At 45.7% G+C, this 144179-nt stretch overlaps 2 protein-coding genes across 2 annotated transcripts; one reads left to right on the top strand and one right to left on the bottom strand.

Moving 5' to 3' along the window:
* Positions 1–507: 507 nt before the first annotated feature.
* On the bottom strand, positions 508–73312 carry LOC119160996 (methionine aminopeptidase 1). Its single transcript, XM_037413295.2, has 14 exons — positions 73111–73312; positions 72592–72643; positions 72390–72472; positions 64153–64213; positions 61425–61516; positions 58667–58750; positions 49801–49868; positions 33005–33075; positions 32094–32225; positions 26574–26679; positions 18540–18577; positions 18338–18403; positions 7740–7920; positions 508–816 (listed from the first exon to the last, which is right to left on the bottom strand). Exons 1-13 carry the CDS (start codon positions 73249–73251, stop codon positions 7757–7759), a joined length of 1158 nt encoding a protein of 385 aa, XP_037269192.1. The 5' UTR covers positions 73252–73312; the 3' UTR covers positions 508–816; positions 7740–7756.
* Positions 73313–91711: 18399 nt separating this feature from the next.
* On the top strand, positions 91712–108879 carry LOC119161920 (uncharacterized). Its single transcript, XM_075880184.1, has 2 exons — positions 91712–91874; positions 95420–108879. The coding sequence occupies exon 2, from the start codon at positions 102813–102815 to the stop codon at positions 104676–104678; it is 1866 nt and encodes a 621-aa protein (XP_075736299.1). The 5' UTR covers positions 91712–91874; positions 95420–102812; the 3' UTR covers positions 104679–108879.
* Positions 108880–144179: the final 35300 nt, after the last annotated feature.

The following is a 144179-nucleotide window of genomic DNA, read 5'->3' on the forward strand; positions in this document are numbered from 1 at the left end:
GTGCTTCCTCAGCGCGCTGAATGTACTCATTGATGTCGGGGGCTAATTGGTCGAGCTTGTCGATGTCCTCATACGGAATCATGGCGTCTAGCATAGTTCTAACATCTCGACCATAAACGAGCCGGAATGACGTGAAGCGTGTAGTTTCCTGCGTTGCAGTGTTATACGCAAATGTTACGTACGGCAGGATGTCATCCCACGTTTTGTGCTGCACATCCACGTACATAGAGATCATGTCGGCTAGCGTTTTGTTTAGCCTTTCTGTTAAACCATTACTCTGAGGGTGATACGCAGTGGTCTTTCGATGGGTTGTGTAACTCGACCTGAAGATATCATCCAAGAGTTTCGCTGTGAATGATGTCCCTCGATCAGTGATGACATATGACGGGGCGCCATGCCGTAGCACAATTTGATATTTTCTATTTTCACACAGAAACGGTACGTCCTCAAAAATGGCAGACAGTCCATTTTATGTTCAGATGTCATCACAACTGAATGTACAGGGTATTAACAAGTCAAAAAGAAACTGTTTTATTTTATGAAAGCAGACCTTAAGAACAATGGATTAGTAATTTTCTTGACAACAATCCTGATACCAGACCTTGAAACCCTCTTTTCAAATACCAGATCAGCCTTCTCATGTCTGTCTTTGAATCTTTCCTTTTTTTTTTTCCATCTGTAAAACCTTGGAAGGGCAGTTGTTTAGTCCTAAGCAAAAATAGTTTGTCTTTCAGGATCATGATGGATCACATGTTTTGAATTTACAATCACAGGCAAAATCCATTTTTCATTTCCTTATAAAGTGGCATTCAGGACCTGCACAATAAAAACAAAAATAACAAAACATGTTAGTGTAGTTTCAGTATTTGTGCACTTGTAAAAGTAACAGCTCTTAAGCAGTAAAATAATAGTGGCTATGTTGAAGTCCTGCTTCCTTTTAAAGGGGCTCTGCAACACTCTTTCATGTAGGCATAGAATGGCTTCACTAATGAAGCTTATTGCCTCACGAATTGACCGCTGCACAAATTATTAGATTCCGTTCAGTAAGAGTGGAGTTACAAAGTTTTGTCGAACGCTGTAATTTCTTTGCTCTCGTCCTGACAAAAGCGCTGGAAGCTAAGCAGGGAGGATGCCACGAGAGAAGAAGGTAGTACATCACGTGCGCCTCGTGACCTTAAGCACTTTTCCTTTTTTACGAACGGGCAGCTTTTCAGTGCAATTGTGCACACGCGGTCATATGTGCGCCTCCCACGGTGGCAGCACTAACTCCCAAGCACACCCATGCTCAAATCAACCAATGACGTAAAACTTGATGCAACATGATGCAACAATGTTGTTGTTGCAACATGATGCAACAATTTTTTGGTATATAACATCATTTGTTGAGAGAAGAGAAAGCGATTTTTAGTTGACTTTGAGAATTTATTGTAAATTTCAGGCCGCATGCTGCACTATATTTGGCTCGTGTGTTCTTGGGAGCCTCGATTACCGATCGGCAGTGTTTTCTGACCACGCTTAAAAAGTGTTGCAGGGCCCCTTTAAACACCCAACTAATTGTTTGGATATTTAAACGATGTAGCACTGTTAAAAAATACATAATTACGTGCTACACAATACAAATAGTTCAGGTAATACACACAAATCAATTGAAGCTTGGCATAATGTGAAGACCTCTTCAAAGGGGCCCTCACCAACAGTGAAATCTCAATACAACGAATTTCAAGGGACAGCTAAAAATCATTTGTTCTTTTGAAAAGTCATTGTAGCGAAAGTATAGGAAATATGTACAAAGATCGTAAATGCAACCAAGTGAGTTGCCTACCTGTGCTGTGTATACATTCGCGACCGCGTTATTCTCCAATGAGCACGCAAAAACAAGATATTACCGAACTTGTGCACGTTTACTTATGGAAGAGGGCGATCTATCCTGATGCAGGTAGCTCGACTACTGAAAGACAATACTTTTAAGGGTGCACATCCTTCTTACGCACAACGAAGCATCGGCGTTAAATACAGATTCTTCATGTTGGTATGTGCACGCTGTTTCAACACTGTCTTCACTCTAGTCGCAGTTTCATTATCATGACAAATGGTATTAATCTTATCGGTCGTCAGCTTATGCGCATGCTTCGTCGTCGCACCGTGTGTAATGTTTGTTCAGCGACTTCATCCCATAGGCCACTCGCATTGCATTTTTCACTGTTGTAGGATTCCTTTCGTGTGGCTTCCGGAGCTCATCTTGAATGTTCAAATACCAACCAAAAGGCTAGAAAATGGGCGTGTAACAAATGCGCAGGTAAAGACGCCCGATGGAAACAAAAGCAAGAGGACGAAGCCTGACCCGTAAAACAAGTACCAGGCGATGATGATGGTTGTATAGGATGGGCACACAAGGGGTATTTGGTTGGGAGTTTGCGAGTGCTCTGAAAAGTGGCAGCTCGTTCAATTGGTAGAACTCGAGTGCTCTGACTACCTCTGGCTGGTTCTTACTGGTGCATTCAGACGACGGATCGAATCCCGATGTGGCGGGACGGACGGCGCGTCACGTGACCTCACATCAGCGATTCCCTTCGTCCGCGCGGCTCGCGGACGGATGAACCCAACCTGTTTCTCACATCGGGATTCTGGCGGGGGAGAGCCGGTACTTCAGCGGAATAGCTTGGGGTCGGTGGCAACCAGTACACTTTTCGTCTGCTCGCGGTATGTCCTCCATGGCTCGCGGACAGCTGCATGACTGGTCGGCATCATCTACGCTTGAGCATTGTTTACTTAGTTTCCGGAGACTTCGTTCTCAGGTGATTAAATATGCAGAAATCACTTTTGGTGGTTCGGGAAATGTCGCCGCCGTCGCTTAACACGCGAGATTCTTAGCCGTCATGGTGGTGAAATATTCCAACTTCTGCAACCGGCGACGTGCCGCTTCTAAAAAAAAAAAAGGCGGGAGACACGTTTAGAAGTTCTACAAGTGGGGAATAATGTAGTTGAAAGAATATCCTGCTAGCAACTCCCTTTTCTCCTGAAAGAATAACACTATTAGTTCATTTGTCACAACACGACAGACATCGCAGCCAAGCTTCGCTTCTTGCGGGCATCCATGTTGAATACTCTCAAACCGGTCTGCTGCCAGCGGGCGCAGGTGAGCGCCGAATCTGCTGTAGAGAGTAATCCGGCTGTTTTCCCCTAGGACACCGTCCGTCGTGTGGATGCGCCTGCAGGCGGACCATCCGCAGATTAGCTGTCCGCGTCCACGACAAATCTGGATTCGGTCCGTCGTCTGAATGCACCATACAGAGCACCAGCCCCCGACTCTGAGCGTTCCTAACCACTCTTACTTCGAAGTGAGAGCGTGGTGCTATCTGCCCAGGAGGACTGATCACATGACACAAGGCGGTCACGTGGCTGCCGGCAGGTAAACCAGACGAACAGCGCCACAGCACGAGCGCGCATTTCAGAAGGGGACATCGCCGGGCACGTAATACTTCGTGCATGTACGTTGTTAGTGGCGTTTTCGAGCGCGTGTGTGGCAAGTTCCCGCACAGCCATAAATGCACCATGTCAGAAAGAAGGCGGCGGCTAGTGAATCCGGAAGAAACGGCAATGCTGTTGCTACCGCAGCTCGCATACATCCACATAATTTGCCTTGAAGATAGCAGCTCGGACGATGATTGCCAGATTTATGTGCTGAGCTCAGAAGTCTGTTGCTGCATCCAGTGATGTTAGAGATGCATACCTGCCAACCTAGCAACAGAGAAATTCGTAAAACCCTTGAGCAGGGAAGTGGCGCTGCTCCGAAATCGCGAGTTGCCTCGGCATCTGGCGACTCCGAGCCAGAAGTTCAAAGCGGCAAACCGAATACGCCAATAAATATGCGGGCGTTCTGATGACGATGACGATAGAGGCCTACAGAGCTGGGCATTATCTCCACAGCCTCAAACAACTTTTTAGAATCGCTATTTGTTGTTTTGAAGAGTGGTGGAGATATAAGGGGGATAAACTTCAATATGTTATTTCGAAACATTCGGTATTCTGAAATTCGTAGTAGTGAAATATCTTTAAACTAAACCAACAGATATTGGATGGGACATTTTTCAAAAAGCTGTTAATCTGAAGAAAAATCATCACTCTGAGGTTTGCTATAACAAGATTTCACTATTGAAAATGAACTAGTGCAGTGTCCTGATCACAATACGATTATTGTGTCTGCGTGGCACAAAAATGGACTGAAACCTCGCACAGAAGAGCTCACCTGCTTACTTTCTATGAAACCATGTTTCATTCACATGCAGTGATGCCACCGAGGTCTTCCAATTTGGAGCAATTTTCGAAGCAGCAAAATTTTCTAATTTGGACAACTTTGGAGCAAAAAAAATTTCCAGATTAGAGCAATCTAGAGCAGCTAGCTTCAAATTCTGGAGGAGAAGCAAGTTGCATTCACATTCAAGGACATCAAAAATTATTCTCAGGCTCTTGTGAAGCGCTAGAAATATTTAGATTCATTGCAAATTTCATGGAGCCAATCATCTTAGAAGCACTACCTATTTCAGTTGATGATGCAAAAATAATGGTGTCAATGCTGTTGAGCATTCTGGAAAAACTTGTTCAGTGATTATTTCTGTAGCAAATAAACAAAATACCGGTTGAATAAAATGATAATTCATGAAATAACAATATAAATACACCTATATGATTATCAGCAGATATGGTAGACAAACACTGCAACGTACAACGCTAGAGATTCACACAGTCCCAAGTGCATTTCCCTATGATGACATCAAGAATAAAAAAAGGTTCTTTTTCTTCACAACTGATTACAATGCTGGGCGTAATATCATGTCTAGTCTCAGAGAGCCAAGCTCCTCCGGCACTTATCTCTTGTGCTGAACAACCCAATTTAACAAAATTCATTTTCCTTTTGCAGTAATATTTTATGTGGCTAGGGCATTCTGTCTATACTCCAAAAACTCGCGACACTGTCCTCTAGAAAACGGTGCATAAAAAAATCTCACAGGTACCTTATGCATATGCCTAAGACAACTCGAAGGCAAGATTCATTTTGTTTTTAATGGTATAGCAATTATATGGACATTCTCGACTGTTTTTTGCTGTTGCCAGGAGTGTAGCCAGAAATAAAAAAAAAAGGGGGGGGGGGGGGAGGGTGCTCCTTTGCGTGCCATGGCGAAATGACAAACAAAATTAAGGAGGTGAAGGCACGTTCACAGAGTCGTCCCCCCCCCCCCCCCTCCTGGAGACGCCACTGGCTGTCATGTTTTGTGTAATGTCCCGATAACATTCCCCGGCGCATCAAGAAATGGGGGTGACGAACGCGGCTAAAGCAGAGATACCGTATTTCTCGCATACTTTTTTTGGCAGAAAACTGATGCAAAGTTGGGGGGTGGGGTGTGTGAGAATTACGCGGGGAAAACTTTCCACGAAAATGTACAGAGCGAAAAAGAAAACGAAGTGGCTGCAAATCGGAATTCTCACACCAGCAACTAACAGCAAGCTTTGAGAAGTGCTAATTAAAACTTACCTCAACAGTAAAAGCACAGGTTCAACACAAGACAAGATTTAATTGAGACACAAAAAATAGTCAAGAATTTCTTGACTATTTTTTCAAGCAAATAGTCAAGAATTTCTAAAATACTATACGCAAAGCTTGTGGCCGTAGCGGTAGCGTACGTCGCTCAACAGGAGCCCTCAAAAAGCCTAGAACATCAGTACTGGGCTGATGGCTATTTAACAGAATCGTCCGCAGTTTCCTTCTGATGAAATAAAGTTTACCATCAATCCCAGTTTCAGGCACACGGCAGGCCCAAAGAGTCTTGGTGGCTTTCAGCTGCCATCACCAGTAGTGAACACAAAACTTGTAGACTCTGAAGGGCCTACTGGCAGCCCTCTTGCCGTTGTTTAGTGCATGATTTATCACTTTCAACTTGAAAGCAGCTGTGCAGCTTCAGTATCGCCCCATAACGTGACAAGATTACCAACACAACATACAACACGCGCGCAACGCATGCTTGCCGCTTTGGCTTGGCTTGGATCAGATTGAATATTCATGCAATAATTGTACACTTAATGCTTCAAAGATGGCACCAGATGGAGCGCGCTATCATTATCAGTGGCTGGAACGAGCAGACGACATTATTGCGGCAGTTTTCAAGGGTGCGATAATTACTCGAAAAAAAAAAAAAAAAAGGTATTTTTGTTGGGCGATGTGGGGAGAAGAGCCGACCTATCTCCTTTGCACTGAGGCTGGATGCAATAACATCACCCTAAGTGACGGGTCCTCATCGATTGTTACTTAAGCAAACAGGAACGCGCCGCCCGTGTCCAAGGCAAGGAAGGGTCGAGCGAGGAACGCGATGGGGGGTTTATTATATGAGCTTTCATTTTAAGGGTGTGATCGCTGGCGCACACGATATTTACGACTGGTATACCCTTTTATACCTCGTACCAATGCCTGTACTCTCAACGCGAACGGACTGTGCAAAAAGTGCTTCGCTTTCCAGAGCGGCCACATAAGGGGATGCACTGAGCCTTGATCGCAAGGCGGCCACACCATCGTCGCACCATTTCGAAGGTCCATTCGTACGTGCCGTTCGTGCAGTACAGATAGAATCGCACTGGTCTAGCGCAGCGGAGCACGTGCCTGCCGACACTGTTTTTAGCCACGGCTTCTATCTCATGTAAGCTACAAGCTTCTGTTGATGCTTACATTACTGCACAAGGGCCTAACACGCAGTGAGGCGCCTCTCTTTACATATTTATGAAGAAAACACCAGCTGGGCACTCTAGACAAGTCTGACTCCATCTGTACCTGCATCGGCGTGCAAGGAATGTTTTGGGGGTCTGTAGTCACCCAAGTCACGGATACCGAACACCGTGCGTGCTACAGCTGCGCGTATTAAAACTGAATTGGGGCCGCTCCGACCAAGAATCACGCTTTTATAAATGAGATGACATTTAAGAAGAAAGCACGCGAGAATTTTCAATTCGGACCCTAGCAACCTCGAGTTCAAAAGGGCAGGGTCTTTTAGGGGCTTTTACAGCCACAGAAATTATAAACGTGTATGTGCTGATGAAGGGAATCGCGAAACACCTCTTCTGTATGATGACCCATGGATAAAGCATGTTAGAGGAAAAGTGTCAACACGTTCCTACCATATACGTGTTCTTCTGTGGACGCAAAGCACAGAAAATTAGATCGCAATGTCCAGGCATAGGCGTGACAAACATTTTGGCGGCACGCGTGCAGTTACTAGTGAAAACTCCTTTATTACATGCCGTGCAACTCTTCAAACAAATTCAGCAGCGTTCATGGTACAGGCGATGTCCGCCCATGAATCGCCGCCACAATTTCACGCTACCAATTGGACTAGACGTCTCGAGCTTTAGTGACTTCTCAAGACTTCAGTGATGGGCTCCAGAAATTTCGACCACCTGGGGTTCTTTTAATGTGGACCCAAATCTGAGCACACAAGTCTACAGCATTTTCGCCTCCATCGAAAATGCAGCCACCGCAGCCAGGATTCAATCCCACGTCCTGCAGGTCAGCAGCCGAGTACTTTAGCCACTAGACCACCACGGCGGGCAAGAGACAATCAGTTTCACTGTTCCAGTGAACATTAAAACTGCACTTATATTAAAAGGCTTTAAAAAATAATAAAATCTACATAAAAGAGCAATGTCACAGAAAGTTGTTGCCAGGAAAAAAACTGCTGAACTACCGTAAACCATACCTTTCTGGTGAAAGAGGTCATTTGTCCATGAACCACGGCTGCCCATCATGAGTGCGCCGACGTGTCAGTATCTCACAGCCAGTGTCCGTGACAAGCAGTGTCTGCTCAAACTGGGCCGAGCGCTTGCCGTCTGCTGTTACTGCTGTCCAGTTGTCAGGCCACACCTCGTCGTGCCAAGTCCCTGCATGTACAAGAATACGGGCAGGTCAGCAGCTTTTAAGAAACGATGCAGATTTCGCCAAATGTGAATAATATGGCTAGAACTTGTGAAGCACACAAAGAGCAATTTGGTGGCATAAATATTAACAGAAGCCTATGACCTGCCTGTGGGGCAAGCCAAAAAGTGCCAGTTTCGATGGAAATGTTATGCATGCATCTGCCAGATTCACAGTTCCCTTAGAACTGTAAAGTAAGACATTGCTGATACTGCAATTTCCAGTTGAATCAGGGGCTTTCTGAATTATCCAGTAGAGGCTAATTTAAGAATCGAAGTAATGAAAGCCTGGTTCAATGTAATATTAACGATGATGCCATAAGACAAAAAAACGTAAACCAGCCTTTTCATGAAGTTACCCTAGATAATTAAAAATTAGTGCACATCACTTTAATTTAACGATTCAGCAGTCAATTCGTGAACATGATGACGCTATCGAATAGTGCAGACAGTGGGACTGCTGGTAATAGATGCGCACACAATACTTTGCACGAAAGGGTTTTATGCCCTAGTCCAGCACTGTTCCGCTGAAGAATTTCCGTCCTTTTGAATATATATAAAAACAGACTGCCAAAAAAACTAGCAGGAAAAGTTCTGCAGTTGAACCAGCGACCTCGCGTTCTTTAGCGCGTGACGTTAACCACTCAGCCACAGAGCGTACCTTCTCCAACACATGTCAACAGTGAGCCATTTATTACACCATGTACCACTGGCGGTCCTCAGAGCTAAGCAACTTCAGTGTGTTTTTGTTATCAGTATTGCGATGGCACGACGGGCACACTTTGAGTGTGAGCTCTCAAGATCGTTCGTTCTGCAGCGCCACCCCGCGTGTCATGTGTGCGCACCTCCACATGACAAAGTCAAAGTAAATATAGAAGTTCTCTAGTGTGGTGGCTCTCATTCCCGCTCTTATCTCTGGATTCGGGCACGTCCTAGCTCTTGTGCTTCCACCGCAAGTTTGCTTTGAAGTTACAGTAGTTTAAAAGAACACGAACATCACATTGCTCGCTGTGGCAGCTGCATATACGAAAGAAAGTGCTGCTCACACACAAACAAGCAAGAATTGTGACAGTTGTTCGCCCTCACCCTCTTTATACATGTGCATTGATTATGTGCGTCTTTCTGTTTGAAGCGTGCCTTTAAGTGTTGAGCTGCGACAGTCGTCTGTCCGCGCTCATCCTGGGTATGCACATTTCGTGTGTGCTCTCTGCTTGAGATGTGCGCTGAAAGTTTCGAGCTGCTTGGTGTCCTTTGAATGATGCAATTTGTTGCTGTAGCATTCATTCTTTCTTCCTTGTGGTGAAACAATGCGCAATGAAAGCTCAACTAGCTCTGCGAGGACACTTTTCACTTTCGTCTTATGCCGATTGCTAAAAATAAAGGTTAAGCACGTTTTTTTCTCAAGCCGACTGATGACACCGAGATGTGTCATACCTTTGTTTGGGCCAGAAAAAACAAAACAAAAACATCAATGATGTGGATCCAGATAGTGTTCAAATGAATCTAACAAAATTTGTAATTGACGTCATTGCAATGCACCTCGCAGTTGTGCTATATCTTGTTCTGGAAACCAGCCATTTCCTTAGTGCTAAGAAGAAAGCCAGGGTTTCAGTGATTTTCCAGAGGCAATCGCAACGACTTGGGGAACTACCAGCCAATCACTATTCTGTCTGCTTTTTTTAATGGTTTAAAAAAGGTGATCTCTGCACAAATCAATTTTTTTTTTTGGAAAGGATGACCATTCTGACTGTCAGCATGGATTCCGCCCCGGCAGGTTGGCAGAGACAGTGTTATTATGCCAAAAAGAACTAATAATTGACAATACTGATGCAGAAAAACTTACTTTAGGTATGTTTATGAATCATAGTAAGACATTCGATTACTTAAATCATGAAAGTTTAATTAGAAACTTGTTCATTTGATCATATCTTTCAGGACAACCCCCCCCCCCCCCCAGTGCATTGTTCTGCCCCTCATATCAACGACATTAGAACGGGAGTACCACAGAATACCACACTGGGACCGGCCCTATTAAATGTCTATGTAAATGACGTTACTGAAATTGTCAGTGATACATACACTGTGCTGTACACTGACGATACATGTTTGCCTCTGATTATGAACTTAATGATCTGTTGCAAAAATCTTGCATTATTCTTTCTAGTTTGTCGGCACGGTTTCGCAGTAATGCTATAATAATTAACAGCTCAAAATCAAAGGCCACATTGTTCAAGGCTAGAAGCTGTCCGTCTTGTCTCAAAGACGAATTATTTTTGGATGGTGCTCCGGTCGGTCAGTGACTGCATATTACGCCTTATTTGAATCGTATCTGAAATGTGCGCTTGTGTGGACCACCACCATCGAAGGTAATATTAGTGCACTTCTTCAAGCTCAACAACATAGGCTTTGAAAAATCGCGAATGAACCCTATTTTCATCTTACTGCACAACTTTTTCCAAAACATAATACAGCGTAGACTGCTTATAACGTAACCACTTACGGTGCAGAACCGGTTACAATGCGGTCTTTTTCGACTCCCGCTCACACTGCCATAGAACTCCATGTATATGCATACCACCTACTGTGCAGTCCCCCAAGATGAGAGATTGGTTATAATGCAGTTGCCGGAAAAATCTTTGTGACAATCGCGATAGCGAGTGTGTCTGGGTGCGCTCTTGGGAGCAAGTGACGAGGTCATTACAGAAGAGGTGGGGTCGCCGAGTGAGTGATGGGCGGAGGGAAGAAACGGGGAAAAAAAACAACAACCACGGCACGCTGTGCAAACTCGGCGAGGGCGGTGGCCTCGCCGACGGATTAAATGATGAATAAGCCTTTGCACCGGCGCTGTCGTGGATCAGCATCGCTAGCGTGACTCAACATGGCCTGTGCGATCCCATTCTTATCAACTGCGCCTAACAGTTTCCTGCCGGGAAAGGCAGGAAACTACAGATATCACGTTTGCGACTTCGTCCGTAAATTTAAAGCCTTTTACGGCTTCGTGACGCGAACTTTCAACTTAGCTGTCAGCGTGCTGTCTTACGTAATCTCGCCGGATTTTCGTTGATCATAACTTCCTATAACGCACGCTGTTCTTGTTTCAGAGCTTGAGTGTTGTCTTTTCGACGCCAAATCTTCATGTCTTTGACAAACTTGCCGCAACATCATACTGAACGGCAGGCTAGGCCTAATCCTCGTTGGTTGCATTTCGATAGCGGTCGGACGCAATTTAAGTTGTGGTTTGGTATGGAATCAACAAAACTATTTGCGGTAGCTGCACTTGACGGGATGGGATACATATCATTAATAAAAACGAGGGTGGCACGCGTAACGCTCGAATGGTGATGGTTCGCAATTCAATTGCGACGTCTTGAAGTTAGGTGCGCACCCGTGAAATCGAACGATTGGAGTCGTTCAGAGAGCGAAATTGCGAACGTGATTCGTCATTAAGTTTAATACACATAATCAAGGCTATCTGAGAAGCAGTCAGCAAATTTTCGCGCTGGTGCTTCCCTTTTTTTTTTAGACCCCCCCCCCCTTCTTGTTCATTTTTGTTGGCAACACCACATGTCTTTGAAAGTTAATTATTTTTTAACATTTGGAAATTCAAAGGCTGTAAGTACCACGCATCGCATGCGTCCATTCTCGGACACGCGAGGCTCCTTGCTCAACACATTTTGCATAATTGCGGTCCTTGGGGTACCGCTTATACCGCTTATAGTGCGGATAAACTTGCGTTATAAGCGATTTACACTGTAATACATGTGACAAGTCTTTACGGCCACAGGCTTCTGTATTAATTTTGTCTTGACTCTGACAACATGAAATCATTCTTAAAACATACGTCACAACTTAAATTAAAAAAATATGACTCGCACGCTAGCAGGCAAGACAGGCGGCCCATACCATACAGGCATACCAATTATGCTGTCACGGAGACATAGCCTACCTTCGTTACTAGATAAATTGGAAAGGGAAAAAATTACTCCAACACTTCGATGCACAAACAAATCAGAAAGTACTTTTGCAAATCTGAATGAAGGCGTATGATAAATGAAACAGTTCTCACATTTTCAGTTTTCTTATTTGTTTGTATTATCTATTCGTGCTCAATGTTATCGTACCATTGTATATCAGCCATTTTAGTGCTTTTTTTTAGTGCTGTCGCTACCACTCTTTCCGATGACAACAATGTACTTTATTTCCTCAGACTAAATGCATTGCATTTCTATTTTGTTTATAAATACCATGTGTTCGAGTTATTCAAAATGTTCATTTGCATTGAAATTGTGTATTTAGATATATGCTGTACATGTGTATGTATGCTGGTTTTTATAGAGACTGCTGCTATGTGAAGGCCTTCAGGCACATTCAATCTGAATAGTGCAGCTTTTTGCCTGAAGAACCCCCAACAATTTCATTAAAAAAATAAAACCACTCCAGCATGAAAAAATTGTCAAGCCATGAAATCAAAGTTGATTTGGATTAGAAAAGTCTAAAAAAAAACCTAAATAATGCCAAGCTTCATGCTGTTCTTGGGCATGAGCAAATGTGGTTCTATTTGTGCTACAGTAACATCACTGGCAAGCCACATTGGCAATCGCTGTCGCCAACCGTTGCGGGCGGCAAAGTTATTGGCTCCATGGAACCAAGCTAACAAAACTTGATACCGGTCGCAAAAAAATGCATGCTTATTTAACCTCCACTGACACCCAACAGCACGCGAGCTTCTCGCATTTCACTACCAGCAAAACGCTACCGCTGCAACCGCGACTGAACCCGCGCGTTCCAGGTTAGTAGCCGAGCACCCTGACCACCCCCAGAGTGCTACTGGTGCTACTAAGCAATCACAAACAGCAGTGAGCATTTGAAACGCACGATGCTCAAACACACTTGGCACTAACATGACCACGTGCACAATGACAACCAGAAAAACAAGCGCTTAGAAAACAACCTGCCGGCATATACAGTAGCCGACAGATTTTTCGGACTCCAAAAATTCAGACTTGTTTGATATTTCGGACTTAAAAAGAGCACCGTCAGGGTTCCCATAGGGCTAATGCATATTTTCGACCAATTTTCCAGACGAATTCGACCCCGAAAGTTAGATTTTTTGGACTAAATCGCTTGTTTTGAGCCACGCCACGGAATATTATGGACGCCGCCATATTGGATTTTCCGCCCGGCTTGACTAAGCTCAGTGGCTTAATTTTAAAATGGCTTTTCTGCCTCCGAGATTGGAAAGCGAACGTCATATTTCAAGTTTCGAAGGCCGTGTCTGCTTTAGAAAACGCGGCACGGGACCATTTTTTCGTCTTTGGTCAGCCATAGTGGACAGCACTATCATCATCGCACCATACAGGGAGGAGGCAGAGCTGCGCAGTGGTGAAGTGAATGTATAGTTGTAATATGGTCCCTAGAATAGTGAATGTGCCTGCCACGATGACATTTTTAGCTCGTGCGTACGATAACAATTTCGTGTGCAGAGCCCACAGACAAAGAAATTCTTTGCCAGGTTAAGCCGCAGCCGGAGAGCGGTTCGAATGACAATGACGATGATCGCCCACAGCCGTCGGCGGCGGAGATTGCCACTGCGGTGATGCTTTTGTCGAGCCTTTACGATGACGATGTCACCTTGGCGCAAATACGGGCGAACCAAATTGCTTCCAAGCGTAGTATGAGGCAAGGCAGGGACTCGCTCTCTGAATTTCGTGCCGACCAGTTGTACCACCACAATCTTCGACGACAGTGCAGCTCTGGCCGACTGGCTCGCCCTACGCCATCTCCTGCCGCGGACAAGAGCTCTCGCTGAGTGGTGCCCCGTCCTCGAACTCCTGCGACCGCGTCCATCTTTACTATCTCCTCTTTACTTCCATCCTTCGCTATCCCTGCACTTTGCTCGCTTCTGCCCCTTCTCTATCTCTATAACTTTATTCCTATCCTTTTAATCTCTCCTTACCCTCATCCCTCATGAGCTACTGTTGAGGTGTTGCACTCTGATGCAGACAGTTATGGGGCTCACTTTTCTCTTCTGTTCTCTTTAAGAATCCCATAAGAAAGGCAAGGAAGAATCATGGACTTTTTTTAAAGCCTGCCTGATGCAATAAAGTTCATATTTTTGACAAAAACGAATTTTTTGAACTAATAGATTTTTCAAACTTTTTCGGTCCCCGCCAGGTCCGAAAAATTGCTCGGTGACTGTCATAACGATAATAAGGCTGACTGAAAAAGTAAAGGTTTTTTTTGCCATTTTGCTAGCCGAGAAAGATCATACATGGCCTCTGAAATTGGAAGATTGAGCATACTTCTCATCTTGGAGGCTATAAAATAAGCCACTGCAAGCCAAACTGGACAAAGCACACAAAAAACCCAACATGGCAGCTTCCAAAATCGAGCACAGATCAAGAGACATAGCTCAAAACAGATCATTTAATCCGGCAAAAGGAACTATGAAACCTAAATTCATCCGAAAAATCAGTTGCAAAAATGCATTAGTGCAATGAGAACCTTAACAGTGTGTTTGTGAAGTTTGAAATATCCAAGAAGTCCAAATTTTTGGCATCCGAAAAATCTGTCAGCAACTGTATTTGATATTGCACCAAAGGACCAGCTAGCAACTCTACATACACACTGTGTAGACGAGGTTGAAAGGATGCTGAAAAAGAAAATAAAAAAATGATGAGAACATTGGAAGATGTGACTTCACATATATTTGAAAAGTTCGCTGTATTTCTGGAGGACTGTCAACCCATGACAGCGTGAGCCGCGGCGTCAGAGTTGGCACAGTAGTTACAGGGTGCACATTTTCCTGTCCTACTACAGTAAACCCTGAGCGATCTGAACTCTGGTTATTTTGAAATACTGCTCAATTCGAAATATTTCTGTGGCCCCGTATTTTGCAATGTAAGTTTCAGCAGATAAATTGAAGTGGCAGTCAGGACCAGTCCAGTATTTTGAAAACTTTGGATGCCCTGTGCCGATTCCCAAACCTATATTTTGCTGCGAATCCACAGAAACGACCGCCCTTAGGAGCCACAAGGCGATGCAGTGTAGTGATGCTAAAGAGGGGCAGACGAAGCACCGCAGCCTCACTTCTGCAGCATGACAGAGGCCTTGCGGTCACCTGAAATGTGCGCCTGCGAAAAAGGAGACACACTTCACTACAACACAGCAGTGACATGCGGACAGCATATCAAATGCTTTTTGCAACGTCAGAGCATCATGATTTATCCATTCTTTTTGGTAATATACAGAAATTGATAAAGGTCAGTCTGGCGGAGTTCACGATGTACGCAAGCCTTCGATTGGAGGTTTCTCCAGCAAATCTGCACTTACACAGCTGGCAGAGCACATGCCTACAATACCCTATTCAAAAACGCAGTAAAAGAACTATGATCACGTTTTCTAGCCAAAAGGCATAGCAAATTAAGTCACGCTGCCAATAATGATTGATTTATATGTGAAGTTTGTAGTGACACGTATCCCGAAGGAGTACGGCCACTAGCGTGGGTCCGGTCTTAGCGAGCCGCAGGGCACGCGTTAACCGTCGCCGTGGCGAGAACACGATACTGCTCAAGGTCGCAACACTTTATTGTCTGTGGCAACACCAAATGCAGTACAGCCCGCTGCAAAGGCGTGGCGGGAAAGCAAATGGGCTTATCCACGCCACGGGCATAAAAGTACTACACAGGGCCACGAGCACATCTCCGTGGTAAAGCACATCTCCGTGGTAAAGCACATCTCCGTGGTTCACGGGGACACCAGGACCAAGGCCCGGTTGCTCAAGCGAGGGCAAAGGCGCTCGCGTTGGCTTCGGAGGGAGACGGGTCAGCAAAGCCTGGCACGCACTAGGACACCGTACCACTGTTCGGCCGAGCGTACAGAGGGGCAACAAAAAGTGAGCCTTCGCCTCGGGCGCGAGGCGCCGTCAGCGAAGTCCGACGAGCCCCGAGCGACGGACGAAAAAGATTGCGTGGCTCACCGTCAGCTGTCTCAGAGAATATCTGCCCGCTCCCGACGCACATGCGCAAAACCTCTCGGGAGACTCCGCGCGCGGCGCCACAGTCAACATCTGCTACCGGTGAGGGGGTTAAACGTAATTACGCTCTCCCAGCGCGGCAGACAGTGGAGGAGGGGAGACATGTCGGGACATGAGAACAGCAGAAAAGGCGGCGCAAAGGCAGCGGGCTAGCCTGAATTCCCACAAGTTTAACGTCCCAAGACCACTATATGATTATGAGAGACGCCATAGTGGAGGGCTCCGAAAATTTCGACCACCTGGGGTTCTTTAACGTGCGCCCAAATATGAGCACACGGATCTACAACATTTCCGCCTCCATCGGAAACGCAGCCGCTGCAGCCGGGATTAGATCCCGCGACCTGCGGGTCAGCAGCCGAGTACCTTAGCCACTAGACCACCGCGGCGGGGTTCGATGGCCAATAGTAAAATATTCATTTTACCAGAAAGAATGGGCTAAGGTCACCATGATGCGCTGACACCGCTAGGAGCTGGTAACATGCTGCCCACGCGTCCCCACTGTGTTGCAGTGAAGCATGTCTTCTTTTCTCAGTGATGAAAGCAACTTTTTACTTTTTGGAGCGGAAAAAGTACCACTTAATGCAGCCACAAGTGCTTTTGTAGCAGAAAAAAATGCTAGTTTGGTGCTGTTATAGATGTTTTAGGAGCAGATTGCAAAATATGCCATACAACTCTTAGAATTCAAAGAGTCACCGAAGTGTTGCATGTATTTCACAGTTTACAATCAACGTAAATTGCAAGAAACCAACGATTAAGTTGCTTATAGAATGCCAGTGGTATGAGCTATACACTTAAAGTACAATCTCCGTCAATTTTACATACCCCCGAAATAGCCTGCATGTAAAATTGAAAATAGCTAAATTATCTCAAAGCTTGATAGGCCAATTACATACTAGCAGGCTAAGATGACAGTATATAAATTATCTTGAGTTTACTGAGGGCTTGCAAGTTGGTCCCACAATTAAAGTTGATTGTCTTCATTTTCTCAGACATTTTGGAGCAGATTTGAGCCGTTATTAACAATGACCTCAATTTGGAGCAGCATGTAGCAGAATTTCTCCTTTGGAGCAGTTTGGACCACTTGGAGCAGCACTTCTGTCACTGTTTTCTGCAGGAACACAATTTATCTGACCATGAGATAGGTTCTTTTTTTTGTTGTTTGCTTTCATACATGCTGGCAGGAGTGAGGCCTGCCGTTCCTCCACTTTTGTGGCAAAATTGGGACCAGGTATTGCTTGAAAACATAATAACTGGAGCTGCAAACTGGCTGGCACAGTTAACAACCACCTTTGATTACATTTAATAATTCAAAGTTTCTCGCACCCCTCTTTTGTATGTTTTGCTAATTTAAAAACTTTTTATAAGTGGTCCCAGTGACTTTGAAGTAACAGGGTTTTACTGTACCTCAACTTCTCCCTCTCTCCTTCACATCCCACTCTGCGCTTTCCAGAAAGGTGCTAACATGTTCCCCACTCTTGGGGTCTGTACCCACTCGGGAGCATTGTTTGCTGCCAGTGCTATTCTGGTCGTTCAGGAAGTCATGGGTGCTGAGCTAGATGAGCGGTGTGGGCGATCGCCGGCACTGTTGGCACGCGTTAAACTTCACCTACTTTAGTATACGGCGCAGCTGATAGACAAGGCAGTTAGTAAACAAACACATTAAATTAATTATTGCCCTCTAGTTTCAGCCTGAAGTAAAGTTCTGTCTCTACTGATTTCAGCACCTAATCTTTCGATTTGGCTGAATATCTTTGTGGCAAAAACCTTGTTCAGTACACAGGTACCACATCTCTCCTCCATGCTTCTCTCTCACTTATCACCTGAGCTTTCGATGTTGCGCCCAGCCTATGACATCTCAACATTTGGTTTCGTTTGGGAGGGACCTGCTACCATTGCTTAAAGATTGAAGTGGACAACAGAGAGGAAATCATAAATCACACAAAAACTTGAGCGGGCGAAGACCCAGTGAATGGTCGCACACATCAGAGGTTCACACATCTTGACAAAAGCACTGTATCTACTCAAATTTAACAGAAGCCTTTTTCCGGATTTTCGCCATCTGAAGTCGACCCTCATGTTACAATTGTGGTTGCATTAAAATGGAGTAAATACGGTAGTGTTGGCATACACATAGAGAAATTTTAGTTCCACAAACCCGGCTTTTGACAACCTTGTACCAAAATTTCTGCATGCTTCACTTGCACATGTTCTTACTAACCATATAAGTAATGGTAGTAAATAATTGTGTTGCAATCTATAAACAGTTAAAAAAAAGCAGATTCGCCAGAAAAAGAACTTCCACTTTGGTAAGCAAGGAGAAGAAAACAACTGCAAAAAAACAGCACGCACCTTCTGATATCATGGGTTCAATGGTGAAACAGTGGCCAGCTTTCATCACACCAATGGCTTTGTTCTCTGCAAGACAATGCAAACAGTGAGACAGGAAGTACTAAGAACGACTGGACAACAGATCACATATGGGTAAAATGCAGAAGCCACACTATGGTGAAAAACTGAACACAAGCCAGGTAAGGCTTGGCAGTTCACTTACTAGCATAGTGCGGGACACTAGGGGCTGTGTGGAATAATCTGGAAAAAGATGCGAGGAAAGCACTATCATTAACAGAGAAAGAGACAGTATGAGAACAGAGCTCCACTTTGAATATTGTGCTCAAACAGCTCTAAACTTCCTACTAAACTTTCTATCAAAGTACAGGAAACAACATGTGTGCTTTCTATACAGATGGCAAAGTATAAGCAGTGAAATCATACAAAACCCATGCCGTTGCCACGTCAACATGCTGGGTACTCTCCAACATACCGTATTTATTCGAATATAAGGCGGTCACGATTATAAGGCGAGGGGGAAGTTGGAGGACTCAAGAAAAAGAAAAAAAAAAAGGTTTGCACACTAATATAGGGCGAAAGAAACAAAAGAAAAAAGGCAACTGAATTCCTTACCTTTCATCAAAGCAGACACCAAATATTCATGAACTATCTGTACACAAAGATATTTATTTGGAGCGAGACGTAAGTGCAACTTATAAACACACAAAGATATTTATTCGGAGCGAGACGAAAGTGCAACTTAGACACTATCTTCAGAGGTGGTGGTATCGGAATCTTCCTTATCACTTGCGCACTCAAAGAGGTCGTCGTCCTCGGTGCCGTCAAGAGCATTTGAAATGCAGCACTTGCGGAACGATGCCGCAACCATGGCTTCGGGGATCGCTGCTCAAGCGTTGACCACCCACTGGGCGAGCATGGATGGGGACACCCGCTTTAGACGTCCCGACGGCGTCAGGGCCTCAGTGTCAGACGCCATCCATTCATTGTACAGCCGTCTGACGTGTGCCTTAAAGGGCTTGTTAAGGCAAACGTCAAGCGGCTGTAGTTGGCTTGTCAGGCCTCCCGGGATGACGACCAGCTCCGTCCGGTTGTCGATGAGCTTCTTCTTCACACCTTCCGTGAGGTGCCCGCGGAATGCGTCGAGGACCAGCATTGACCTCCGGGCGAGCAGTGCCCCAGGTATTCGGCACCACACCGACTTTACCCAGTCCAGAACAAGCTCTTTTGTCATCCACCCCTTCTCCTGGCAACGAATGTGGACGTTCTGCGGGAACACCTCGTTCTTTGGCATGGTCTTTCTGTTCAGGATGATGTAGAGGGGCAACTTCCGCCCATCGGCGGTGCAGGCTAACATCACGGTTATCCGAGCCTTCTCGTTGCCTGTAGTGCGCAGGATCACTTGGCGATCACCTTTTTGGTGAATTGTCTGGGCCGACGGCATGTAAAAAAAAATTGGAGTTTCGACGGCATTTCCAATCTGCCGGAGTAGGAAGTCGTGGTCGCGTCGCAGGCCGATAACATATCTTTGAAAAGAAATTAGTTTTTTTTTTTGTAGTCTTCTGGCAACTTCTGCATCACGGAGTTTTTTTTTTCTTTGTAGTTTTCTGGCAACTTCTGCATCACGGAGGTCCGCCTTTGCAACGAAAACCCGGCCCTCTTCATGTACTTCTGCACCCAGCCCCGGCTGGCTTTGAACTTGAGAGCGGGGATGCCACGCTCTCTCGCGATTTCGCGCGCCTTCGTCTGCACGATGCCGGCAGTAACGGCCAAACCGTGGCATCTTCTCTCTTTGACAGAGTCCGTCAGCACTTCTTCCACTTCGAGAAACGCTCCCTTTCGCGGGCCACGGAAAGCCTTCCTCGTAGCGGCGCATGCTAAGAGCGCCGTCTTCTGTTTGCGCCAACGACGCACGTTGTTTTCCGGAACGTCGAACTTCCGACCCGCCGCGCAGTCTTCAGTGGCTTCCGCATCTGCTATGACTTTCCTCTTGAAGGCTGCATCGTAGTGGCAATGACGACTCGCCATTGCGCTGGTCGCATAAATAAGAAACAAGCACTGAGAAAGAAAATCTTGCAGCAGGGACTCCAGCACTCCTACAAAAAATGCAAAATAGTGTCCCGGCTTGTTTACAAGCTTTGCGGCTGTGGCTACTACTGGCTTGGAGCGGCTACTGCTGGCTCAGCATGTTCACACGGTCGAAGGCGTCCGCTGTCATGGCCTCTGCTGTATCGTGAGCTATTCAATAACCTTGCAGCGACCGAAACTCGGTATTTACTATTTGCAACCTGCGTTTGTGTAAAAGTTTATGCATTTTATTCTGTAATCTCTTTGTAACATTTCCAACAGTGTTGTCGGGCTCTTTTGGAAGCTTGGAAATGGTTGAAAAGTGGAAACCAAAACTGTCACATTAAAATCGGCATATTGGTATACTAAGCTTCGAATATAAGGTGGGGTATGACTTTGAGACTACGCATTTTGGAAAAAAAACCTCGCCTTATATTCGAATAAATACGGTAATTCCATATTGGTTTTTGTATGCCTAAGCCACATTCATCAAACTTCGCCACATGACAAAAAAATTATTTAAGGGGGCAGACTGGTCTTTGGGACCAAAAAGTGACGAAAAAAATTCATTCTTGAAAATTGACATATTTGGTTTCTACAAGTATTTTTCTATCTCTCTGCAAATTTTCACACTCCAGGAAGTGGTAATTTTTTTGTAATGTCATTCTAGCTGTCCAGATTCTTGGTGCTGTTAACATGCAGAACCTGTAAAAAAAAGGGGGGGGGGGGGGACCGGCTTCGAGGCTTCTTTGTAATTTGCTGGCACATGTGTTAGAAGCTCTGCTACCAATTTATGAGCACCTTTATGAGGATTGCAAAACATGCGCACCATGACTGTCTTTTTGAAGAAGCTGTGTGTTTTCAGTTTTTTTCATTTTTCTCAAAAAAGTGAATTCCCGACTGTTCTATTTTGAGGCCTAAATAGCTCTGCAGCTAGGACAGGTACAACAATGATTATTTTTGCAATGGAAACCTGTATGTGTTCAGAATGCAAGTATGGGAGCAGAGTTTAGAGCACAAGCCTTTTTAATTATTACTCATCGAAATTGTGACACAATCCCAACTGCTTTTGAAAACAGATTGTTCATTTTGCTACAAAATAACCAAGAAAGGCCTAAGAACAAAAATCCTTGCATACTTTCAATCTATAGACATTAGTCTACATTGGCATATCTTAAATATCCCTTTTAATTAGCACTTTTTCTTACATGGCAGCCTTAAACAATAGTATGTAAACTCATGTTATCTCGGGAACAAGATCAGTTACACAAAAACTAATTGAATAGTAGAAATCAGCAGAAAAAACAGCATAACCTTGTGCAGTTTGATCAAGATCACTGAATAAATAAACAAAAAATGTCTAAGACCAGCCTGCCCCCTTAAAATCCACATGACCATAAGGTCAAACCAACTGAGTAGTATCATAATGCTGTACCAGTTGTGTACCTGAAATGAGATTTATCTGTCACTTGGTAAGACAGGAATGCACCGACGGTAAGCTAGTTCCCTAACCCTCATCCACCCTTTTAACCTTGATGCTGGCAGTATCAAACTGGTTAATCTTCTGTGAACCAGCAATTCTGCCCCTTGGAGAAAACAAGTGAAGATGTACTCTAACTAAATAACCACTTTTAACATCACTTTAGACATAAACACTTCATTCAAATGTCTTCCACTTCTACGTACCGAAGACTTAATAGTAGGCTTGTGCAAATAGTGTATTTTAGTTTGGAAGCGAATAGCAATTTTGGACAAATAATTTCGAACCGGATTCGAATGGTATATGTATTGCATATTATACAGGAAAAGGGGCCCATTTGTCATTTACCAAAAAAACCTGCACAATAATCTTTTTAAACATTAAAACAAGGCCTGTGCAAAGGCCATTTTTTGTTTTGCATCAAAGAAAGCGGCAGTAACTTTGAATAGTAGCATAATTCCGCTTTCGGTACAGTCGTAGTGATAGCCAGAAAAATATGCTACGTTTTAAAATATGCTATACTTAGAGCATATAAGTGCGTGGAACCAGTTTCTGAAAATAAGCAAAAAAAAAACAGAATCGATGTGAAAGCAATTCTTCATTAAAAAGTTGAAGTGGGGCTTCGCTGCAGTGCTGATTTCTCCTGAATATGTGTTTTGACTGCTTAGCACTACTTCACTGTAGTAAAACCACTTTTGCACGCGAACTAATACTCTTGAAAAGGGTGCTTTCATGGCTTAGCACCCCTCCATCGCAGTGAAACCACCTTTACAGAGCATTACATGCAGTATGCATTTATTAGTTTGTTTCAAATAATACGAAATTTTCAATAATTTAAATTCGATTCGAAGCGAATTCAAATACTGCATTATTCGTTCAATTATTTGAAGCATTCGATTATTTGCACAAGCCTACTTAATCGGAATGGAATCACCTTCCTGCATCCACCACCAGCAACAATGAATGGTCATGCATCATTCAAGACTGCCATTTCTCACTTGCATACCTACTCAGTCTGTACTGCCACAAATGGCATTGAGAGTACAGTGAAATCTCAGTATAACGAACTTCAGGGGACCGCGGCAATTTGTTCGTAATTTTGAAAGGTCGTTATGGTGAAAGCCTAAGAGTTTACCATAAATACTTATTTTCCACCGGTCAAAACTACTTACTCTTTACAACGGTGGTTCCTTGAACTCGTTTTTCACAATAAAAAATAAATGCGCAAGTGAACACCGAAAAATGCATGTTTCCTTAAAGAAGTCTGATTTTTTTTTTATGTGTGCATCACAAACTTTGCAATGTGAAAGACTCCAGCTCACCCACATTCTTCACTTGTTCCTTAGTAAAAACTGCTTCCGTCTTATCGTCGCAAAAAGAGATGAACTCATTGTAGCACCGCAGCGCGAACGCTGACTTGCTTTGCAGATGCGATAAGTAATCAGCGAAAAGATGAACATGACTGACAAAGCCTCCTCAGAGAACACCTATACCCCTTTGGCCTCCCCGATCACATCGCCTCTTCCGAAAAAAGAAAGAGCTAAAGAAGGAAATTTCTCGCGTTTCGTTTTCTGCTCCCTCGCTGTCTCAGGTTTTCCGCACCCATGCTTCCTGCTCCTCAACTCCCACTCTGCCCTCTGCTTTGCTGACCTTGCCCTCCCGTGTTGCCCTCGCCTCTCACCTCTGCGCGTGCAAACCTGCAGCATCAACATTTCAAAAAAAGAAAAAAAAGAAAGTCGTCTTTTCGTTTTTTCCCCCTCCGCACCATTGTGAGTCTTCCAAGAAGCAAAGCATTCGTTCGCCGTGTTGTCTGCTTGGGTACCGCTCCGGTGGTCGCAACCGATTTCAGAATACAAGTTCGTAGTACTGAGGTGTTGTTAATATAGCACTGAAGTAAATTAGCGCTCGTTATTCTGAAAAGTTCGGTATTCTCAAGTATTTAGTACCGAAATAATTTACATTGAAACTATTGGCAGTTCACGCTGGATTTTTTAAAAGTGTGTTTAAGGGGGCAGACTGGTCTTAGACATTTTTTGTTTATTTCTTCAGTGATCTTGATAAAACTGCACAGGGTTACACAGTTTTTTCTGCTGATTTCAAATATGTAATTAGTTTTCCTGTAACTCACTTTGTTGCTGAGATAACTTAAGTTCACTCCCTATTGTTTAAGGCCACCATAGAAAAAAGTGCTTAATTAAAAGTGATATTTAGGACATGCCAACGTAGACTAACGACTATAGAGTGAAAGTATGAAAGAGGTTTTTGTTTTTAGACCTTTATTGGTTATTTTGCAGCAAAACGAACTATACATTTTCAAAAGCAGTTGGAATTGTGTTACAATTTTGATTAGTAATTAATTAAACAGGCATGTGCTCTAAATTTTGCTCCCATACTTGCATTCTACACACATACAGGTTTCCACTGCAAATAGAAATATTGCTGTACCTGCCCTAGCTGCAGAGATATTGAGGCCTCAAAATTGAATAGTCACAAATTTACTTTTTTGAGAAAAATGGAAAAACTGAAAACACACAGTTTCTTCAAAAAGCAACGATCATGGTGCGCATGTTTAGCAATCCTCACGAAGGCGCTCATAAATTTGTAGTAGAGCTTTAGAGAAAGGGGCTGGCAAATTATAAAGAAGCCTCAAAGTCGGTTCCCCATTTTTTTTGCAGGTTCTGCATGTTAACAGCACCAAGAATCTGGACAGTTAAAATGACATTACAAAAAAATTACTACTTCTTGGTGCGTGAAAATTTGCAGAGAGATAGAAAAATACTTGCAAAAACCAAATATGTCAATTTTAAAAAATGAATATTTTTGTCACTTTTTGGTCCCAAAGAGCAGTCTGCCCCCTTAAGTAGTGTTCGTTCGACCGAGATTTTACTGTATTAAATTAAAATTAAAATGTTTCAGTGGCCTGCTGCTGAAAAAAAAGTCCCCCTAATCTGATAGTAACAGCAATGGCACTACATTACTAAACGAACAACTGAAAGATGTAATAAACATGTAGCTTAAAGCTACAAAATAAATCTACCGTATTTACTCGCACATATTGCACACCCCTAATATTTTGCCAGCTTTGCTAAAAGTAAATATTTATCCGCATATTTCGTGCTCCCCGACCCGCCCGAGACAGCTCGCCGGCGCTCGCACATAGTGACTTAGGACCTTGCAATGCTTAGGGCGGTTGCGCGTCTCGCTGAGCAGACAAGCGTAGTCAAACGGGCTGTGCATGCAAAGTCCCTTCTTCCGAGGACTTCCCCTGAACCTAGCATACCGTACCCAAGAAGTCGCGGCAACCGCTCGAGCGTTTACCTCTCCCTCTCTCTACCACCGTGAGAATGCACGCTCGCGTCATGGCAGGGACAACTTTCAGCATCGGAGGCGTGCGAGAGCCTATCGCCCGAACTGTTCCTCTCGTTCTCTGCATCCGCACTGCAACGCACGCTTGATCAATTGCGGAAGTTTAGGTTTCGCCATCCGGCCGACAGGTTTTTACGGTTCCCTTGCGAGGTCGAAGAAACTGGGAACCGCGTCGCCGCCAAGCGTTTCAAGGTGAAGTAATTCAACGTGTGACGATCGGTACACGAGAAAGCAGATGTGCGCGCTAGCTAATGCAACTTTCCTGCCATTGGAGGAGGCTTCCAGTTCGCCGTGTCGTGGGACCTACTTTATCCCAGCATTGTCGAAAAGAGCTTTAAGAAAACGAAGCATTCGAACGCGCTCGACCGAACCAAGGACGATGCGCTTTGGGAGGGCATGACAGCAGTCGCGACGATGACTGCCAATCGGACTTCGCAATCAGTGATTCCCACTATACCGCGCGTGACCGAATCTGACTGGTTAAAGTAGGTGCCAATTGTTTTAAATTAATGAGTATGCTTTGTTTGTGCTCCAATTTATTTTTCTTATGTATACACTGCGTGCGTTAGGACTGTGACGCAATATTTCGTATATGCGTGCGAAATGCCCGCGTAATTTGCCCACCCTCTTCTCGCAGCTTAAAATTCGCAAAAGAAAAGTGTGCAAATTATGTGAGTAAATACGATATATAGCCACGAAGATTTCTTTTCGAGAAATCCATATAGCCATATACCAGTTGACGATTCATTCAAAATCATTCATTCGAAATCCAGTTGACGATTCATTCAGGTCCCGGACTTTATCAATGGGGAAACTTTCCAAATAATATTTATCGATTTCCTTTAGAGCTCCATGCTACAATAAGATGGTTTTTCCCTTCCATTACTTTATCTTTATCTTGCATGCATCTACAGAACTGATTTGCTCATAAGACTACTGCAGATTATATAAATTGACACCACAAAATGTCTGTCAAGACATTACCAGTGTGATGGGGCCACAGTTTACCACAGGCAGTTTGATTTCCATTAATTCAGCTTTGATGGCATTGATGAAATTGACTTGCTTATGAAGACGGTCTTAGTAAAATTCATTTTCCGACAACACCGATGAAGGGGGTGTTTCTACTGAATATGAAACTGAAACTTGGTGAAGCTGTCTTAATGTTGTGAAGCAACCATGTGGACGATCCCGTGCCATTTGTGAGCTAATGGGACTGAACACATGAGAAAATATCCTCTGCATATTAGCACTACAGTAGGGCTGCACTGCTTCGTGTATGGCATTGTAGGGAACCTTGACAACAAAAAAGAGCTGTATTCTTACCTGTGAATGCCATGGCCACAGTAACTGCGCACAACGGAAAATCCATGAGACTGGGCATGCTTCTGGATGATGTTGCCAATCTCCCGGTACCGCATGCCTGGTTTAACTGCATTCCAAAACAATGACCACCTAGTCAGCATGACAAAAGCAGATCGAAAGTAACCCAACACCAAACAGCCAACGCAAGTTATGCACATCTTTTCAGCATTAAAGGGGCCCTGAAACATCTCTTGAGCATAATAAGAAAATGCTGCCGATGAGCAGTCGAGGCTTCAACAGACACGCCAGCCAAATACGATAGCAATGCGAACTGCAGGGAATCAACATCATCATCAGCCTCACTGCACTCACTGCAGAGCAGAGGCCTCTAAAGTTATTGCTTGAGCATGATCGTAGTGATAATACAGGGAATAATTGTCGGGGTTTACATTCGAAAACCACGATACGATTATGAGGGACACTGCAGTGGAGGGCTCTGGAAATTTAGACCACCTGGGGTTCTTTAATGTGCACTTAAATAGAAGTACCGTAAAAACCAGAATACAGTAAAACCTCGTTAATTTCAAGTCACTGGAACCGTGAGAAATCTTCAAATTAAGGAGGGACATGGGTCTTAGGGCTCTCTTATCTATTTTTGAACCAAATGTGACAAAAGCTGGTATGCTTACTCAGTTTGTTCTCCCGATTCTAAAGATTAGTTATTTTTTCTGTAGCTTTATTAGTTCATTATATAATTAAGCTAACCTTTATTGTGCCTACTACCCCAAAAAAATAGCCATCAGTGAACAAGTTACAAATTGCACAGGGATCAACAGTAGAAAGCACAAGCCACACAAGATAAGGAGCCCTTTTTTGATTGGGTTATTACTTCTTACTTTATGGTACACTAAACTTTCTTTCATAATGTGGCCATTGTGTGGTTGTGTGGTCACACAAAAGATTAATTTTAAAAACTTGCATCAAGAGAAATCAAAATCTGGTTTTTATATTGTGTGCTCTAAAAATATAGCTTCATGCTGCAAAATGAATTATTCTGCTATCTGTAATACTGTATTTACTCACGTGATGAACGCACTCGCATAATAAACGCACCCCCTATTTCAGTCATCAAAATTAAAATCCTCCCCACATAATAAACGCACACCCTACATTCATCTGCTGCAGTTCCGTTAACCAATCCCTGGCACCTCCTCACCTGTTGGATCTCTCCCGTTTTTTTATTACTTTGCCAACCCCTTCAACCACCTCGGCTCGCTCCCTCCCCCCTTCGCCCATTGCCGCGTGCCTATTGCTTTTCCTTCTATCTGTGCGCAGCACGTCCCCCCCCCCTCTTTTTTAGCCGACTTTCTTTTTCCTTCACTCTAACTGTCCATTCCCCATTCCCCCGCGAGTGCAGCTTTTGGGTGCCCCTTGAGATCACAAGCAGATACTACTGTTGCTGTTGAACGATTGTGAGAAAAAATAGCGCAAAGCGTTTTGATGGGATGCGCCGGCGGCCCAGGGACAGCTTGCAGAAGATAGCGCCATCATCCACCGAAGAGGAGTAAGGTGCAACGAAGAAGCAGTTTAGAGTGTACGCGTATGTAAATTGCGAAATGCTAAGCGACTCAACTTTTTTTTTTTGCCCATTACTGCATTTTTTCCTTCTCCCGAAAAAGCTTTCATAAAATTTACCCTGCGTAATAAACGTACCCTCCAGCTTTGCTCTACTCTAATATTTTTTAGAAAAAAGTGCGTTCATTATGTGAGTAAATACGGTAGTTTCCGATATATTGCAGAATTTTCATGCAGGTTGTATTTTTAAGAAAATCAAGAAAACAAAAAAATTTAATTTTTAACTGTAAAAATGAATGTACTTAGAATTGCAGTCACTAATATATATATATATAGACGTGGTCTCATAATATATACACACTAGAAAACCTAAGGAGTGCAACGCTGCAAGCTGATCAAAAATTGAATGAGTATTTCTCGAAATATAGCACAATAAAGTTCACTGCATGTAACAATATATATATATATATATATATATATATATATATATATATATATATATATATATATATATATATATATATATATATATATATATTAATTTTAATTCGAGTTGCACATTGAAAATTGGCTCTCAGCATTATTTTTTGTGCACATTTAGCTACATTGTGCAAAAAGAATTACAGCTCTAGCTGTCCTAGGTCCACTTTTACAGAACAAGAAACAAGAAATGTGGTCGAAATCTATGCGATATAAATTCTGTGAAAACCTTATTTCAAAGTTTCGAATGAAAAATATCATGGCACATATGCTTTTAGTCAGTTAATATGCACCAGGGAAGTAATCAGACTGACTGTTTGTATGAGCGTATCATTTCTTCAAGTCCTGCTGCAAGTTGTCCCCGTGTGCTCCTCTGCGGACAAAGCTGCTTATCAATTTGGTGACGGTATCGACGCCGATGTGCGAATAATGTGCAGGCGTCATCCGCGATCAGTTGAATGACACGGCGATGCTTTCCAGCTTGTCCAGAATGAGTTACACGTAAATGTCGCGAACCGAACATGCGCCCCCGCTTATCGATTTTGAGGCTACACGAGTGCCAAGGTGTTTGTTTCCTTTTCACGCAAGAGTGCCACATTTTCAAGTGGAGACCACGACATTGTAGTGAACACACAGTTAAAAGCAGTCTACCTGTTGCCAATAGCCTCCATTGCGCGGGCGGCGAGCATATTCACCGCGAATGAATTGATTTTCTGTTATTCGTCGGCGCACGGTGTACCCAACTCTGAAGACCCGTCATGCAGTTCACACACTAACGAGGTTGCTTCATCATTTGAAATTTGCGCAAATTGCTCGAGATATAAGCCAATGCATGCCAGTACATATATATATATATATATATATATATATATATATATATATATATATATGTATATATATATATATATATATATATATATATATATATATATATATATTGTCCTGCCTAGAAAGAACTATGAAGATATCTGAAGGCCCACTTCTTCTAATGGTGTATACTTTTGCAGCCTCTTCAATGAACTTACGAGGAGCGCATCACCATGTTTGCAGAAACCACTTTTATCCATTGTTTGAGGCTGAATTACTTTTTGGAATACTATCATGTTAAACACTATGAACGTCTGTTGTCAAGTGTCTGAAAAAAAAATTCTCAAGCATTCCGGCTGAGAAAACGCGAAGGTGCTGAATAAACATCACGGCAGTTGAAATACGTTAATTTAAGAAAGGATGCATGGCACCTTCACAAAATAGAACATTCAATTTGTCACACATTCGGCGCCATCTAATACTACTACATGCATTGTGGATTTTTCTTCCAGCCCCAAGGCAAGAAGCTGGTTCTGGAAAGAAAAAAAAAAGTCTGGTGCTCGGCACGCACCTGAAAATTCAATTGGCTTTTTAACTAAATAGCCCCTATGTAGTCTACTAAATATGCAATATGTCATCACTGTGATAAATGAGATTAAAGAAACGCTGATTAGAACAACTGAGTGGTCACTGTTGTGACAACAACCAGTTCATTTGCTGCGACTGCTGCCCCGAGAGAGCCGCCACCACCCGTTTCCCCGTCCCTCCTGTCCCCGCCCCGTCGCGCTGCAACTACGGCTGACATGCACTCTCCCATAGAAAGCCGCTCGATGCGGCAGGCCGTACCGTGCACTTTTTCACCCAGCGGCCGTGCAAGGACACTCCACAGAAATGGTCAGACACAGAAAACGTTTACAATATATGTTTGCAAATAAAGGGTCATTTTCCTAATGGAAGCGCATGACTAACACAACCAACACTGAAGTAACACCATAGGAGGGGCAGCAAGAGTTGTAGTGATGTGACACCATATCTCTAATGAGCAGAGGCGTGCGCGTGGGGGATGAAAGTCTGTCGCAGCACTCCTCTCCCCTTCCTATTATGCCAGAGAAAAGAAGCTGAATTTGCCCCCCCCCCCCAGGTAATGGGGGGGGGGGGAGGAGGGCAGGGCTGCCTCCACTCTGCCCTAGGAATGTTCAACATGCCATAACTGAGATTTCCAGCTCGGAATGTTCAAAATACCGTAACCTTTATTCAAATGGGCCTTGAACATACATTCTTGTTTTACTGCATGCGGTATTCATTCCAGGGTTGTGATCTGCCGATTAGCTTAACAACTCTCACGGTTTATAAACAAATATTTCTCCTGACAATGTAAATACCATTGGGAATTTTGAAAACAGCTTAGTGTACTCAAAAAACAACTGCATATTTGAAATCAGGACATAAAAATGCCTCAGTTATAAAATCAATAAAAACAAGCTTCAATTTGAGGAGATATGTATGTAAAACAGGATCTCCCTTAAAGAAATTGAAGAGGTTTTAGAATTCCATAAAACTTCATGGTTAGGAAGAGCCTACATTACTGTCGACAATGTCATAATTTTTTCTGTGGTTGTTGCAGCATGCGCTTCAGAATTGATGACAGAAAAGTTTGTTTTGCTTCACCCCCATGAGCGCGCTGAAAGTGTGGGCATGGAAACCTACGTCCTCTTCGGTTCCTCTAGTGGAGCCTTCTTGCACACCAACGCAAGGTTACGACACTCACTAGGCACTTTTAACCGATCAATTATGCTCAGCCATGCGAGAATGTAGCCTCCCAAGACAGTGCAGGCCACTGCATAAATTTTGTGTTTTTGATGAGTGTGTTTTGTCCTGACCTGGTCAGCTTGGCTGCAAAATGACGGCTTAACCAAGTGGATGAACTTACGAGGAGCGCGTCACCATGTTTGCAGAAACCACTTTTGTCCATTGTTTGAGGCTGAATTACTTCACCCTCCACACAATTGACTTTGCAAGCGGAGAGAAAAATTCGTTCTACATCCCCAATGCTACACGAGCAGCAGCTTTCTGCCGTATATTTAACCAACTTGTGATGTGCTGTTGTAGATAACACAGCATACTGAGAATCACACCACCGCGTTTTTTTTTACTGTCCTTACATGCTCCAATGTTTTTTTTGTTTTTTTTTCAAAAGGTGCTTCAAAACCCCTTAAAAGGGGCCCTACAACACTTTGCTGAGTAATTGTCAAATGAAATCATTCGAAGAGCTAACTGCCACACAAACGGACTGTTGCAAATGTTTAAAAAAAAAATACATCAAATGCGAGTGGAGTTAAAGGGATTTGTCACTTAAGAAGCAGCTCCGTTCAACAGATTTTAGTTTACCGAGAGTCTACTGTATTGCTGTTTCTGTTTCACTTTGGGACTACATTACCATATGATCATGAAGGGGGAGCCTAAATTATCACACAGCATGTACTCCTGCATCCGAAATTTTAGTTACCCGTCAGTTTATGGGGACGATGGCTGTGCCAAACAGCTGTCTAAATAATCAAACTCGTCTCCATAATCAGTCTGTGACTGTGAAGATTGCACTGCCTGTTCCACAGATTTCAGTCGATGGCTAGCTAGTTTTATCCATGAGCAAGAAGCATCCGATGTGTAAACGCCAAGTACCTGCTTCAATAGCCTTGCTGAGACATTCGTAGGTCACACGAACCAGCTTGCGGCCACTTTCATCCACATTTCCGATGAACACCGTTTCATTCAAGTCACCATGAAAGCCTCGATGGTACACTGTTATGTCCACTGCAAGCACAGTTGAAAAGGAAATGGGGAACAAATTATCACACATGGTAAAAGCTAATCCTCTTCTAGTACACAATGAGCAGCAACAGTCACTGCAGATTTCATTCTTGCATTCAAGGACAATATAAACACTGTTCAATGCACACTATAATCTGGAGAAATTGGTATAGAAAAATATTAAAAATGAAAAGCATTAGGCAGATGCAAGTTCCCCTTCCCATTTAGAAGATTCTGCAATTAAATTTCGCAGAAAACTGTGCACTGACTAAATAGATTACTATCTTAATTGTAAATAATTTGCTGAAATATTTGTCCTGCATGCATAAAAAATATGAGTGAACGGCATGTATGAGGTGCATGTATACAGTTGCTCCCTGATTGCATGGCGTTACATTGATTCCCGCAGTGCATAGGCATTCTGCCATGCACAAAATGCTTTCACCTAGCAAAGATGTTTCGCCTCACAGTTGTCATCTACAAAGCCATTATAAACCAAGCCAAAAAAAAAAAAAAAGATGTTTCTTATACGGCTCCCATTTTTGTTAACCAGGCCCCTAGTTGGGGAGAGGAAGGAATTGCGTCAGACCCCTGAAGTACCCCCCCCCCCCCCCCTTCTCTCTAGCTGCGGACCTGCTGTTGATGTTAGAAGGCAACAACCACGCAATGTAAGGCTTGCTGGCATCCCAAAGGCTCCGCTCCCATCGTCGAGTTTCATTTTAGACAAATGCAAGCTTTCACTGGTCCAGAATATGGCAGACAGAAAACTATCTTTTACTCACCATTCAAAAGATCCCCATCCTGAAGTGGCCGCATGTCAGGGATCCCGTGGCAGATTACTTCATTCACAGATCTGAACAAATAGGAGGCAAGGCACAGTGATTTCAGCATACTGCAATGAGAGTTGAACAGTAAGTTCTTTTCAAACAAAGCGAAGAAAGAGCTTTGAAAGGAATGCTTGAAAAACAATGCTTGCACAATACACACCCTACAATGAGGCACGAGACAAGGCCAATACGAACCTTCTGAACTTCGAAATGGGGGGGGGGGGGGGGGGGGGAACAACAAACAAACAAAAAAAACACTGCAAGATCAAATGTCTACTTAAAACATTTGATGTTGATTTCAAGTGCTCATGCTAAAAAAATGTGTACAATTCAGATTTTACCCAGACATTTGCAATATGGCTAGATTTACAGCATATTTTGTAGTGCCACTGGTGACATTGATTTATCTTTATTAAACCTGTGTGAATATTCAAATGCTTTGAATATTTCGAAGGAACAATGCAGCACTATTTGAATTCCCTTCTAATCAAATTTAAATTATTGAAAATTTCTAATAAATTATTTGAAACAAACGAATAGATGCATATTATACCACATGTCACACACTGTAAAAGTGATTCCACTGCAATCGAGGGATGCTAAGTTGTGAAAGCACCTGTCCAAGAGTATTATTCCGCAAGTTAAAGTGGTTTCACTGTAGTGAAGTGATGCTAAGCAGTCAAAACACGTATTCAGAAAAAAATCTGCACTGCAGCAAAGCCCTACTTCAAAGTTTTATTGAGGAATTACCCTCACATAGATTGTATTTTTATTATTTTATTCCCAGTTTAAAAGCTCGTTATGCCGACTTATATGCTCTACTTATATGCTCTAAGTAGAGCAAATTTTAAAACGTAGCATATTTTTCTGGCTATCACTAAGACTGTACTGAAAGTGAAATCCTGCTACTATTCAAAGTTGTTGCCACTTCCTTTTATGCAAAAAAATGGCCTTTGCGCAGGCCTTGTTTTAATTCAAAAAACATATATTGTGCACATTAGTTAGGTCATGACATATATATCCCCTTTTTTTATATGCAATATGTATACTACTCAAATTTGATTCAAAATTATTCGACCAAAATCCTTCTTTGCTTCCAAGTCGCTTCCAACCTAAAATTAACTATTCGCACAAGCCTAACCTTTATATCACGAAACTAAAGGTAATTTCGGTCCCTACCGCCGTTGAGGTGAACCCAGAACTTTCTTATTAAAGAGGTCCTGCAACATTTTTTTTCTAGTATACATAGAGTTTGTTGAGAGAGAGAGAAATAAATGTTTATTTAGAAAACAGTGTTCCGAGTGAGGCCCGGTATCACCCTAAGGTGGGAGGGTTCCCTAGTCTAGGAGCCCACTGGCTTCGACTGCCCTCTTGGCCCTGGAGACAAGCTGTCGCTGGTCTTTGAGGTCCTCGAGGACCAGCTTGGCCTCCCACGTTGTTAACTAAAGGAGCTTACTGCTTCACCATCACAAACATTTTTAGAACCTGTAAAGTACGAGTGGAGTTGCAAAGATTTGTCACATGCTGCAATTGAATTCTCTTCTCTCGTCCCGATGAAATCTTTGAAAGCTAAGCACGGGAAAAGACAATACATCACGTGCGCCTTGAGCACTTAGTTTTTTTCTTTCTTTGAATGTGTAGTTTTGCAGTGGAAAAAGTTGCGGCCCTTAGTTGTGGCTTCAGTAATGACCAAGTGCACCATGCTCAAATTAGCCAATGGCTGTCACGAGATTTTTGAGTTTGTAGCATCATTCGCCGAGAGAAGAAGCAATTTTCAGCCGACTTGGAGAATTTATTGTGAACTCCAGGCCGTGCACTGACTGAGCTATAATATTGCGCTCACGTGTTCTCGGGAGCCTCGACTACTAATCGGCAGCGTTTTCTGACTATGCTCAAAAACTGCTGCAGGGCTCCTTTAGGAGCAACCTCAACATATTTTTTTTCACATCATATTCAAGATATGATCGCTTCAGATTATTTTAGTTTAGAATCCATGCTTGGGTCATTCCCACCAATATCAGCAGCCATCAATTCTGCACTCAGACTGCTGTGCTACAGAATTGCTTTGAACTGCAATCTGCCCTTCGCCGGCACAACTCATGCCCATAATAAGCTTAGCGGCTTGAGATGTGGTTTGTGAAGCCCCTGGCACAATGGCGAGCCTAGGCACTGCTACATAGGAAGTTGTGGGACAGCTGTGCGAGACACACAGCCTTGTGCGTACGACGTGGACAGGACAGCGCTTACGCTAAATGCAGTTTTTGTCTGCATTTCTGATCCGCTTCAAACTAATCTTTAAACACGAACATCTACCAACTAGCCCAACTCGCTGGGACACTTCGATGCATAGCTCAGACATGTCCCAGAAATGGCAGTGCTTGATGCTACCTCTGCATCTTTAGACCAATTTCACAAGGAGGCTGCCATCTTTTCCACAGCATCTTTTCCATCTTTTCCATCTGCCATCTTTTCCTCTAGCGTCTGCAATGCTTCGCCACCGTGTCGGTGTGTGGGTATCTGCAGCAGTGTATGCAGTGAATGCACTCAGTACACAGGGTATTGCTGTTGTTCGCGGTATACTGTAAAAACACAGCAACGTTTCACAAGTGTAAAGGCACTAGTAGGTAATCACTAAGCTGTCAGCTTCAAAATGGGTGAAATTGAAAGCAGCGGCAACCCTCGAGACGGTTCTGCATCGCTGGCGACCATACCCAGGAGGGGAGTAGAATTTCAATGCATTCCTTAAGCAGCACAGGTAAATGGGTAATTCGTTAGTATGCTTTGTTATAGCTGGCCTTGTGGGGTTCTGGGAGTGTGCACTAGCATTAAATTTTTAGACAACTCTTGAAGTATAATCAGTGAAACATAAATGGAGACGAGCGAATACGTATGCCATTGTCCAGCTGCACTTAAACTGCACGCATTATTGTTCAAAGTGACTCTCGGTTTTTTTGCCGTGGTTCCTTATGTTTAATGTAACTCTACAATCGCTAGCAAATTATCTGGTTCGGCTCAGAATGTCGCAATACAGTTAAACCTGGATATAACGAAATTGACAAATTCCAAGAAAAATTTGTTATAAAGAGAACTTCGTTACATTGTGCGGACGAGAATGACAAAGAGGACACGGAGGAAGACGATGTGGACAGACTATGTGAGCTAACTGGGTGCCATCTTGTCCACCACCGACTTTATTCTGTGTTTTGTAAAGTTATTTTCCCCGTATCATCATTAGTGGAAGGTGCGGGGTACTCACTTCACGCAAGACGGAGCTTCGTAGCGGGCTGCTAGTGGTCTCCCCCATGAAGTCAACAATGCCGACCCTTCCCCGACTAATGTGCCTTCTTCATCCACTTCCGTGCTTCCTCCAACTCGCCCATCAACCCTCATCTTGAGCCCACCCCCGAGAGATCGAGGTACCTTTTCCGGCACCGATGACGTTGATGTAGAAGCCCGGCTGAAGTCGTACGAGCGAGTGAGTGTACGTATGCGATGGGACCCGACGCTCATGCTGGCCAACGTGATTTTTTATCTCAGAGGCACCGCAAAGGTCTAGTATGAAACGCACGGGGAAGAGCTGACCAGCTGGGAGTTATGCAAGCAAAAGCTCCGGGAGCTATTTGGCAGGCCTGTGGGAAGTCAACGTGCCGCCCAAAACGAGCTGGCACGTCAGGTTCAGGCATGCACCGAATCCTACCACATGTACATTCAGGACGTGCTTGCTTTGGGCCACAAGGTCAACTCGCAGATGTCCGAAGCCGATAAGGTTGGCCATGTTATTAAGGGCATAACAGATGACATCTCTCACCTTGTGTTCAAGAATTCATCTACGACCCAGGACATTATCTCTGAATGCCGGCGCCTTGAAGAAGCCAAGAGCCGCCGTTTTCTGCACCAGTGTGCCCGGCTTCTAAACACGGCTGCAACATCCACATGCGAAGACTCTTGCCTGCCTTCTACAGAAAGTCCGGGTGATGTCCGTATTGTCCAATGGGAAATCGAAGCCGCAGCTCCACTTGCGTCAGCCTCCCCCAACTCCGACAGCTATCACGCCACCGTCTCCCGCATCCAAACCGCCGTTAGTCAAGAATTGGCCAGCATGCCCACGTGCCCCCATCTTGTCGATCGCCGTCCCCAAGCTCCTTCCTGCGCTCGCCTTTGGAAAACTGACAGGAGCAGCTCTTGGAGGTGATGCTGCAATACTGACCCGATGCCAAAATCCTCTACTGACCTTGCCCACACTTCGAAACCTTATCAATGTTGGCGTCGACGGTGTACCAACTACAGCCTTCATTGACACTGGCGCTCACGTGTTTATCATGAACGCTGACCTTAGAACACAGCTGAAAAAAGTCCTTACTCCTGGCCCAACTTCTGTGGTCTGAACTGCCGATGGTGGAAAAGTCGCCGTGATTGGTGTGTGCTCAGCTTGCGTCAGCATCGCCGGACATCACACATCAGTTCTGTTTTACGTTTCAGAACATTGCCCTCATGACATAATTTTGGGCCATGACTTCTTGTCTGAACGTTCGGCCTTGATAGATTGTTCTGCCGGTATAGTGCAACTCGCTCTACCTACTGTTGTTGATCCTCCATGTTTCCCTCTAAGTTGGCTCTGTTCCACAGAACACCTGCGTCTCCCTTAACGAACACTTGCTTACATAGGCGTCTCCCCTGTTCCACCTGTTCCAGACGGTGTTTATAGTGTGTGCCCCAATGTTGACGTCCTGCTTTCCCACAATGTTACATTTCCTGACACCGTCGTCACTATAACGGCCAACGCATCCTGCCTACCACTAGTGAATTTTGGTCTAAGTACACAAATCCTCCCTCATCGTATATCTCTCGCTGAAATCATGCCGGCGGCAAAGTGCTATATTTGCACTCTAAGTTATGACAGCATCCCGAGTGCCGAGAAAACTTCGCCTAGTCCTCTATCAGACCAAAGTGTGTTGACCAAGATGATTGCATCCGACTTACCCAAAAAACAAGCTAACGACCTGCGTTCCCTGCTAGCATCTTTTTAGGACATCTTTGACCTTGGTGACCACCCCCTCGGCCAGACGTCTGTCGTTAAGCACCGGATTGATACAGGCCACAAGAGTCCCATCCATCGGAGACCCTACCGGGTCTCCCATGCTGAGCGGTGCATCATCCAACAGGAGGTTGACAAAATGATTTTTTAGAATATCATCCATCCTTCCTGCAGTCCGTGGGCGTCCCCTGTTGTACTTGTCAAGAAGAAGGACAACAGCTGGAGATTCTGCATCGATTATCGGCATTTAAACAAGATAACGAAGAAGGACGTCTACCTTTTGCCACCCATAGACGATGCCCTGGATTGCCTTCACGGCGCAAAGTATTTTCCTCCATCAACCTTCGCTACGGATACTGGCAAATTGTGTTGATGACATGAACTGTGAAAAGACGGCGTTTATCACTCTCGCCGTGATGGAAGTGACATTTTGCTTTTTGGAGCAGAATATAGAGCAGAAAAAAATGCTATAGCAGTGGGTAGCTATTGGTGTTTTTGGAGCAGATGCACGTTCCTAACGACTCCTGAAGTCTAAAACATCACTTAAGCATCTAATATTTTTATTTATCATACGTGCCGTATGCTAGTACGCAGCTAGTATACATGCAGTACAGTTGGCATAAATAAAGGGGGGGGGGGGGGCAGAGAGTCCGGACTTTTCTTGTGTTCAGGCTGGGGAGGACACCACTTGCAAGTGTCCTACTTAAGATTTAGCTTTTGCATGTGATATAATTGAGTTTAGGGTTCAGTATAGCACAATCAACTTTTCAAAAGGCTTTTTACCTTTAACTGACCTGCATTGAATGCCCCTCAGCTGTGTGAACTATGGAAATCGAAAAAAGCAAAAAGGCTGAATAGAACAATGAAATTGCTAGAGCTTGGACCCCATGCTGATTTTAAAAATTTTATTTGAAAGCAGGGTTTAATTCCTATATAAATAAAAATACAAACCATATGAAAAATACGAATTGGACACTATGGCCTGATATGTGTCGCCTCTTCAGATTTTTCTGGATTTACGCCACTGAGTAGCACACTAGGATAATATGATTGTGTATACAGCCTGCTTCTGGTTTCGCTTAGGCTCACGGGATGGTCCCATGGTTCAACTTATTTCTTTTAGTTTGCCAACACCCTTTCGGAGCAGGTTTGGAGCAGTTACTAGCAAATATTGCACTTTGAAGCAGCATGGAGCAGCATTTCTCCTTTGGAGCAGTTTGGAGCAGCACTTCCATCACTGCTCTCGACGGCCTTTACCAGTTTAAAGTGATGTCATTCGGTTTATCAATGCCCCCACCCCGTTTGAACGTATGATGGACGCCCTGTTGCAAGGCTTCAAGTGGTCCATCTGCCTGTGCTACATGGACGACGTCATCGTTTTTTCGCCTTCTTTTGCGATGCACGTTGAAAGGCTATTGAAAATCTTATCTGTCTTTCGTACGGCAGGACTGAAACTCAATTCGGCAAAGTGCCACTTCGGCCATCGTGAAATTTCTGTCTTCGGACATTTCGTTGATTCTGTAGGGGTTCGCCCTCATCAAGATAAAATACGGGCAGTAAAAGATTTCCCTGTACCAACCTGTACCAAAGGCGTTCGTAGTTTCTTTGGCCTCTGTTCTTACTTCCGCTGCTTTGTTAAAAACTTCGCTGACGTCGCACGCTCTCTCACTCTACTCCTGAAAAAAGACGCTGGCTTCATTTGGAGCCCTGAGCAAGCAGATGTGTTCCAAAATCTAGTGTGGCCGCTTACTTCTCCTTTTATCCTCGCTCACTTTGATGTTTAAGCTCCAACAGAAGTTCGTACTGATGCAAGTGGCTATGGCATCGGTGCAGTCCCGGCCCAGAAGCAACAAGGACGAGACCGTGTTGTTGCTTATGCCAGCCGCCCTCTTTCGCCTGCTGAGAGAAAATAATCAATAACTGAACAAGAATGTTTGGCACTTGTTTGGGCAGTCGGGAAATTTCGTCCCTATTTGTAGGGCCGGCCATTCAGTCATCACTGATCACCATGCCTTATGCTGGCTTTCGTCCCTGAAAGACCCTTCAGATCTTCTTGGCCGTTGGACGTTGCGCCTTCAAGAATTTGACTACTCAGTCCTATACAAAACCGGCCACTTGCATCAAGATGCTGACGGCTTGTTCCGACATCCTGCCAACCCTCCAGACGGCGACTCCTTTATAACCACCCTTCCTGTCGACGTCTTCTCTGTATCCGCAGTTCACAACATTCGAATCGAGCAGCGACGAGATACTTTCTTGGACGGTAGTATCCGAAGGCTAACATCGGTGATGCCCTACCCTTCCCTTAGAATGTTTGAATTACATGATGGTGTATTTTACCGTTGCAATATGCGTCCTGACGGCCCTGAAAGACTGCTTGTCGTTCCTTTTCAATTGCGTCACACTGTTCTCGCCTAGCTTCATGATGCCCAGATAGCCGGTCACCTCGGCGTGTCACAGACCTACGACAGAGTTCACTGGCGCTTCTTCTGGGCTGGCATGTACCGCGATGTCTTTCTTTATGTTTCAGCCTGCGACCCTTATCAATGACGGAAAAAACCAAATGCCCCTCCTGCCGGAGGCCTTCAGCCACTGGACATCCTACGAGACCCATTCTACCGTGTTGGCGTGGACCTGCTTGACCCTTTTCCTACGTCAGCTGCGGGTAATCAGTAGATTGCAGTAGCAACCGATTATGCTACCCGATATGCGACCACACAAGCACTTCCAACCAGCTGTGCTGTGGCAGATTTCCTTTAGAAGGACGTCATCCTACACTACGGCGCCCCTCGACAACTCCTTACCGACCGAAGCAGCTACTTCCTTTCCAAAGTGGTTGATGACCTCCTTCGCTCCCGCGCAACTAAACACAAGCTTTAGACTGCTTACCATCCACAAACAAATGGTCAAACGGAGCGCCTCAATCGCACTTTCACCGACAAGCTCCCAATTCTGTGTCCACCGATCGCCGCAACTGGGACACTACGTTACCTTTTGTAACATTCGCATACAATTCCTCTAGACACGAGGTACAATTCCTCTAGACACGCTGGGTTCTCTCCTTTTTTCGGTTGTTCGGCTGTGACCCTGCGCCACCTTTTGACACGCTCCTGCCGGCCGGACTAAATGACACGTCTCAGTACACTCATGATGCAATAATGAAGGCCCAAGCGGCACGCCAAGTTGCTCAACGACGACTACTGGACTCCAACGACAATCAGAAGAGCGTATACAACGCCCGCCATCGTTACGTCCACTTCACACCCAACAATCTCGTTCTGCTGTGGTTCCCGTCGCGCCGTGTTGGACTTTCGGAAAAGTTACTCCCACGTTATTCAGGTTCCTACCGCATCTTACTTAAAGTAACAGACGTCACTTACAAAATCCACCATACGGACCCCGCCATCATTCACCCTCCCACTGACATAGTACATGTTACGTGACTCAAGCCAAATCACTCCAGTGCCTCCTTATTAGCACTGGGTCGGTGCTTTATTATGTGCTTTTTAAAGTTATTTTCCCCGTAACAATATGCAGTTTTGGTACGAAAATGTGAAGAATGAACAAAAGGCGTATTGAAGGCAGAGCTAACGCACACTTACTTAGCGGTAAAAAACAGCGATATTATCGCGATAACAATTATACGGACAGTCTCAGTGGGTTTTACCCGTCGCAGCCTAGTTCCATATTAACTCTTTCGTTACCAAGCTTATTGAAATCGATCACCGGTGATCGACGCCTTTCAGTCATTGATTTTGGCATGGTAAATTTCTTTCTCGTGCACCCAGCACTTTCTAGTAAGTTCCAACACTCAACTTTCAGTTTTTTTTTAATTTTCCGACTTGGGCGACATAGCAATTTTTTTACAGACTTTTGTGCCAACCAATGTGCGTGTGTAGCTGGAAAAATGCACTAGGTTGGCGAACTTGACGAAGTGCGTGCCCCTTGTGATTATGCTACAGTAACTTCGAAGTTTTGTAATGAAAAGAAACTTTGAAAGCCAAATATCGAACTGATGTGTTAGCTTCGCAATTTGACCGAGTTGAGCAGTAATAATTGTCGGAAATTTATGCCAGCTAATCAATAGAAAGCTGTTGCTAGAAGTCAGAAAAAATTAATTTTATAGAAAAATATTTCCCAAGGTCCGCCCAATGTATAAAGTGCACAGGTTTTCACAGTAAGTTCCAAGCCACTTTTGTTTTGTTTGTATCGTTATATCAGACACAGGGTCAGACCTAGTGTCACTAGTCGCTCCTATTACGTGGCCGTCACGCGCGCATAGGTGCGCATCAGCGCTGCTAAATGTGCTGCTTGAAACTGTCTTGAGACTCCACCTGAATTGAGCGAGAATGAGCAAAGATTTCGTGGATGACAGCACCTCAGCTTGAAGTTTTATGGTGACAATGTTTTGCGTCAGCCTGAGACATCTGTAGCTGTTCATGGGTTTGTTTTGTTTATATCCTCAAGTTATCTCCTCCACCACAAGTGAATATAGCTTCTGGACTTTGTGCATAGTCTTATAGTTACCCAGGTCACGTGCGTGGTCCACACTTTGCTAGGGCATACTTTGGTGACACTGGCTGCAGAGCTTCTCCCAACTGCAAGAAGGCCCCCAGAGCAAATCTTGGCCCTGACTACGGAGCAGTGCGAAACATTTTAGAACTGCGTGCGGTATTTTCGTTTTTTTTATTACAGTATGCGCAAAGATGCAAAGGAATACGCTTGGATGCATATATTGAAACGCCAAGCTGTGCAGAGTGAGATGGCTCATAGAAAAAGGCGGCTCTAGATCAAATAGCGAAGTTCATTGGACATCTCATTTATAGAGATTATTCTCATCACAGGTATCCATTTATATTGGACTACCTGGAGGCTCTTATCGCAAGGCAACGAACATTTACTGAGAAGAGTTTACGAGTACACTTGTGTCTCACGAAGAATATTCAATGCTTCACCGCATGGCATGAGCAATGGAGCAGCACCTCGGTTCCGATTTTCTTTGTCTATGTGAAGAGAAACATTTTGTACAACATTAATTATTTTTATACTGTTCCTGGGTCATTTATCTACAAAATGTATATTCTGAATTTTCTTTGTTTCGAATATTTTCGCATATAGGGTTTTTTATTCCACTGTCTACCAGCTGGTGATGAAAAATTTCACACTTTTCACATTTTTATCCATTCTAAAATATTTTTGTTGCTCCACAACATATATTTTTTGGAAAGAGCATTTCATTCTGTAAAGTTTGGTATGCTGCAATGCTTGCTGGAGTACTTTCCAAACTGGCAAAAACGATCTTCCCGAGACACATGAAAAACAACCATTCTCGCGCAGTAACAAAAGAGTCAAGTCCAAATTGATAACATGCCCTTGCACACCGCAACTTTTTTAAGTGGGTAAAAGAACGGCCGTTACTAAAGAAGATATCAAATCATGATATCGCTCATGATGGAGCAAAAGCAACTTTGTGTTCCTCACAGGACATGCTGCATTTCACAAGCAGTGACCCTAACTTCATGAACACCATTATTACTGGTGACGCGTCTTAGTTGTACGAGTACGACCCGGAAACCAAATCCCAGTCGTCAAGAGTGGAAGCATTCCACGTCGCCAAGACCAAAGAAGGCCCACCAAGTGCGCAGCAACGTCAAAGTGATGCTGAGTGTTTTCTTTGACTCCAGCAGTGTGGTACACCACGAGTACGCACCACAGGGTCAAACAATCACCAAAGAGTACTACAAGGATGTCCTCTGTCGCCTACGTGGTGCTGTGCGGCGCAAGAGACCCGAGTTGCGGTCAACAGGAAAATGGCGCATCCATCATGACAATGCTCCTGCATATTCCTCAACCTTGGTTCAGACTTTTTTTGGCAAAAATTTTGACTCCTGTAGTTCAAAAGCCTCCTTACTCTCCTGAAATGGCTCCCTTCGACTTCTGGCTGTTTCCCGCACTCTAGAGGACATTGAAAGGAGAGTGATTTCAGACAAGGGAGGACATTATGGCTGCAATGACAGCTGAGCTAAATTCTATTCCGATACAAACCTTCTCAGAATGCTTCTAACAATGGCAGCACCACTGGGAGAAGTGCGTGGAATCCCAAGGGGAATACTTTGAGGGGGATTAGGTTTCTAACACTCCAGTTATGCCAGTTCTTTCTTTCACCAAAAGTTAGGTACTTTTCTAATAGACCTCCTAACATTACAATTCGTTGCTGTCGCATTCACTACATTGTATTCAAAGCGGCATTGTGTTGTCACCAGCGCTAATCAGCTAATCAGGAAGGCTATAGTCCCACGGCGGGAACTCGCAGCGCAAGACGGAAGCGCGTGACATGCCGAGTTTTAAAGATCTGTTGTTGTCACTGTGTTCTCCGAGTTTCCATCAGTGCCGAATCTGATGTCACTTCAGTAGTGACAACCTGGCTGTCCACCTTAAAACGAAAAAGCTGAATGTCGTCGAACGCCACACCATGCACCCACTTGAGGTTAACAGTGCAAAAAAAGACAAAAAAGACACGGCAGAATGGAAAAAGATGGGACAAGTGCTGACTTCTCTGTTGCTCTGTCAGGAAGAGAGCTATGTTTCTGTTTTTCGGGGTGCGAGGGTTGGCTTGGCAGGCTCAGTGATTGTTGATGTTATTTCGTATCTTTGCATCTGTCATTATTTTTCACTGCCTTTTCTGTTCACTCGGGTATATTACCAGCCTTCTTGTCAATAAAATTTCAGTTGAAAGTCAGCGCTTGTTTCATCTTTTTCCTGTCAGCGCTTGTTTCGTCTTTTTCCTGAAGAGCGAACGACACGGATACCGCAAAGAACTATTCGGTAAAGTGCCCCCCATATGCAGCACGGCCCCACATATGTGATGCGAACTAAAAGCATCACACTGCCAACGCAAAAGTAGTTTTCTTTTTGTGAGAACCTGTTGAGCTGTTCTCGTCTTATATTTTATTTTTTGGCCGTACAACCACCTTTAGTGCATTAAAGAAAACACTCAATTGACCTCTCATGTGCCGCAAATGCAAAACGCACCAATTCCCCACACACCAGCAGCAGTGGCCGAACAGCCAGTGGAGAGAGAGTGACGAAAATGTATGAGTTCAGGGCTACTCTTTCCCTCTTCGTGAAAATGGTCTATATCTGCTGCTGCATGACGTCATGCTAGTTAACGTGCAGCCAGCAAGCAACTCAAACTGCCAAAACAACAGCCATCTAATCAAACTATGTGAAAGAAACACGGTACATTAGAATAATCACACCTTCCGAGTATGATTCCACCTTTTTTTTGTCATATTTTTGCATAGTAGTCACTTAACTTTATTGCGGCAAAGTGCCCAGCCTTGCAGTAGACTCTTGGAAATTTGATGCGATCATTCAACATACTAATACTGTGCTTCGTTTACCATGCCAACGTGTGCTGATGCTCGGCTGCAGGCTCTCTTCATAATTGTAAAGCTAGCTTTCATGTGTTGCAACTAGCCCAACCAATGGTAGCTAGTCACTTCTACAAACAGGTTCAAGTGCAATTTGCTTTTGCTACAGCGCTACAAATGTAATCTCAGCTCTACTGACATAAACATGCATAACAGACAAGCCCCACTACATGAAACTAGGACCTCGTCTCCACTTGAAGCACAACAGGTGCTGCCATTAGTGGGGAAAACGCACAGTGTAGGGAAGTGCACTTGTGGGTTATGAAAGGGGTCTATGAGAAACGAATCGGGTTGCTATACCATCATCTGGCTGGAATATAGTGATGCATGCCCATGTTGTTCTCTCTTAAAAACACGAAAACAATGGGGGTCAGAGAACACGAATAATGCTGAGGTTAAACAACTAAGACGATTTGAGTACAGCAAGCATGGGTCGGCGAAAAATTTAGAGCTCATGAAACAAACTTACTCACGACTTATACTCCTGTCACACGGCACCCGTAATGTCATTCGCTGCGAATGGCATTAGGTGTTAATGTCACTTCTGTTGCTGCTACATGGACATAGCGAATGAAATTCACACCCAACAACATTCGGCCGTAGCATGTGCTCACCGAACTCGTGCAAGTGCGACATGTGTAACCTCGTCAACAGGCGCTTGACAAGAGATTACAAAACTTGTATCTTAAAGCTAGTGTAAACGATGCTCAGATGTTTATTGAAGGTCACTGTTAACTTCAAAGTAATTTTTAAGATACAATGCTATAGTGGAAGCAATTTGTGCAGCCATGTTTTCTTTCTTAGACTCCGACTAGACACTCGCGCCTCCTGTAAGCCATGTTTACGACACTTGCGCCATTGTTTCGGCGAAGCATGCCATTGTAGCACTCTCGAGTAGCAGAATACACATGCTCGCATCGGACACCAGGTTAGAGAGAGTGTTTTGAAACCCATTTTCCTTTTTTGGGAAGTACCACAGTTCTCTGTTAATCGCTGACGAAGTGGAATCCCAAAGAGCAGCCAATATAAAAGCAGCTCCAAATTCCTCGTAGTCTGTGATATTTTCGAATAGCAAGCTTGAGCCGTTTCAGTTGGTTCTGATGCTTTATTTGAAGCAGCTGAAGAGCATTTAACGTTCATTAGCACTTATCATTTATGGCGGTCACAGATTCATGAACGCTGTCCCAGTCCTAATATTGCAGACTGCAAGCTGTGAGTGGGTCTCTAGTTGCGCCAAAAAGGGCATTTTTCACACGTCTCGGAAATATTGTCTTTGTCAGTTTGAAAAGGACTCCACCATGCATTGAAGCATACCAAATTTTACAAAGTTTTATGCTTTTTCCAAAAAAATACATTTTGTAGAGCACTGAAAATATTTTAAGTGAATAAAAATGTGAAAAGTGTGAAACTTTTGGTTGCCAGCTGGTAAATAGTACAAGAAAAAAGGAGTATGAATGCAAAAATTTTTAAAACAAAAAAATTCAGAATATACTATTTAAAGCTAAATGACTCAGGAACAGTATAAACAATGATAAATGTTGCATAAAATGTTTCTGTTCACATAGACAAAGAAAATCGGAACCGAGGTACTGTTTCATTGCTCGTGCCATGCTGTGATGCGTTGCTTGGCTTTTCTTGAAGCGAACTCGTACGCTTTTCTTAGTGAACGTTTGCTTTTTTGCGATATAAACCTCCAGGTGTTTAAATATAGATGGATATCCATGATGTGAATAATACCTCTATAAGCCAGATGTCCAATGAACTTAGCTATTTCGTCTTGCGTAACTTCTATCTATCAGCCACATCAGTCCGCTGAGGTGGGCGTTCCTATTTTTGCATGCAAGCATATTTCTTGGCATTTTGCACATTGTATTAACAAGAAATAACGATATAGCGTGAAGTTCTAAAACGTTTAGCGCTGCTCTGCAGTCAGCGCCAAGATGTGCTCCGGTGGCCTCCTTGTCATTTGGAGAAGCTCTACATCCGGCGCCAGCACACTGTGCCCCAGCGAAGTGTAGACCTCGCATGTAACCAGAGTAGCTATAAATAGATTGTGCACAAAGCTCAGTAGCCATGCACTTGCGGCGGAGAAGACAACTTGAGGTCGTGAACAAACACCCATGAACGGCTGCGGATGTCTCAGGCTGGCGCAAAACATTGTCGCCACAAAACTTTAAGCTGGGGTTCTGTCATTCACGGAATCTAAGCTCGTCCTCACTCAGTTCAGTTGGGGTTGCAAGACAGCTTTGAGCAGTGCGTCTGTTCTGGAGCACTGCTGCACGCCCATGCGTGCATGACGATGATGCCATAGAAGCAACTAGTGACACTAGATGCGACCCTTTCTCTGATAATAACGATTTAAACGAAACCAAAGCTGCTGAAAACTGACTGAGAAGGCCATCTCAATACTTTAACCATACGACGAACCTTTGGAAATATTTTTTGTAGAATAAGTGTTGCATGAAACAGCAACACCTCTTTATTGAATAGCTGGCATAAATTTCCAGCAATTATTATTGCTCAACACTGTGAAATTGCCAAGCTGACTTTTCTATGGAATATTTTGATGACAAAGATTTTTTTATTACAGACCTTCAATGCTATTGTAGCATAATGACGAGAGGCATGCAATTTTGTTGAGTTAACCAGCCTAGTGCATCTTTCCAACAATACGCACGCTGGTTTGCACAAACGTCTTTCGAAAATCACTATGTTACCAAAACAGACAAATTCAAATCGATTCCGAAAGTTGAGTGGCTGGACTAACTACTAGTTAGTGCTGGGTGCACGAGAAACAAATTTAACATGCCCAAATCAATTAAACAAGGCATCGATCACCAGTAATCGAATCGAATAGGCGCGGTAACGAAAAAGTTAAGAGGGATGTGGCAATGAAAATTATTTTTAGTATTTATAAAGTGATGAAATTGGGCATGCAGATGTGATTTCTTGTGCCGATATAACTGAAGATGGTATTTAGCTATCTAATGTAGTTGATGAGTTACAACTCCTAATAGGCTCTCATGATTATCCTAAAATTAATTAATGAATTTGACATGAATTTGCAAACATTTTTGCATAACGATATTTACAAAAACCCATTCTGTACCGTAACCCTATTCGTTTAGTTTTTAATATTCAAATAGGCACACAAAAAGTTTCTTTTTTGAAATGTCCTGGACATAATGTCTTACTAACAACATTTACAAAAAAGCCAATTACAAAAGTCTGTATGATGTGCAGTTAAATATAAACAGCTTTACAGCCTTTGCCAATCTCTCAGGATCGTAGTGTAGAAAACGTTATGGCTATAACTTCAGTTGTTGTGAGATGGCACAGGGATGACTGATAACAGCTGCACAAAAAATGAAAGCCGAGATAATGAAACTTGGAAGGAAGGCGGCTTTATTTTTTATTGCATATATGCAGCATTGAGGCTATCTTGAGCTCTGATCTGTCCTCTTTACAAGAATGCCACTATAGCGGCACTGTGCTAAGGGAAAGCTGTAGATTTACATTTTCTAAAGCTCAATTTTTTCAGTTTTTAATGACAACGCACTAAATAAAATGCTCTTTTCTCGACTTCCACTACTTACTGTTTTCATTTAATATATTTCACAGCATGAATGTTCTCAAAATTGCAGAAAAAAAATAAAATGAAAAATTGAACATTCTGATAAAATTTACCATTCCCATTGTCACCTTCTCCCCCCCCCCCCTCAAGCTGGTCTTGTTTGTATGCAGATCATTTTTCTACTGATGCTCTTTTATAGCGTCGCACGGTCGCAGTATATTTTCAATCAGCCGGACAATGTTATGCGAGTTAAATGCACGATTGGTAACTTTTCGGTATCGCAGCAGCCTGCCAATTAACATTGACATCTATCCTGCGAATGCCACTTCATAGGCGTGTAGAACGGGAATGCAAAACCGCAATGAAATTCGTTATGAATGTCAATCGCTGCGAATAACATTACATGTGCCGTGTGACAGGGGCCATTACTCAGACTTGCTCATGAAATGTACCCAGCCATTAGGGCTCACTCCGACTTGCACTCACCAGTGTTTTCAACTCACTCACTCGTTCTCGTTGAAATTTTCCTTAATCGAACTCAATCACACTCACGAAAACGTCAACTCACTTGGACTCACTCAGACTCAGGGCTCTATCTGAGCCTGAGTGAGTCGACTCATGAGAGAGTTTGTTGACGTACGACAGCAAGAGACCACTGGCACAGCACGCAAAAAAAAAAAAAAAAAAAAAAGCAAAAGCACCAGCTTACGTGCAACATGACTTGGGAAACTTGTAATAGTTCAGAGGAGACGGGTAGCAGTCACGGTCGATGCTTGCCTGAAATGAAGCAAAGTAATGCGTTGTGAGAATGAACACCAACAATGCACATTTGTAAAAACAAAAATTATCAGTGAAAACAGTTTCCAATGCACCAAGCACATGTATGGAAATGTGTGCAGTTAATCTAACTTTTTACGCATGAAAACTAAGTTCGTCGACACTCAATGACAATAACGCTTCCTTAAAGTGACTAAGCTAAAGCTAAATTTTTCTACGCTCAAAATTTGAAAAAAAAAAAAAAAAAATTTGAGTGCACTCTACAGTAAGAATCGCAAAGCAGCGACTGCATGCAGTGTTTCTCGTGGCAGAAAGGTGAAGTGCTACACTTTTTGCCTAGCCCTGTTAACACCTCCCCAACGTGGATAAGCTGAGTGAAACTGAATAATCAAATTAAACCGAACTCGCACAAGGCTGCATGCACCCAGATGATGTACTTGCGACCACCGTGCTGGCTGCAGATCTTTATTCACTGATCAGCGCAGCATGAGATGAAACAAGCAGTAAATGTCCCACAAAGTTCTGTAACTACAACTGGCAACTTTTTTTGCAAGTATTACCAATACTGACCTTAAAGGCCAACTGCAACGAAATTTTACTTGGGCAGAAACACCCATAAATACGTAGTACGGTATGTTACTATAACGACAGTGAGAAATCTTGCAGTCACGTATTTAATTTACCATTGGTGCTAATTGCAAGCAAGCAGACGACGCGGAGCTATAGCAATGTGCCCAGGCAAATCGGACAGAACCGGATATGACAAACACTACAGAACGTCGCCGCATCGCTCCTTGTGAGCAACCCTCCCTGCAGCTGAATAGCTTTTTCCTGCGTTAAACCGTTTTCAATGCAGCGCGTTTGAAACGAGTCTGTGCGTTTGTGCTTCCTTGGCGCCAACTAAAGACAGCGCTTCCGAAACGTGTTCGTGCTGTATTGAAGTCGACGGCAAATCAAGTTCAAATCAAACAGCGTTTCTGAATACGGGGGGTCAGACGCTGCAAATCGACCAGTGGGAAGTTCGGACCAGTGTTCGATAAGAGGCATGTTCACGCAGCTTTTTTAAGTTAAGATAGAAAAAATGCAGACACTAAGGGGCCCGTCCGCGACGTGCGTGCTCGAGGAGCATGGAGCCGACGATTCTTCTGCTGTTTATGTCGCTTCCGGTCTACCGTAATGGCATAGTTTTTCTAGTTTCAGTCTCAAAAACCCCGTCATTTGCAAGCTTTTTTCTAAGGTAGGCGCTTCTATTTCGAAGGCTACATTTGGCAGGCAGCACTACCTCTAGTTAGACTACCTATATGACTTTTTGCACAGTGCCAAATTTTGTTGCCGTTCGCCTTTACCCAAGTTGTGCTTTCTATTAACGTGGATGCAATGTACAACTTTTGAGCTTAAAAGAACAACAAAATAAAAACAACATAAACAATATTGCCGCGAACCATGCATTGGGTTTGTTTATTTCTGTTTAGCTTTTTCGGCCTGGCTGCGCCGGCCTGCGCTATCATTGTTTTCACAGCATTTCGAACAAACGCTTTCGAACAGCGTTTCGAGCGTCTCGAACAAACAGCGTCTCGAACAAACGCTATCACAGCGTTCTCGATACAATTAGATCATTCGAGAAACCCTCGCACCGAGGGATATAAATTCCCGCACAGCCGATGCCGCGACATTGGATCGCCGGCGCTCACTAGTGTGCTCGTCGTTTCGCCGGCCGCTGCTTCGCCGCCTGTGTATTCTTTCAGTTGTTAGGGAAGCACAGGTTCGCTCCAATAAACTTGTTTTCCTTATAGACAACTGCGTCGTCCTTTGCTGCGTGACATCTGGTGGAAGTGCTGGGTACATGAACCCTAAGCCATTGCCAAGCCGACAAGCAAGCCCAACACGACAAGCACGCCCAACTCGTGTCAGCCGCCGACAGCAAGGCCTTCAGCCAGAGTTTGAACTGCTCCCGGATAAAAAGAGGAAAGAAGACGTAAAAACCACGATGATCAACGCAGGCACCATGACCAGCGCTACCAACCCTCCCGTCGTTCTACAACAACCTCGTGAGCCTCCATCATTCGGAGGATCTCCTGGTGAAGACCCGGAAGAGTGGCTGGAGAAGCTGGAGCGCATCCGCATCTTTAACAGGTGGGATGACGTAGAAACGTTTCGGCATGTCTTCTTCTATTTGGAGGATGCAGCTCGAACGTGGTTTGAGAACCATGAAGGCTCCCTAACCGACTGGACTGTCTTTAAGAGCGAATTCCTCAAAACATTCGCTACGGTTGTGTGGAAAGAACGAGCCGCCCTTTTGTTGGAGACGCGAATGCAACACCCTAACGAAGGTGTTGTACTGTTCGCTGAGGAGATGAAGATGCTGTTCCGGAGAGCTGACCCCGAAATGGCAGAAGAGAAGAAGGTGCGCTTTCTGATGCGGGGAGTTAAACAAGAGCTTTTCGCTGGACTCATCCGCAACCCCCCCAAGACCGTCGCTGAGTTCGTCACCGAGGCTTCGATGATCGAGTGGACCTTGGATATGCTTCCGCGGCAATACGATAGACCACTCAACACCCTTTCGGTGAATCCGGTAAACGCCCCTAGATTGGCGATGGAAGACTTGCGGGAGACCATCCGCGCCGTCGTTTGCGAGGAACTGAAGAAATTGTTCCCAGCAACGCCGCAGCCCCAAGTCGCCTCCCTCACTGACATCGTCCGCGAAGAGGTTCAGCAAGCACTGGGGAATTCTACGCCGTCGGAAGCATCTTACGAACCACAAGCAATGACCTACTCCGCTGCTGCTCGTCGACCCCGACCCGTCCCAACTCGTTATCAAGAGGCCCCGCTGTACCGCCGCCCAATGTCGCCCGCCCGACCCCCTGTAACCCGAAACTAGGCACCCAGGAAGACTGAGGTGTGGCGAACGCCAGATAATCGTCCGCTGTGCTACTACTGCGGAGAGGCCGACCACGTCTACCGCCGCTGCCCGTACAAGAGGCTGGGTTTGCGTGGGTTCTCCGTCGACGCACCCCGCCCGCGAGCCGGCCAGCGCCCATTTGAGATCGAAGAATACCTGTCGAACACCAGCCGTGGACCATCCCGTTTCAACCGTTCGCCGTCGCCCTACCCGTACCAATCCCCCAATCGTCGCAGCAATGCTGACTTCGCCCGTGGAAGGTCCCCCAGCCCACGAGGGGGAAACTAAAAGCAGCAACTTCTGGAGGTGAAGTTGCACAACGGCGAGAAAATGAAAACCCTCCAACGACGCAAGACCGTGATTCACGACATGCCCTCACCCGACGACCCGACGACACCCTGACGAGACCCCCGAAGACGACGACAGCTACACTGCGCGACACGTACCTGCAATGACGGAGCCTGCCGCTGAGAAGACGACGATGACGACGCATAGTGCTCGACCATCAACACGCGCAAGCCGCGATACGACGCCCCGACCCACCCGAAATTCGAGGAAAGCGGCATCCGACGTCCAGTTGTCCATCGACGGCCTTGACGTAGTCGCCCTCATCGACACGGGAGCCGACTACTCGGTCATGAGCGAGTCATTCGCGTCCAAGCTAAAGAAAGTTACGACCAGATGGGACGGTCCGCACATACGCACAGCAGGAGGCCACCTCGTGACCCCAAGTGGAATGTGTACATCGCGCGTCACCATAGACGGCACTACGTACCCTTCGGAGTTCGTCATTTTGCCTAACTGCTCCCGCGACATAATTCTCGGAATGGACTTTTTGACGGACAACGGCGCAATAATTGATCTGCAGACCAGGTCGATAACATTTTCTTCCGATCACTCCACGACGCCGCAGCCGAACCTCGGACACCGTGCTGCTGTAAGGATCGCCGACGATCACGTCACCCTGCCACCCCGCGCAAGCTTGATGATCGCCGTCTATTGTGAAGGTGCTGCTCCCGACGTCGACGCTATCGTAGAGACTGACCAAAGGTTGCTTCTATACCGCGGTGTGTCTGTCGCAAGAGGCATTGCGCGGTTTAAGCAACGCAGATCAGATCCCACGTTTTGGTCACCAATTTCACCGAGGAGTACCAGCATCTAAACAAAGCCACTGCAATTGCGTTCCTCGAAGAAACGCAAGAAGCGAGTCAAGTGATCGCGATCGCCACCTTTGAACGTGCACGCGCAGATGCTTCCAGGCTGCCACATCTTTTCGACGTGAACCCGGCGCTGTCGCAAGAAAATCGGGACAGATTACTGGAGTTGCTCCGTCGCTACAGCGAGTGTTTTTCCTCGAACTCGAAGTTACGTCAGACACCTTTGGCGAAGCACCGGATAATAACCGAAGATGGAGCCCGACCTACCAGACAGTCACAGTACCGCGTTTCTTCACACGAGCGCGAAGCTATCCGGACTCAAGTAGATGACATGCTCAGCGATGACATAATACAGCCATCAAAAAGTCCGTGGGCTACGCCGGTTGTACTCGTGAAGAAAAAAGATGGCACTTTAAGATTCTGCGTTGACTACCGGAGACTAAACAAAATCACCAAAAAGGACGTGTACCCCCTGCCACGAATCGACGACGTCCTCGACCACCTCTGCCACGCCAAGTACTTCTCATCCATGGATCTGAAGACCGGCTACTGGCAAATTGAAGTGGACGAGAGAGACCGAGAGAAGACTGCATTTATAACCCCGGACAGTCTATACGAGTTCAAGGTGATGCCGTTTGGGCTGTGCACGGCGCCCGCAACGTTTCAGAGAGTCATGGACACTGTGCTAGCAAGCCTGAAGTGGCACACTTGCCTCGTATACCTCGACGACGTTGTCGTATTCGCCCGGACTTTCGACGAACACCTCACAAGGTTGGAAGCTGTACTTGAGGCCATTCGTACGTCGGGGTTAATGCTGAAGCCTGAGAAGTGCCGTTTCGTGTACGAGGAACTCAAGTTCTTGGGTCACGTCGTGAACGCCGCAGGAGTCCTACCTGACCCGGCAAAAACATCAGCCATTGCGAACTTCCTAAAGTCGAAAGATAAGAAGGGTGTGCGAAGGTTTCTCCGACTGTGCGCATACTACAGGCGCTTCGTCGCTAACTTCGCACGCATTGCAGAGCCACTCGCGCGCCTGACGAAAGAAAGCACCCCTTTCAGCTGGGAAAACGACCAAGAAAAGGCATTCTGCGAGCTGCAACAACGCCTGCAAAACCCGCCCGTACTCGCTCATTTCGACGAAAACGCAGAAACGGAAATGCACACGGACGCCAGTGATATCGGTTTCGGTGCCGTCCTTGTCCAAAAGCAAAGCGGTTACGAAAAGGTAATCGTCTATGCAAGCCGTGGTCTGTCGAAGGAGGAGAGAAACTACTCTGCCTCCAAGAAAGAGTGCCTGGCTATCATATGGGCCATTTCAAAATTTCGCCCATACGTCTATGGTAGACCGTTTAAGGTTGTGACAGACCATCATGCGCTGTGTTGGCTCGCCAATTTGAGGACCCCTTTGGCCGTCTTGGGCGGTGGAGCTTGCACCTGCAAGAGTTCGACGTTACAATATTCTACAAATCCGGCAGGAAACACTCCGATGCCGACTGCCTGTCCCGCGCCCCTGTCGACCCACCACCACAGGACTCCGATGAAGACAGCGCGTTCTTCGGAGTCGTGACAGAGAGCGACCTAGCCGCCCAGCAGCGTGCCGACCTTGACCTCCCCGTCATGATCGACTACCTCGAAGGACGCAACGTCGCCGTGCCTAGGGCGTTCAAGCGGAACTTACCAGCGGTCAGCCTCAAAAACTCCATCCTAGTGAAGAAGAATTTCAACACCAGAACGAGAACGAATTATCTACTTGTCATCCCCGCAGACCTTCGTGACGAAATTTTGGAAGCGTGCCACGACGACCCGTCTTCCGGACATCTCGGAACAGCTCGCACGATTACAAAAATCAAGGCGAAATACTTCTGGCCCCGCCTTACATCCGATGTCACCCACTACGTCCGGAGCTGCCGTGACTGCCAGCGACGAAAAACACCACCGACGAGACCCACCGGACTTCTGCAGCCGATCGCCGTCCCAACGAGGCCCTTCCAACATATCGGAATGGACCTTCTGGGCCAGTTCCCTACATCCCGATCCGCGAACAAATGGATTGTCGTAGCGACAGACTACATGACGCGCTACGCAGAGACCACCGCTCTTCCGAGAGGAACTGCACAAGAAGTTGCAAAGTTCTTTATTAACCAAGTTGTGCTGCGACATGAGGTCCTAATCACGGACCGCGGAACGACCTTCACTGCGGAGCTCATGCAAGGAATCTTACGCTACAGCAACATAGATCACCGAAGAACGACGGCGTACCACCCCCAAACGAACGGACTAACGGAACGGCTGAATAAGACAATCGCGGATATGCTGTCTATGTACGTCGACGTTGAACATAAGACGTGGGACGAAGTCCTCCTGTACGTCACGTTTGCGTACAACACGGCTATCCAAGAAACCACGCAGATGACACCGTTCGAGCTCGTCTACGGAAGACGGCCGACTACGATGCTCGACGCCATGCTTCCGCACGTAGAAAACGCCGACCTCAACGCCGACGTCCAAAGATACCTCCAACGTGCGGAGGAGGCCCGCCAGCTCGCTCGAGTTCGTATAACGGACCAGCAACTGGTGGATGCCGGACGCTACTATCTCCGACGCCGAGTACCATCCTGGAGATCGTGTGTGGGTTCGGACTCCCATTCGATGACGTGGACTCAGTGAGAAACTTCTACGACGCTATTTCGGACCCTACCGGATTCTACGACGTGTTGGCGAACTAACGTACGAAGTGATCCCCGATGGTGACTCCCGTACATCACGACGACGCACACGGCCCGAAGTCGTCCATGTGGTTCGCTTAAAACCTTTCTACGGACGATGACTAACTTTTATTTTAATTTGTTTGGACTGTCCCTTATGTTAGCATCGAATCGATGCACTCTTAGAGGGGGGGTAATGCCGCGAACCATGCATTAGGGTTGTTTATTTCTGTTTTGCTTTTTCGCCCTGGCTGCGCCGGCCTGTGCTATCACTGTTTTGATAGAGTTTCGAACAAACGCTATCGAACAGCGTTTCGAACAATCAGCGTCTTGAACAAACGCTATCACAGCGTTCTCGATACAATTCGACTATTCGAGAAACCCTCGCGCCGAGGGATATAAATTCCTGCACAGCCGATGCCGCAACATTCGATCGCCGACGCTCACTAGCGTGCACGTCGTTTTACCAGCCGCTGCTTCGCCGCCTGTGCATTCTTTCAGTTGTTAAGGGAGCACAGGTTGGCTCCAATGAACTTGTTTTCCTTATAGACAACTGCGTCGTCCTTTGCTGCGTGACAATACAACCCATGATACCATTCTTACAAAAAAAAACCAAGCTTGGATAAATAACTTTTCTGAAGTTTGCTAATGCAATAATCAGGGTTCATGTTAGTTTAACATGACAAATTGAAGGGTTTTCTAAGAATTTCAAGGCTACGTGAGTGAATTTTCAAGGGCCACGTCTATTAGAAACCCAACGGACACATAACCAGTGGAGGATGAAGACTTTAAATAACTAGAATCCATCGAAAAAGAATCCATCGACATTGCTGGAGAAACCATGGAACACAAGTCTACAATAACATTTTCTATCTAGACAACTTTAAGCCATTATTTCCAAGTTGAATAGATGATAGCTTTCACTATGACATAAGACGCAAACTTTTAATCAGATAGGCAAAACTAAGCAACAGTTATTATGCCTCTCCTTGCTGCTTCTCCTGAATTTCACTATCCCATGCGGCTTGTTGTTCGCAGCTTTTCTAAGGCTGTTTGACTTGACGATGCACGTCAGGTCACTAGTTGCCTCTGCCTTTCTAGCATATGAGTTTGCTGTAGCTGTTCACTCTTAACAGTGACTTTTAGTTTAATTTTCTTTTCTGTAAGCATTCCCACCTCCCCTTCAATGCAGCATTTCTTCTTCATCCTCCAGCTCATGCTTTTTGCGAGCTTCCAAAAATACACAGAGTTGTCCACCGTGATGGCACAGTCGTTGGGCTGCTTGGCTGCAGACCCGATTGTCACGGGTTCGATCCCGCCTCGGCAGTCTCATTTCAATGGAGGCGAATAGGTAGAGACCCGTGTAGTGTGCAATGTCAGTGCATGTTACTGAACAGCAGATGGTGAAAATTACGGGAGCCTTCCACTTTCATGTCTCTCATTATCATCTCTTGGTCTTGGAACAAAAAACCCCAGATATTATAATTAAAAATTCATGGTGTTGGTTTCTTCCAGAAGCTATTGATGTTCCCAATTTCTTTATTTTTGATGGGCAAATCACATATGCCACCTTCTACATTTACAGCATCAAAAATAAAGGTAGGAGCAATTTGTGATAATGTTTATTAAAAATAAAAAAGGAAATTCCAAGATTGTTTTTCAAGGACTTGTGAAAATTCCAGTACTTTCAAGGCCTTGCAAACTAACTTTTCAACTTTAAGGATTTCCAGGTGTTTTAAGGACCAGCATGAAGCCTGAATAATTAATTACAAAGTTTTATGGCACACAAGATTAGAAAAAAAACAAAAAACAGCAGCGCTCTCCTGTCTGTGTCTTTTGCGCTACATTTAATAATTCAATATTACTAACTCGCCCAGCAAGACACTTCAAAAAAAGTTTGAGCAGATAACTATAAATCTCAAAGCTTCAACCTGAGATAACCTTTACGGCCCACGTTGTGACAAGCCAGAAATTCTCATTGGCCGGTGCCCACATCTATAAAGCCTTTGCAGCCTACTGCACTTTCCAGTCACCTACCTCGTGTACAAGCCTGTCCAGCTCATCAGTAGTGACGCCAACTGCGGCAGCACCAAGTGCAACATCCAGCACTTCTCTGGCCAGCTGAAAAATGAACATGCTCCTTAAACGGAAACGGTAAGCTTCATAATACTGCCTGCGACGCTTGGAGAAGCTTCCAACAGCACAAACCTAAGCAGCGAGAACAGCAGCTGCAGCACAGTGTTGCCTGTGATACTATAAGATTAGGTAAAGCATTGCAGGGGACAGCAACATAACCTGAATGTATCACCCATTACAGAAGAAATAAATGCCTAATGTGGTTAACAATGGCAATGAAAAATATAGCACTATTACATGCTGAGGTTTGTACAAAAAAATGAGTTATAGTCATTCTTAAAAAGTACTGTTTGATGTTTGCTTGGACCTAACTGTACACCTTACTGCAAAAAGCTGAAGACCAGGAGGCCTGCTAGCCTCAGCCTTTTGCAACACAGTGTACTTGTTTAATACTTTCTGTACCAATACCCCACTCAAGCTGGATAAATAACAATTATGTCCCTGCCCAGTTTTGTTAATCCGTATAAAAGATGTGCTAGAAGTGACAAATAAAATGCCATTTTCGGGCAGAATAAGAAGTGTACTAATTTTTCAATTAACCACCACACCTAGCAGCTTACCAAAGCACAACACAATATGCATTGTCAATCCTACCAGATAGCACCTTTTTAAAGCAATTTGCTTAGTGCAAGTTTACGTGTGAGAGAAAGGACAGACTACTCGCAATAAACACACTGTTTTTAAAAACCCCACAACACGAAGCCCAAACATTTTCAAGTGGGTAACTAATGTGGTCAACTCACTCCCATCAACATCGTCAGCCATTGCTGGCGCTGTACAAATGCATTGTGGGCAGTTGGTTTGAGGTGCTATCTTATCACCAGTACGCTTGGCATTTATACTGGAATCATTTCCAGGCACCGGTCAACTAGTACCTTTGGTGGAGCCAGACACAACAGCCATTCATGTTAAAAAAATTCCCTCATTGGAAATGTGCAAAATGGCGTGTTAAGGCATGCACACAGTGTAGCACGAAATAATTTTTTTAAACATACAGGTTATTGACAAAAAAAATTAAGTAGGAACTACTGATGTCCCTCAGCCGTCTTCTAGTTAAAAAAAAAAAAAGGGACATCAAACTACAACACGGTGTGAGAGCAAGTGTTCTCACACAATTTGCATATATTACACATGCCATCTATGCTTTTCAATCCCTTTACAAATATACATTTCGTAAAATGCGGCAAAACCACTAACCGCCGCAGAAGCCTTACAAACACCACAGCAGCATTGCTTGACTCCGGACATGGAGGCAAACAACGCGGCTTCAAGAGAAACGATATCCTCAGCTCATGCGAGCTTAAAAGCACACATACCATTTGCAAAAATACTATGGTATTTTCTGTAGCAAACACCAGCAACTAACCAGGAAACATGTCGATATATGTCACTTATGGCAAGCCTTCAGGCCCTAACAGTGAGCCTTATTTGCCCCAACATACTGTCCTCCAGTAATTTCAAGAAGTTATGCCTATACAAAGTGTTTGCATTTCACTTCTTTCATATTAAAGCAGAAATTTTACAAATGAGAAGATGACAAGACTAGAGAAGTTTGCACATTGAGCAATGATACTTTTATTTACTTAGCTCCTTACCGTAAATAGTGGATTTATGTCTTACACTGATCAATTACTTCTCTACAATTGCAAACGGGATGGTCGCATAAGCCAGACTGACCCATTCCATATAGTGGCTAATAACATTGCTAGTCCATTCTGCAAAGTGCACACTTCCAAAAATGCATATAAGAATGCTTTTCAATGCACATAAGAGTGCTGTTTCTTGGGCTAGTTGGAATAGCATACTGTATTTTCGGACACGCTTGGAAAACACAAACTATCAACGAAAGCGCTTTCATTTGTGCTTTTTGTATGCCTCACTGTGCCCCCCCCCCCCCTTTTTTTTTCATGTGCATCCAAAAATACACTACGTAAGAGGCCAGTGCCACAAATATGTTGCTATAGCATAACAAGGCACGAGCTCGAGAGTTATTTGAGCAAAGTGCAGCTTACATGGATGTGACCTCAAGTTGGAGCTTTTAAAATTGGCCTTGAATTCATTTTCCAGAGCAGTGTTGTGTACTACTACTATATGGAGTCCAGCTGCACAGTACAGGGCTCTTAATTTATGAGCAGGTTCCCAAGAAGGCGTTGGCCAGGATGCAAGAGGTCAAGTGCCATGATTTATCCATTCTCGCAGTTTTTTTTTTTTAAAGACTCGAAGGAACTGCAAATCCTATGTAACCCGAATGAAAAAGAGTAGCACTAATTCTGATGCAGCCAACAGAGGTGCGCAAGTGTCACCCAACTACGTGCAAAGTGTACCATGGGCACGTTAAGGAATTCTTGGATCGAGTTGTTGACACCTCTGCTTGCCCATGGAGTCTTCAGCAGCCGCCTCCTCTCTTCTGCAGTATTGGAATATATAGATTACGAAAGGTGTACATCTGGTTTATAAAATAAAGCCGTAAAGAGACCCAGAACTGAAATTGAATGTCTTCCTAGAAGAAAGTTGACGTAACACACTGCTCAACACGGTGATGGAAAAAAAAAAACAGACCGTAGCCATTTAAACAAAACGCCAACATTAATGTTGGCCCGCTCATACAAGTTCAAGATGCAGAAATATAGCACACGTCTATTTTACATGTCACACTTGCCTTAGAAGCCAGACGAACACCTTCAATCTCCTCTTCATCCAAGACTTTAATGAATGATGAATGCTTAACAGCTTGTTCACTCAACGGGAAGCCTATGAAGATTAAAAATAATAATTAAAAAAAGGACATTCAAGCTGCTTGTATTTCCACCATTTTGGTGGTATTCTTTATGCACAAGTTTTAGGCTGCATTTGAATAAATCGTCATTGCACACAAGATTGCTCTTTTTTTTTTTAAACCTTAATCATACACATCAAAAGAAACCTTTGAATTCCTGAGCACAGATTCATCTAACAATATGCAACTGAACAGGCTGCTTACTAGTGCTTTTTCCTGCAAACTTTCACTGCAACTGGCAAATACTTTGAAAAGTTTTTGGCAAATGTATTGAAACTTTCATGAAATGATGATATTGATTACAGAGTTTAATATCTTAGAAAAAGGCAAGGTACAGATTGCTTGGACCACCTCGAGCTTTTTAAAGTACACCACCATAAAAGTACACAGGTTTCCTAGCACTTCACTTGGTTCACATATCGCTACAGCAGCCAGGATTTGAACCTTGTGTCTTAGTCACAATGCCCCCCCCCCCCCCGGTGAATAAGACAAGATGCACGACTACTCATTTATGGCACACTTATGCAAGGTCCAAGAACTATATATGAGGCACAAAATAAAAGTTAGATGAAAAGTGTGACTTTCTTCTCTACACTTGTTCACAGCACTTTAGCTACAATGAACATTTCATTGACAGGCTTGAATACCACCAGGGGTGCAACAGCCAAAATGGAATTTGGAGCAATTTTCGGAGCAGCAAAATGTTACTTCTGGAGCACTGAAATTCAAATTAGGAGCAGGTTACGGGGAAAATGTTTAATCATGAAAGACCCGATTCGGGGCAGTATAAAAAAAAAAGACTTACGTTTAGAAAAAAAAAACACATGTACAAAACATTCAACCCCTTAAATCATGCAGAGTGAACATGAGCCCTGCTGTTTCAATAAAAGTATTCTGAAGTAGTACTCTGAAAGCAGACAATAAAGTCCACATCAGCATTTCTCGTGTCTGTCGAATCCTTTGACTAAATCTGCAAATTCAGATGCAGCTCGACCAAGCTGACGCCCTTAACATTCGGGAGATTCGTAAAACCAAGGAGTACGAGTGGCAACAGAAAAAAAAAAACACGACGCACAGGTATATGGGTGTTTTTCTTTTTTTAGGGCTGCCCAAATGCCATTCGCTTTGCTGTTCCGAACGATCGCCAGTAACTTTTCCTACTAGCACTCAATTATGCGGCGCATACACGCATGAGTAATTGAACAAAATGTGCTGTGTCCCGTCACTGGCACTAAAAGCCCCTTCCAAATCGTGATACACTTTGCCGCGAAACACCGGTGCAAAGCGGCGAAGGTGGCCTAGCAGCATTCTGCACGGTTATGAACGTCGGCCAATTTTCAAACGGCTACACCCCGCTCCCCCCCCCCCCCCCCCACAAACTCCGCCCCCACTTTTTCTATTTTTCTTTCACTGTTTAGGGCACAACTTCTTGGCTCATTTACAAAGCGTGTTCGACCAAAGTAACTAAGGCGTGCACTGGTTGGCCCGGCGACGGAGCCGGATAACTATTGCCAGGACGACGCAACCTCAAGCCTGAATAATGTCCTATGTGCCATTGCTATGGGAAACAATGTGGTGGCTGGCAATGACGGTGTTCATAGCACGTCAACCTTGTTCGCCCGTGGAAAACGCAGCATACATTCTTAGCGCGCCACAACCGCGTTTGCCGACTAGCAAATTTATATTTCCCGCGAAGCATTGATGGCTACAGTGACGCTTTTTTTGATTTGATTGATATGTGGGGTTTAACGTCCCAAAACCACCATATGATTATGAGAGACTTCGTAGTGGAGGGCTCCAGAAATTTCAACCACCTGGGCTTCTTTAATGTGCATCCAAATCTGAATACAAATGTGGGCCTACAGCACTTTCGCCTCCATCAAAAATGCAGCCGCCGCCACCGGGATTCGATCCCGTGACCTTCAGGTCAGAAACTGAGTACCTTAGCTACTAGACCACTGCGGTGGGGCCTTACACCAAGCTTAAGGTTTAGGGTCTGCATGCCTAGTTCAATTGACGACGCAAAATACAAGTGGCCAATCTGGCCTTCATTCCTCGCTGAAATTAACACACCTGAGATAATTTTGAGGCTGGTTGGGCATTTTGGTGCAGTGCCGCACAATTTCAGTGAATTTATTGGTTTTGGCACAGCTCGGTGCAACAATGAGAAATTGTGTCAAATTGGCGCAGCTGTTGCACCCCTGTACCACAAAGCAATAGATGGTCAATGTGAAATCGAGCTCACATTAATCCTGACCCTATGATAAACAAGTTTCTCAAACATAGGCTCATAGCATGATGCATGAGCACTTTCGCATTCCAGTGCCACTAGTGTGTCTGGGAGCTGAGAGAGAAGTGAAGGACAAAGGCCGGGAGGTTAACCAAGCTAGACTCTCTTGGCTACCCTGCACGTGGGATAGCAACTGGGAGCCAAGCCCACAAGACAGCCACTGGACATCATATCTGGAGTATTGAGCGTTTGACAACACCTGAATTCCCTTTCATGTGCTTGGCTAGAATGAGTGGCTAACTGATGTCAATGCAGCCAGTACGCTTGGCACAGAAAGCACAAAGTGAAATTATCTCTCCAGCATGCAAACACGAGACTGACCATCTGGATGATCGGCGTAGTCAGGGCGCATGATGTGCTCAGGAACCTCGCGCTTTGGTGACTGCACAGAAGATAATTCCAGGTAGTGCGTTAAGTCTGCTGCACAGCACACATGCTTTAGGCATCGTCCAATTCACACACAAGAACTCTAATGGAAGCAACAAGCAACATTGTGGCATGAACCCTGACCAGGTCGTTTTCTTTGCAACATCAGTGGGTTCTGGCTGGCAAGATATTCACTGCCTGCTCAGACGTCTTTACATTGGACCTCTACCAGGATACGTCACAGCGTGACGTCACCGGTACACGCGCAAGGCAGCGTTTGGCAAAACACTCTCGCCGGTGGCTGAGTGGAGTGCAGTCGCTCGGTGCTTGCGGCAAGCTTTAGGGTCGAAACTCCTAAAGGCGTGGTTCTGTCCATTCCTTGTATGTATGTATGCATGCATGCATGCATGTATGTATATATGTATGTACATGACCGCCTGCCTACAGTTTCACCCCTGACAACTGCCCACTGCTTCAGCCTCGCAAACATCCCACTACGCCCCATCGCCGATCCACCACTTCACCGACCATAAAGCAAATGCTGTTGAGACGTAGTCAATATGAAATGCAAGATGGTTGTGTACTTGTATCGAGGTGCGCGTTAAATAACCATAGAATGTCCTACTGTGTACATTCCTTGTTTGTACGTAACCACCTATAGTTCCACCTTTGCAGACTGCCGATTACTTCGTTCTTGCAAACATTCTACTACGCCCCGTATTGATCCACCACTTCACCGACCATAAAGCCGTTATAATAAAGGGGGAACGGAAGCGACAAATAATAAAATTTCTTGCATAAGTATATGCAGTGTTTGTCACGCCTGTGATGATGTAGTGGGCGATATTCGTGGATGGTTCATGGTTTAGCTATTAAACCATCCAGCGCTTCGCCCCACTCAATATCATTCACTCGTAGATATTCTGTAGTAGTTTTTTTTTCTTTTTGAAAGCTTAATTTTCATCTCACAGTGGCAACATTAGCTGTGGTATGTGTCAGAGAACATCTAGGTGCGTGGTAAAGTGCGTGATGAAATATTTGCCATGCTGGCTGGCTGTTTATCTCGGAGAAGTGAACACACGTGGTAGCCTATGCGAGGAACAGCGGCATCGACAATAATGGTTCACCTTTACGGACGGTGAAACTGGGAATATTGTGCATGGTGTGTGCAGTGTGAATAACGCGATACGCCCTGTTTGTGAAAACACTGGTATTCGTTGTGGGCCGGTTGCAATAACCGGTTGTCGATGGCACTTTGTGATCCGACATTTTAGTCAAGGTAAAAATTTATTTGACGCGATCATCTGCGAGTGGGTACATCTCAGTGTATGCGTGGGGTGCAGAAAAATGAAAGCGCACGATCTTCGGATGATATATATGACTACGTATGAGCTATAAGCATGTTGCAGAGTCGCCAAATCTGCATATGCGCTTCACCACGGCTATAACTTGTTTTATCGGTACCTGGTACGTGTTGATAAAAAAAGCGGAAATTTTCGTTTCTCATCTACTTGTACTTTTACGGCTCGATCCTTATGAAGTGACAATGCGCATTAGAAGTTTGTGCCTCAAGCCTAAAGGAGCAATATAGCTACGAAAACACGTTATAGGTGTAAAATGCAGCAAGGTAACTGTGCCAGATAATATGTATGATTAAGTTGTCCCGTTGTTTATCACATGAATTTTCACTGGGTTAATGAGAAACCCAGCGGCGGAATTTCACTTTAATTTTCACGAGGATATCTTAAACTTAGCCTAACGCACGGCAAGAAGTCTCTTTTTTTTTTGTTTTTTCATTCATCTCCGATCAGACTTTTGCGCAATGAGTGAGAATCTCATCCGTGATGCGCACAGCAGCTCAAAACCGTGCTGCCACCAATGCTGTACCTCGTTTACAACTGTATTGCACATGCCACGATGGAAATTGATAAGTTTACATCCATGCCACGCAAATACTTCTCAAAGTGCCAGTCACCGCGTACATTCAAAACGTTCACTTCCGAAAAAGATCAGACTTTTTTATGGCTGCCATCTACGTGGGTGAAGCCCACTGCGTGCTAGTCGTGTCTCTCAGTATCTAAATAAAGTTTCTCCATCCATCCAACTACAACGAGCAAGTTTCTACACAATGAGCCGTGACCCTTCCGCCACCCCTTTCTTTCAAAAGCTGTAACTTTAAGAACATAGCGATGTAGAAATTTTTGTCCAAGGAATGCAGACATGCAGCACTGCTGTGCAGAAAGATGCCGCCGGCAGAACTTCCTTGCCAACCAGCACCTGCTCAGAGAGAGTGTATGGTGGGAAGGGTGTCCGCAGTGACGTCACACTGTCTACTAACAGACAGAGGTCTATTGACAAAGCGTGTGAGACTTCAATTCAAATCACTGCCGATTCGAACAAAGCCCAGTCTACTTCATCGCCAAGCACTTGATACAGCTGTACGAACTACTCACCAATGAGGCTTCTTTGTTACTGTATTCCATTCCACCCGAGTCACCTCATTGGTTGCGTCAAATGCTTGGTGATGAAATTTCGTGGAAGCAATGAGTCATGCCACACAAAGAACACGACAAAATACCCGACAATATGAAATTGCAAAACACAGACTTGCATAGTATTTAGAAGTTTGGTAATTGAATATATGAATACAACAGAGCAGTAATAAGCAATAAATGTAGCACTTCCTTGTGTGTTTGCAAATTGTTCTCAGTGCACAACAGGTGGCTTGAAACCTATGCCCCACTGACCAATCTCCCTAGGTAAGAAAAACAAATCTCGTTGCCACTGCTTTTGCTAGCTGGATAGGCTGGAAGCAATTGCAGAAGCTATGAACAAGTGAAGACACCATGTCGTCATTTTCCAATTGCATGCAACTAAAACAAGGTTCACTGCTGTTCTTTACCGTTTTTTTTTGTGTCGTGTACATATTGTTACGTACATATATGTACACATTGTACATATTCAAGTGGTCTACGTGTCTTTGTTATCTGAATGTGATTGTGTTTGCCCCCACTTTTGAAGCGCACCTTGAGAGACTGTCCGAAATTCTCGATGTATTCTGTCTGGCCGACCTTCAGCTGAATTCATACAAGGGCCGGTTTGGTCGCCGCCGCATTAAAATACTTGGGCATATTGTTGACGCTTACGATGTCAACAATATCATTTTCTGGGTACAGCCTGACCCAGAAAATGTTCGAGCTGTGAAGGACTTTCCTGTGCCAAAAACCACCAAAGATGTCTGCAGCTTTGTGGGGCTCTACTCCTACTTTCAGCGGTTCATCAAGAACTTCGCAGAAATTGCTCAGCCTCTAACATATTTACTCAAACCAGATGAGACGTTTACCTGGGGCCCCTCGCAAGCAACAGCATTCTCCGACCTCACCCCTTTGCTCACTTTCTCTTCTGTTCTGGCTCACTTCGACACTACAGCACCGACCGAAATCTGCACCGATACCAGTGGTTATCGAATAGGCGACAACGTGGGCAGCATCGCGTGATAGCTTATGCCAGCAGGCTGCTGTCCCCCTCTGAGCGTAATTATTCCATCACAGAGTGCGAATGCTTAGCGTTGGTGTGGGCAGTCGCGAAATTTCACCCTTCCTTATACGACCGACCATTTATAGTTCTCACCGACCACCACACTCTTTGCTGGCTCGCCTCCCTCAAAGATACCACAGGTCGTCTCGCCCATTGGGCACTCCGCCTCCAAGAGTATTCTTACACTGTAGTGTATAAATCGGGAAAACTGCACAAAGATGTGGATTGTCTATCACGCTACCCTGTGACCGACTGCGACCCTACCAGCACTGACTCTGTGGGTTACGTTCTTGCCATCTCCCAGCTGCTTCATCTCGGGGACGAGCAGCGCCGCGATCTGGATATCAGCCGCTTATTACCACAGCTCGAATCTTCACCGCAAGACGCTTTTGTTCGCATGTTTACCTTAAAGGACCACACCTTATATCGGCATAATTGATTGATTTGTGGGGTTTAACGTCCCAAAACCACTATATGATTATGAGAGACGCCGTAGTGGAGGACTCCGGAAATTTTGACCACCTGGGGTTCTTTAACGTGCGCCCAAATCTGAGTACACGGGCCTACAACATTTCCGCCTCCATCGGAATATATCGGCATAATTTATCGCCCAATGGTCACGACCTACTAATGGTGATACCAAAGCACCTGTGCTCCATAGTGCTCCGCGAGCTCCATGACGCGCCAACCACGGGTCATCTTAGTGTCTCTCGCACATATGACCGTGTGCGCCGCCGCTTCTACTGGCCTGGCCTTTCACGCTCTGTACGTCGTTATGTGAACGCTTGTGAAATTTGGCAGCGCCGCAAGAAGCCGTCGCGACTCCCATCAGGGTATCTTCAGCTCATCGACATCCCATCGGAGCCATTCTTCCGTGTTGGACCTTCTCGGTCCCTTCCCAACATCAGTCTCCGGAAACAAGTGGGTTGCGGTTGCTACAGATAACGCGACCCGCTATGCAGTTACGCGAGCCATGCCAACAAGCTGTGCTACAGACGTCACTGATTTTCTACTACGCGATCTCATTTTAGTGAATGGAGCCCCTCATCAACTGCTGACAGACCGAGGCCGTACGTTCCTTTCGAAAGTGGTTGACGATATCCTGAATTCCTGCTCTACCCAACATAAGCTCACGACATCGTAATACCCCCAGACAAATGGGTTTACAGAACGTTTAAACCGCACCCTGACAAACATGCTATTGAAATACGTCTAGGCCGACCATCGTGATTGGGACTTCGCACTACCCTACGCGACGTTCGTGTACAATTCCTCCCGGCATGACACACTGCTGGGTACTCACCATTTTACCTTCTGTTTGGATGCGAACCAACATTGCTGTCGGATACCTTCCTGCCAGCCGCTGCGCAGTCTACTTCTTAATATGCACGCGACGCTATTGCACGAGCTGACCATGCTCGTCAGCTTGCCTGCACCAGATTAACGGCGTCCCAAGACTCGCAGAAGCCTCGTTACGACGAGCGGCATCGCGACGAACACTTTCCGACAGGTTCCCTCGTTCTTTGGTCCCCTACGCGACATACAGGCCTTTCATGGAAGCTTTTCTCTCGTTTCACGGCCCATACCGCGTGCTTGGACGAGTGACTGACACTACATATGAAATTGTTCCTGATGATTCATCAACCTTTTCTGCTCTGCTGTCCCGGGACACCGTCCACATATCAAGGCTCAAGCATTACCACACTGCTCCTGCTGTGGGCCCGTAAGCTCACCGGGTCGGCGCTTTTGCCGCTGGGGGTTGTGTTACGTGATTTCGGCTGACTGTACAAGGCATAGTGGCACATACCCAAAAAAGGGTGTTTCAGACTGAGAGTGAAGAAGTGGACGTTGTCGGTGAGCTGTGTTGTGGCTGCTGACTGACTACTGTTATTTTCCACGTAACAATATGACTGCACTACTGCTATGAAATCACATTTCACAAATTCATAGCAGTGGTGTGTGTGAAGTATGGTACCTTGAGCAGTATAGATATTTCCTACTGTTTTGAATGTTGCTTAACATGTTTGCAATAGTACACTTTTTTGAGGTCTTGTTTTACGTGTAGAGTGGCCAACCAATAAGCCATTCGGCATATCTTCCAGGTGGGCCATGACCCACCAGTGGTTCCGTCACCGATGGGTTATGGCACCAGGAAAAATTTATTCCGATTATCTATAATGTCTTGCAACAAGAATCGTTCCTTTGCATTCATGTTTGATAAATTTATCACATAAGCAAGCAGATTCATGCTCGCAACCATGCGGCTGCATAGGGAGAGCAAAGGACGTGACCCACCGGTGACCCACGCCGGAGTGAACATGTTAAGTAATGATTAAAGGCAGTGCTGCTATGATGTACCAACACTCCAAGCTTTATTTATTCAATTATCACAGTACTCTCCGCACTTAAGGGCATTACTATGGGGGAAAGGAGGGTGGAATATAATATTACATTACAGAATACAATAAAAAGGCAATTCACTGTGCACTTATACAGTGGCACATGGCATCAGAATATAAAGTAGGTTCGTAGCACTGTTTTGTAATTACACAACCGCGCGAGAGCACTACTGAAGACCCTCTAGTGAACTTGAAAATACATCATGTGAAGTAATTTCTGCTACTTCAGAAGGTGACCTCACTGGCCTATCGCATTGGGAAAAAATCACATTTTAAATGCTTCACTTCTACAGCTTACTTCCTCTAATTGTTACTATGCACTTGCTGTGGCACGTAATCCAGTTTACAAAACTATCACAACAGGTCCAGACCTGTTCGATTAGGAAATATGTTACGAAAAAGTTTTAACCTCAGATATTCCCTTCTTTGATGAATTTCCCCAGTGAGGGTTCCTTTTGCTTTTGAAACACTATAATTTCCAGCAAAATAACTATTAATAATAATTAACAGACAATAATGCCAAAGAAAGTATCGGGGATGATATTACAAGAAATTGTAAGGTAAATGTGAAGAAACAAAAGTCGGTGAAAAGTTAAGTTGCCACAGGCAGGATTCGAACCTGGGACCTTAGAATAATGAGTCCGATGCTATACCACTGAGCTACGACGGTGGTCATGCCTCTGTCTACTTTAGAAAGTATATACGTGCATTTAAACGTGGAAGTGTCGGTCAATACCACTAGTAGCCATTACGGTTAGTGTGGAACAGTCTATGCCTGTTGACGTCACGTAGCACGTGATGTTATTATGAGCTAGCAGCTGACCGATAATCTCTTGCATACTAGCGAAGGCATCGAATTCTGACAGAACCAGACCCTCGCTACAAATGAAGAAAAGAAGTGTAAATTTAAGGGCTCATTTTTTGTTTGACATAATATGAATCAGAACTAACGGGCAATGACGCCGAGGAAAGTATAGGGGATGTCATTAGAAGAAATCGTAACGTAAAATGTGAAGAAAGAAAAGTGGATGAAAAAATGACTTGCCGCCGACAGGCACCAAACTTGCGAACTTCGAATGATGTGTCCGATACTCTACCACAGAGCTACAGCGGCAAGATATATATCTGTACACCTTTCTTTCTTAACATTTACATTACAATTACTTCTAATAAAATCCCCTATATCTTCCTTGGAATTATTGTTAATTCTCATTAATATTGTGTCTACCAAACAAAACGAGCCATTAAATTTACACTTATTTCCTTCATTCTTGAAAAATCAGAGCCGAAACACCAAACAACCATGTTTCGAATTCTTTCTAAATTGCACATGTCACATGTCTTCTCGAATCACACACAGCATAAGTGCAACCTAAGAGATCGAACGTTAGGAATGTATAGTTGAGTCGCGGCATTGTCTGGCAACTTTTTACCGTTTCTGCACTGGAAAACTAGCAAACATCCTGCTTCATTTGTGACATGATTGATGTGATGGCTCCAGGAAAAATCCGGAGGAAAATGTACACCAAGCTGCTTGAATTTCCGAACTAAACTGCTTCTTTCTTTTTTTGTTGCATTAACATATGCCACTTTTCACGCCATTCAAAAACTGTTCAAATTGTTCTGAAGAGTAGAGCAATCATGGGAGTTATGTGTAATTCCATACAAAACACAAAGAAAAGTGATATATTTCAGCAGTGCCAACACATTACTACAAGGATCACATTTATGTTTAGCTATGGCAACAAACAAAAAGACTTAGAGACAGCGGCACGGAAAACATGCACAAAATAAAGTCATCGCTTGTTGATCATTTTGATACAGCCTAAACAGCAATTAAACTTCAGGGAAAACGCAGTGATGATGCAGTACACTTCTCGGAAGCAATATTTAACATTTTTTTAATAAGCCAAATATTCATTTAAATAACACATCGCGCAAAACACAGGGCACTATCAACAAGAATATGGGTCGACAAGAAGATTCCACAGTGCAGAGGATCAATGAAGCAACTAGTTGTTGCCGGTGACGATGAATGGGGGAAAGCTGCCAAGCAGTCCCCGATCCTTCGTCTGTGTTTAAGCGGCGATACCATTTCTATTCTGCATATATACATAGAAAAATCAACAACGTTCTCGTGTTTACTACGGAGCCATCGTTAACCAGCGTAACCTTCGGATCGAACAAGGCACCACGACAGTTCACTAGTGAGAGCTTTTTCCCGCCAAGTAGGCGGAGAAAGATGAGTACACTTACAAGAGGATAAGGCCTCAATTTTCCGGTGAACGAAAAGGAAGGCCACGGATTGTACACGGCACTGGCGGCAGCCTTTGCATTTTCTGAAACGGTCAAAGAGAGAGACAAAACAACAACAAAGAAACGAACTTGGTTCGCTCGCACAGCTCGACCACCATTGCAACAATGTTTGCTAGCTGCTGTTTGCACATATTCTACTCACTGACGATCCGATGCACTTGCTTGTGGGAATCCCAGTTTCCTTTGAAGCAGTCCTAAGGTGGAAGTAATTGCACGATAAAAGCGCAGCATCCTTACACTTTCCAAACACACCGCCGTCACGATGGAGCTTAGGCATCACCGTAGTTAGTCTAACTCGGGTAAAAAAAAAAAAAAAAAAAGCTAACTTAGCCCATGTCTACAAATAAACGTGTTGCTCAGTGAATAAAACGCTGAGTGAATTTTGAGGGGATCAAGGATGTTCTTGCTCTTGGAGGCAGCCGGAAAATGAAATATATGTGTTAAGCAGTTCTTATTCGAAAAAGCCAATTTTCGCCGGGAGAAAACAGTCGAATTGATTCTCGTGCACACGGCTGCTTCGAGGGAAAAAAAAGAATCCGCAGATCATAAATACGGTGCGGTAGGCCGCTGTCTCCATGAATGGGCAGAAAAAGAACGTCGCGCGATGCACATGTGCCCGAGAGCGTTCGTTGCAGTGGCCCCAGAGCAACGGTGATCTCACCTGTGAGCAGAAATACGAGCCTTTGATTCCTAGCTTTATGCATGTTGGACACTGTAGCTTGGCAGAGCTATTGCAGCCGGCTGAACCGCAAATATTCCGCAACACTTCACCTTGCGCACCCTCCATATCAACGGCTGCCATGATGAATGCAAGTAGACAAATGGCGCAGGCACGCGCATGGAGAAAGCTCTTCCTCCATGGGCACGCGCCTTCATGCGTGCCTCGCACCAAAAGCGTATGTAGCGCCGCCTTGAGTTTCGAACCTTCTAGAACAAACTTCGCAACAAACTTTGCAATACCAACCATAATATTTAAAATCCACATAAAAAAACTGCTGGACAAAGGTTGTAAGCGCACGTTAACCTAAATAATGAAAAACTACATGTGCGAATGGCTGATTGAATAGTTAGGCGGGAGATTTAACTGCACAATAGCCATGTAGCCATGATTTAGTGAGACAATAAGGGTTAAAGTGTTATGCTAAAAACGAGCCGGTTTGATGCCAGATCACAGCGACCGCATTTTAATGGGGGGGGGGGACGTAAAAAGGTCAGAGGGCTTATAGACCATTCACACTGATCAAGCTGCGTGCTCAGCCAAAACTGAACACTATTAATCCAAATAACGGTAGGAAGGGGAAGATGGAAGCTTGCGATGAAACATCAGCAAACAGGGGTTGTGTCGAGCCGACGTTTCAACAAGTGGACTTGTATTTTTCAAGGCTAGAAGATACTATTAACCACTACCAGGGGTGTAGCCAAAATTTCTTTTTCGGGGGTGGAGGGGCTTAAACATGCTCAGTTTATGTTCCTGCGAGCGTTTTTTAATTGTATGGGTGCGTGAATATATACGCTTGCGAATTTCAAAAATTTCTGGTAACAAATAATTGACCCCCTCCCCCCCCATCCCCTCTGGCTACGCCCCGGACTTTTACCGGAATCCTACAGCAAGCAAACGGAAGCTCCGTTTTCTTGCTTGCCAACGAATGTCACTATGGAATGAGCCGCACTTCAGGCATACCGTATTGCACTCATATAAGTCCCTCGAGTCTTCGCCGAGTCAATACAACCATTTTGTGCAGACTATGGTTGGGTGTAGCGTTTATCAACGCTAATGGCGTTCCGCATTTGGATGGCCGTTAACGTAGCCTGTCACCACTAGTCAAGTAACAATTGATTTGACTGATATGTGGGGTTTAACGGCCCAAAACCACCATATTATTTTGAGAGACGCCACAGTGGAGAGCTCTGGAAACTTCGACCACATGGGGCTCTTTAAAGAGGCATTTAAACACTTTTTCAAGTAACTGTGGAATGAATTAGCTGGAACAGCTCATTTCCTCACTAATTAAATGCCGCAAAAATTATAAGAATCCGTTCAGTGCGAGTGGAGTTACAAAAATTTGTCGCATATGCTTGTGATGAGTGGAGTGCGCACCTTTGGAAAGTGCGCGTCATAAAAACAGAAGAGAACAGAGTGCACGCGTGGTGCTGCCTAGACAACGACGATGACGACGACAGTGAAGATGTCGCGTGCATGAGGACGCGTGGCACCCCGTGAACAAAATAAAAGATAAGGTAACCAATGATCATAGACCACGGAGATTTCAAGGCCCAATGACTGGGTGCCACGAAAGTACAGAATCTCCAATCGGGACGAGACAAGTGGGTCAGAGCGGAAGCAGAAGCCTGGGCAGAGCAGATCAAGGGGAGTTCGAAGAAGACGGGCAAGCGGAAGGTCGTCACCGGACCGGGCGCTGAAGATGGGGCGTCGGACCCGAGCCTGCAGGATTTCAACCGGCCGGGGCCTCCTGCCGTCGTGTTCCCGCTCGAGAGGACCATGGCCATCCGGTCCTGAACTCCTACCCAGGGCCTGCGGACTTTGGTTCCAACAGGCGAGCAACAGCCGTCGGGCTGTGGGCCCGAGCTGTGCGCCCAGCTGCTTGGCCAGGTTGACCCTGGTTCCCTGACGCGTCGCCACCAGCCCGCGTTCTCTCGTCACCGATGGATCCACACTCCTAAAGCCAGAGCCACCACGTTACGGTCTGGTTTCTCGACGTGTCGTCAGCAGCCAGCGTTACTTCATCCCCGTCCTGCCCGCGTACTGAAGCCGGAATCACCGCGTTGCGGTTTGCTCATCGTCGCCGGAATTCAGCGTGTGGGTGAGACCGAACAGATATCTTGCCATACTCCACCGCTCAGCCCTATTCGGACGTTAGATTCAATTGAACACTTTGAACTTCTTTGTGGAGTGTTGATAGATAGATTTCACCGTGTACAGTTAACTGTTTATTAGTTGTTTCGTTTTATGGGGGATTTTCGTCTTTTTACTTTCAATTAAACTTCTTGTTTGAGTTTTGGTACAAACGGCTTTGTCCCTTCGTTAAGTCTCTCGTAGGTTTAAACCTTAGAGAGCTCTTCTTACTAAACATCTAAATGAACCTTGCATGACAATGCTGCAACTGCATTTTCTCTCCTCTCGTCCCGACGAAAGCCCTGGAAATCAGGGAGGGATGGCGGGGGCAAAGAAAAACGTCACGCGCGCCTCGTGACCTTGAGCACTTTTTTTTTGAATGCACGGCTTTTTAAAATGTGATCGCTCGCACATGCGTGAACAAGTCGTGGTCTCCCGCGGCGATCTCTGCAATGACCGAGCACCCCATGTTCAAATCAGCCAATGGCTGATAGATGGGCTTTTTACGAGTGATTTTTGAGCGTCTTCCGTGATTTGTCGAGAGAAGAGAAAGAAATTTTTAGCTGAATTTGAAAATGTATTGTGAATTCCAGGCCACGTGCTGCGCTATAATATTTGGCTCGTGTGTTGTCGGCAGCCTCTACTACCGAACGGTAGCGTTTTCTGACCATGCTTAGAAACTGTTGCAGGGCCCCTCTAACGTGCACCAAAATCTGAGCACACGGGCCTACAGCATTTTCGATGGAGGCGAAAATGCTGTACACAGAGCATGCTTAATAATCTATCTATCTATCTATCTATCTATCTATCTATCTATCTATCTATCTATCTATCTATCTATCTATCTATCTATCTATCTATCTATCTATCTATCTATCTATCTATCTATCTATCTATCTATCTATCTATCTATCTACGACACTGTACTTTCTCAACGTTTTCGTTGATGGGATGTACAACAAAGATATGGCATGAGAGGACATGACGAAAATAAATGACCGGTCACAATATGAAAATCATATGTATTTTACGTATCACAGTCTTGATGCTCTTGTGGCTGTTTCGTTTATTTGATATATTCCAACCAATATTAATATGGCATGACAAGAACGTATGACGAAGATAAGTTACGTCCTATAGCATCGAAATCATGACAGGTTATAAACGGCATCACTTAGATGACGGGGTCTCGGGGCTCTCATGGCCGTTTGATTGAATGAGTATATACCAGAATACGTGTGGCGAGACATTTCTGTATTACAAACATAAAGCTCAGGTGGTAACAGGAAACTTATCAAACACGTGTTATGTGCAGCATGATTTACATACCACCGTTCATGGTGCGCTCGCGGCCATTTCCCTAGCTCGATATACACCAAAACGAGTTTTGCGCGACGTGGTTGCACGATGAACATAACAAGGAGTGGTCGAATAGGGCTCCCAAAACGTTTGGGGCCCCAAAGAAACAGCATTGATGCAACTGCGCGTGCGCGAAGCCTAAAAAAGCGTTTGGGTTTCGCGTTGGGCACGCTATTTCTCGAATTTAACGGTATATATAGCCTCAAAGCCTGTCCCAAAAACTTTGCGCGAAACTCTCATGGTGGCACCCACTGAAGTTGCGGTTCTTGGTGGGCTGTTGGCTGATAAAAGCGCGTGTGGTTACTTTAAAAGAAATACTGAACGAAATCGGAAAAACTGACGAAACTTCGAAAATTCCGCTTTGAAAATGATACTGTTACGATAAGCGATGTTAACTTCCCGTATTTTTTACCAGTTGGTTGTATTTATGATGGACTGTCAGCGCGCGACGGCTGCACACGAGCGCAAGCCGCATGTACGGTGCACATGTTCTTGCAACGCCACCTAATGTGCGTTGGTTTCTGTCCTCCTCTTCCTTTTCTCAACCTCTCTTTTTTTTTCCACAAAAAACTGGTGCTTTACTCTTGCCGGGAACGTTGTTCGTTACCGGTGCCGTTCATGCCGGATCGGGCTCACCCTGTCACCAACAAAGGCTCTGCTGGTACACCCAAGAACTGCAGCCAGGCAAAGTGTCGAACGGCTGGTGCTCGAGGGGTGGTTGATATCACGGAGCAAGGAGGTGGCATATTTGGGGCTGAAGATTGATCACCGCCCTCGCATGGCTGCCGGCTACCAGAGATCCCCAAGGCCGTGAGAGTCCAGAAGGCTATTGGAAAGCTGCTGCGTCGTGGCTGAGGCTGCACGCCACGACTGGCCCTGCGACTGTATAACGGAGCGGCAACGGCGGTGCTGACATATGCACTGCCCCTGGTTCAGCTGGCGCCACACCCTAGAGAGTAGCTGTAGCTACAACAACGCAAGACAATCCAGCACTTAGTAGGAGTCTCACGCCAATCACTGTTGGCTGCGTCACTGACTGAGGCTGGTCAGTGGCGTAACTGGGGTGAGGCAAGAGGGTACAAGTGCCCCGGGCGCCTGGCCGAGTCCACTCAACATGCACTCGGGGTCTTCCTGAGGACCCAAACGGGGTGCTAGCGCTCTGTGGAAATGTCGCCCCTACCGGTTAAAAACCAGTGAGTGCATGCCACCACGCTGTTTCAACTCTCCCTTCCTCGCCTTCTTCCCACCACCCGTGAGGCTAGAGGCTATTTCGAGTAGTTAAATTGTTCTTTTTTCATCCAACTAACAAAACACAATATTCTGGGAGACTGTGGCTTCTGGGAACCTGTGGCTCATAGGAACGAGAAGCCTGTGGCTCGTTCTCATAGACAAGCCCATAAAAATCAATTAGATAAATAGGTTGGTATAAGTCTGCTTCCGCATGAGAATGATTTTAATTATGAATATACAGGACGGTCCACTATTAAAGAGAACTCGCGAGTGCGTGGCCAGCGGTCCGCGAAGTGCTAACTGCTGGCGAGATTTTCAATTGCGGCGCATGCGCGTTGGTTCATCAAGGTAGTGCGTACTCCACGTCGTCTGCTATTTTCTCCGCCCATGCACTCGGCGTGCGCTAGCGAGCCGTGACTCTTCGCGCCTTTTGTTTTTGCACTGTAAATCAATTGTTCCCAACTCGGCCTTCTGCTCCTTTAAAAAGCCGATATTTCGAGGTCCGAAAGGCAAGCGTATAGAATGTTCACAGCATAGCCTTACCTTACATAAAAAAAGTAGCTAGTTGTAGGGACCATGTATATGTGAAAAATATGATGAGCTGAATATGACCAGCTAGCGAAAACTGCAGCACTAAACAAAACCATTCATTTTTTTTTGTGCTTGCTGGAAATCCGACGAGCAAGAGGCAGACTGACAGCTAGATACAGAGTGCTTTCCAACAATTTCGTGCGCACAGGCGCAGAAATAGCATACGAAACTGGGTGCTCACCACCATTAAGATTCTAGGTTCATTCGTTTCACCTGCACTTCGTGAACCGGTTCAGGAAGGCGCTGCACTTTAGCATTTGTTTCACGAAATCAACATGACGGCAGCGGCATCGCAGTATTCGTTTCGAAAAAGTGCAGCTGTCGTGCAAGGCCAGTTCATGAATTAGCTGCACCTGTTCGTGAGTGCCGAGTCCGTGCCGCACAAGTTGGCTGCAGCTGCAGCAGACGACACAGCCGATTGCATTCGTGTCTGCTTTAGCGACGTGCAACAATTACGACAGTGAACATTTTCCAGCAGACACATGCCAAGCAACGTAAGCGGCGCCGTCTTTTACGAAGCACAGCCTTGACAACCCTCGAGACAGCCGACGAGTAGCATATAGGGCATCGACATTTGCACCCTCGTCCCTCGTATTCGTTTCCGCGTCTCGTCGCTGCTGCACTTGCTGGAACGTCACCTACACGAAGACAGCACCCAGATGGCACCACCATGAACTAGTTCTGGAAGTGCAAGGTGAATCAAATAGCCTTCTCTGTGCATGCGTCACATTTAGAAATATCGGTGCCAGTTAGCACCACGCGGCACGCTGGTAACCAAGGATGTTATACTACTGTAGTTATACTAAATCTTCTGCAGTGGCGGTCGCGCATACCCGCCTATGTATCGAAGTGAAGTCACGGCGGCCATATTGCTCAGGGCAGAAAGAGGCGGCTACTGCATTGTGGCGCCGTAATGCTCTGGGCGCTTGCGGCCGTGCGTTTCGTTGAAGCTACTAAAGCGCCTGCTTATAACTCGTAGGAGGGGAGGGAACGTGGGAAGGTCTTTAATGCGCATCTGCTTGAATATTTCTTTGACACTTGGCGTTTACAGCGAGTTAAAAAAACACCAGGCCTGCGCGGAATGCGCAGCATAGTCACAGTGAAAGTTACAACTGCAACCTTTCAGAGCCCTTTCCAAACACTCTTTGGGATGATACAAGCACGCTTCTGGGTACCCACCGTGCCATAAATAATGATAAATCTTGTGTAGTAGGCCAGCATTCAATATACTATCATTCGTCTTTTTTTTTTTTTTGAGAAGCGTGGTATCCGCTATACACTTGTTGGAAATTTGTGCAATTTTTTTATGCAGTGACTGACGATAATGAAGAAATATGTGTGAAGTGGGTATGCACCACAGCTGATAGGTGATCAAGAACAAGTTTTCTAATAGGTTGGAGCATTGGATGACCCAGCCGTTATGCAATTCGCATTGGGTGACACCTGCCTGTTCCTTTGATGTTCTAAAACGCTTTATTACTCATACTAACGCGATTCCTTTACCGACATCAAGCCTGCCTAAGGCCTGCTTGGAAACGAGTTCCGAATACTGGCTTGGCTCAGTGGTAGAACACTGGGCTGGCACGCGGTGGAGCCGTGTTCGAATTACATTGTGTAATTAATGTTTTTTTATTTACCGAGCTTCTTCGTTTGATTCTGGTTACGAGCGGCGGCGGGTAACTACGGCGCCGCGCGTGACCCGTGTTCTTATCTCATAAGCTATCGCTGTAAAAAAAAAAAGGCACTCAGGGATATCAATTCGCATTATATGTGCACAGTTGCCTCACAGCATAACTAGTGAGGAGATGCAGCGAAAGTATGTTTCACTCGCACACATCAATAAGCCCTTGGCGAATAACAGTGCAGCGTGTGCAAATTCTTTTTATTATGGGATGGGGAGGATATATTCGTCTTTTAACATACTCGTTTGAGAAGCTCGATTGATATGTGGGGTTTAACGCCCCAAAACCACCATATGATTATGAGAGACGCCGTAGTGGAGGGCCCCGGAAATTTAGACCACCTGGGGTTCTTTAACGTTTACCCAAATCTGAGTACACGGGTCGTTTGGGAAGCTGCTGGATATCTGGAGAAAACATTGCGTGGAAAAATTCCAATATTCTTCTTGTGATAATAATTTTTGCGTCATTATCTGGTCAATGAAATTCCGATTGATTTGTGGGGTTTAACGTCCTAACAATGAAATTCCGAGAAGCCTCAATACATTTTAAAAGACCCCGTTGGTACTACTACGATGCTTTGCCCCTCTTTCTCAGCGGTGAATTGTACCTCGTTTGCGATTAATCCAGTTTTTTCTTTTGCCTGCAGTGTACCACTCCTTTGTTGGTGAAATATAGGTGTGTTGGGATTTTGACATCTCCATCAATGCGAGGCGCTTTAGGAGAAAGTGTTTATTTTCCTTACTTTTCAGATGAGCTCGTTTCCTTTTTCTCCTACATAAAGAGAGGCGTATCACAACATATAAATTGGGCCATTAGGAGCGTAGTGCTCATGCAAATATAAGAAACTCGAAATTTCAGAAATGCAGAGCCAGTTCTACATTCACTACCTTTCAAAAACGAAGCGCTCACTTGTATTAGGAACACTCACGTACTTTTTTTTGTAAGTGGGATTAGAACAATGCAAACATGGTACTAATGTTACATGCCCGTCGTCTCGTTATTTACCCTGTATCATCGAAGCAGCCTCCTTAAACATGTGTACCGAATATAGGTCGTAGTTCTTTTCTTGCGCTTAACCTTCTCGCCTCAGAGCGCACTCTCATGTACCGCGCAGTATACATGACGTCTTTGAAATCCTGGAACATACAAAACATTATTCGAAGAGTCTCTGTGCACCCAAACGTAAATAGGAAATTATATACTCGTGAATGCAGTCGCGCAAATATATGAAGAAAAGCTAGCGAGCAAAACATACCTACTTACTTACACATCGAAAGTTGCGCCAAGTGTCCGCTTCACACGATTCGCACAGCCGAATGTTACCCAAGAGCGCACCGTATCGTCGTCTCGAAAAAAAAAAAAAATCACAGACGTGTTCAGAACCATCTCGTTCAGATACCACACGCAACATTATTCGCACAAAAACAACGCGAAAGCCACGTATGCTACAATGCGCCCATCCGCTTTCTTCCCTGAGCAGTATGGCGGCGTGTTGGCTTCAGCCACGGAGCCCCTCCGCCACTCCAGAAGTTTTAGTACAACATCCTTGCCGGCCACCAGCTCCCGAATTACCTCTAATCACGTGCCCCACCCCCCAGTGCTGGGTAGCAAACCGTTTATGCTAATATGATTGCGGTATACTCTCGGCTGAATTTGGCCGCCGGCGTCGGCATCGTCGTCGATGTCATGCATCGTATATGTATACGTATCTTCATATATGAAATCTCAAGAAATAAAAAAAAATATCCCAGAAAAAATACTTCGGCGCGCGGAATCAAACGTGGCACCTCCGCGTCGTGAGTGTGAGGCGTTAATCACTGAACCACTGAGAGGTACCTCTTTCAACGTTTAAACAGCAAGCTATTCATATCTACCACTTACCGCTGTTGGCGGGCATCTCGGGAGGGGAGGGGGGACTTTCGTGTTTACAGCATTATCACCAAGAGGGCGCAGTGAGCGCGCGGCGGTTCTCATCTCACACGCGTACTTTGGCCCGCATAGAGAATAAGGGGGTGTACGCTTGATCGCGCGCCCTTATCTTGCAGTGGGGAGAATCATACGTCTTGGCTAGCCTTTGAGTTTCGTCGGAACGATTCCGTTGTAGTTACCCGGTGCACAAAGGTCCCTGCGATCGTTGTACAGGCTCCGTTTGCGAAAAGGGTGTGCTTTTTAGACACATCGAAGTAACAACTGAGACGCTTACTCGCGTTAATCTGTGCCTGTGAGTACGTTTCGTGCGTCCTTTGTGCGTGAGAAACGCGGGGCATGTTTCGATCTGCTCGCCATTCTGCGCGTGACCATCCAATTTGTTGTTATCACTTTCATAGCTTCGCCTTAATTTGCGGCAAAGCTGTGACTTTTTTGGTTAACCTCTCACCCTTCTTCTTTCTTTTTAACTCTGCTGTCACAGTAGTGCGACCGGACTTGCTGCGCATATTCTGGAACTCGCGCAACAATCGGCCGCTCATACGAGTAGTTCCAAATGGTCGTTTTTTTTATGAAAAGCGAATATTCCGACTCCCTGCTGAACGTTTCAGTTTCGCAAACCACAAACTCGTGCCTTGAGCGAATGATAAAAAATGATGCTTTTTAAACAAAAGCCGTAATTTATTTATTTATTTTTATTTTTTTATTTGGGGGAGGGCGTGCTGCAGCTTTAACACCTCCCGCGTGGTCTGAAACCACTAACCATCATAGTTTATATCTTCATTGTCGTACATCAACAGTGCTCACTTTTTACCTGACTTTCCGCGCGTAAAAAAAGTGTTTTCCCCCACGTGCGGGGCGGTTCACATTAACCATGATTTTGAGAGCGCACGAATCACCATATACGAATCCCCGCAAGACCAGCGCGTGTACAAATGTGCGGTGAATTCTAACTGAAACAAGAGGAAACAGTTCATACCCACAGTTTCGTCACGAGGCACTGCAGATTTTTTCGAAACAAAAAACAATAACAAAAACCTGGTAAGGTTCAGCATCTACGTTCTCGTACTTCGAATACTTCGGAAAACTATCTCGCGCATACTGTCACCTCCTTCCCCCCGCCCCCTCACGGGCAGCAAGCATATATCTCATTTTGACGGATTGTTTGATATCGAGATGCATTTAGCCAACACCCTCTAGGAGGTGTTGATTTGGCACAGCTTGTGAAAAACAACTTGTAACAACCTTGTGAGAAGTGACCATAATCTATAACAACGGCCGCTGGAACACTTATCCAATCAAGCATATTGGCACGGACGTTTATAAGCTGGCAGGAAACACAGCGCAAATAAGGTATGCCTGGTTGCTTATAGGTCACGGGCATGCGCGGCATGAGGCGCGCTTTACGTAACGCAGTTTCTGGCAAAGCATGAAGCGTCGCTCCACTGAATATATTCTAAATTTGCTATGCCAGCATTGGGGCCCTCAAATCGACATTTGCTCCACCGAAGACAGCGAGTCATGTGCGTAGTATGCGTGGGAAGTTTGGGGGCTTTCCCTTTTGCTTTCCGATTTTCTTGACGGCTACATCTCCGAATCGACGATAGCTCGGCGATTTCCTTTAAAGAATATGGGCGCGCTCAACGCACCTTTCGCGACGATGAAGACGCGTAAAGAGAGAGGAGACGGGTGGAAGACGAAAGAGTATACTGCGGCGACTTCATCACTATCATTGAACGAGATGCTAAATAAGTGCTCCGAAAAAAAAAAAATGTTACCCTTCTCAAGACGTCGACAGCGCCCCATTGTCTGTTATATGGCCACCTATATAAGCACGCATGAGAATAATCGTGACTTTTGATGGCATCCTATTTTCAACAGGGCAGAACAAATAGTTCTGCCCCGTTGAAATATATATATATATATATATATATATATATATATATATATATATTGTGTTACGAGAAGAAACGGGACCCATGGTTGCAGAGGTGGTGTATTTACAGTGATCACAGAGGTTTCCTAGAGATTAGTCCCGTCATCTACTCCAATCTGAGAGAACTTCCTCGTTCTCTTTACCGCGACATCACCCTCCCGGTGGTCGCAGCTCCGTCCCAGTGCACATCATGGAGCGCCAGTTGAGGCGGGGATATTTTTTCTTTCCAGGCGAGGCACCAGTGTTAACTTGTTAGCTAGAACCTATTAAATGACCATTGTATGCAGTGTCTACATGTCGCTGCGGCGCCCGAAGCATGTAAACAAATTTTGCAGACTTTGTGCGCCATGTGCATTACACACACAACGCGACCAATTCAAGAACGCTGCTCGCGCTTTTGGGACCACTGGTGCCGACTAAAATAAAATGCTCTGGTGATTGATTGTTATGTGGGGTCTTACGTCCCAAAACCACCATATGATTATGAGAGACGCCGTAGTGGAGGGCTACGAAAATTTCGACCACCTGGGGTTCTTAAACGTGCACCCAAATCTAAGCGCACGGGGCCTACAACATTAAGATAATATGATCCGCGTCAACAACACGCTCCCCGTCAACAAAGCAGCGTGAACTGCAACCACACCGCCGAAAACTCAATATTTGTGTTCGCGACAGCGGACGCGGTGACCTCCGTGAATCCGCCATGCTGCAACTCCGCAGCGCCCTCTCATGTTCATTTGAGTTGCGAATACGGCTTGAGACTGCCGTGAACAACGTCGCTGTTGACGTGACGTAGTAAGGACACGTCAGCTGGTGCAATCTCGTACGTCACGTCAGACAATTGGCGTAATATCTTGTACGGACCAGAGTAGCGACAGAGGAATTTTTCAGCCAAGCCAACACGGCGTTTGCTGCCTTATCATTGTAACGTGCATGTGAAGCAGCGACCGAAACGGGACAAAACGCAGAAAACACAACAATCGCATTTCCCTCTACCCTTCGAGCTGTTACGTGCACTGCTCCGCGTTATTTGACACGCTGCACGATAGAACTGAACTTTCTTATATCTATAGCAGTGTAGCGTCAATCGCTCTTTTTTTCTATCTCTATATCTACCGCTTACTTAACATATTTTTTTTTTCGCTTACACCATTAATGTTCCTTGTTGCTTCTTTCAACCGGTAACCATTTATTTCTTCCATCCACATAGAAGGGCTTTGAAAATGACCCCCACTACACAGACCCACTGCCGGCGGCCCTGACCTCTGGCTCGCGTTCACATTCATATTGATCTATGATTCAATAACAGTTTCGCACTTTTCTGTTACGCCTCACCGCCCAGCTTTTGAAGCTATTCTGCTGTGAAACGGGACACCTACGATGCGCTGCTTTACTTTCATCTTTGCCTTATGAATTCAACATAAGCTTTTCCGCATTTATTGGAGTTCCTCCCCACATTTTGTTGCAAAGAATAAAACAGAAAATTTAAGCAAACTTCCTCATTAGTAATGTCAAGCCTGAAGGAAGTGGGTGGCCTTTGATCCTCTTTGTCTTTCTTTTTCTTCTCTTTCTTGCCCTTGTTTCGGTTCCTTTCTATATTTCTCGCCTGCTCTTTTTCTTCCCCTGTTTGCTATGCTTTACTATCCTCTCCTCCTTTCTCTCCCATCTATCCTTGTCACCCTCACTTTGCTTTCCCTCTCCCTTACTATACTCTAATATCCGCATATGGCTATAATATATGCTTTGCTAGCGCGCCTGAATAGTCGCGTGCTTACGACGCCCGCTTTCGGATCGTGAGCACGCGGGTTCGATTCCCGCCTCGCCAAGCATCTACCTCTTTCATGACCTGCATTCCTTATCTCATTCATCAAAGTTATTGCATCCCACAATGGACTAAGTGTCCATTCTCTTCTTCTGCTTCACTGTCATAAGCGAAGCATAAGTGCTTCTTTTATGACAGTGAAGAAGAAGAAACCCATTTATACCTATTCCGCAAGTTGAGTTGCTTAAATGTTTGGGAATGATTTATAATGATAAATTAAACTGGACTCCTCACATAGAGAGTAGGACATGTGAGGCACAATGTGTCTTAGATATAATTCGCAGATTGACCAGCAGACGCTATACTTTACGCAGGGACACTCTGCTTATGATTTACAAAATGTATATGCGCCCCATTCTAGAATTTGGATGTGTGTTATTCTCAGGTGGCCCAGCCTATAAGCTTAAACCTTTGATTGTTTTGGAGGGTGAGGCCCTGCGACTATGCCTAGGGCTCCCTAAGTTTGTTGCGAACAATGCTTTGTACCAGGAGGTGCGCTTACCAACCTTGCCTTGTCGATCCCGTATCCTGACGGTTCAGGCTTATCTAAAATTTTATAGCTATTCGGTAAGACAATCAGAATATGTATTAATTAACTACCCAGACTCTTTCTTTCTTGCTCATTGGTCACGTTTTCATACACCACAAATTAATTTTGTCCAGAAGCAACTAGACAGAATAAACGTAAAAATTCGAGATGTACCAGCAGCAGACGAGCCAAATCAAAATCTCATCAGAAAATATGATAATATTTTCTCCTGTAAACCTAAATTTCAATCACACAGGGTCCTAAATAGCCGCTTGCAATATTACCTTGCACACGTGGAAACAACTATTGTAATAGCCACTGATGCTTCAGTAATAGATGAGAAGGCGGGAGTAGGTATTTACTCCACTTCACTTGACTGGTCGTTTTCAGTAAGACTACCAGACTTTACACCTATTTTTGAAGCTGAACTTTTGGCAATTTTTCTAGCACTACAAAAACTAACTTTGGACGCCCACACTGCAATAATAATTACAGACTCCCTGTCCGTATGTACGTCACTGACAGATTCATCTCAATCAGATGCCTTAAGGACATTCCTTACGCTGATTTCTCCACAGCTTAAGCTCTTAAAATTATTATGGGTACCTGGACATTGTGGGTTAGAGTTAAATGAAATGGCGGAATCTTTAGCTTGATTGGCATTAAATGGCCCAATACTTTCTGTGCTTCCGGTGCTGCCCAGTATAACGGCTATAAGATATCTAAAATTTGCACTCAGGGCTGATGCCATAGAATCAGTAACACCATGCACTGAATGTAGGCATTTGAAATATCGATGGAAATCCGGTTGGTGTCATACTAGACAACTGGAAGTCATGCTAACAAGACTGCGATGTCATGTGGCCCCTTTAAATCTATATTCACACAGGGCTGGTCTAGGAATATCTCCCCTATGCAGCTTTTGTACATTTCAGAAATCAATAGACCATTATCTTTTGTCATGTCGCCGTTACAGTCTATTAAGAAAACGTCTCATTGCCATCCCAATTGCTAACCTTGGGCTGCCCTTCACCATTGAGAATATACTCTCCTTTGGTGCTTCGGTTCTGGGCTACAGCCACAGCAATGCCTTTAATGCCGTTTGCAGTTATCTTCGTGAAACAAAACGAATGCGCCTCTTAATTACAGTTTGCATATTTGTTATTATAATATTATTAGGCAAATTCTAAACATCAATTCTAATCGTGCTCAAAATTACTGCAATTTCAATATGAGATATATATTATTCTGTCTGGTCGAAATGGCAAAAAATATCGCACTCTTTCTGTATTTACGTGTGCTTTATCCTCCTCCGGTTAGGATTAGGTTTCATTCGAAAGGCTTTAAATTTTATATCCTATATTCTTGGCCACTCCCCCTGAGTGGGCAAGAGCCATAGTGGAGGTATCATCATCATCATACGCAGTCACCTAAATGGCTTTCGTTTACAACAGAGCCGTTTTGAACGAGAGGTCTGCCGCGTGACGTAGATTGAAAATAATCGTCACCATGTTACGGAATGTGCTCAATCCATGCCTAAGCACTCGGTACAGATGTTACAGAGGTCGGTACATACTCTATATCACACTCTAGAACATAGGAAAGCTGCAACAAGCGGCTCCCAATGGGCGTTTGCAGCCATTTTGTTCCTGGAACACTGTGATGTTTAGTGGGATTTGCATAATTTCTGTGGTACGTACGCGCTATAAGAGTTTTACATCAGCCCTGTTATGATAGAGGTTTACCTACAGGCATAGATGGAAAGAGAAATACACAAACTAAAAAAACAGATGAAGGTACGAGTGAGAATTCAACCCGGGATGTCTGCGGGGCGAGCAGGGATTCTACGACACAGCCCCGCGGATGCTCGCAAATACAGAAATAGCTTCCTCTGCTTGGAAGTGCTAAGAAAGTTACGTTCATGCTTTACACACACACGTGTTCTGTATACAGGCTTCACAATACATGTAATATCGACGTAATATTGCGTCGTACAAGTGTGCGTTGCCATCGGGCGTCAGATGATGTAATTATTATAACGGCTTTGTAATTTAGAGCCAGCCACCCTTTAAAAAAGGCACCGTCGTTACTGCGCGTATTTCCTTAAGACCACGTAGTGGGTGCACACCAAGTTCTAAACAATTTCAGGCGCACAATTGCTGGTGGTATAAAGCATGCTACCCATTACACAGAATGCAGCCATATAAGAAAGCTTCATTAGCCCAAGACACTTTCAACTTTATCGACTACAATCTATAGTAATCCTCAATTTAAACTTCTCAAGTCACATCATACAATTAAAAGTATGCACGCAGTGGTAGAAGTATACGCACTATAGGGACAGGGCATTGCTATCGGGTTCAACTCTTAAAAGCAAAACTTAAGGATCTCCCAATTCGTTCTTAAGACTCTCGGCTGTTTGCCTAACTAACCGAAAATTAAACAGATCATGCCTCTTACACTCAGATTTCTTCCGGTCGGGCGTGCCCCGCGCTATAGCCCAAGATTTATCCAGAAATATTGTTAACTAACGCGTGTTCATTATGCCCAGATATGGCCTACTTAGAACATTTGCTGCGGTGCAGACCAACGTTACGCGGCGAAGTTATCGCGCCGTCCAAATGGAAGGCTGCTATTACGAGCCCCGGACTCGAACAGTTATAGATGGGCAGTCCAACAAGCCCACGGCTCAGCGAGAATACATTACAGCGCAACGGATTAGAGACTGACAGAGTTTCGCTCTAAAATATTCTACGATGGACATCCACTAACTTGCCCAACCCACGATTCTGCTCCAGCAGAGCGATCTGTTCTTTCTCTTCCGAGATGAGAGAAGCACGCTACGCGCTATAGTGCGCGTCCTGATAGACCTTAATAAAGTCTTTTTGACCCCCTTTCACCCAAGAGGAAATGAAGAAACTCATTAAGACCCACGACCAGACCTCTCAAATCCTGGCCATCCAGAGGGCCCACGCGAAGGCCGCCAGGTTTAACCTCAATGGTCCCCAAGTGGGCGCCAGTTGAAGTTGAGTGTACTCGCGTGTATTGCGTACCTAATAAAGTTATTTCACTCACTCCATCCAATCATTCTCGGCTGTCTTTCGATGCAGCAATACAAATTATGGTCATTATCCACTCTTATCTTAACGGTGGTACACGAAAGAACTATAGCAAAAGATGAGTTACCAACTTGCTTAGCAGTCTATGTTTCTCATAATCGCCGTCATCACCGCACCAGACACGAAGGAAAAAGAGCGATTCACCGTGGTACGAGCACCTACATGCATTAACTCACAGAAAGTGTACTTAAGCTTCGTGCCCTGACAACAATGAAAAAGACAGAATGAGCTTAGATGTTTCTAATTCTCACGTCTTCTGAAGACGAGGAGGAAGAACCTTCAACGTCGGCAGCCGCCATCACTCCTTGAAGACGTGTCCGAGAAAGGCGCTGCCGGGGAGACTGCAAATGCAGGTGACGAGTGCACGCACAGACGAGAGATTATATGCGCACCTAGCTCAGAGCTGTACTTACGGTGTAGCCGAGCGGCTTGTTCGAGCGTCTTACGGTGCCGACGACGGTTCTTTCTGCGTTCTGTCTCACTGGAACACGGTTCCTTCGCCCTTCTAAAATGGCTATAGGGAGAATCAACGAGCCGGTCGCGCAGCTCGCGCCTTTTCTGCCAAACACACGCGCGTTTAGTGCAGCTTCGTTTCTTCCAGTATTTTTCTTTTTTTTGCTTTATGTGCGCGACAAAAGAAAAAGAAGGCCATATGTCACGAAGTTCCGAACCCAAGTGTATAAAGTGGCAGGGAAGGCGAATGAAAATCGCCATTTCCCATGCGCACGTTGATGGGTTTTAGCTCGCAAGTTTTCTTCCAATATCGAACAGCAACGCACAGGGAGTTGGCGAACCTGTGGCTTTATTTTTGCGCGATTACCAGTAGCGTTTTCGAGCACTTTTCACTTTCTAGATTGACAGGGACCTTTATCAATAACTAAGTATAGACCTACTTGTCATGCTGCTTATACGGCTCCTCCCGCGTAACCTGAGCTAATACTTTGAAATGAAAGGGGCAAACCTCGACCTTGAAACCTTTGATGGAAAACTCTTACAGCGCATATATGCGCCACAAAAGTTGGGCGAATTCCACCACTCACCCCACTAGTCCACTGCAGTAGCACAACAGCTTACGCAAACAAAAATGCTGCACCTCTCTGCTGGTTTCAGTCCGTCTCTCTCTCGCAATCAATCTTTTTTTCCTTATTCTTTAATTTCTTATTTATTCCCCTCTCTCGCTTTCTCACTGTAGTCAGTTTGTCCCTTTCCATCTTTTCTTCCGCTTCTTACCTTTCTATATATTTCACTGTCTCCCCATCTGTCTTTCTATCTATTTCTGTCTCTCACCCTAATTTCGCTCCTCGTAACTTTCCCTAATCTTTCCCATCTCCTTTTTGTACAAAAAATATACAAGGCTATGCAATGCACCGCCCATGAAAAAAAAAAAAAGGAGAAAGTCCTGAATAGCCAAGCGATTAGAACGCTCTTCTTCGAATCGGGAATACGCGGGTTCGATTCTCGCCTCATGCAAAATTTTGTTCACCAAGAAGTTTTTTTTTATCTCTCTATGTACTAGTTATCTTGGCCATAATATTATTGCATTGTTCGCAGGACAAAAGATGTATCGATCGTTTGATAAGTGGGGTTTAAACGTCCCAACACCACCATATGATTATGAGAGATGCCGTAATGGAGGGCTCCGGAAATATCACTCCCCTGGGGTTTTTTGACGTGCACCTACACCTAAACATATGGGCCTCGAGTATCTTAGCCTCCATCGAATATGTGGCCGCCGCAGCCGGGATTCGATCTCGTGACTTGCGTGTCAGCGGCCGAGTACCTTAACCACTACACTGCAAAAAATTGCGCGTATTTACGGACAGAAAAGCAGACATGAGTATCCAGGAAATAAACACATTCCTCTCCTTCGCCAACATGAAGAATACAAGCACACGTTTAAGAATCACAGACTTCACCACTTCGCGAATATCATGGATACAGCACACGTTTACCAATAATGTTTCACTGAATAGTGAAAAAAGTGTCTCCTCCTTCAACAAAAAACTGGACGAAAGTAATTATTTGCAATACAGATAACCTCCAGAAATGTACACTAATATGGCCGTCACATACCATCATTGCATTCATTGCCGCGACGTGTTCTGCACCGCTTTTATTCTACGAAACTGTATTAGTTCCCAAACGGTGGATTATGCAGGCATCCCGGAAAGAGGAACCACCCGACCACGGCAGGCGCACCGCCATCGTCACTCATCCGTCGGCTGCACGGAGAAGGTCGGCTGTCACTACTCTAGTCACTAGCCCGACTATCCTCATTAAAGGGCAGGACTACAGTGTACTAGAATCTGTAGGCAGGACGCACACACGGAACGAGACCGGGCTGGCGTTGCTTTTTTATCCGGTCTGCATCTTGGAGGTGAGTGCCTAACTTCTCATTTACTCGCCGTTTGGGTTACAGCGCGTGCCACTAATGATCTGTGTTGTGTAGTGCCTACGCAATATCTCAGATTAGGCCGCTTCGAGTAAAGTTGAGGCCATAAACGCTGTGCTCCTTCGTCGATGTCGGTTTCGCGCAGCTTGTATCATGCATACTTTTTATGAGACGGAGTACGTACTGAGAGCAGAAAATACATCATTTACGGAAATCGCCGGTTGACTGTGTTGGTCGTGTTTACATTTCGAGCGTGACATTTTCATTGCGCTCGTATTACTTGTCCACAGCACTTGCATTACTCTATGCATGTTCGAGCTTGTCAATGCCATAGTGGAGCCGTTTAATGTGTGCGCCTCCCTTTATGCTGGCGGCGCCGAAAGACGACGCGATATCTGCCGTGAAATCTTGGCGCGCTGCAGCTTACACGCGTGTTCTCATCGTCCGGCCGAAGTTCATCTCCTCTGCGTTGTCTAGGAAAAGGTGGCTGAAGGCAGGTAGCACCGAGGTGCGAACAATCATACAGAACTTTAACTCCAGAAATGTAAAGCGGCATGTGAATTCTTCCAAAAAGCTAGAAACCATTACTCGTAAAACGCGTTCTAAAAAATAATAAAAAGAGTTTGCTTCGTCTGCCGCGTTGGTATTGTGGTTATGGTGGTCGGCTGCTGACCGCGTGTTCGATGCCGACCGTGGTATATAGTCGCGTTTTGATGGAAGGAAAATGGTAAAGGCCCGTGTATTGTGCAATGTCAGTGCGCGATAAAGATGACCTAACGGTGAAAATTTCCGGAGGCCTCCACCACGGTGTTCTTCATAATGATTCGTGGTTTTGGGACGTCAAACCCCAGGAATTTTATTTTGACATCTGTGAATCCCCAATGCGGTTAGGAACAAATTTTCTGTGTAGAACAATGGTAGGATTTTCAGCATATGAAGAATGTGGTCCATATTGGGGATTTTTTTCATAGGGAGATAACGTTTACTGAAATATGATAGTTTGTATTAGCGTTCGTATCAGAGTTTTCTTTCTGTGGGCAAAAATAATTTGACATGTGTACAGTGCCCAATAATTTTTATAGTTGGTGAATAAGTTGCAAAGATATTGGCTTTTGTAAATGTTTGGTTGTAAGTTTAGCATTGAGGTGTTCCTAGTAAAAAATGTGGTGAATATCACATTTATTTGTAACCTTCATTGGTTACTGTCAGAGAAAGTCATCAAATTGCTTTTTATTTTAAGAGATGAAAACTTTTTTGATGTGATTGCTGGACTCTGTGCTTGCCTGTTTTTATACCATGAAGCAATGCATCTTTGTGGTGAGTACTAGCTGCACAGACATGAGGAGCATTTAGACAACACATCAATTTTGTCCGTGCTAACTTTAATAGTTAGATATCTAGTATACTAGCCTGCATGAGTAAACGACAGATCAAAACCGTACTAGGGTGCATTTAACCACATGCAGCTATCTTCTGACAGTTCGAATAGTGTGCTTATGCAACACTGGTAAGTGACACCAATACATGCAAGAACTTATTACATGTGCGATACAGCCTTTTATCCGCAACCATCTTTTTCGGTATATCGACTGTACTGTATTCTTTTGCTTGTTCTCCCCCCTACAATAATGCCCGTAAGGGCGATGTAGGTACATGTATAAATAAATAAATAAATAAGATTTGGAAGTGGCAAGGACACCACAATTAAGAAAAGGATCTATTGAAATCGGAAAACAAGGATATGTTTTTGTCATGAACCAATACAGCTGTATTAAAGTGAGAATGCCTGCTATTAAAGTGACAATGTGACGCTACCTGCTGTTGAATATTTGCAGCAAAGTTTAGACACACGGATGAAAAAAAAAGGAATGAAAAGACACTGCTAACTACTGGCATTTATTAAAGCCTCTGCAGATTATATGGCTGTTGTTATCTCCAGTTTAGGACTGCTAATGAAAGATTGGAAAGGTGAAAAAAACATTTAAACCATAGCGGGGCACTTATCATGAAGGTAGTTGACTCTTTTAAGGTGAAGCTTCATTAAAAAGTTGTGTTCTTTCTCTTCAGTTCTGTTAGAAGTTTGCAGGGTGAGAGCTACTTAATATCTTTGATGCCACTTTCACCTTAAAAGGAACAGAGTTGATACCTTTATGTTGTTAATGGAATAGAATCAATTCATTTTTTCACTTGGAAACAAAGTTGATACCTTAATATTGTGACAGAAATAGAATCAATTGTTTTTTTTCAATTGGAAATAAACCTTACAATTTATTTCAACAGAAGCTTTTACATTCACAAAAGGTATGCCTTTTTTGCACACTCTCAAGTCTATGTGCTTCGTTCATTACTAGCTTATAAATAGTAAAATGATTTACATGAGGGGTTGCAATAGTGCCAACTTTTGTCTACTAAATTGGAAAGCTATTATTCTTTTCAGAGAGAACTGAAATACTACAGGGCAAGTGATTGGCTCCGGTAATTAGTGTCAAGATGTTTTTGAAGACCATATACACTTACGTTTATATTTTGTTGCATATATTTCATTTAACACACTCGTTATAAACATGCTGTTTTTTAAGTCCTGTTAGTGTTATATCTGTAATATAATTATTATTCACAGTGCAACAGAGGGCACAGAAATATCTGTGAAAAGTTTTTAAACATTCTCATGGACTAAATTCAAATACAATGCAGTGAATCTCATAATTAGTGGATCTTGAGATTGATTTCATGTGAAAGATTCAATGGCAGGCTTTCTTGGCTGCATATTTTTTTACTCCTTCAGTCAATTGTTACTAAGTTGATATAATTTTTTTGTAAACTTAGAAGCTGTCAGCATATAAAGGCTTACCAGATATGTCAATTGCACTGATGCCTCAGGAGTAGCTGATGGTACAGTATTATGCCTGCACTCACATCTGTGCTTTTAAGAGCACAGACTTCAGGTTTATCAAAATCAGGCGTATGCCACAGTGCCATGATGCACATATCATAATTTCTGCCAGGTAAAACAGCGCTTCATTGTAGCTTGTTAAGTCATATATGAGTACATATATATTGTTGATTACATTGTTTTGAAAAAGGATAGTCAAAATTGCAAACACACTCGACATTGCTTCAAAACGATGCCTGATTAGTCTTCTCTGGACCATTGAACCACTAGTTTGGCTATGTACACCACCTGGAATTCCAAGGTACAAATGTAGCCTCAACTGATATTTACTGCATCTTTTCATTGAAAATTTTCACTCATTGTGAAGCTGCTATTATTGGCAACAGATGTACTGTTGTACCGTCTCCTTAATGCTTACTCTGAGATTTCTAAAGTGCTTTCTTGCTGTTCCTAAGTTAGCATAGGCAGTGAATCAGATGTGGGTCATATCCACATCCCACAGACAATAGTGTGCATGTATGCACACAAGTGACTGATGAAAAAGGTTTGACATCGTGTTAGACAAGCATGGCACAATATTCATGTCACAGGGTCATGACACAGCAGTTACAATGTCACACTATTTATTCTCTTCCAGGTGCTGCTTCTATTGTTCTTGGGCCAGCTGTCACCTCTCATGACAGCGCCACTATGACTGTTCATGCCATAAGCACCTTTGTGACCTGATGTTGCAGGAATTTGTGTCACCGCATCACCAGCAAATTATCAAGCGCCATCATTTTCGCTGCATCCTCCACTGCCAATTCTGGATGGTTTTGCATTCAGTCCAGCAGCATGGAACAGTGACAGATAATCAAGCAGCTCATAAGCACACCCATATCTTCGTTGCATGAGGCTATAGCATTACAGTCAAGATTTTATAATGATTGTTAATGTTCTTCCACGTTAGTGAGTGTGAAACAAACCTGTACCACATAGATGATGTTCACTTTGTTGTCATTATCTAGTTTGAAATTTGCTTTTGACATCGCACATTCAAAACAGCCTTCGAAAGGTGACCTTCAAGACCTGCAGTTGTAATTTCTGTGTTGAATGTTACACTAGAAACCTCGAGCCCTAGTGAGTGCAAACACTTAGTGCTGGCAACCTAGCAAGAGTATTGTAAACAACGCTGGCACATTGTTACTGTGTTTGACGGCATACCACATGAGTCAGCTAGAGCACAAAGCGTCAAGTTAGCACCCACTGGGGCATCCAAATTTTGGTTCGTTGTTTTATATTACTTCAGTGGTGCCATGATGGAATTTGTATAAAAAGTCAGCAACTATACCTTGATTTTGAGAGTGCATGCTTAGGCCACTTTTCAACTAGTAAGATCAGACCCATCATTGCCAACTTGTATAACAATTAGGAAGTTTAATCTGTGATAAGTAGCAGCTTTCCTGTTGCAAGGCAACACCTCTGGCTGAAAGTTCGTAACACCATTTTCAAATATGAGTGCGGCTTTCATAAGACTTTTATTGTGACACTAGACTTGCTGGCCTTCTGACTGCATACATTTGTTACTTGCTATGGGCTCTCATTGATGCAGTGTTTCCACAATTTTCTACAGCTCTTGATAAGGTTTGTCGCTAAATATTCTACTAACACAGCAAAACATTCCTCTGAATTCATTCACTTGGGTTGAAGACTTTCTTTTGTGCAGACCTCTGTTTACATCTGTTAATAATGACAACTTTTCATCTGCTTATGTGACATCTGTTGTATTCCAAAGAAGTGTGCTCAGTGGAGGCCTGTAGCCAGAGGGGTGCCCCAAGAGTTTGTGCCCCCCCTTATTCGCATGTTGTGGGTTGTCCTTCTGAGCATAAGTAATGAAAAAACTCATTCTTCATGGCCATCAACATGTGCCCCCCCCCCCCCCCCCCCCTTCAGAAAACATTCCTGGCTACAGGGCTGTCTTTTTATGAGCTCAATATTTCTTCTTGCTTATTCTTCATCGTTAGTTTTTACCTCGCATTGTCTGCGTGTGTATGGAATACAGGGGGTTTCAAGAACTGTGTCCTATATTCTTTAAAAATGAGAGAAAGGAGGTACTTGCATGCTTGTTGCGGCATTGTCTTTTTTGTGACAAAAGTAATCTGCAGATAGACACAAACAATAATTGCGGCAGTGATTATAATAATTAAGACAATTACCTTTTTTACCAGTGGTAGTAGCTGGTCGAATCAAGTGGGCAAATTCAAGTCCTTTCTACGAAAAATCTATAGCCACTTTGAAATTTTGGAAAAGCAGCCACTGATAATCGCCGTGGAATGATGCAATCTGCCTAATTTCATTGTCAAAATGAAAACCGATGCACCGGACAGGACATCTACCATTCATTTCAACAACGCCCTCAATGACGACACTGTTTCTCTAGCCGTTATCAACCGTCAATTTAGACAGCTTTGTGCCCGCTTATTGACGCTCACTTAATCTTATCCCCCAATGCAAGATAAACAGTGTGGCCATGGAGGGCATTGTTGAAGTGAATGCTAGATGCACTGTTGGGTGCGCTGGTTTTGGTTTCGCCAGCTAAATTGAGCAGAATGCATCGCTCTGCGGTGATTACCAGTGGCCGCTTTTCCTAAATTTTAAACTGGCTAAGGACTATTTGTAGGAAAGAGTTCAATTCGCCCATTCGACCTGACCGGCTATTAGCACTGGTTAAATAGATAATTGTGTTAATTTCTATAATTGCTACCATAATTAATGTTTGTACCTATCTGAAGATAAGGTAAAAGGTGTTGAACAATTTTTTTCAAGTTTTTGGAATGCACTCGATAAAAGACATTTCTTGAAAGGTAATGTAGTTATCTAACTTTAAAATAATGACTTAATTATGTATTTTGCCACATGATATGCTTGGTTGAGATCCAGGAGTGAAAGAAGACAACGACGATCTGTCTGAGCTGCTGCTTGGCTAGTCGACTCAACCAACTCATTAAACCAAGTTTGTCTTAAGAAACGTGACAAGACTGGTGGAGGTGCTGGGTACAATGTCTCACGATCCACCCGATGCCCAAGACCCCACCCAGCAGCCGGAACACAAGCCCTGCACCCGTGGACACTCCTGTTCACAGAGTAAGCCGCCGCCAACGAGGCCTATCACCTGAGACACCAACCACTGACGCAGCGACTATGACTTCGACACAAGATTCCGTGCAAGCTCCGACACCTTCCACGCCGATCTACTGCACCGTCCAGAACCCGCTCATGCCTAGCCCCTTTCATGGAGAGCAGCATGAAGATTTTGACGACTGGCTGAGTGAGTTCGAACGTGTCGCAGCAATAAATTACTGGGATGATGCCGCGAAGCTCCGGAAAGTGTACACTTGCTTAAAGGACGGTGCCAAGACGTGGTTTTTGAACAGGGATGATGTTCTGACATCTTGGCGCGAGTTCCAGCGTCGCCTTCTGGAGACCTACAGGAGTCCCGACCGCCGCGAACGGGCGGAGCGTGCACTACAATCGCTCATCCAGATGCCAAACGAAACTGTCTCGATGTACGTTGAGGACATGACACGGCTTTTCAAGCGAGCGGATCCTGCTATGGCAGAAGAAAAAAAGTTGCGCCACCTCATGCGTGGTGTGAAGGAACAACTTTTTGCTGGTTTGGTGCGTAGTCCCCCCAAGAGTGTTGCCGAGTTCCTTACTGAAGCGACAACAATAAAGCAAGTACTGCACCAACGGTCTGCCCTGTTTGACCGTCAAGTGAATGCTGCCTCAACTCCCGAAATTTTCGCCACCCCTGGGAGCAAGAGCCCCGAATGGATTCGCGAGATCACCCGATCTGTCGTCCGGGAAGAAATGGAAAAGATGTACGGGACAAGGCAAATCGATGTTGGTTCTATCACCAGTGTCATCCGTGACGAGGTCCAACAAGTGTTGCACGCCCATCGTTTTCCGCCGATGTCGGTTGATCCGGAAACGGCTCCTGTGTCTACTGACAGTCGTGGTCGTACGTACGCGAAAGCCTTGCGATCTGCCACGCCTCGTTCTGGTCAAAAAGTCCCGACCCAGCCAGTGCCGCACGTCCCGATCCAGACAGTGCCACACGTCCCGATCCAGACTGTGCCGCACGTTCTGCTTCAGACAGTGCCATACGTCCCGATCCAGACAATGATGCCGTCAGTCGCGATTCAGTCGGCGCACGCTGGTTTGGACATTGATGGTCGCCGTGCACCGATGCGCAAGTCTGATCTCTGGCGTACGCCGGACAGACGACCCCTCTGCTATCATTGCGGTGAGGCTGGTCACATTTACCGCGAATGCCCATACCGGCAACTTGGCCTGCGTGGATTTTCTGTCAGTTCACCTCGTCCCCAAATTGGGCAAAGGCCGAGGGATATCGAATAGTATCTCGCGCAACAGCGTGCACTCTTTACACGACGGCAATCGCGGTCACCACCACCGAGGAGACCCGCAGCCACTGGGTCACGTTTCGAGTTGACGGCACGGGAACGCTCTCCAAGCCCTCGTCAAGAAAACTGAAGGCAGCGGCCTTCGGGGGCAAGGTCGCTAGGACTCAAAGTGCGGAAGACCTCCCATCGACGCTTGCGCGCAACACGGAAGACATTCAATCAGAGAATAATCGCAGTACCAAGGAAACGCCGAAATCCACATCTGAACCCAGTGACCGCGTGTCACTTGACATACCTGTGCTGATTGACGGTTTTCAGGTCAATGCATTGATAGACACTGGTGCAGACTATTCGATTATCAGCGGGAGGCTAGCAAAAGATCTCAGGAAAATGATTATGCCGTGGAATGAAACGCGAATTCGAACTGCTGGAGGACACGTTGTAACACCACTGGGTCGCTGTACGGCAAGAGGGAAAATTCGTGCGTCAACGTTTGTGCTCAGCTGCCTCGTTCTGCGCGACTGTTCACGTCAGCTGATTATCGGCATGGACTTCCTTCGGGAATACGGTGCCATCATAAATCTTCGTGAGCGCATTGTGACCTTCTCGACTCAAGGCGCAACAGATCGAGACGCTGATAACTGCCATAGACCTGCGCTGCGTGTTGCTGATGACAGTGTGACGCTGCCGCCTCGAGCGACTGTTCCCATCAAAGTCATTTGTGAAGACCTCCGGGACGGTGACGTGGTGGCTGAAAGCAACCTATCACTTCTGCTACTCCAAGGTGTATGTGCCGCCCGAAGTGTTGTGCGTGTCTGTAACGGACAGTCGCAAATACTAGTTACGAACTTCAACTACGAGCACCGGCATCTTTTCCGCGGAACCACCGTAGCCTATGGAGACCCTGTTGCCGACGTCACGGAGTGCTTCGCGTCCGAGGAAACGCATGAGGATGAAGAATTTCTAGACCACATCGACATTAACTCGACGCTGTCAGACAAAAGAAAGGCTGCACTTCATGACCTTTTAAGGGAGTTTCGGTCTTGCTTCGCCTTTTCTTCCAAAGTCCGTCAAACACACCTCGCCAAGCATCGAATTATTACCGACGATGACGTCCGCCCCATCCGGCAGCAGCCTTATCGCGTTTCTTCCAAAGAACGTGCGGCTATTCAGACACAAGTAAAAGAGATGCTCGATGACGGGATTATTCAACCATCCAACAGCCCTTGGTCCTCGCCAGTCGTTCTAGTGAAGAAAAAAGACGGTATGCTGCGATTTTGTATTGACTACAGGAAGCTTAATAGCATCACGAAAAAAGACGTTTACCCTCTTCCACTGGTCGACGACTCTCTCGACAGATTACGACGCGCGAAGTATTTTTCGTCCATCGATCTAAAGAGTGGCTATTGGCAAATTGAAATGGATGAACGAGACCGAGAAAAAACCACGTTTGTGACTCCAGACGGCTTTACGAATTCCGTGTTCTTCCCTTTGGCCTCTGTTCTGCCCCAGCTACTTTTCAGAGGATGATGGACACAGTTCTCGCTGGCTTGAAGTGGCAAAGCTGCCTTGTCTACCTCGATGATGTGGTCATCTTTTCCGAGAGCTTTGAAGAACATCTGAAGCGTCTGAGAAAGGTTCTGGACGCCATTCGCACAGCTAAACTCACGCTGAAACCCCAAAAATGCCATTTCGGCTACGAAGAGCTGAAATTTCTCGGACATGTCATTAGTGCGGATGGAGTGCGTCCTGATCCAGAGAAAACTGCTGCTGTCGCCGCCTTCCCTGTTCCATCAGATAAAATAGCAGTACGCCGTTTCCTCGGCTTGTGCGCGTATTATCGCCGATTTATCGCCAACTTCTCGAAGATAGCTGAACCTCTTACGCGACTCACCCGAGATGACGTGCCTTTTATTTGGAGCACAGAACAAGATGCAGCGTTCACAGAGCTATGGCAGAGAATGCAAACAGCCCCTGTTCTTGCCCATTTTGATGAGGACGCTGCTACAGAAATTCATACAGATGCCAGCAACGTCGGTCTTGGCGCTGTCCTTGTACAACGACACGGTGGCGTTGAACATGTAATAGCTTACTCCAGTCGTACTCTTTCTCGAGCCGAGACCAACTATTCTACATCGGAAAAAGAATGCCTCGCAGTCGTGTGGGCGACGACCAAGTTTCGGCCTTACCTCTACGGTCGTCCCTTCAAAGTGGTGACTGACCACCACTCGCTCTGTTGGCTGGCAAATCTCAGAGATCCATCCGGCCGTCTCGCTCGGTGGAGTTTGCGCTTGCAGGAGTTCGATATTGCAATTGTGTACAGGTCAGGGCGCAAACATGAAGATGCCGACGCGCTTTCTCGAGCGCCTGTGGGGCACGCTGTCAGGGGCTCCGAGGATGAAGATGCCTTTCTCGGAGCAGTCAGCGATTCCGAATTCATGTCAAAACAGCGGGCAGACGACGAATTACGCCCAGCTATTGATTCCCTGGAAAGGCCGGAACTCTCAGGTCCCTCGACACATTGCTCGTGAACTGTCCTCTTTTTGTTTAAGAAGAGGCATTCTTTACAAGAAAAACGCCTGTGGTAGCGACAAAGCCTTCCTACTCGTTGTTCCTACCGAAATGCGGGACGAGATCCTCCTTGCGTGCCACGACGAGCCCACGTCAGGACATTTGGGCTATTCGCGAACTCTCGCCAGAGTGCGCCAACAGTATTACTGGCCGCAACTATCAACTAGTGTACATCGATACGTGAAAGGCTGCCGTGAGTGCCAGCGTCGCAAGACTCCGCGTGTGAGACCCGCAGGCCTGCTCCAGCCGATCGCACCACCACACACACCGTTTGACCTCGTGGGAATGGACCTTCTTGGACCCTTCCCTTTGTCGTCCTCTGGGAACAAATGGATTATAGTTGCGACAGATTATCTTACTCGTTATGCTGAAACAAAAGCGTTACCCCGGGGCACATCCTCTGAAGTCGCGCAGTTCTTCGTGCACCAAATTGTCCTACGGCATGGTTCCCCGTCATGCGTGATTACGGACAGAGGGACGTCATTTACAGCACGAATGATGGAGGACATTTTTAAATTGAGCTGCACAAGTCATCGAAAAACGATGACTTATCACCCGCAATCGAATGGACTGACAGAGAGGCTTAAGGGGAGACGCGGGTCGAAAAGTCGCGTTTTTTTTCCAAATTTCACCTTTTCTGTTTTTTGTTGCTTTATCATCTTTATACATTATATTTTGACATCTGAAAATATCACAGCGAAATAAGCATCAGAAGTCAGTGAAAAACGCGTCTGAGTGAGCGGCAGTGACGCGCGGCATCACGAAATTTACACAAAACGGGCTGCTGTTCGCGTGCTCGCGGGGCCGCGAAGAGAGCTGTCCGCCATATTGCGGCCGCTGGCTCGTGTAGAGTTGTCCTTACTCTCCACGATCCCGGTTCTTGAAGTCTCGTACGTTCACGAAAAATCTAAAAAAAAAGCAACAAAAACAGTCTTTTCCCGCCGTTTCAAACCGCGCGCCACTAACGCAGGGCCGCCATTGGCTGACAGCACCCGTGTTTTCTTGCCGTAGTTCGCTTCACTGTTTTCCGGAGTTATTTTTCGCTGTTTTCGTGCGATGGCAAGCCCGAAAAAGGCCGTTGCCGACCATCGGAAATACAGAAGTAAGAACAAGTTCAGAGGGAAGCGGCGGAGGACGTACAAGAAAGCCACCGCCAACGAAAATGTCCGCGACGGGCCAGCGGCCGGTAGGCCTAACATCGACCACGGCAACGTCGACCATGGCAACTGCGACGACGAGATCAACGCTGCAGTGAATTTTGTGAGTGCATCGCAGAAAAAGATCGCGTTATTCGAAAACGACGTCAGGCCGAATGCCGATCGTGCCGAAAGCGTAGTGCTGTGCGAGTTGGGTGCATTGACGGCCGTCGTCGCAGGCGCGGCATGCCCCGTTTGTCACGAGAGTAAACTCGCAGTTCGGGCACCGAATAAAAAGCGGAAAGGCCTTTCGGCGTTTCTGGAGCTACACTGCGAGAATGCGGAGTGCTCGGAGAGCATCCTTTCGTCCGCGTACTCGTCGAAGCGGGTCGCGTCAGATGGCGGCCGCGGTGCAAGCAGAAGCTACGACAGCGGGAGTTCGCGTGACGCCTTTGCCGTGAACCTGAAAGTGGTGCTTGCAGCGCGTGCCGTCGGTATCGGGCATGAGCAACTTTCACGATTTTGTGCAGTAGTTGGATTGCCAAACCCTATGCACCATAAGACCTTCCATGCTATCGGCAAAAAGATTCACAGTGCGGCAGTGAAGGCTGTCTGTGAAAACATGCAAAGGGCACGCAGCGTCACCAAAGAGGTGGCTGGTAACAGTGACGTGCCAGTCATGTTTGACGGCACATGGCAAAAAAGAGGCCACAAAAGCCACAATGGTGTGGGAACTGTAGTGTCCTTGGACACTGGTTTGTGCCTGGACTATGAAGTGCTTTCCAACTTCTGCCTGGCGTGCAGTTTGCATAACGACATGGGAGGCGATGAAGAAACATGGCAGGCGTTTCATCATCCCGTTTGTGAGAAGAATTGCGACTGTTCTTCGCATGCCATGGAGGCCGAAGCTGCAGTGCGCATTTGGCAGAGGACTGTGGACTATGAGACACCCCTGCGGTTCACCATCTTCCTAAGCGATGGAGACAGCAAGGCCTACAACGGCGTCTGTGATGCCAACGTGTACCCTGACACTCCAATTGAAAAAGAGGAGTGCACCAACCACGTGGCGAAACGTCTGGGCACCGGCCTGCGGAAGCTGCCAACGCCACTTCCACGAGGGGAGAAGCTGAAGGAGACCACCATCCAGAAGCTTCAAACTTACTTTCAGGTGGCCATTGTGAACAATCGGGGAAATGTCCACAAGATGTACACTGCCATATGGGCCTCATGTTTGCACTCGTGCTCAACAGACGGTGCTGGAAGTCACAAGTTCTGTCCTGCAGGCCCAGACTCGTGGTGCAAGCACCGACGTGCTGAGGCGCAGGGCCAGCCTGCACCGTGCCACACCCCCCTCCTGACCAAGGCCCAGGGTTTGGCAGTCCTCCCAATCTACAAGCGTCTCACAGATGCGAAGCTGCTTGCCCGGTGCCTCCACGGCAAGACACAGAACGCGGCCGAGTCCCTGAACAGCAAAATATGGCTGCTGTGTCCAAAGACCCGGTTTGCTTCCCGGACTGCTGTGGAAACAGCCACAGCCATTGCAGTCCTGTGGTTCAACCGGGGCCACGCGAGCTTTGAAAAGGTGCTGGAAGAGCTTGGGGTGCTTCCTTCGGAGGCCCTGGTTACCCTCAGCGACCGCCGAGACAGCATGCGCATGCACAAGATGAATGTGCGTCAGACCGCTGAGGCGAGGGCACACCGTCGCAGTGCAGCCAAGAGGGCCCGGGTGGAAGAGTCCTGCCGCACCAGCCGGGAAGGGAAAACCTACGGTGCTGGAGAGTTTTAGACAACTGATATTCCCTCTGGACATGTGTGTATGTGTTCAGCACAAGTTTCGTGCTACTGCGTTTTTCATTTTTGTAAATACAGACTTTCAAACTTTCAAACGCGTTTTTCTCATTTCGCAATTTTGGCCAATTTGCATTTTTTGCGGGAAGTGTTTCGGGCACTTAGAATGGTCATACGACGACGAAATTTGGCACACACATTGAGGAGAGTGCGTAGGGTGCCGATATCTACTTGAATCAGCACAACCTATCAGCTGTAAATATCTATTAATAAATTTAATGGTGGTCGAGTGGAAAAAAAAGGGTAGTTTGCTACACAGATGTTTTTTTCATAGTTTCAAAGTTGGAGCACAATTTCTAGCTAGATATCGGCACTCTATGGCTAATAGGGAGCAAAAGGAGCCATTGAACAACTCTCTGCATGAACATTTAGTATGCGCGAAAGTTCCCGGAAAACTTATCAAGTTTCACCATTACTTGAAACACAACTCCCAAACTATTGCACTTATGTAAAAACTGATTACAGATTTGGAATCAGGAGGAAAAACTGCATCAGTGGTCCAATTTCTGAAGCTCTAAGTTGAATAACAAAAAAAAAGTGCTTTCGAGGAGCGTCTCCCCTTAACAAGACCATAGCGGACATGCTGTCGATGTACGTTGACGTACAACACAAAACCTGGGACGAAATTCTTCCATACATCACGTTTGCATACAATACGGCAACGCAAGAAACAAGGCGATTTCCACCTTTCCGACTCGTTTACGGACGCAACGTGCGAACCATGCTCGATGCTATGCTTCCGTGTGACCAAAGCAACGAAATCGCTCCAGACGCTGAGCAATACACTCAATACGCCGAAGAAGCTCGTCAGCTAGCTCGCATAAACACCAGTCACCAACAAGATGAAGACGCACGACGTTACAACCCCCGCCATCGAAACGTCACCTACCACCCTGGGGACCGAGTGTGGGTGTGGACACCTGTCCGGCGACCAGGCTTATCCGAAAAACTCCTAAGCCGTTATTTTGGACCGTACAAGGTTCTTAGACGTGTCACAGATCTTACCTACGAGGTATTTCCGGATGGCGCGTCGTCTTCTCGTCGACAGCTTCGGCCCGAAACCGTGCATGTCGTTAGGCTGAAGCCCTACTTCACACAGTAGCCCTTGTGGTTCACGTGTTGCGACAAGCCGTGACATTGTGCTGCTGCTGCTGTTCGTGTTCTCCTGTGTTTGTATGTCTTTTCTTTTTGCGCTTGGCGCAAGCATTGGCGAAATTTCCTCATTTGCACTGCGAGTACTGGCACTCTCCCTCTTTCAGTTCTCTGTATTTGCGTGTGTATGGCTTCATTTTTTTTCTTTCCGAGCATCGAGTCGATGCTTTCAAAGGGGGGACTATTGCCACATGATATGCTTGGTTGAGATCCAGGAGTGAAAGAAGACAACGACGATCTGTCTGAGCTGCTGCTTGGCTAGTGGACTCAACCAACCCATTAAACCAAGTTTGTCTTAAGAAACGTGACAATATCAATTTTTGAAGGCTTTTCATACGAGCAATATTGAATAAAGTTCCCACATTTGGGTTTTTTTCAGGGAACATGGTAAATTCCAAGGATACAAATAAAATATGTGCCGGTGGCCTGTCAACATGCTACAAATTAAAAATAATTTAGGCACTGATGTTATAGCAGATGCTGTGAAAAAAATTGTGAGTGTCACTTTGTTTGAATATCCTCTGTATTCAGCATCAGAAACTTGCCTTGGTGGTTGCATTATAAATATGCACAAAATTTCATTTTAACGTTCTATGTAGAAGCTATTTAGAGGTGAAGTTACTAGAGGGTAGTATTTTTCGAATATGAAAAATATTTGTTTAATTATGTATCTGCGCCAGCCTTTCACCTACGTAACTCAAGTGACATGACACACTTGCAAGGGCAATCTTCAGCAGATTTCCACTGACCTGGGGTACAGAGAGCAAATTTGGTGCTTTCTGCAGAGCAATTGAAATGGGAAAGGGGTTATCATCTGCATTTCATTGCCAACAGAGGGGTGCTACAAGGACTGGGATCAGTGTGGTGACTTCCAAATGAGCCATGTAGCTTTAGAGACAAAGTCAGAAATCCTACTTTCCTGGGCCGTTCTGCATATGCAGTAGGTGTGTTTTATACGCCTAATAAAAATATCTAGCAATATGCAGTACATGCATCTTGTAGCATGCTAGTAGCATTGATGCAGTACACTGATAAACGCTATCGTAAACCAACCACTTCTTATTTTTCTGGCTTTCAGGAGAGCACCCTGCTCCCTGAGACCCAAAGCCTGTCATATGAATACAGAAGCGAAAAAAATTTCAAATTAAGAACTAGTAGCCAAGGCGATAGTCTCGTTTATGTTGTAAGTTAGGGAGAACTGTGTAGTTTATACTTTTTAACGGCTTGATGGCTCATCTGGGCGTCATCACCAGTGGCGTAGCCAGGAAGGCAGGAGGAGCTGCTTAACTCCCCCCCCCCCCACACACACCTCAGAACAGTCTAGGTATTTTGTATCCTAAAGCCGTGGATTGTCCTTCTACTGTGACCGGTTCGTGACCGCCTAGTTTATCGATGACTCAGCAGAAGGTGCTAGTGTGAGTGACAGACAGACGGATTCACGGTTACCGATAAAACCTTCTAAGGCTTCGCCCCACACATCATCATTCACTTCGTAGATATGCTGTGATTTTCTTAGTTCTGCATGTGCATACCTACATGCACATATGCAAACACACAAGAATGTACATAAAGTATGACCGAAGTCGCCGTCCCCTCACACACCACCCCCAAGCGAAAAATATCTTTTTGCTACGCTGCTGGTCTCCCCACTCTAGCGACATTCATTGTAGTGCACCTCTGGTGGCAATGGAATGCACATGATAGCCCCATTCCAATTTAAATTGCTCTGCATCAAGCTTGCTGTGTGTACCTCAGGTCTGTGGAAGTCTGTTGAAAAATGCCCTTGCGAGTGCTTCATGCCGCTTGAGTAAAGTAGGGGTAAAGCTGGTGGAGATACATAATTTCAAAAAATACCCCTGAGTTTAAAAAAGAACACGCTTTAGTAACTTCACCTATATTGAGGTAGTACATTGAGCTTCAAAATGGAATGTTGTGCATATTTTTTGTCCGACCACCAAGGTAAGATTTTTGACGATGAATACAGAGCTTTTCCCCAAAAAAGTGATATTCACAATTTTTTACACTATCTGCTAAACTTCAGTACGTAAATTATTTTTAATTTGTAGCATGTCAAAAAGGACACCAAAACATATTTTATTTGTGCCTTTGGCATTTGCCATGTTACCAGAAATAAATCCCAAACCTGGCAACATTATTCAATATTGCTCGTGGGAAAAGCTCTTGCAGAATTGATATACATAAGTAAGTCATTACTTTTAGTTAGATCACTTCATTACTTTGCTGGAAATGCCATTTATTGAGTGCATTCAAAATGACATTTGAAAATATTTGTTGTTTGACTACTCTTAGCTCAGTCGGCGCCATAGTGCAGACTGTCATAACTCGTGAGCAAAATTTTTGGCAATGGAATCAAATGACCAGGACGAGTTTCGAACTTCGAGAAATGTGAAAATTTTTTCCGCTATATTCGTGATGTTCAAAGGAATGCTGGGTGATTTTGCATGGTATAACCCTAATCGTTGAATTGTTTAATACATTGAATAACTCCTTTGCTCCTTTTGCCTCAACTAATATTGTTAGCCAATATTTTGGTGTGTTTATGAAGTTGTTTGTGCTTTCAGCCATGTCATTTGATATGGATGTAATATATTTTATTATGTGTGATAATTTATTTTTGTGCTGCAAGCCAGTGCCTCTAACAAGGCCTGTTAGGAGTTTTGAAATGGATAAATTAATTGTGCTCGCAATGTTTTTTGCTCTGTACTCGCCTGGTCTGGTTGTGCTGACAAAATGTTTTTCCTCTTTTTCAGAAAAAAAGTATGCACAATACTGTTGCAATAAGAACACAACACAGGTGCTTTGGGTATCTGGAAGTTATGATATTCCTTCTTCATATTTTAAATTTCAGATACAAAGCTGCTGAAATAAAATCTTTTTTGACAATTTTTGTTCACACAACTTGTAGCATGTCTGTGCTGTATTTCATTTTATGATAATGGTAAAATAAAATACGATTTCAGTGAATAGGAAACTGGTCCTTGTTGGTTTTTTAACATTTAGATTCACTTCGTAAATTTTTTAGCATGTGCAGGTGCAGTCAAAAGTTCCCAGGTGACGCTGCCACAGGATTAATTGGTGTGGGAAAACCACGCTTCGGAGTTTAAAGGCACCAAATGAAGGAGACGCAAACGCCAGCATCCATGTTAAAAGAGCGTGTTCTCTTTCGGCTGGTCTCTTCCTCTTCCTCCTCGTTCTCCGTCTCTTCGTGCGCGCGCTATTCGCGCGGGAGGTTCAAACAATTTCCAACATCCTCCGCGCCCGAAAGTTCAATCGCCCAGCTCCAACGGGCATAAAAGTTGTACTGGCCTCGTAACTTCCGTACCTCCTGCCAAGACAATCTTGCAGGCTCTAACGTGATTATCACTTGATAAGTACACGTCAGTAACTCTACCAACTTTCCAAAAAGTTATGGGCACCTTGTCTTCCTTAATGACGACTACATCGTTAACCTTAAGCTGGTTGCAAGGCTGTACTCGCCTAATGTGTGCACTCCTCAAGCACAAGAGGTAGTCTTTATACCAACGCTTCCAAAAATCAGCCACTATTTGCTGCCTGTACTTCCAATGCTTTAAAGTATCGGAGCGAGTTCCCGACGTTTCAGCAGTATTAGCACTAGGCAGTGTAGTAGACTTCCTACCGGTTAGAAAGTGCGAAGGTGTAAGTACAGCTGGATCGGTAGCGTCAGCGGAGAGGTACGTTAATGGCCTAGAATTCACTACATTTTCTACTTCGGCAAGAATGGTCACAAGCTGCTCGAAATCAAAGCAACCTTTCCCTAGAATTTTCCGTAGGCAGCTTTTAACAGTGCGAATCATCCTCTCCCAAAATCCACCCCACCAAGGACTACGTTCTGCAATGAATTTCCAGGTAATGTGGTTAGTAGAGCAAAAGTCCTGTACTTGGAAGTCTCTCAAAGCTCTGTACATCACTTTTAAGTCGCGACTGGCAGCATGAAAAGCTAGAGCATTGTCGGAATAAATAACACTAGGCAAGCCGCGTCGCGACACAAACCGACGGAAAGCCATTAAAAATGACCCCGCCGTCATATCGGAGCACAACTCCAAATGGATCGCCCGAACGACGGCACACGTAAAAATAACGATATAGGCCTTCACGGGACTGGTTCCTTTCACAAAAACGGGACCAGCAAAGTCAACACCCACAACTTGAAAAGGGTGTGATCTCTTAACCCTGTCGGTCGGCAGTGGTGCGGTAGGGGCTGTTGCAGGTTGGAGCTTGAATCTAGCACACACTTTGCACCTAGAGAGCACTTTTTTCACACACTGGCGGCCCTTAATCACCCAAAAACACTCGCGTAGCTCTGAAAGGGTATCGTTTACACCACTGTGCAGCAGGCGCCGGTGCGTGCGGTCGATGATGAGGTATGTGCAGCGGTGGTCAGCTGGTAGTAGAATCGGGCACCTCACGTATTCTGATGTTTTTACGTTGTCAAGCCGGGTCTTGATTCTTAAAATCCCATCATTGTCCAGGAATGGATGCAGATTACGAATTCGGGATGCCTTAGCTAATGGTTGGTTTTTTAACAATGAGGCGAGTTCTATACTAAAGGCTTCCGCTTGTGCATTCTTCATCCATGTAAACTCGCCTTCTTTTATCTCAGGGGCAGTGAGTGGGCCCATCAGACGACGACTGGTGTGCACTCGACAATTGTGAATAAATCTTCGAATCCAAGCTGTGATTCTAACAACTCGTATCCAGCTGCTGTACTTGTCGAGCTCGAAAAGTGGCTCTGCTTGCGAGCATTGACAAGCCAAAACTGTTGTGTCTTCGTCGTTTGATCTACATAGTTCATCCGTTGACTCATGAGGACCAGCTTCACTTGCCGGCCACGTTTCTTGGGTACCAGATAGCCAGTCAGGCCCATGCCACCATAAATCGCTAGTACAAAGGTGATGCGCTGATATCCCTCTTGTAACTAAGTCGGCTGGGTTTGTCTTTCCAGAGCAATGTCTCCAGCGACTCGGGTCTGTGAGCCCTTGGATCTCAATTACCCTGTTACAAACGAAGGGCTTCCACTTGGTGGCTGTAGACTTGATCCAACTCAAGCAAACTTGGGAGTCGGTCCAGCAGAAGTATTCTATATTTGTGTGTGGCAAAGTATCCACAAGTAGCTTAAGAAGTCGAGCTCCAAGAACCGCAGCGACGAGTTCCAGGCGTGGTAAAGTGAGACCCTTGATTGGAGCGACCCGAGACTTAGCGAGCAGCTGCTGGAGTCGAACCGCTCCGGTACTGTCTTCCACTCGTATGTATGCCACTACTCCGTAGGCACACGGGCTAGCGTCCGTGAATATATGCAGCTGGTGAGTGCTTTTATCAGGGCTGCTGTTGTCTAGTTGATACCTCTTGATTCTAAAGTCTTTGAGGTCTTGAAGTTCGACAGTCCACTTGTCCCACTCGATCTTCAATGTCTCGGGGAGAACGCTTTCCCAATCGAGTCCTTGCATCCATATCTTCTGAAAAAGTATTTTAACTCGAATGGTGAACGGTGCTAGCAGTCCCAAGGGGTCGAAAATTCGTGATGAAGCCTGAAGCACAGTTCGCTTGGTACAAAGTCCCGCTTTTAAGACTTTCGTCACAGAGTCAATTTTCACCGAAATGGTGTCGTCGGTGTAGTTCCAGGATAGCCCAAGAACCTTAGATTGTGTGACCTGCTCAGCTGACGTCTCTCCTGCTTGCACCGTAGTGGAAACTTGCACCGTAGCATTCGGTTTCTTCTGAGCATTAGTCACTGATGGTGTTTCAGAACTACTAGCATTGCACATCGAGGAGGCGTGTCTGCGCTTGCATGCTTGGCAGTGCACTCTCCGCCGGCAATTGCGGACCAGATGTCCTTTTGACGTGCACCGGAAGCATCGACCGTCTGTTACAAGTTTGTTGCGCTTCTCGGCCAGAGTCATGTCACTCGTGCAGTCCTCTGTCTTGTGATCGGTAGCAGCGCAGAAAAAACAGGACGAGGGGGAAGATAGTGTCTTGTTTTGAAGAACGGATGCTGTAGGAGTCGCGGACTGCTTCTTGAATGATCTATTTAATACAGGTACGCTGTTGTTCGATGTCGTTGGCAAATTGTTCACTAAAGAACTCTTTTCTCGACATTCAACTTCGATGCGGAGAAATTTCATCAGCTGCTCAAGTTCCTGATCAGATGAAGCCTGGCTCGTTTCCGTCGTGTTCTCCACACTTTCTTTTTTGAAGTATTCTACGACAATGTCAGCTGGTATGACTTTGAGCAGAACTTCATTCAGCATAGCCGCGTAGGATGACTCCGTGATTCCAAGACTACGCAGTCCCCTCCTGTTTAGTTGAACTGTGTCGAAAAGCTTGCGACATCACTCGCTAATTTCACTGGTTTGAGCGTGCGCAAATTTCCTAAGTACTTCTGCTCAATGACTTTCTTGTTTCCAAACCGACGTTTCAAAATTTCCAGCGCGTCATCGTAACAAGAATCTGTCACCTGAATACCGGCGACGGCCTGAGCTGCAGGTCCATCTAGAAGTGAGGCCAAGTAGTGAAACCGGTCTGTGTTGGACAGCCTTGGGTTCTCGTGCACGGAGTGCAGGAACATATCCCAAAAGGGTTGCCACTTGATCACGTTTCCATCGAAACGAAGAAGCTCCAGCTTGGGAAGTCGTGCGCCGAACTCACGTTGTGGAAGTCGTTCATGCTCGCTCGGTGCACCCTCACAGGTCCTTGCGCCCATGGCTGGAGTTGTAGACGACGCCGGCGTAGCAGAAGTCTTCAGAACTTCAATGTGGTGCTCGAGCAACGCCAGAGTACTGTTAGCGGCGTCATCGTATTGCATGACCACCTCATAGTCGTCTGCCGCCAGGTCGTCAGTGATCAGGGTTTCAACCTCGTTGTTCAAGGCTTTAAGTTCCACGTTGCTGGCGCGTAGGCGGCCGTGCAGCATTCGAAGTCCAGAAAGCTCGAACTCATTGGACTGGAGCACCTGGTTGACCTCGTTGATGATTCTCGTGTTCATCGATCGCCGCGAGGCCCGCTTGCTCTTCGCTCGCTCCATGTCGGTCTAGCTCGCAGCGCAGCTCACCCACACCAGGAATGAAAGGCTCGGGTCGTTGTAGGCTTGATTCCCGGGTTTCGGCACCAAAATCGATGTGGGAAAACCACGCTTCGGAGTTTAAAGGCACCAAATGAAGGAGACGCAAACGCCAGCATCCATGTTAAAAGAGCGTGTTCTCTTTCGGCTGGTCTCTTCCTCTTCCTCCTCGTTCTCCGTCTCTTCGTGCGCGCGCTATTCGCGCGGGAGGTTCAAACAATTTCCAACAATTGGAATAGTGGCCTGGGAAATTTTGATTGACCTTTTACTTGCAGAAGAAAGATCTGCTGATTACGTATGCCTCATGTTGAATCTAATGAAAACATGTTTGTTATTTATGGACATGTAGCAATAATAATATGAATAATGTGTGAGAAATGGCCCTACGGAGGAGATGTTGTTCCGTAGCAGCCGTTACTTTATTTTTTCATTGCAGAGATCTCGGTGAAACTTTAACGGCCTGTACGTTCTATGTGTTCTACGTGATCTCTGGTGTACTATTTTCTTTTTACGGAAGTGGTTGGCAGAATGTTACCTAAGCCTTTTTACGTAATCAAGGGAAAATATTTTTTGCAGTGTAGACCACCGCGGCGGGGCGACAAATCGATGCATGTCTTCGGGTAGCGAAGCAGGAGAGGAAGACGTTGAAGAAGATGGCGCGTGCTAGTTTATGATTATTATTGTGTTATTGCAATAGCAATTATAAGGACGCTCTCGGCTGGATTCTGCCGCCAACGTCAGCGTCGCCGTCACTCATGGTATATGTATACGTATCTATATATGTGAAAATGCAAGAAAGAAAAAAACCAGAAATACACTCTGGTGCGTAGAATCGAACGGAGGACCTTTGCGTCGTGAAAACTAGGCCTCAACCACTGAGCCACGCCAGAGCGCGTCCTTGGCCGTTTAAACGCCAAGCTATTTATATCTACCACTTACCGCTGCTCACGAGCATCTCGGGGGGGGGGGAATTGTGTTTTCAGCATTACCAGCAAGATGGCAGAATTAGCGTGCGTTACCACATCGCGCGGCGGCGCCGGATCTAATCTCCTACACGTACTTTGCCCGGCTGAGAGAAGGGGAGCGACGCTCCTTCGTGCACCCTTATCTCGCGGTGGCGAGGAGAGAAGGATCGTACGTCTTGGCTTGCCTCGGGCACGGCCGGGGGATTTGATCCCGCGGCTGTGCCTCGAGCTTTACCTGGAACGATTCTGCTGTAGTTACAGGGCACACAAAGGTCACTGCAATCATTGCAGTCTCTGTTTGCGAAAAGCGCGCGCTTTTCAGACACAGTGAAGTAACAAATGAGACGCTTATTTGCGTCCATTCGTACCTGTGAGTACATTTCGTGCGCCATTTGTGCGGGAGAAACGCGGGGCACGTTTGGGTCTGCTTTCCTTTCTGCGCGTGACCTTTCGATTTGTTGCTACCGTGTTAAGTTGCTTCGCCTTTCCGGCAAAGTTGCGACTTATATCTATGGCACACGGCAGCCTCAACTTTTAACAGCTTTCACGGGTCTCATACACCCCCTTTCACACACTACACACACCCACACACACACATACACGTATCACACGCAAACAATACCAGTGACGCGGCATGTGTACAGATACACAAAATAAGACGGGGCGAGCAAATGTGCGGACAGAAGCAAAACATCATTGAAAGTCCCGGGGTTGCATGATTGAGCGTGCAGCGGGCCGCTCCCACCTTGGGACAGCGACCGGCAAATCGCAGGCCGCAGGAAAAAAAGTAAATGAAAAGAAAGAAAAAGAAGGCGGCGCACGTGGTAGGAATGCGGGGCACGACGTATTACATCAGTTAATTAACGTGACGACTTGGTCGGCATGAAGCTTGTGAAGGGTACTGTTCTTCCAAAGCGGTTTCAAGCACTGGCGAAGTTTTTTGGTATAAAGAATACTTGACTGCCAAGCAGAATACCTGCAGCTACGACGCCGGCTACAGCCGTAATTTTACACGTCAACATGTTACGCGCTCACAGCGATAGTGGATATTAGTGGCTCTGTCCTGAGTTCGTCACAGGTATTGCTAACAATATGAAAAATAAAATAGAGAGCACAACACATGGAGAGCACACCTGTCCGAGTCAGGGGTGGGGGGCGAGAGCATCATCAAGATGACGAGACAAACAGTCGAAGGAGTTTTGAAAAATAATAGCGAGAAAGCTCAGCAAGTCATGTAAAAAACACAGAGATAATTAGAGCAAGAGGTTTTCTGTAGTGTATATATTTTTTTAATCGAACAGGTGTGTTTTTAGAGAAGTGTGAAAAAATGCACTTAAGTGTAAAGCAAGAAACGTTAGACATGTATTAGACACACATTAATAAATCTGGCGTCGCACACTGGCGACAAAGCTAAGAATTTAAGGTAATTGTTTATTAATCCGCTTAACTTTATGATCTTACATATATAAGAAATTGATGTTTGGTAGATTTATTGTTCGCCTATGCTTTGTGATCTCGAGGCACCAGAGGGGCTCTGTCTTTCCTCTAAAGACATAGAGTAAATTGTAATTTTAATAATTAAACCACTTTTTGAGGGGTGATCAGTGCCCTATTGTAAGGAATCCTGCAGTGTTATTTAGCACTGACTGTAATTTGCTAACGAGGCGCGGGTGATGAGGAATCCAGGAGAAGGAACCTATGTGAATTTTGAATGTGTCAGTGAAAAAAAAAAGTTGGAATCTGGCTTCCGCTACCCCGCAATTTTGAAGTTAACGACTAATGAAATGAACAATCTTGCAAAGTATTAGACAAACTAGCCGATGTGATCCCTTGATAGGAGAGACGACAATGACAAAATTCAAATAATGATGACTGTTTATTGGTTCTAAATGAATTTCGTAAGCGCACACGTCAAAGCTACAGCAGGTCACTTAGATTGAATATTAAAGGTTTCTGAAGTTCTTTAGTACAATCGGAATTCCTCATGGAGAAATAATTCATGTAACTGCAATGTCACAAATAATTTCTGCAATTATTTTCTTGAGAATTGGTCGTGAACAGTAAAACTCAAAGAATCCTAACACAATTTTTTATTTGGTGTGTGTGTGTGTGTGTGTGTGTGCGTGCGTGCATGAAAGATAAATATAGATTAAAAAGGAGAAAGAGAAAGTCCTCCAATGCCTCCAGTTTGGGCTTTCATGACTGCATTAAGAAACTAAAGTATAGCAATAGCGTTCTTAACGAAAACTGCCTTTGGTCTGAGGCTTTGAGCGTGTTAGCACGACGTATTGTGATTATTAACAACTACCTTTGGTGCAACAGCGAAGTTTTATATTGGCTTAGTTTATATAAAGTCAAGCATACGCTAGCACGTGAGAAGAAGGCTGGAAAAAAGAAGAAAAGAATAGGCGAGTTGGTGGGGTTCTATGATAAAAATATACACAGGACGCAGGAAGGAAGAGAGACAAAAGGCGCTGAGCGGATCAGCGTGGTCTGTGTCGCTTCTTTCTGCGTCACGTGTCTAAGCGCTGTTTTATATTTCTATAATGCAAAGGAGAAGGTGCTTCTATGAAATATACTACATCTTAGCGGCAGTTCTATATGCTCATGTTCTGGAGGGTCACCTATAGAATGCACCAAATGAGTTATAATCTAGGATAGTAGCCAGACATGTTGTACGGACAGCATATCCACGCACATTGTGTCACTCGTCCTAGTTCACCGAGTCTCTCAAAAGGCAACTCCTATACTATTTCGTTCAGCGCCCTCAGCTTTAAGTGGTACAGAAGTATACGTTGGCAAATGACTTTTGGTGTTTGAATAAACTTTGAAGTATATTGTATATTGACAAGTGTCATTGTTATGACTTACTTTAATAAAGCAAATAAGCATGACCGTGCTATATATATATATATATATATATATATATTGTGAGCGCTGACTATGTACTTCATCTTCATCTGTATGACAATACCCTTGCAGTGATCATCATCGGATGTAACGCGGGCTGGGTCTCTTTGGCTCGTGCACCTGAATTAAAGAGATAACCTGGTTACTGCCGTACCGGACGTGGTCTCATAAGTGGTGGAGCGTGCTTTGGTTCCCACGTCCTCCTGCTCTACCCGTCACCCCTGGAGCTCCGGTCTGGTCGATGGTTGTGCCCTCAAGCAACAGCGATGGCAGAACCCAACGCGTCCGCTGCTGCAACCGCTCCTTCTCAGCCACTTAGGCTTCACTACACCGTGAGTACCTCTCCCCGAAACCCTCTGGTATTTTCCGGCCTTCGCGGCGAAGACGTTGAAGAATGGCTGGACAGTTATGATCGAACCAGCGTGTGTAATTATTGGGACGAGGCGCACAAACTGCGCTACCTTCCTTTTTACCTTGATGGCGTCGCTAAAACCTGGTATTACAACCACGAGAGCGATTTCTCCGATTGGTCGGCCTTCACGGGGCATCTCCGTAAGGTATTTGGCACATCTGCAGGATGCTCTGTGGTAGCGAAACAGATGCTCGCAACCCGCATCCAGGGGGACGACAAATCATATACGTGCTACATTGAAGATGTTCTGGCTCTCTGTCGCCGAGCACAAAATGACATGACGGAGGCGGAGCGCATCCGACAACTACTGAAAGGTATCAACTCTGTGGCCTTCAATTCTCTCGTTATCCAGAACCCAACTACCGTCTGGGACGTCACCACCACATGCCAACGCCTGGACACGCTTTATTCCATGCGCCTTCCACACGCCTCCTACGACACTCGCTTTACCGGACAGCATGAATTGCGAGCCCTTATCCGCACAATCGTCAGAGAGGAACTCCACGGCCTTATTCCAGGCAACCCAACCATTGCGTCTGTCCGCCCACCTCCTCCTAACCTGCGTGAGATAATCATGGACGAACTGGCATCAATGACAAGCGCTGCACATACCCTGTCTCCTGTGCGCTTTCTGGTGCCTTCGTACGCAGAAGTTGCATCATGCGCCCCGGCACCAGTTCCAACCGTGCCTGCGGACATCGAATGCGACCAATTGACTGCGATGGCAACGCAAGTGCCAAGGCCACCTCACTATTCTACATGGCGTCCTCCGCGCCCCGTCTGCTTCTACTGTGGCATAAGGGGTCATATATCCTGTTTCTGCCGCCGCCGCCAGCAGGATGAGCGTCGTGGTTATCCAGCTTACGAAAGAGACTTTGCCCCGAGACCCGATGAATACAATCCCGCACCGTATCTGTCCACAGTCCGTCGGTCACCGACCCCTCCACGGTCTCAAGCTGGACCTCATCCTTCTTGTTCATCTCGCCACCGTTCTCCATCACCGTTTCGGCGTATGTCATCACCCCTGCGTCCCGCGCCGATCTCTCTGGACTCGGAAAACTAGAAGGTGCAGTTTCTGGAGGGGAAACTGCTTGTTTTTGAAACCTTACAACTCCTCCGTCTTGCCCAGCTAATTTACTGCCTGTTTGTGTGGAAGGTGTTTTTGTTGAAGCCCTTATAGACACTGGAGCCGCCATTTCGGTAATTGATCGTGAATTGTGCTTTTGCCTGCGTAAAGTGCAAACTCCTTATTCCGGTCCTATGTTATGAGGCGCTAATGACAGTCCGATTTGCCCGACCGGATTGTGTACTGCTCGTGTTCTCATCGATGGAATCCGTCATCACGTACAATTGGCTGTGCTGTCTTCGTGCGCTCATCAGATAATCTTAGGCTGGGACTTCTTGTCAGCTGCGTCGGCTGTAATTTCGTGTGGTCGGCCCCTCAATCGTATTACGGACACTGAGCTTTCTTCTGCTGCCGACGTTTCGTCGCCCAACCTTGTCACAGCTGCGGATTTCCTCCTGCCTCCCGGACAAGAACGCGTCCTTACGATCAAGTCACGAGACATTCTAGATGGTGACGCTGTGGTTGTTCCTTGGCAGCGCTGTATTTTTCGAGGGATCACCGTCGCATCTTGTTTAGTGTGGTTCTCACGTGGTCATGCAAGCATCACCGCCTGCAACATGACGCCAGAACCATTACTTCTGCCAGAGGGGACCACTGTTGCCAGCATTACCGAAGAAGCCCCCGTTTGTGTCGTCACTGGTTCATCTGCTTCGTCATTCTCAAAGTGTATGCCAGCTGAAGATCCATCTCCCGCTCTCAAGGCCACTTTGTGTGAACATCTCAACCCAACGCAAACTGATGCCTTACTAGCGTTATTAATGAAGCAAAAAAACTTGCTTTGACATTTGTTCAGATGGTCTGGGTCAAACAACAGTGGCCGCTCATCGTATCGACACCGACGGATCCCGTGTCATTCGCCGCCGCCCTTACTGTGTGTCGGATTCTGAATGCAAGCTTATAGAAGAACAAGTCAATGACATGCTCGCGCGCAACGTCATCAGGCCTTCGACAAGTGCATAGTCTTCTCCTGTCGTACTAGTAAAAAAAAGAATGGCTCGGTACGGTTTTGCATTGATTATAGATCATTCATCAAAATTACTCGTAAGGACGTCTACCCAAAGCCTCGCATTGACGACGTTCTTGATACTTTACAAGGTGCCGAGTAGATTTCAAGTCTCGACTTGCGCTCCGGTTATTGACAGATTCCGATGCACGAGTCTGATAAAGAGAAGACTGCGTTTGCTACGCCAGATGGGCTTATTGAATTCAATGTGATGCCTTTTGGCCTATGCAATGCCCCAGCCACATTTGAAAGAATGATAGACACGGTACTGCGGGGATTAAAATCGAAGATGTGCCTTTGCTACCTGGACGACATTGTCATCTTTTTGTCCAGCTTCTCACAGCACCTGGAACGGCTAGACGAAGTCCTCACGTGTTTAGCTAAGGCTGGTCTCCAGCTCAACACTAAGAAGTGTCGGTTTGCCAGTCACATCATCAAGGCGTTAGGTCACGTCGTCAGTAAACATGGCGTTGAGCCCGATCCCGACAAGGTTGCCGCGGTACTGCACTTTCCTACGCCGACCACACTTAATTACCTCCGCAGCTTTCTTGGCTTGGCGTCGTATTTACGCCGCTTTGTGCGTGATTTCGCTACTATTGCGGCTCCTCTGAACAAACTTTGACCAAGAGCGCACCCTTTGTCTGGTCGGATGACTGCGAAGCCGCTTTTCACACCCTCAAGCGATGCCTCACATCACGGCCAGTGCTTCGCCATTTCGACCCTGCTGCACCTACTCTGCTACACACTGATGCAAGTGGACTTGGCATCGGTGCTGTCCTTCTTCAGCGGAACCACGCTTTCGAAGAACAAGTCGTGGCCTACGCGAGCCGTACTCTTTCACCTGCTGAGCGAAATTACAGCATTACTGAGCAAGAATGTTTTGCCATCGTGTGGTTCGTACAAAAGTTTCACCCTTATTTATACGGCCGGCATTTTACAATAGTGACTGACCATCATGCTCTGTGTTGGTTATCGTCTCGCAAAAATTTGTCAGGACGCCTTGGCCGTTGGGTACTACGGTTGCAAGAGTATGACTACAGCGTCACAAATAGGTCGGGTCGACAGCACCAAGATGCCGACGATTTGTCACGTTGCCTGCTCTCGCAAAGCGCTGAAGTGTCACCTTCCATCGATTCGTCACTGCCCATCAAAGGAACCAAGCAGACAGCTGCTAGTTCGAAAAAGTTCATTGCCTCGGCGGACCTTCTTTCGTCCAGAGATCTCGCTTCGCTCCAACATGCCGATACCTACTGCCGCACAATCATCGATTGGCTCACTGGCTTATCGTGTGCTCCAAACAGCCGCCTAAGATGACAACTTGCCCGTTTCAAGCTTCAAGATAGAACATTATGTCGGCAAATTTACCATCCTCTCGGTAACCAATGGGTTCCCGTCATTATTCGCTCACTTCATCTGGAAGTCTCACAGGCGTTTCATGATGACGTGACAGCTGGCCACTTAGGGTTCCACAAGACTTACGACCGCCTCAAGATTCACTGCTTTTGGCCTGGCCTCTCCACTTGTGTCGCCAAGTACGTCGCTTACTGTGCGTCATGCCAGCACCGCAAGCGTACCACGTGTCTTCCCGCGGGACCATTGCAACCGCTGCCATGCCCGTTCACTCCCTTTGAATTTGTGAGCATAGACTTATACGGACCTCTTCGGCTTACGCCAGCCGGTCACCGTTGGATTGTTACTGCCGTGGACCACCTTACTCACTACGCGGAGACGGCAGCTCTTCCATCTGGTGCTATCTCTGAAGTCGCCGATTTTTTTCTTAGCGACATTATTTTACGACATGGCGCACCGCGTGTGCTTCTTAGTGAGCGTGGCAATACATTTCTTTCACACGTTCTTGCTGAAGTCCTCCAGGCCTCTAACACTATCCACAAGACCACATCAGCGTATCACCCAGAAACTAATGGTCTGACTGATCGTTTTCACTGAACTTTGTCCGACATGATCTCCATGTACGTTCAACCGGATCACAAAAACTGGGACACTGTCACAAAACGAGCGCTCAAAAAAGGGCGCGCCGCCCAATTCTCGCGACGAAACGCCGGAGTGACGCCGCGAGGTCAACGATAAAAAAAAGAGAAAACAAGTATCCAAAGACTCCCCGGGCACGCGTCCCTCTCCCCTCGCAAGCGTAGGTTCGGCGACGAACCTCCTCACCCCACATCGGCGGCCGAGCAAGCACTCGAAATTTCTAGATGGAAAGGGGCGTGGTGATGCCGGGTTGAGTTATTCGTCGGGGACGGCCTTCGAACCGTCTCACCCTTTACCCAGCCTTCGCTGCGCATCGCGCCGACGAAATGATGAGAATTTTCTGGAATCACGCGTGGAAGGTATTTAATCGTGCAGCCGAGATGAGAGATCAGGAGAAGACGGAAGTTAGCACCAGAGCGCGTAGGGATTCCGCCGTGTAGTCGGCGAAGGTTTTGTCTGTAGAGACAAAGCAGGAGAAGATGATTTCCACCTGAAGGGTGACGACTCGAGCTACAGGCCAGAGTGTGTGTTTACCGCTATCGAGCGAAGACGCGTGGCAACAGCTGCGTGTGTGAAGCCGACGTGTTTCCGGCGAAGAAGTTTGAAGCTTGGAGAGTGGCCAATTGAAGACGCGAGGTTTCCTGGAAGAGAAACTTCGGCGAGGTTTCCTGGAAGAGAAACTTCGGGGGCAGCGGATCGACAACAATGCTGGACTTTGAGTGAGTGATTCTCGGAAGAGTATCATTCAGATTTGTGTTCCAAGAACTTTGGACTGGATAGGTTTTCTATCTCTTTAGTCTTTAAGTGTCTTGGTTGTTAAATGCATGTGACTGCATTGTAGTGCGTATTGTTGTCTGTGACCGTTGTTTCGAGTGTGGCTGATTGTACTGTGTAGTACGTTGTTTGATTGGTGACATATTGTACTCAACTATTGTGGAGTGTGCAAACTTGTGTATTGTTTTCGATCTGCCATTATTGAAAATATAATTTTGTTTGTTTATCAACTCTCGGCTCTGACTTGTTCTTTGGGCCACAGCCGGCGTCCACTGGCGCGCCAAAAAGGACCACTTCTAAATTGTCCACGCTTTCGTGGTGCGGTTCAGGGGGCCGATACTTCGGCCCTTGGAATTAGCCCGGCGATTGCCTCCCTAATTAACGGGACCTGTGACAATTATTCTGGCGTCCGTGACAGGACCTTTTGGTGCACAGTGTGTCCAAAGTAGTGAGAAAGAGCCTCGAGTTGTTGATAGTGCTATCGGAACGATTTTGTGTGTTGTTCAGTGTTCTCGTTAACGAGCGCAGGGGAGTGTTCCGATAGACTGATTTAGGCAGATACTTTTTGCACGCGGCAAGACTATTTGCGAGACACAATGGATCTCAAAAAGCTAGTCGCTCTTGGTGAAAAGATGGGTCTTTCTGGCACCGAACTACGGAAGTGGGTCACCCAGAAGGAAAAAGAAGAAAAAGAAAGGGCCAAAGAAGAAAAGGCAGCTGAGCTGGAAAAAGAAAGGTTGGAGGTCGAAAGAGCCAAAGCGGAAAAAGAAGCTGAGTTGGAGAGAGAGAGGTTGGCAGCTGAGAGAGCCAAGGAAGAAAAAGCAGCTGAGTTGGAACGAGAGAGGTTGGCAGCTGAGAGGGCCAAGGAAGAAAAAGCAGCTGAGTTGGAGAGAGAAAGGCTGGCCGCTGAAAGGGCGAAGGAAGAAAGAGAGCAACAATTGAAGTTGGAGTTGGAGAGAGAAAAGTTGGCAGCCGAAAGGGTGAAAGAAGAAAGAGAGGCAAAGGAGCGACAGCTGAAAGAAGAAAGAGAGCAGCAATTGAAATTGGAGCTGGAGAGAGAAAAGCTGGCCGCTGAGAGGGCGAGAGAAGAAAGAGAGACAAAGGAGCGACAGCTGAAAGAAGAAAGAGAGGAAAGGGAACGGCAGCGGCAGCACGAGATGGAACTCGAGCGGCTCCGTTTGCAACAGCGAAGTGAAACTCCCGTCCAAGCTAGAGTTGAAAGCAGCGAACGGGAAGATCATGGCTTCCGCTTGAACCCAAGCAAGCTGCTCGTAGCGTTTGATGAAAGGAAGGACGACCTTGACGCGTACCTTCACAGATTTGAGACGATTGCAAGGAGCCAGAATTGGCCGGAACATCAATGGGCAACTGCTTTGAGTACTTGCTTGAGTGGTGAAGCGCTCAGTGTGTACGGTAGGCTGACGCCGACCGATGCAGCCAACTATGCAAAGGTGAAAGCTGCTTTGCTGAAGCGATTTAGATTTACTGTGGAAGGATTCCGGGACAGATTTCGGACAGGAAAGCCAGCTGATGGTGAGACGGCTACGCAGTATGCCGCCCGACTTAGCCATTATTTCGACAGATGGATTGAACTTTCAGGGACAGCGCAGGAGTACGATGAGCTTTAAGAGCTCCTAATTAGAGAACAATTTATTACTAGTTGCCACCCATGCCTGTCGAAGGCTGAGTCACTTGAAGGAATGCTTGAATTGGCTGATCAATTCTTGGAAGCGCAAGGTGGAACTAATTTGGCCAAGGTCAAGAAGGAGTGTCCCGAAGATTCGAAAAATTCGGCACCCGAACAAAAGAAGCATGCACCGGAGAGTGTTCCGCGATGTTTTCTGTGTAACCGAGTGGGTCATCGCGCGAGCAACTGTCGTACTAACTTTACGAGCCCTACGGTAGTAAAATGCTTTAAGTGTGGTCAGACTGGGCAAAAAGCAGACGCATGTCGAAACGGAGCGAGTCAAACTCACCAGGTATCCTGTGTGCAAGCGGCACAGAAATCCGGTAATAATGCCGTCACCGATGGATTCGTAGAGTTGAAAAATGGGGAGAAAATTCCTATTGTGGGTGCTGTAATGACAAAACAGCCAACCGGTGTCACGAAGGGAATGCAAACGCTGCCTGGAAAAGTTGTGGGCAAGAAGGTTACGGTGTTAAGAGATACCGGCAGCTCCACTGTTATCGTGCGGAGAAATTCGGTACAGGAAAGTGAGTTAACAGGCAAAACAAAACCAGTTTGCCTAATTGACAGTACGGTTCGGATGCTTCCCAAAGCAGAGATTGAGGTTGAAACCCCGTACTTCAGCGGGAAGGTTACGGCTCTATGCATGACGACCCCCCTGTACGACCTCGTCATCGGAAACATCGACGGGGCGCGAGGGCCGAACGAACCAGAACGTTTGGGGGAAGACCCGAAGACGGAGCCTCCGCCGACACAGGGACCGCTAGATACAGCGGAGGAAAATCCCGTGAACGATTTCACTCGAGCCCAAGGTGAAGCCTGGGCGCAAGAGACAGTGAATGAGAACATCATCGTATTGAATGAGTTTACGTGCTGGGCAGCTGGACTTACGTCGGCACGACCTCAACCAACCGACAGTGTGAAGGTGATGGAGTCGGCCCGCCAGGCCTAATGTCGTGACATGAACAAGCTGGTAAATAAACAGACAGGACTCGTTGAACGTTATGACCCGTTAACGGTGTCGGAAGTGACAACAATGGCTGAGGCGCCGTCTTAGATACCGTCGTTGGGAAGGGCTCGCCGAAAAAGAACGTGGAAACACAAAAAGAGATCGAGCGAACACCTCAAGAAAGGGCGCAAGCGCCGTTTGAAATGCACAGGATAAGTGTTGAGGACGAATCGAAATGTGTTTGACAGCGCTATATGTTAAGCTAATGTGGTTGTTGTCCTGTGTCACAACTGTATGTCGAGTGAATCAAAATTTTTGTTACGGTGATGTGATGTATAGTATTGTACAATTGTTGTAATGAGAGAACTTTGTACATTTGTATTGTTTGGAATAGGTGATGGAGTGTTGTACTCATGTACCTGTGGTTATATTTCATGTGTTGGGAGATTCAATTGCAATGTACGATTGTATTGAGTGTTCTATTGTGAATGTGACGAGCCATGAGAAACGGACTATGTTACAGTCTTTAAGTGTGTGGTGACTGTTCGCGCTCGTTTGTGTGGTTTTGAATATTATGACATAATATTCTTAAAGTGGGGGGCAGTGTCACAAAACGAGTGCTCAAAAAAAGGGCGCGCCGCCAAATTCTCGCGACGAAACGCAGGAGTGACGCCGCGAGGTCAAGGATAAAAAAAAAGAGAAAACAAGTATCCAAAGACTCCCCGGGCACGCGTCCCTCTCCCCTCGGAAGCGTAGGTTCGGCGACGAACCTCTTCACCCCACATCGGCGGCCGAGCGAGCACTCGAAATTTCTAGATGGAAAGGGTTGTGGTGATGCCGGGTTGAGTCATCCGTCGGGGACGGCCTTCGAACCGTCTCGCCCTCTCCCCAGCCTTCGCTGCGCATCGCGCCGATGAAATGATGAGAATTTTCTGGAATCGCGCGCGAAAGGTATTTAATCGAGCAGCCTAGATGAGAGATCAGGAGAAGACGGAAGTTAGCGCCAGAGCGCGTAGGGATTCCGCCGTGTAGTCGGCGAAGGTTTTGTCCGTAGAGATAAAGCAGGAGAAGAAGGTGATTTCCACCTGAGGGGTGACGACTCGAGCTACAGGCCAGAGTGTGTGTTTACCACTATCGAGCGAAGACGCGTGGCAACAGCTGCGTGTGTGAAGCCGACGTGTTTCCGGCGAAGAAGTTTGAAGCTTGGAGAGTGGCCAATTGAAGACGCGAGGTTTCCTGGAAGAGAAACTTCGGGGGCAGCAGATCGACAACAACGCTGGACTTCGAGTGAGTGACTCTCGGAAGAGTATCATTCAGACTTGTGTTCCAAGAACTTTGGACTGGATAGGTTTTCTATTTCTTTAGTCTTTAAGTGTCTTGGTTGTTCAATGCATGCGACTGCATTGTAGTGCGTATTGTTGTCTGTGTCCGTTGTTTCGAGTGTGGCTGATTGTACTGTGTAGTACGTTGTTTGATTGGTGAGATATTGTACTCAACTATTATGGAGTGTGCAAACTTCTGTATTGTTTTCGATCTGCCATTATTGAGAATATAATTTTGTTTGTTTATCAACTCTCGGCTCTGACTTGTTCTTTGGGCCACAGCCGGCGTCCACTGGCGCGCCAAAAAGGACCACTTCTAAATTGTCCACGCTTTCGTGGTGCGGTTCGGGGGGCCGATACTTCGGCCCTTGGAATTAGCCCGGCGATCGCCTCCCTAATTAATGGGACCTGTGACAGACACTACACTTACTTTTGTCATGTTCGCATATAATACTGCCATACAGCTTACGAGGAATTACAGCCCTTTTTTTCTCTTTTATGGCCGTGTACCAACTTTTGTTCTGCACAGCACCTTTTTGTCCACGTCTTCCGTTCCATGTTCATCTCTTCCGGAAGAGTTCGCCGCTCGCGTTGCCCGCTGCCATGAAATCGCCCGCACCAACACTGCTACCATTTAGCAGAAGAGAAAAATTGACATTGATGCAAAGCGTCGAGTTGTTCTGTTCCGCCCAGGCGACGAAGTGCTTTTGTGGACACCTGTTCGTGCACTTGGGCTGTGCGAAAAATTCCTTCACTGATATCTTGGTCCATACACCGTTCTGGAACGAACATCCGAAGTCAACTATCGCGTTGCTCCTGTCAACGCGGCTCCTGATCATCGTCACCGCCACACCGAGATCGTCCATATCTCTCGACTCAAACCATATATTTAGCGTTCCAATCATTTCTAACTTGCTGCCCTCTTTCGCGAAGGGGCAAAATAGTGTGAGCGCTGACTATGTACTTCATCTTCATCTGTATGACAATACCATTGTAGTGATCATCATCGTATGTCACGCGGGCTGGGTCTCTTTGGCTCGTGCACCTGGATTAAAGAGATAACCTGGGTACTGCCGTACCGGACGTGGTCTCATAGTATATATATATATATATATATATATATATATATATATATATATATATATATTCAATGGGCCAGTTAGTCTTCATGAAGGTATGGGATATGGCACAACGGGAGCGTTGTCAACAAGGATAAATATATTTATTTCCCAACAGTTTCGGGAGGGGTCCTCCCTTCATCAGGGGATGAGTTAGACGGTTATACGGGGATGAGTTATACGTTGTTGACAACGCTCCCGTTGTGCCATATCCCATACCAATATATATATATATATATATATATATATATATATATATATATATATATATATATATATATATATATATATATATATATATATATATATATATATATATATATATATATATGTGTGTGTGTGTGTGTGTGTGTGTAACGTTATGATGACTGGAAGACGTGGGCTGGCTCGTACGCTATGTTTATTCCGAAGCACGCGGACTTCTTCCTTCTCGGCCTCTACTAGCCAACCCTGCATACCTTCTTACGTAACAGGATTCCACCTCCCCCAAAAGAATGAGCGAGTTACAAGCAACAAAACTGAACACGCATGGCTAAGAAGGGAACAGTGCGCATATCGTTCCATGTCCCAGGAAAGTTCCGTAAACAGACTATTGTTTCACAGGAGAGTACAGCGGTCCGGTAAACGTTGGAGTTCTGGTGGGCGTGATTGACTGTTGAGTTCTGGACAGCATTAGCATTTCCTGAGCACCAAAGGCTGCTGATAAAACAGCTTGCATTCTTGTGAGGAATGGGCATTGTTGGAAGGCCTTGCAGGTTCGGTAGCTCTGTTTTTGTAGGCATCGCTGTCTTTTCTGCATGCGTGTTCGTTGCTTTGGCTGATGGAATGGTGCCTGAATCTTTGTGGGCTAAAACTAGTGCCTTCTTGTCTTGTTCGGTGTTTTCTGGGGTTCCAGAGCTGTAATATTAGGGGCAGTCTTGATCTCTTGTGCCAAATGTGTTTGTGGCATCGATACCTCATGCGAACATGCCTCACGTTTCGAATTTGTTTCAAGAGGCTTGCTTTGCGTCGTCATTCTTGTTGGTCTATTCGTTGAAGAGACTGGGATTCTTGGACTTGCTTTTTCTGGCGTTGCTGATGTTGCTGTGGAACGTGTTGCGGTGAGAGCTCTTTTTGAATATTACACCGATTTTCTTCACAACTTTATGTGGTGTCCAGTCTGCAGCTGGTAGTCTATGGGCTGTTGTCATGCAGTTCGCGCAATGAAGATAATGCTTCACAGTTGACAGAAATCTTTTCAGAGCCTTTTTCAATGCTGTTCACCACGAGGGGCTCTTGTGCCTGGCAGCGTGCGATGTTCGATGCGTCTGAGCCTTCTGTTTTGCTTTGACTGTCGAGTGTGTATGCACCGGATGGTTGATTGATGAGCCTGTGCGGAAGGAGCATGGCTTGACAGGGTATTTTACCGATGCGTCAGCTCGTCTATCGTGAACACGGCGTCCTTATGAGGCAAACGGTTAGCGTAAGGAGCGCTTGAAGAGCCGCGTGATGGAAAATCGGGTGCTGGACCATGTATTACAGACGACGATTGAAGGGCATCAGTTGGGTAAGCAACGTCTCGTGTCGTATGCTGGAGCGACGACTTTGAAAATACAGGTTTTCGAAAACAGAAACCTGATGGAAAGCTATGTCCTTTGAAAAAAAGAGCGTGGACTGTGACGGACGAGTGTGATTGCCTCCAGACGGTTAGTAATGAGGAAGTCCTTGTCGTAGTCGTTAAAACGGATAATCATCTCTTCTCTGATTTTTTGCCACAATTCGTCATTTCCGAATATGTGTGTCAGACAAAACATAAATGCCTCACCAGAGATGTAGTCAATAATGTTGGTGATGATCTCCCGTTGCGACCAGGATGCAGCGAGGGTGTAGAGCTCGAATAGGTAGAACAAGTCTTCTACGGGTCCATCTTTCGCTGATCTGGTGTACTTGGAGACGCTATGGCCACTCATGGTGCTGACAAGATGCTGGTCACGGTGTAGAGTGGGGATGCGCTTCTGTGGTCCATATTCGGTCACTGCGTCATGATGAGGTCTTCAATGATAATGGCTGGTACATGCCAGGTCTTCATCCTGCCGACTTGTGTAACGTTATGGATTAGGAGACGTGGCCTGGCTCATACACCATGCTTATTCCAAAGCACGCGCACTTCTTCCTTTTTGGATTCTACCAGCCAACCCTGCTCTCTCTCTCTCTCTCTCTCTCACACGCACACACACACACACACACACACACACACACACACACACACACGCACACACACACACACACACACACACACACACACACACACACACACACACACACACACACACACACACACACACACACACACACATTGTAGGCATTCATTAAGCCCATCTACTATCTTTACACATATTCATCATCATGAGTGGTCGTCATCTTCATCTGCTGTGGGGACTTGGCTTGCTTAAGTTCTGTGCCTTGGGTGTGGTCGCTTCATCGTGTCTTCTGGGCCTAATAAAGGTTGCCTTCACCGTTACATCACAAGTGGTAGAGTGTGCTCTACGATATTCCGTCCTCTCCCAGCCCGATCTGCCTCCTGGAGCTCCACTCAGGTCGTCGTTTTTGCCAGGTGTCCGGTAACATGCCTCAGGACGAGCCAACCGGCGCTTCTGCGTCTACCTCCACGGCCCCGGCTACCGCGGCCTATCCATCGTTGATTATCACCGCGCACCAGCGTGAGCCGTCCACGTTCACCGGACTTCGAGGTGAAGGTGTGAAGGATTCGTTGGACCAGTTCAATCGAGCGAGTTCCACTAACAACTGGGATGATCCTACAAAGCTTCACCGTGTTTCTTTCTATCTGACAGGCATAGAAAAAACACGGTTTTTCAATCATGAAACGGTCATTATGGACTGGACATGTTTCAAGCAACAGCTTCGCCAAATTTTCGGCACCCAGGTGGTTCGTTCAGCTCTCACGAAGAAGACACTGGATGCTCGCAAGCAACAATGCGGTGAGTCTTACACATCGTACATACAGGATGTGCTTGCTCTCTGTCACCGTTTCAACACGTCCATGTCTGAATCAGAGATAGTTCGTCCTCTATTGAAAGGGATTGGCATGGTCGCGTTCAATGCCTTGATCATATAAAACTAGACCACAGTCGCTGACGTTGTTGCCACGTGCCAACGCCTAGCGGAACTTGAGTCCCAACGATTACCGCCGGACAGCGCTGAAAACACCACCACGACTGATGCCTCATTGCGTGCCATGATCCGGGTGATTATACGGGAATAGAGCTGCAATCTTTCGGCCTCTCAATGACACCGACTCCACCTCCCCCCTACAACACTGTTTTGCGCGACGTTATCAAAGAGGAGTTGGCGTCCATGACCGGGCCAGCGTATGTAGACTCTCCAGTACCTCGACTCCAGCCGACGTACGCACAAGTCCTCGCTGGCTCACCACCCGTCGTAACACCGATGCCCGCACACTCGACGCCTGTCCCGCTGGCTTCGTTAACTCCGAGTGCGCCCAGCCAGCCCTTTCACCCATCATGGCGGTCACCTCGTCCAATCTGTTATAACTGCGGCTATCAGGGCCACATTGCACGCGTCTGTCGGAAGCGTCAGCAGGACGAGCGTCGTGGATTCGACACCTACGGACGGGATGATGGAACAAGCTGGTACGCTTTCCAACGTCGTCCTTATGATCCGCCGCTACGTCGCTCACTGTCTCCAACTGCGACATCTGAGCCAACCACTTCTTACCGCTCTAATAGGCGCCGCTCACTCTCACCCCTCCGCCGCTCCACGTCTCAATTGCAACCTGTCTCGCAATTCACAAACCAACGCCCGGAAAACTAACCTCTGCAGCTTTTGGAGGAAAAGCTGCCTCGAATGAAAAGACAGAAATTCCTCCAGTGCGTCCATATAATACGATATCTGTTTTAATAGAAGGTGTGTACGTGGACGCTTTAATAGACACTGGTGCTTGTTTGTCTGTGATTGATCGTTCCTTGTGCTCACGTCTGCGAAAAGTCACCACCCCTTATGATGGACCTACACTGCTCGCTGCTCAAGGGGAAGCCATTAGACCTGCCGCTATGTGCACCGCTCGTGTTTTCATAGCTGGTCTTCTTTATTTTGTGCAATTTGGTGTGATGAGTTCGTGTGCCCACCAGCTTATATTAGGCTGGGGTTTTCTGTCTATGGCGAACACTTCCATCTGCTGTCGAGAAAATGTTGTTCATATGATAGAAACTGACTATGCCCTGTATGTGGATGACAAGCCCGTTCGCTTGCTTGCTGCTTAAGATACCCAGCTACCACCTGGTCATCAGCGAATACTTACCATCACTTCTAATGTGATCGACTCTGGTGACGTGTTTGTCCAACTATTTGCACGCTGTCTCACAAGAGGTATAGCCTTTGCTTCAGGTCTAGCGCGGTTCCACAATGGCTGCGGACTTCTCTACGCTACAAACCAGACGTCTGAGAAAATTCTCATTCCTAAAGGCACCACAATGGCTTGCGTTACTGAATCCCAACCTGTCTCTGTTGTCCAACTTATGCCAGCGTGTTCTGACCTTCCTTCTATTGGACGTTCATCAAGCGTTTCTGTTCTTGCTGCGACTATTAGTCCAGAACTGACCTCTTCACAGACAGATCAGTTGCTTGCCTTGCTGCAAAAGCATAGGAGATTGTTTGATGCCCATTCCTCATCTCTGGAACAGACGTCCATTGTTAGGCATCGTATCCAGACCGATGGCACTTCCATCGTACACCGTCGACCATATCGCGTCTCTTCGTCTGAGCGTGAGATCATTGAACAAAATGTAGCCGATATGCTGCAACGGAACATTATACGTCCCTCCGCGAGTCCTTGGTCATCCCTGTTGTTTTAGTAAGGAAAAAAAGATGGCTCCGTGCGATTTTGCGTGGATTACAGAGCACTTAATAAGATTACACACAAGGATGTTTACCCCATGCCGTGCATAGACGATGCTTTGGATTCACTGAAAGGTGCTGAGTACTTCTCAAGCCTAGACCTGCGTTCAGGTTACTGGCAAATACACATGCACGAGGATGACAAAGAAAAGATGGCGTTTTCAACACCAGATGGGCTGTACGAATTCAACGTCATGCCATTCGGCCTTTGCGATGCTCCAGCAACATTCGAGCGGATGATCGACACAGTTTTACGAGGCTTGAAGTGGAAGCCTTGCTTGTGCTATTTAGACGATATCGTTATTTTCTTGTGAACCTTCCCTCAGGACTTGCAACGACTGGACGAAGTTCTTACGTGCCTTGAAAATGCATGCCTTCAGCAGAACACCAAGAAGTGCTGTTTTGCGAGCAAGACGATTAAAGTGTTAGGCCACATCGTAAGCAAGGACGGTATTCGTCCCGATCCAGACAAGATTTTCGCTGTCCAAAACTTCCCTCGTCCTGAAAAAGCCAAAGATTTGCGCAGTTTCCTCGGCCTTGCTTCTTATTTTCGCCTATTAATTCGAGACTTCGCCTCAATAGCTTCACCATCGCACAAGTTGCTCGGATCAGGCGTCGCCTTTGTGTGGTCTTTTGAATGTGAAGCGGCGTTTGCTCAACTGAAGTGTGCACTCACATCCGAACCAGTCCTCTGCCATTTCGACGAAACCGCGCCTACGCTCCTGCTTACAGACGCTAGTGGTCGAGGCATTGGTGGAATTCTCCTACAGCGAGACAAATCTTCACGTGAGAAAGTCGTCACATACGCGAGCCGTGCACTGACCCCTGCCGAAAAGAATTATACCATCACCGAACAGGAGTGCCTAGCGGTCGTATGGTCGATACAAAAGTTTCGACCTTATCACCACGGCCGCCACTTTACCGTGGTTACGGACCATCACGCCTTGTGCTGGCTCTCGACAATCAAGAACTTGTCCAGCCGCCTTGGTCGCTGGATTCTTCGCTTACAAGAATACGACTTCACAATCACATACAAGTCGGGAAACAAACATCAAGACGCCGACGCACTTTTGCGTTGCCCGCTCTCTTCGGAGCCACTTAACAAATCCGCCACTGCCGCACTCGAGAAGCTTTCGTCCGTCTCTTCCCTACATGTTTCGTCATTAGCTACTGTGGACCGAACTTCTCCAAGCGAGTTTGGTTTGTTCTTATCTCACCAACGTGCTGACCCTTACTGTCGCCACATCATGAACCGTCTTGACGGGACTTGCCGGTCCCCTAACGCCCGTCTTCGCCGACAGCTGATGCAATTCAAGCTGAACAACCACGTACTGTACCGTCATATCTACCACCCTGCTGGTCAACGCTGGGTGCCCGTTCTACCTCGTTCTCTTCGGACTCAAGTCTTCAAGACATATCACGATGACATGTCTGCTGGACACATGGGCTTCCAGAAAAAGTTTGACCGCATAAGTTGTCACTACTACTGGCCAGGCTTGTTAACCTCTGTCGCAAAGTACGTTGCTTCATGCGCCCTTTGTCAGCGTCGCAAGCTACCTACATAAACTCGAAGTGGACAATTACAACCGCTCCCGTGTCCCCTGCAACCATTCGAGGTAGTTGGCGTTGACCTGTATGGTCCGCTTCCTATGACTGTCACGGGCAATCGATGGATAGTTACAGCTGTCGACCACCTGACCCGCTACGCCGAAAAAGCTCTCGTGTCTTCTGCATCAGCTTCGGAAGTGGCCGACTTCATCCTCCGAGCAATAATCCTTCGACACGGAGCTCCTCGTGTAATCCTGAGCGACCATGTAAGAGTATTTCTGTCAGAACTCGTCGAAGAAGCGCTCAAGGCATCCGGCACTACACACAAAACAAGCTCCAGTTACCATCCTCAGATGAACGGCCTGACTGAGCGCTTTCATCGTACACTGTCAGATATGATAGCGATGTATAGCGAACCCGACCACAGAAACTGGGACACCATTTTGCCATTTGTCACTTTTTCTCATAATACCTCTGTACAGCGCACAACCGGTTACTCGCTGTTCTACCTCGTCCACGGTCGCTTCCCCTCTTCTTTCCTCGATGTTTTGTTCTTCTCTGCGCCTGTCAAACCATGTTCATCTTCAAGTGAAGAATACGTGTCTCATCTACTTCATTGCCGCCAGCTGGCTCGCGTCAACACTGAAGCCAAGCAACAGGATCGCAAGCTTGAATATGATGCCTCTCATCATGCCGTGTCCTTCAGCCCTGGCGACGAAGTCCTCCTTCTTACACCCATTCGCACTCCCGGCTTGTGCGAGAAGTTTCAATTACGTTTTATTGGCCCATACGCTGTCATGAAGCAAACGTCTCCTGTGAATTATCACGTGGCACCCGTTCTTCTTCCGACGGACCGACGCTACAGGGCAGCAGAAATAGTTCACGTATCCCGCATGAAGCCTTTCATACGGCGTTCCTCTTCACTTTGAACTGCAGCCAAGAACTGTGGTCAGGATGACCGCTTTCACGTGGGGGGAAAGTTAGTGTAGGCATTCATTAGGCACATCTACTATCTTTACACATATTCATCATCATGAGTGGTGGTCATCTTCATCTGCTGTGGGGACTTGGCTTGCCTGAGTTCTGTGCCTTGGGTGTGGTCGCTTCATCGTGTCTTCTGGACCTAATAAAGGTTGCCTTCACCGTTACATCACAATATATATATTCAGAGGGCTACTCACCACCAGGACAAGCCGCTGGCATCCACAGAACTTGCAGCCGCTGGGGCCAAGAACGCTTCCCCCCGTTAGTGCCGGCTCTAGCGCCTGCTGCAAACACAATCTCCACGCATTCTTACTCACCGCAGAATCCCGTGCCACCTGCTCCGAGGCCTATAACTGGCCCAACTTCACCCACGGTGGCCTGCGACCTCCGCAGTTATTGAGAAGCCGCTCGACGTCCTGCACAGTCGAGCGCTAACTGACTGCCAAAGAGTTCAAGTATGGTACATTCCCCCAAACCGCGATGACGCTCATTTTAAGAGATTAGGAATATAATTGAAAAACGTGTAAAATACGATCTCCACAACTCGACTCTGACGCCATACTCGATCTGGAATTCTGTACTGAGAGGATTGTCTCTCAATTTAAATCCCCCAATGACAACATTAAGTCGAGAAAAACAAACACAGTGGCGGAAAACACTTCACGATGCATGACTGCAGCTCATGCAGATCATCATTTAGCACAGTGAACAAAAACCTCGTGAGCTTAAGGAGAACGAACTCTCACTTAGACATCAGTCTGATCTCTGCCAGGAGGACTTTAATGATCTCGAGAATATGAAAATCAGAAAGCAGCAGTGACAAAAGAGCAGATACATTGCAAGCTAGAGCGGGATGGGGTGACTGAGACAATTACTACACATGAACCTATACCGGCGACACCGATAGACATCAACCGGAATGTGGAAACGGCACCTCCGGGTGTTATATAATCTTTCTTCCGCACAGCTATCTGCGACCGAAATCAGACTGCTTTCAAAAGGCCTCACATTCTGTCTGGCTAGTGGCCAGTTTAGTGAATTCCAGTTGTATCAGAATTTAGTTAACTTTGCCAGAAATATGCGCCTACGGAATACTTTCATGACCATGAACCAAGCTTAACAGCATGCTCTGGTTCTTCAGTAAAAACTTGGTCACCACCTGAGCAGCGGACAGACACCTAGAAATGTATATATCTGCAGTACAAAAAGACATAATATTGGCTTTGTTCAGAAACAAGGCGCTATCGAAACAATCCTCGAAAGAGCGTAAGGCACTGGAGCTCCTAAGCCAATGAGTAGATTTGGTAATTGAGCCTGCGCGTAAGGGTGGCGTTATAGTATTATTAGATAAAACTGAGTGCCTGAGAGAAGGCTATCGGACACTCGAAGACAAGAACTTCTATGGGGAACTCGAAGAGGACTGGACCCCACTAGATTATTCGAGTCAGAAATAATTCATGAACTAAATCCACTTCGTAAGAACGGGAAAATGACGGTTCATATGTTCAAGGCAATGCAACCAGTTCAGTCTGCTCCAGGCTGATTTTACTTACTCCTTAAAATACACAAAGCCAACCACCCCGGTCGTCCTATTGTTTCAAGTAGTGGCACAGTAACAGAAAGAATGTCAAGCGTGCTAGACTTCATCATTAAGGATATTGTTCCAACTATCTCATGATATATTAGGGACGCTAACCACTTTCCCCGTGAAATCACCAGGCTCGAGGTTCCTAACGATAGCATACTTGTGACAATGGATGTAGTGTCGCTTTACATGAACATCCCATGGTCAGATGGCATTGATGCAACAGTCGCAGCTTTCAAGAATGCCAGTGGGCCGGTGTGCTTAGATTAGGACACGCTGTCGTCTTTGCTGTGGTTGGTACTCCGCTACGATAACTTTGAGTTCGATAATAAGCACTTTCTCCGGATAAATTGCACAGCTATAGGTACAAAGATGACTCCTAATTACGTGAATATTTTTATCGCATTCATTGAAGAACTTCTGCTTGCAACCAGGACTTTGAAGCCTCTCGTCTATAAAAGATTTTCGGACGATATATACATGATTTGGCACCACGAAGAGGAAAGTCTGCCGTCACTTATACATGACTTTAATTCAACTCACTCATCAATCTCGTTTGCACACACCTACTCCAAGTCAACTATAAACTTTCTCGATGTTACTGTTCAAATTAATGAAAACAAATTTCCACGATCCTGTACAAAGAACCATTTCTTCAAATAATAATAAACACATTTCTTCAAATATTTTGCTGCTTGTAACTTTGCTTATATATAACAATGTGAGTGAGTTAGCGGAAGTTGTCGACGAAATACCACTTAGCAGTGATCCAGTATATTTGCATAGTTGATACGGTTACATATTGTGACGGGATGCTATACTATAAGCCTAGATCTCGCCCCGTCACATTTGGTGGACGTGCTGGGTAAGTGCCTCGCAACAGAACTTCGCAGCGGCCGTAGTTTGAAGGGTCATTCTGCAATGATGACGGAAAATACGGCGTCTGCATCTGCTCCTGGTGTTCCTGCACCTGTAGACGATGCGGCGACTACATCTCTTCCTGCGACCACTACCTTCGCGCTCGAACCTCCGCGGGATCCTGACACGTTTAGCGGTTCCGCTGATCCAGATGAAGTGGACGTTGAAGATTGGCTGGCAGAGTTCGAACGTGTGAGTACTCGATACCGATGGCACCCGACTCTTATGCTGGCAAACCTGTCGTTCTATCTTAGGGGAACCGCCAAATCGTGGTATGACAACCATGAAGCAGAACTTGGGAGTGGGGCAATGTGCAGGGAGAAAATGTTATACCTGCTTGGGAAGCCAATTAGAAGAAAAATGGCCACGCGCGAAACGCTCGCGTCTCGGGCGCAAACCTCGACGGAGTCGTATGTCTCGTATATAGAATATGTGTTAGCATTGTGTCACAAAACCAATGCCGAGATGCCGGAGGCTGACAAGGTCGGACATATACTTAAGGGGATTGCAGACGACGCATTCAACCTACCCATCTGCAAAAATTATTCTACAGTGGACGCCATTATAAAGGAATGTGTGGCGCTTTGAGCAAGAGAAGAGCCGGCGGATTGACAGCGTGATTGCCCGTCTTCCGAATACGGCTGCAACGTCGTCTTGTGAAGACCATGCAAGAACACAACCGCCAACTCTAATTTCATCGGATCAGGTGACCCGAATTGTATGGCGCGAACTTGAAGCAATTGCCCCTGCTCCGGCTCACACTGCTGTAAGTGACACGACCGCACTCACAACTAACATGGTTCAAGCCATCGTCCGCCAAGAACTCGCCAGCATAGGTATTCCCTCGGTGTGTGCTTTGCCCAGCCCGCAGCAAGCTCTATGGCGTCCACCCTCGTCCTGTCACGAGCAGCAGTTTACGCCCCGATCTCGCGATACCTCTGCGTGGAGAACCACCGACAATCGACCAATTTGTTTTCATTGCCACAGTATTGGTCATGTCGTCCGTTACTGCAATTACCGCTGGTCCTCGCCACCTCGGACGTCATCTGAACCTCACTACCGACAGGACAACACCCGCTTTGCCTCTGCCGCGCACTCTTCTTCTCCAAACAACTACAGAAGATTCAACAGCCGATCTCCGTCACCGCATGGTCATAAGTCGCGTTCACCTCCAGGACGTCGCCAGTCGTCTCGCCCACCGCAGACTCGCAGGCCGTCGTCCCCATTCAACCCCGCTCCTGCCTACCCGGAAAACTGAACGGTGCAGCGCCCGGAGGTGACGCTGCATTTTCGACTCCCTACACAAATCCTCTCTTGAAGCTTCCGACGAGAAGGAGTTTGTTAGACGTTGCCGTCGATGCTGTGGCTATTTGTGCTCTTATAAATACTCGGGCGCACACTTCTGTAATGAGCGCGAACCTTCGCCGACGCCTATATAAAGTGCTCACGCCTGCCGCTTCCCCCACACTCCGAGTCGCTGATGGGAGGACTCCTGCCGTTCAAGAGATGTGCACAGCCCGTGTGTCCATTGCTGGTCATCCCACATTAGTTCAGTTTGCCGTCATTGAAATGTGTCCTCATGACCTAATACTTGGCTTGGACTTCCTGTCACGTCATTCTGCGTTCATTGATTGTGCCACTGGTGCTCTTCAGCTTGAGCTGCCGCAGCTTGCCGATTTTCCAGCTGACCATTCTCCCCGTTTATGCTCTCGTCACTACGTTCGCTTGCCTCGGCAAGCTGCTACATATGTCACTTTGTCGTGCTCACGTGATGTGCCCGATAGTGACTACCTCGTCCCTCCCATAGTCGACGTACTGATGGCCCGAGACGTCACCCTTTCTCACACCGTTGTCTCCGTCGCTGATAATACAGTGGTTATACCCCGCACCTCCACCACATGTGACTGGGTGAGATCTAGGCTTATAGTATAGCGTCCACAGAGAATTGGCAGCCGAACAAGATGGCTGAGTTGCCTCTCGCGCGACCGTTTAACGCACAGGCGTCTTCGTCGTCTTCGCAAAGTGTCACACTTGCTGCTGTCGATGATGCACCGCAACATTATGTCACTGATATTATGAGAAAAGGATTAGTTGAGGGTGACGCTCTTTCTGCTCTGTCCTTAATTTTTCTTCCTTGATGGTACGTGCCCTTTTGTATTTCAGTAAGAATGTACCATCGATGCCCTGCGGAATCAGGGCGTCGCTGAAGTATATATAAACATCCTGGAAGAAATCTACAGGGGATCAACTGCTACCATAGTGCTTCATAAAGAAAGCAACAGAATATCAATAAAAAAGGGTGTAAGGCAGGGGGACACAATCTCCCCAATGCTATTTACCGCGTGCTTACAGGATGTTTTCAGAAGCCTAGAATGGGAACAGTTAGGGATAAGAGTTAATGGAGAGTACCTTAGTAATCTGCGCTCCGCCGATGACATTGCATTGCTGAGTAACTCAGGGTACGAATTGCAACTTATGATTACGGAGTTAGACAAGGAGAGCAGAAAGGTGGGTCTTAAAATGAATCTCCAGGAAACAAAAGTAATGTACAACAACCTCGGAAAGGAGCAGCGCTTCGAGATAGGTAATAGAGCACTTGAAGTTGTAAAAGACTATATATACTTAGGGCAGGTAATAACCACAGAGCCGAACCACGAGATAGAAGTAACTAGAAGAATAAGAATGGGGTGGAGCACATTCGGCAAGCACTCTCAAATTATGACAGGTAGATTGCCACTATCCCTCAAGAGGAAGGTATATAACAGCTGTATCTTGCCGGTACTTAGCTACGGAGCAGAAACCTGGAGACTTACAAAGAGGGTTCAGCTTAAATTGAGGACGACGTTGCGAGCAATGGAAAGAAAAATGGTAGGTGTAACCTTAAGAGACAAGAAGAGAGCAGAGTGGATTGGGGAACAAACGGGGGTTAAGGATATCATAGCTGAAATCATGAAGAAGAAATGGACATGGGCAGGGCATGTAGCGCGTAGACAGGATAACCGCTGGTCATTAAGGGTAACTGACTGGATTCCCAGAGAAGGGAAGCGGGTTAGGGGGAGACAGAAGATTAGGTGGGCAGATGAGATTAGGAAGTTTGCGGGTATAAATTAACAGCACCAAGCACAGGACCGGGTTAACTGGCGGAACATGGGAGAGGCCTTTGTCCTGCAGTGGACGTAGTCAGGCTGATGATGATGATGATGATGATGATGATGATGATGATGAAGCTAGTACCAACTAGCCCAACATAAAGTTCTATAATGGTTAAGTATATGTTAAAAAAGTGGTGATGGCGTAGTAGGGAGAGCATCCACCTCGCATGCAAAAGGTCCGTGGTTCAAATCCCGGTGCTGCGCAGTTCCCAACCGGATGAAAAAAATCCGCGTGGTGATGGAACTGTATTAAGAGGCCTGGGGTGCGGCCTCACCGGTGACCACCAGCGGTAACGCACTCCCTCACCAGAGAAGAATTAGCCACCCTGGTGCAGTATCTGGCTACTACCTCCCACATGCTTTGTTAATTAACTCATGGCCCTCAGTCCCCAGCAGCTGCGAAACAACTGATCATGGTGGTGGTCACATCTGCAACGCAGCAGAGGGTGCTAAGAATCTCTGGATCCGGACAGGGCGCCATTGGAACCTGCACTTGGCAATGTTTAACGCTAGAACCTTATCTAGTGAGGCAAGTCTAGCTGTATTATTCGAGGAGCTAGAGAGTCTTAAATGGGATATAATAGGGCTCAGTGAGGTTAGGAGGACAGATGAGGCCTATACGGTGCTATAAAATGGGCACGTCCTTTGTTATCGGGGCTTAGCTGAGAGAAGAGAACTGGGAGTGGGGTTCCTAATTCACAGAAACATAGCTGGCAACATAGGGGAATACTATAGCAATAATGAAAAGGTAGTAGGTATCGTAATTAAACTCAATAAGAGATACAAAATAAAGGTGGTACAGGCTTACGCACCTGCATCCGGCCATGATGACGTTTCAGTTGAAAGCTTCTATGAAGTCGTGGAATCGGCAATGAGTAAGGTAAAACAGAGTATACTATACTGATGGGAGACTTTAATGTAAAGGTAGGGAAGAAGCAGGCTGGAGACCAGGCAGTAGGGGATTATGGCATCGGTAATAGAAATGCCAGAGGAGAGCTACTAGTAGAATTTACAGAACGCAATTTTTTACGGATTTTGAATACCTTATACCAAAAACGAGGAAACCGTAAGCGGACATAGAGGAGCCCTAATGGCGAAAATAAAAACGAAATGGACTTTAAAATGAGTGCACACCTAGGAATCGTGCAGGATGTGGAAGTGGTTGGCAAGGTACGATGCAGTGACCAAAGAATGGTACGGTCTCGAATTCGCCTAGACTTGAGAAAGAAACGAGAAAAACTGATACGCAAGAAGCCAATCAATGAGCTAGCACTGAGAGGGAAAGTACAGGAATTCAAAGTCTCGCTTCAGAACAGGTACTCGGCTCTTAGTGAGGAAACCAACCTTAGCATAGATACAATGAATGATAATCTGACGAGTATCATTACGGAGAGTGCAGTGGAGGTTGGAGGCAGGGTAGTTAAACAGGACACTGGCAAGCTTACCGAGGAAACGAAGAATCTCATTAAGAAGCGTCAAATCATGAAAGTCGCAAGTGCAACAGACAAAATAGAACTGGCAGAGCTTTTGAAGTTGATTAATAAGCGTAAGGTATCCGACGTAAGGAGGTATAACATGGAGAGAATTGAACACGCTCTTAAAAACGAAGGAAGCGTCAAATTTGTGAAGAGAAAACTTGGGATAGGCAAAAATCGGATGTGTGTGTACTAAAGGACAAAGAAGGCAAAATTACTACCAATATGGATAGGATGGTTAAATAGCGAAGGAGTTTTACAGAGGTCTGTACAGTAGCGGGGACAACCTCGGCCTCAATACTATAAGAACGCGCAGTGACCCAGATGACACCCCACCAGTAATGATAGAAGTCAAAAAAGCCTTGAAGAGCATGCAAAGAGGCAAAGCTGCTGCTGAGGATCAAAGATGAGATCTGCTGAAAGATGGAGGACATATTGTGTTAGAAAAACTAGCCACCCTGTTTACGAGGTGTCTCCTGACGGGAAGAGTACGATAGTCTTGGAAAAATGCTAACATAATCTTATTACGTTGGAAAGGAGATAACAAGGACTTGAAGAATTACAGGCGTATCAGCTTGCTTTCTATAGTATACAAGCCATTTACAAAGGTAATTGCTAACAGAGTTAAGAAAACATTATAATTCATTCAACCAAAGGAGCAAGCAGGATTTCGAGGAGGCTACTCAACAATCGACCACATTCATACTATCAATCAGGTTATAGAGAAATGCTCAAAATATACCCAACCACTATGCATAGCCTTCATAGATTACGATAAGGCGTTTGATTCAGTAGAAATATCAGCAGTCATGCAGACACTGCGAAATCAGGGCGTCGATGAAGCATATATAAACATCCTGGAAGAGATCTACAGGAGATACATTGCTACCATAGTGCTTCATAAAGAAAGTAATAGAATACCAATCAAGAAAGGTGTAAGGCAGGGGGATACGATCTCTTCAATGCAGTTTACCGCGTGCTCATAGGAGGTTTTCAGAAGCATAGAATGGGAGCAGTTAGGGATAAGTGTTAATGGAGAATACCTTAGTAACCTGCGCTTCACCAATTACATTGCATTGCTGAGTAACTCAGGGGACGAATTGCAACTTATGATTACGGAGTTAGACAAGGAGAGCAGAAAGGTGGGTCTTAAAATGAATCTCCAGGAAACAAAAGTAATGTACAACAACCTTGGAAGAGACCAGTGCTTTGAGATAGATAATAGTGCATTTCAAGTTGTAAAAAACTATGTCTACTTAGGGCAGGTAATAACCGCGGAGCTGAACCACGAGATTAAGGTAACTATAAGAAAAAGAATGAGGTGGAGCACATTTGGCAAGCACTCTCAAATTATGACTGGTAGATTGCCACTATCCCTCAAGAGGAAGGTATGCAACAGCTGCATCTTGCCGGTACTTAGCTACGGAGCAGAAACCTGGTGAATGACAAAGTGGGTTCAGCCTAAATTGAGGACAATGCAGCGAGCAATTGAAAGAAAAATTGTAGGTGTGACCTTTAGAGACAAAAAGAGAGCAGAGTGGATAAGGAACAAACGGGGCTTAAGGATATCATAGTTGAAATCAAGAAGAGGAAATGGACATGGGCCGGATATGTAACACGTAAGATAACCGCTGGTAATTAAGGGTGACGAACTGAATTCTCCGAGAAGGCAGGCGGGTTAAGGGGAGACAGAAGTTTAGGTGGGCAGATGAGATTAAGAAGTTCGCGGGTATAAATTGGCAGCAGCAAGCACAGGACCGACTTAACTGGTGGAACATGGGAGAGGCCTTCGTCCTGCAGTGGACGTAGTCAGGGTGATGATGATGTAGATGATACAAAAAAAACAACGGATCGCCATCAGTATCTCCATTGTAAAAGTAGCCATTCGTATCACTGCAAGACAGCCATAACATACTCGCAAGCACACCGATACCACCGAATTTGTTCGGACGTGTCAGATTTCGAAGGTCATTGAAAGGATCTTAAAATGGACCTTGTAGTAAAAGAGTACACAGAAAGAAGGATCGATTATTCTATCAGCCGGGCACGTAGTTTAGATAGGAACATAATTTTGTCGGGCTCGAAACCACGCCATTCAAAAAACCAAACTAACCTTGTCGTCACATACTCGTCGACACTATACCGCACCTCAACAATATCATTTGAAAATATTTTAACATTATAGAGTATAGTGCGCGTCTATCCCCAATTTTCACGGAGCCACTGCGAGTGGTCTACTGCCACGGAAAGAACATAAAAGAAATTGTAGTTAGAGCTAGGACGACCGAATCTGAACGCAGTGAATCAGGTTGTAAGCCATGCGGGAAACCATGCTGCCAAGTCTTCAAACACATGACCAC

Source organism: Rhipicephalus microplus, chromosome X (assembly GCF_043290135.1).
Source record: "Rhipicephalus microplus isolate Deutch F79 chromosome X, USDA_Rmic, whole genome shotgun sequence".
NCBI classification, from domain to species: domain Eukaryota; kingdom Metazoa; phylum Arthropoda; class Arachnida; order Ixodida; family Ixodidae; genus Rhipicephalus; species Rhipicephalus microplus.

What these genes read in the sequence shown, in the direction of transcription:
- LOC119160996 (XM_037413295.2), bottom strand. Translation starts at nt 73,251, where the DNA reads ATGGCAGCCGTTGATATGGAGGGTGCGCAAGGTGAAGTGTTGCGGAAT. An exon ending in GCTCGTATTTCTGCTCACAG is followed by an intron (nt 72,644 to 73,110) that starts GTGAGATCACCG and finishes CTTCCACCTTAG; the next exon opens with GACTGCTTCAAAGGAAACTG. An exon ending in TGAACCCATGATATCAGAAG is followed by an intron (nt 7,921 to 18,337) that starts GTGCGTGCTGTT and finishes TTGTACATGCAG; the next exon opens with GGACTTGGCACGACGAGGTG.
- LOC119161920 (XM_075880184.1), top strand. Translation starts at nt 102,813, where the DNA reads ATGGCAAGCCCGAAAAAGGCCGTTGCCGACCATCGGAAATACAGAAGT.